The following is a 137739-nucleotide window of genomic DNA, read 5'->3' as shown; positions in this document are numbered from 1 at the left end:
TGTCGGTGGGGACGAAGCTGCAGGGGATCATCTGCAGGATGGCGATCGACATCACGGAGCGGCACGCGGTGATCCAGGGGATACCGCTGGTGCAGGTCAGCGACTCCTACTTCTGGTTCAGCCGACCAACCTTCGTCCTCTTCCTCATCCATTTCACCCTCTTCCAGGTCGGTCTCAATCAATCATTTTTTTTTCTCTCCATTGATCTCCATTAATTAATTATCGCCATCCACCATTGCAATTAGTGATAAGCTATACCTGACCTTTGATTGATTCTTCTTCTTGTTTTGCGCAGAATGGCTTCCAGATCATCTACTTCCTCTGGATACTGGTGACCCAATCTTTGCTCACTGAATTTCTTCAGTTCTGCTTCATGAAAATCTTCAGTAGATTGATTGATCTTGTCTCACTGCTTCTGTGTTGTGTGTTTGTGTAGTACGAGTACGGCATGGACTCCTGCTTCAATGACTCCAAAGAGTTCGTCTTTGCTCGCCTCTGCCTCGGGTAATAATTAATTAACACCAAACTACTCATCCTTTTTTTTTCATTTCAGAACGATAAGTTTCGATCCAGAATTTGTAGATATTGTGATCATTGAATTTGGTTTTGATTTATCGTCTGAAAATTGATTATGATTTTGTGTGCCTGCAGAGTTGTGGTTCAGTTCTTGTGTAGCTATGTCACTCTCCCCCTCTATGCACTCGTCTCACAAGTATATTACTCCATCCCTTTTATATTATAAATTGTTTTAACTTTTTTTCTTGATTAAACTTATTTTTAAATTTGATCAATTTTTTTAAAAAATTAGCAATATTTGTAACGTCAAATTAATTTTATTAAATCTAACATTCAATATATTTTAATAATATATTTATATATTTACAGTCTACTACGTTTTTCTATAAATTTTGTTAAAGGAGTTTAAAAAAAGTTAAAGCATATCGCAAATATGAAACAAAGCGAGTACTCCTATTATATTTAAGTGTTCTTCCTTTAAAAAAATATTATTGCCACGTGGTTATATCCCTGGACTGACACGTGTCCGTGCACGGTCAGATGGGGTCAACGATGAAGCAGTCAATCTTCGACGACCAGACGTCCAAGGCGCTCAAGAACTGGCGCGCCGGCGTCAAGAAGAAGCCGGCGGCGGCGTCCTCATCCAAGCACGGCGACGCCGCCGGCGACCACGCGGCGGCGAGCCCCCACTCCGGCAGCCCCAAGGGCGAGGCTGGCGGCGTCGCGCTCACGCAGAGGAAGGCCGGCGGCGGCGAGGCCGGCGACGCGCAGCAAGCCGGCGGCGGGTCGGGGTCCAAGAAAGGGGAGGAAGGCGATTACGAGTTCGTCAAGCTCGAGCCGTGATCGATTCGATATCGATCCATTGCAAGCTAATAGCAAAGGATAATTAGCTAAGCTAAGCTAATTAATCGATCAAGCATAGTAACTAATTAATTACTTACTAAGTGATTAATTAATTTACCATTGATTTTTTTTTGTTGTACCAGTAGCTACAGGCCTACAGTGCAGCAGTACGTATATACGTATGTATGTACCGTATTTCATACATAGGGTACGTATCCTTGAAAATATATAGGGTACGTAGGACAAGCAGGGCGACAGGGATGAGGAACTGAATATGTTTCTGCAGTTTCCCCTCCTTTTTTAAGTGGTTAATTGTTGTATTTATTATGTTTGATCAATGTATTGTTATAACTTTGTACAATTAAGATATAATCGCAGTGTCACAGTTTTATGAACTAATTGCAGTATATGTCATGCAGCTGCCACATGTGCACCGATGAATTCTTGCTCTCGGTTTTGTTTTTCAAGTCAGCTCTTGGGAACACTTTTGGCCTGATCTAATTTGGCCATATATATAAATAAGCATGAAAAATCGTTTTTTGCTTGTCCAAATGTATTTTTGGTAGCAAACAGTTTAGCTACTATTGGCGCGAATGTAAGGGGAATGCTAACCGGCGCCTAGTTGCGCGCCACTCCCCACGCAATGCGTCCTCACTTTTTTTTTCTTCATATATACGTTTGTATATAAAGTATATATGTAAGGAAGCGCTAAAACGCATCTGAGTGGGTAGAGGTAGGGTGGGTTGTGTTTTAGCTACGATACAACCCATCTGTAATATGGTATATATATTTTTAGCGACATAAAGTCTAATAAAAAAATATAATGCGGTAGAAAAACCTCGAAATCAACTTAAAATATAAGCTTTATATTTCATAATTTAGATATGGTTGATAATTGAGCTAGCAAGCAAACGAGATAGCTGATTTCCAGATTGTGAAACTCAGCAGCCATAAAATGTGAATCTATCTCTATCCTATAGTTCAACAAATGGTTTCACTCATTCACTCACCACTTGTTCTTTTATTCCTCACGCAATGGTCCAGATCATCTCGAGAAAATCCTAACGATCGAGATCAATCCCACCTCCCACCTCCCTCGATCACCGCACGCCCCCTCCCTCGCGCGGTCGTGCCGCACGCCCGTCTTCCTCTCTCTCGCTCTCCCACCATAAATTCCGCTCCCGCACGCGCCGATGCCGGAAAACGCTCCGCCATCAGCGCTCCCCTCCCTATCAGCCGCCGCTCCGTCCTCTGCCTCGCCGATCTGCCACCGCCTCCGGCTCGTCGCCGTTGACGCCTTCCACGCCGTTCTGCTCCACCGATCCCCGCCGCACGAAGTCCTCCCGTTGCCAGGTCACTGCCTCCTCCACCGCCGCCTCCACTGCCGTCCTCAACTTCCCCATCCGTCGCGCCGCCCTGCTGCACGCCGATTCCCCATCCTCTCCCACGTCGCCCCTCCGCCTTCGTTGCATCCGTCACGTGCCGCCCCTCTGTCGTCGTCGGATTGTCATGCCGCCAGATGCCGCCGCTTGCTCGCGGAGATGGCGATGACCGTCGAAGGTGAGGGTCCCTCGGAGTTTTCCCGCTCTAAGATTTACTCAATTGGTCTGCTTCTGTACTGTTCTGATTTTGGCGTCATTTGGGCTCCAATTTTAGTGTCGCGGTGCGGGTATTGGGCGATTAGGGCTCCGGTTCGAGTGGTGTTACGATTGGCTGGTGCTTGTTTACGGATTAGGGCGTTGGGTTCCCAGATTATTCTTGCTATACTGTGAACACGATTTGCCAGAAAGCGTATCTGTTTATATGGCACTCCAAGACAGAGAGAGAGATAGAGAATAATCAAAGTGAATTAAATCCTCCAAGTAGCACCCTTGTGTTGGTCTTATGTTTTTGCCAGAAGTTTTTTAAGGGTGATTGCATTGATGCAATCTGCCATTGTTTCCCTGGGTTTCATGGCCACTACTGTAGCAGAGGTGAGTTCTATGTCTCTATGCTATCCATCCGTTTATCTAACTATTTTTCTTCGCCATCTATTAAGCTTTTCATTGTACCTTCTCCTATCTTCTATTTGAAAAGATTTTTGCATGAGCCGGAACCCTTTAATTCTGTACTACAAACTAGACATGCATCTTTCTTAACTGATTGGGAGTTTACTTGTATCTTGTTTTATGCTCTGGTTTTTAGGATTCAAGCCCAGCCAATTCCAAGGTGCATTAAAAGAAGACCTTGAGGGAACAGAAAGAATCACCTTGCCTGTGCCTAATTGAGGAGGTCAGTACCTTGTCCTGTGCCTTCCATCTAGCTATAGTATTTTTACTTGTTAACATCACGATTATTTCAGTAGATTAATTAATCATGTGCATGCTTGAATGTAACATTTTCCTCTAGAGTGCTTCTTATATCCTATATATGTACATCACTTGATGAAATGATGAGCACTTGAGCAGGAGCATGAAGTCACATGGTTTGTCTTTTTTTCGCACTTGTGACAGTATGAACCTAAGCTTAATCTATATCTTGATTATGAGCTATCATCAGCATTGAAACTAAATGATTCCTATAATGTATTGTGATGTACAAGTACAAAAGATTACAGATGGTCAACAAGTTTATGTCAGGGCCTTATTGTGGTCGAAATCCTAACCTTTTAAGGAGTTGGCTAGAAGGCATGACAAACTAAAATTAGTGGTTGGCAATTTTTTTTCTAAGATAATGTAGTGGTTGGGAATGACACATATATTCACAGCCAACTCTTTCTGATTACAAATGTTACTCCCTCTGTTTCACAATGTAAGACTTTCTAGCATTGCCTATATACATATAGATGTTAATGAATCTAAACACATACATATGTCTAAATTCATTAATATCTAAATAAATGTGGATAATGCTAGAAAGTCTTATATTGTGAAACGGAGGAAGTAGCTTTTTTAATAAGTTAACCAAATGGCATGTTATTCCAAGTCAAATTTGTGGTTGGAAAAAAACACTCTAATTCACTACCAAATCTCTGATCGCAAATGTTATTGTTTTGGAATACATGTTATGTTCCATCCACATATTTCTAATTTAATCATGATTTCATATCATATATATTGCAGAAAAGGTGCATTGCTCTATATGATTATATTTGTGGACAATGATTAGAACAAAATGATCCCATTTAGATAAGACCTTACACTTGATCAATGGTATATATCTCCAAGCGGCAGGGGTTCCTCGGCTTTGGCGTGTTCGTCGCCCCGATGCAGGTTTGCTTCTTCTTTACTTCTTCCTTCATTTCTCATTATGTGATGATTGAAGAGGTTTGCTTCTTCAGACTCAGGACAGTCTGAAGCGTGAAGGGTCCTTTGGGTTTCTTTCTTATGTGAGATTGTGGGTTCATTTATATGTGATGAGTGTCTGAATCTTCTATTGGTTTGCAGATCAAAGCTACTAAGATCTGGTAATTGTTAACCACTTCTCTGATACCCTAGATCTATGTAACAGAAAGTGCCCACTATGGCAGCGCTCTTGATCATTATCGACAGGTATAGACCCATATTTGGAAGCAAAGTCAATAGACCTACATCACCTATCTTGCTATCCAAATTCCTGTCATGTAATATGTTTGCAGGCTTCAGATTCCGCTGTATGATAGGCTCTGGTTTTGAATAGTGAAGGAACATAAGAGCAGCGACGAGCTCCCAAGCAATTTTGAAACGGTCGAGCCAGATCAATGGTGGTGTATTATTTCTGCGTTGCAACATGCCAACCGCTGCCATTTTCCATGTATTCGTATGCCAAGCAACCGAGCTGCCATTTTTCGTGTATTAGTAGACCAAGAAACCATGTTCAGTGCATGCACCTAGCATGAGGAGCAATTGATAGTGTTGGATTTAACGTAGGACCCCAAGCTGAAAAAGGATGAGTTGCACAGTTTAAGCTGAAGATGTTATGGCCATGGAAATCTCAATCATGATGATCAGCAAAACATGTATAAATCTGCATGCATTTTTCTTGCAAATTGTGATGTGTTAATTTAGACAGTTTTTTGAGGGTTCAAAAATTGTCTCTTAGCAATATAAGATTATGATGTTTTCCTCGTCACAAAACATAGAATTGTTTTCAAGGGCGATTGTGTTACTGGAGAATGCTTTTCAATTTTATTTGACAAATTTGATTAATAAAATCTTTGCACTTTGTTTGAGGTTGTTTGATGGTTTTTAAAATCTTCTTTGGTGTACAGTGTACTGAATAGAAGTAGCTTGAAAGGAGCATGCATGTGTTGGGGGAAAAAAATGGTAGAACTGCTTGTTGTAATTCCTGTGTTCCCATATCCTTAAGGGAGTTCAAAACAAAATGCTCAAATACTCTATTACTAGATCTATTAATTATAGTCTAGGGTGACAAATATGTTTCCAAACATGATGTTATCTTACATGTGACCAATATTCGGCTATTGGAAGTATTGAAAAAAATTCCAACACAGCACATGAACTGATTAACCTCAAAACATGCACATGAAAATGATTTGCATCAACTTAGCTCTCAAGAGGTCAAGTAAGAATTTGGTTAAAAGATGTACCAACATTCACAAGATAAGAACATGCAGACTTATGTTATTATTTCCTTACGAGCCTACTCTAGACCAAAATCTGCAGGTTTGCTCTGAATCAAGTACTGTTCTTTTTTCCATTCACAAAATCTGCAGGTTTGCTCTGAATCAAGTACTGTTCTTTTTTCCATTCACAAAATCTGCAGGTTTGCTCTGTTTTCCATTCACTTGAAAATTCTTATGGTATCTTTTTAAGTTAATATTAATTAAAGATTTCTATTCAAGATGGTCATCCCCCTAGCGGTGTATATGGCAAGTTTGGAGTTCAGGTATTTCTAAAACTCATCGTGCCTTTTTAGACAAGGAGGTGATTTCTAATAAGGAGAACATTCCCAATCAAGATTATTATTAACAATATAGTAAGTATTTAATCTTTGATCTATCCCATCATTGTTGCTTAACTCCGGAAACATATATTTCCTTTTGGTCATTGATTTGCTCGACAAATTGAGAAGTGTGGGCTTCTCGGTCCACCAAGCAAAACCAGTGTTTTTTTTCACGACCAGCTAAAACAAATGTTTCATTAAATAATGTTTATGGTAGAACCTCCTTAAAAAAATATAAGACACGTTTCCACTATCGTAGAAACTCCTCAAGAAATGTAAGATTTTCGTGAGGCTTATCCTGAGCTCCTGTCCATGCACGAATACCATCGTCTAAAAGAACTTTCTTTTGTCTAGAAAATCTTAAGTTCAGGATTTTCCGATGAACGGATTTCTTGGGAAACGAACGAAATGTTGCCATAGCGTTTAGTACAGGCATATCTATCTATTATCTATTATTTACTAAAAGTCCATTAAACTTCCTATAAGCGCTCTTAAGCCGCTATGTGTCCTCCTACAAACGCTCCAAAGATGCCAAGTGGCAGTCTAAAAATCTAACCGTTGATTTTCCTTTAAATTGGTGGGTCCAATATTTTCAACCATTAGATCAAATAAAAAAAAATAAAATCCTCCTCTCCACACCGATCCCCACCTCCTCCAGATGGTACGTAACATACGTACTCCCTCTCTCCCCACATATCCTCTTCCCTTTCCTAATCTTCAATCTATCTATTATCTATTATCTACTAAAAGTCCATTAAACTTCCAATAATCGCTCCTAAGCCGCCACATAGCACCTCTAAAAACACTCCTAAGTCGTTATGTGGCGCTTTAAAAAATTTTAGAATGCAGTGGACCCATATTTATAACCATTAGATCTATTATAAAAAAATACAATTAAATTTATCTAAAAACTCGCATTGTATGTGCACGTATATAGGTATAAAAAAACAAGTACGTCCATACTTTGATACGTACGTAAAACGCTGGGCCCACATCATTCTTTTTTTTTCTCTCACTTATTAGATGGAAAACCAATCTGCCTATATTTATCGTCTCACTTTCCAAAAAAAAGCAAAACTTAATTACCTACGTCATATACTATGGACAAAACGATAAATCAAAAAAAATATCAATATATTAATAGTAAAATCAAAAAGAAATACTAATAAGAAAAATCATAAACGCCAGCACTTATTGTTGTCAATAATCTTTGAACTACGATTTTGTTAAAAATAATACCACACAGAAATAAGTAGGAGGCAAAAATTATAATTATTTTCATCACCTCCTCTTTTTGTCCATCCCTGTCCTTCAATGCAGGGTGTAGTGTTTACTATGCCATCGTAAATATCGCAGACATATGCATATGGTTGAGTTAAGATGGTGTCAGTAAAAGACCAATGTAGACAATGTATCTAAAGTGACATTCTTACTAATGTAATCCTTTGTGGGTGTGCCTATAGTGAACTAAGTGTTAAAATGGTGCCATAGGATGGTCTTTAGGTGCACTTCTATGTCAATGTGGAACCCATGTTTCAGGGCATTAAATAAGAAAACTTTTGTAGTTATCGACTTCATCCGTTAGAGAGACATTTATGTCTATTTTTAACGGTGCTATCGTATTATCCGGTAGAAGTGGTATGTTTAGACTATTTATACATAGATGTGGAAATAAGTGATGGACATCGAGTTAAGCAGTGTTGATGATTTTTTAGTGTATTAATAATATACAATGCAGTTTCATTTATTAAAAATGCATTTATTAAAAATGCACATAGCTTTTAAAACTATAACAATAAAACTATAACAATAGGGGAGTTTATATATGACCACGACAAAATGATTTTTATTTAAATATGAGAGATATTCTTATTCTTATATTTAGTAGTATATTAAAATATACCATCTATTTTACGGCAAATATATTTCTTTTTTATTGGAAGATAATTTACATTCCCTTACAGTGTATATAATGATATATGATTTATTTTACTATTATTTTTCTTGAACAACAAATAAGATGTCAGTGCATCTATGCGGCCTTTATTTCCAGTTTATATTTTGAAAATGTTTTCTAATTTATATTCCACCCTTATAGTGTTTGAAATACATCCTACGATACATGTCCGCGCAATTCGCGCGGGCTACCTTCCTTGTTACTAGTAATAATAATAGTAAAAACACCCTCGTCTGGTCCCCATTCTCATCAATTGAAAACTCACCAGCTATTTCTTGGAATCACGTGGCTAGACCATTCATTAGAATTTTCATTCATCACCTGCAATAAAAGGCCTTGGCCCGATTAGCACATTATTGGGCTTGCTTTTGACCCAATGAACCTCCATAACCCAAAAAAAAATGTTTTTTCCCACTTAAATGACTTCCATCTTTCGTGCTAAAATATGAAAATCTTTTTTCTGATGCATGTATGACCGGACACACATGGTTGCTCGTTTTATTGTTTTTATTTTTTACAAGTTAGTTATTTGTTAGTTTTCGAGTACGCAAAACTTTGCCATTAATACATTAGAAGCTAAGAATAACTATTACACCGCCTCCAGCTAGCGATGAAAAAAGAGCAGATACGGATGGAATGTTCATACCATATTTATTTTTATATTTTTTTTCAGATGCAAAAATAAATATGGAAAGTTTATATACGAAAACAAATACGAATTATCTTCAATATAAATAAGGATTGAATATGACATTATACGAAAACAAATATAAATATTTTTGAAACACAAAACCCACCTAAATTTCTAATAAAAATAAATATCATCACACACAATTATCTCGTTTTATATACCCGCTAGCAGTATGTACTAGGGTTTCTCAAACCGTTTTTGATCGGGTTACGCCGCCCCACAGTTTAGTGGTTATCATGGTAACCATGTGGTTACCGCGGTTACCATAAGGTTTCAAAAAAACCCTGTTGTGTTGACGCAAACAACAGTGAACTAGTGAAGTAAACATAGGATCCATCATCTTGAAAATGAACAAGCTGCATATATAGGCAGGCATAACATGGAGGAAGGGTGTAAGGAGGTCTCTCCAATTAAGCTGTGCACCTGCTTCGACCCTTCGACCCTGGCTTCCTGCAGGATGAGGTTGACCAGAGCATGCCCCTGCAGGATGTATCATTGGTACCAGCTGATAAGTATATAGAGAAGCTGGAAAAACTCAATTTTTAGCTTCTTTTTCAACGATAATTTCTCATAATCTAGATAAAAATCTAGATTGTTCGGAGGTGCCGGATATTCTAGGAATAACTATAGCCTCCCAAAAAAAAGTCTTAATAAGTACTCCCTCCGTACTCGTAAAGGAAATCGTTTAGAACAATGTTTAAGTCAAACCTTGAGAATATAAATCATGAATAACTCTCAAGTTGTTGAGTTTGACAATGTAAAAATTATATGAATAGATTCTGCTAGGAAAATACTTTCATAAAAGTATACATATATCACTTTTCAATAAATATTTTATAGAAACAAGAAGTCAAAGTTGTGTTTTGGAGACCGTGTCATTGTTCAAAACGACTTCCTTTACGAGTACGGAGGGAGTACCACCTATGTAATGACACCCTCGGTCTTTTTCGAGGTCCAATATATTGAATTTCGAGTTCAACTTTTTGAAGGAGTGGTCTTATTAAAAGCATTGGAGCACAATTATATTCTTAGAGTTCAAATCCTTCTATCCAAATTAATATATGTATTTGTAACTATGTTTTGATAGGATTTTATTTGGTTTATTTATAACTTCTTTTTATCTGTTTACCACTCCTCTAATCAATAATGTTTAAAGTTAGGAGTACTAATCTAATACACCTAAGTCAAATATTTTTCTCCTAGAAGATTATATATTGACAGTATACTCACTGGTACGGTGTGCATTCAAGAATCAACATGGTGCATGAGCTCATCTTTCAAACTGTAATAATAGTAAATAACGAAAATAATGCAGGATGGCGTCATTGGCTGACGACACCGGTGCATACTCAAAGACGACCATTAAAAAACCAAAGTACCAAATGGCTGAAATTTTCACGTCACCTGCAGCTAGCTAGCTAGCTAGCTAGCTAGCTTAGCTGGCACGCACGGCCGGATCATTCTGTGTAACACTCGGAGGGATAGAGACGGCCGGCCGGCGACGACCGCGACGGAGACGGAGACGACCGGTGCCTGTCGTCGTGTGGCTCGCGTCCCTTTCCGGCGAGGTCTGCCGGAGACGACACGGCACACGACGACGATCGATGCCACGGCGACATGACGATACCTATCCAGGCCTGATTAATTGATGTCGCCGTTTGATTATGGCTGTATGTAGTTGGTGTACCAAAATTATTTTTAACGTATACGGACACACATTTAAAGTATTATACTTAGACTAATAACAAAACAAATTACAGATTTCGTTTGTAAACTGTGAGACGAATCTATTAAGCCTAATTAATCTGTCATTAGCAAATATTTAATGTAGCACCACATTGTTAAATCATGGCGTAATTAGGCTCAAAAGATTCATCTTGTGATTTACATGCAAACTGCGTAATTTATTTTTTTCGTTCATATTTAATACTTCATGCATATATCCAAATATTTAATGTGACGGAAAAGTTGAAAGTTTAAAGAAAAAAAGTTTGAATCTAACCAAGGCCTATACTGATTTGTTGGGTAGATGATCTATAGCCAGCTACCTACTACTAAGCTTTTGGTGAAGTGTCGACCCTTCCTGACAAGATAAATTTCCGAGCTTTGCTCTCGGCCTACTTTTCCTTTTATGTTTCCACGGTTTTTTATAAAATTTACTCTCTTGTTTTCAAAATTTAAGAAATTTTAGGATTTAATCATATTGTAATTCATCAATTTCAAAATATAAGAAATTTTGATTGGATGTGACACACCATAATATTATGAATCTGAGCAGACTCTCTATCCAAGATTTATAGTAGTAGAAAGTATCTCTCTAACTAAAATCCTTTATATTTTAGGATTGATGCAGTAGTACAATATAACGATCTATGTAGTGATTCCCGTGGTTTCAATTATTTCAATAATTCTAAAGCCAATCACATGCTTGCGAAGGGAATTTAAGTAATTTAAAATTCAAAAATTGACAACTGACATGATTAAAGGGGAATATTTTATTCTAACCTTGGTATTTATTAAACAAACTAAAAATCATGATATTTTGCAACGGAGAAAAAAATATAACATAAGTTTACTAACCTTTTGGTCAAAACACGGTAGAACAACGTTGTCATGTAGGTTAAAAACCCTGGCGTGTGATAAAGATTGCATCACATTACTTATGGAGGTGCTATAAGCAATAGAACTATAAGTAACTAACTACCATTGTTTACTTTTGGCCGGGGAAAATGTTCGATGTTTCTAAAAATAGGGATTTTAGAGGGTTTATTTTCAAAAACAAATCGTCAACACCTCTGTTTTTTTAACAACATTTTTGTGCTACAGTCACTTTGTAATTGATACGGCTCCGATGTAAATGCATACCACTTTTAAGAGGGTTATTCTACGGTCAGCCATCAATTAGCTAGCTCATGGTAATCAATTACACCCGTCTGATTTATATCTCATATAGCATTTGACCTTCACTTCCTTTATCTATGCCTTGTCGCTAATTCCGACAAATAGAGATCTCCAAATAACCTTGAGGTTGCTGGCCAAAGAAATGTTGTTTCATCTTGTTACACTAGAATGGTATTTTTTTTCCCTCGAGGAATTAAATTTTATTAATAGCATGAGGATTCCATCGGAGTCAAATAATATCACAAATTTTTAACATGCCAATTAATAACACAATATCTTCTCAAAATTCTAACTGTAGTCTGTACCATTAATTAAGCTAACGAAATGTCACATATTTCCTTCTTATTTTCTTCGCTTTCCCTTCTCTCGATCTCTCAGCCTCAGCCACCAGCTCCGTCAGCGGCCACTAACACGAGCTACAAAAGGGATATATGTTATACTTTTTGTCTCCGTTTGCATGTGGAGCTCTATGATGCTCTTGGATATGATGAATTTGTCATTTCCATGTTTGGAACTCCCGTTACCGTTGGGATAAGAGAAAAAGAAAGAAAGATACAATTAAGATGAAACTTAGTATCACATTAATAGAGAATTAAAACTAGGTGTTCGTTTTTGCTGAAAATAGATATGAAGTTAGGTCACGGAAAACAAGAAAGCTATTAGCACATGATTGTTTGAGTTTTAATTATTACAAACTTGAAATTGGATTTATCTGATATTTTAAAGGAACTTATATATAGAAATTTTTTCACACTAAATGCACTAGTTTGAAAAACGTGCTAATGAAAACCAAAATAAAACATGTATCTTAATCAGGGAAAAACAGAGTTAAGAACATTTGGTATTGAAAGTTCTTATATGTCGCTTTTAACCTCTCATATCCTCTTTATTTTACCAGCTATGACCCAGTGACATTAATTGTTGATTGTTGCGTTAAAGCCCAATTGACAACTAGGAACGGTACTAGAAGCATCAAAGAGAAAATTAGCTAGCACTTATGATTTTACAGCCGAATATACATATACATTATTTGAATCTTTGATATTTGAAACCATGCATAAGGCTAGTGGCCAACAACTTCTCAAGTTTCCTAGCAAAATAATTTCTATAGGAAAATTGCTTTAAAACATATTAAACTATTGTTTTTTCAAGTTTTTTAATGATACTTAATTAATCATGTGTCAATCCTCGCTCCATTGTGCATGCTAGGAGGGAAGGGTTTAGAACCCGTAGATAGATCTGAACAAACCTAGATTGTATCAGGGTTCACCTCTTCAATTTAATATTGGATTCTGAACATAGAGATATGATTTTTTTTTGCCAAAATTTCATAAAATTTTATTAATTTTGGTTGAATTTTGCCGTTTCAAATTTGAATTCTAGAAAACTATTCAAAAATTTACATAGAATCTACTTCCATTCCACGTCGGAACATCGAGATTGCATGGTTTTCGACTGGTTTTGGTTGAGAACATAGACCCTAGTTAGTACTGACCACGCGATCATTTATCCTGGTTTCACCCCTAGATTTCAACATAGAAACAGAGTTACAGGAGCCACAAGGACTAGAGCAAGAAACACAAAAAGAGAGCAAGAAGAGTGGAGACAAGAGATTTTACTCAAAGTCAAATTAAATTCCAACATTAGATTCCATCGTAGTCAAATAATACCACGGATTTTTAAGGTACCAATTAATAACATAACATCTTCTCGAAATTCTAACAGTACCATTAAGCTAGTGAAATGTCACATTTTTCAATATTATTCCTCCATTTCCCTTCTCTTTCTCATCCTCAACCACCAGTTCCATCGGCCGCCACTAGCTCAAGCTACTGCAGGAGATAAAATAGATTATTTGCTTGGCTCTATGAATCCACCACTCAGGCATCTAAAGCTCCATCATCCTCTTGGGGATGATGAACTTGTCATCTCTATCTTGAGCTTCTACCGTGTTCTTAGCTCCACGTTATCCCTGGGATAAGAGAAAAAAAGGAAAATATGACTAATGAGAAACTTAGTATGTTATTAATGTATATAGAATTATAACATGTAAGTCGAGAGCACTTGGTATGAACATCCACATCTCCCACCACCTGCTGTCGTTGGAATAAGAAACTCACTACTATCTACTCAAGCTGTCACTACAAATGTGTAGTTCCACGCCACCAACAGCCAATGGGGAAGAGAAACCAATGCCCACATGGATGCGATCACTTGTCATGGAAAGCTTCAATTTCCTCTAAAAATATAATAAAAATTTAATGATCAGTCCCTAAAAAAACTAAAACTCAAAAACATCATTGGTTTTAGATAATGAGACAATAATATCCCAATCGCTGCACCCATAGATGCACAAAGCCACGCTCATATTACAAGTTTTCCGGAAAGCAATATCATGCAGCGGTTGATGAAACACAAAATTTAGTTAAATAATAATTTGCTCAAAATTATTTATTAGCTGAAAGATATACCTACATAATAACCACTTGCAGGAATATAAATGGATAATTCATCAGACACCCCATAACCTACTGCGTAAAACAACTTCTCTTTTTTGAAATATCACTCCCTTACTTCAACATTAAATAATTTTCCTTTTATACGTTATTCTCTTTTATTTGGCTTTTTTATAAAATTGTAGTTGACATGGAAAAATATAAAATGACCAAATGACATGCTTGTTTGATAAAAACAAAATCACATTCTATGTTTTAAACAATATAAGGACATGGATGGATCCTTCTTACCGGTTTCAAACGCACAGATATTTAGCTAGTATTTGCCAGGAGCTTTTAAGCTGAAACTATTGAAGTTGGAATGAGCCACAGGTGTAGATAACACTAGATAAGCTTAATTAACGATAGGACCAACACATGCAGATGCAATGCACGGGCATTAACTTGAAACTCCGTGCTGTACTAGGCACGATACGTGTTTCTTCAACTTTCGCATGGACGGGTGTGGCTATCCTACTTTGATGTACGATACTAAGGTCAGAAATGTACTGCCACAGATACAGCAAACATGAGGCCTCAAAAGGAGTACAATTTTGTGCTCAAATTTCCCTACATCGGCTAAGAGTACAATTTTGTGTTCAAATTTTCCTACAATGGCTTTGGTTGCTTGTGCTCATAGTAGACGTCTCTTTTCATGCGAAATTTATTCGCTCCAATGTGTGACATGCAACCACACGTACTAATTAAGCTATCCGTGTATACAATAATGGAGACACTCTTTGTCTCTATCCTACTCCCTTCGTTACTTGGCGGCTACTAGCCTACTACTCATATCCAAAGTTTGATCACTCGTATTTTAGCAATAAGTTTGTAAATATTTAAAAAAATATATATTATATTATATGAAAGTATGTTGCATGATGGATATAATCATACAACTTTTGTTTATCAAAAATATAAATATGTAGAGAGAGGGACTGGTCAAGTAAACATGAACAAAGGGAGTAATTAACTAGGGATATATGCGCGTAATTATTTTGTTATGAATAATTTGAACTTGATGATAGAGTCTTATCCTATATTCCTATAGAAATATCAACATTAGCTATGGTCACGTGCAACCACGTTATCATAAATGTCACAGTCCTTGGATTGTTGTGCATCTTACATATCAGGCATAAGATACAGTAAAGGGCCACTAACGTGTTGCCCGTTCCTCACACATCAGCTGTTGCCTCGATAAAACAGAAATAGACCCCCTTTTATTCTTGGTGCTAATTACTCTGTACATGATTAAGTAATGGCACTTTATTCATGCTCAAAGAACCATCAAGTAGTCACTCATCTAGCCAATTACTCCCATTTCTCTTCTAACATTTCTGGCCTTAATAATCCCAGCAACTTGAATACAAAATTCACCTTCATGGCTCCCACTCTCGGACTGCAGCTTTATCTATGCTTTTTTTATCTCACTCTCTCCTTCCCAAATTGATCATCACATAATAAAATTTAAAATTTCTTAAATTGATCATCATATAACCGCTGGACACGGATTTCATCGTGATACAATTAATGCAGTATGGGAGAATGTGTGCATGCAAAGGTGTAATTGGCATGGTGTTTTAATCGATACATGCATTGTAGGAGAATATGTGCATGCTGTCTTGATTGATGTGATTTAAATTATCCTTGGTCTTGTGCATAAACATACTTAATGATCATTTTGGTAAAGAGGGAGTATCAACTTTGGAATTATACTCCCTCCGTCCCAAAAAAACACAACTTCTAGAGTTTGAATTTTGTCTCAAAAAAACCAAATTCTACCATCCTACCTACCTCAGTACGTAAAACGAAAAGTTTTATCCCTTCAATACCCTTTACTTACCTATCACTCTTACTACTTTTTTTAATGATTAAGGGCATTTTAGTCATTCTCCATATCCACTATTTTTATTTTGGGATGCTAGGATTGGCCTTTTTTTTTTTTGAACGGAGGGAGTATGTCTCTAACCATGGTTCAGTTCTTGAGGGATAATTTGATAGCATTACGAAGTTGAGGTAAGTTCTATGCCTCAACAACTTTCTCAGAACGCAACACCACTATTATAAACTTTGTTTCAATTACATATATCTTCTAAATCTTTCATACCGCTTTATCAATATTTTCATCACGTCACATTTCATTCAAAAGTTACTTCTATAATTTCTCATAACAATATACAAGGTATTGTCTAGTATATTTCATATCTTTAACTTCACCGTCATACTTATCGAAAAGTAGCTATAAAGAAATGCATGTATGGTGGATATAATTAATAATTCTTTTGCGCTCTCCACTGGATGAGCTCCACTAACACAAGATCCAAATTCCACAGCACGTGCAAATTAATAGGAAAAGAGTTCTAAAAAGTCAGATAACTATTCTGTTAACATCTAGATGATCACAAGTACATCGCTGTCAAGAAACGGCAACCTCCCCAATATCGAACCAAGAAAGAATTAGTGACCAAGGGGACTTAAAAAATCTTTTAAAAAAGGTAAATAATTTGTCTACGATTAGGATAGCTTTGATTGGACCTCACCTGTCTCTTCGGAGACATCCGATTGGACCTCACCTAATTTATCGTTATTATTAAAAAAGTATTTGAATTGATTTGTAAATTATCAGAATTGATTTGTAAGGGACCAAATAATTAAATTTCTGTTTGCATGCAGTCATATGGAAATCTGCGACTTTGGCTGAGGTGGTGAGAATTATTTCTGCATGATTTTGGACTACTCGATCAGTCACAAGTCACAACGTACCTTGCTAGTTAGGAAAACTAGTCTTGCCATTTTATTTGTCTTTTTGAGAGATCATTACTAATTTGGACGCATAAATCCAGACAAAACCACAGGCATATGCCTTTGTTTTCTCTGCAAACGCTCGAATATGCATGTGTCGACGGGTGATACCCGTAGACCGGATATAGAGGGTATTGGAGTACGTTGATACAAGGATCTACGTAGTACGACATCAAGCAAACAAAAGACAAGAATTATACTGGTTCAGGCCCCTTGATAGGTAATAGCCCTAATCCAGTTGATGTGGGATTATATGATAGAAAACACAGGTTACAAAGAGAACAAGGGAACTTGTCGGATCCGGCGAGATTGTAGACGAGTTGATTCGACTAGCTCTCGATGACTTGGCTCCTCGTAAGCTCTGGCTTCGTAGGCTGTGGAGGTTGTGTTGGCTCTGAGATTTGATGCCTAAACCCTCCCCGGGGGGGCCTTTTATATCGCCGATCTGGAGGTCTCCACATAGAACTCGGAGGTATCAGACCCTATACGACACGCCAACGACCCAGTTCTGCTCAAGTAGGATTCTTCCCATCTGTAGATTCCGTGAAAGGTTTCCTTAGAATATACAGGAAATATTCGCATGCGCGTGGGTATGCCATATTGATATGTAACGTATATCGAAGGGTAAAGGGTATGCCTAACCCGTAACCCTGACAGTAGCCCCCGACTTCTGCTTAAAATGAACTCGTGCAACCATTTGCGACTTCGGGTGTTGAGACTGTTGTCATTCCCGGTGCGAGGACCGCGGAGATAGACCGTAGTCGAGCACGCCATTTGAAGCCCAACGGTCACGAGCGAATTTTAAACTGAAGTCCAAAAAACCGCCGCGCGTAACGGGACTAGAAATTTCCGGCAGGCATCTCTCTCTGTTCCCTGGAATTCGCACCGTCGGTAGTGCGCCTATTTAAAGGAATTTTGGGAGTCCATTTTGAAGTCCGCCAAACCTGTTAAACACACACCACCTGCAAGCACTCTTTGCCTCCTCTACCGCCGCAAGAAACCCTAGTTCATCAACCTAGGCTCGTTTTCCGGCGACCTTCGATCAGCAATGGACCTCGGCAAATCGGCTTCCACCAGTGCAACGTTGAAGAAACTCCAGGAGGATGGCTCTCTTCCTGGCCGGGGAACCATGGAGAGGGAAGCAGGAGGTACTAATCCTCAGCCCATCTTGGGTCGCATGGTTGCGATCGAAGATTATGTTCTCTGCGGTTTTCTCCCTCCACCTTCCGAATTTCTTCTCCTGGTTTTGAATTTCTATGGTCTTTCTCTTCTCCATTTGAACCCCAATTCCATCGCCTTCCTTAGCATCTTTGTGCATCTTTGCGAGGCCTACATTGGGGTAGAGCCTTTCCTTGATCTTTTTCGCTTTTACTACGAATTGCGTTGGATGGAATCCAACAGGGTATCTGGTTGCGTTGGGTTCCGACTTCGGGATGGCCTGAAGTCGCGTTACATTCCCTTCTAGTGCCCTTCTTCTCGCAGCAAGTGGAGGAATAGGTGGTTTTATCTTGAGATCAAGGACTCGAACCCTGTCTTCGTGGTTCCCGAAGATCAACTGGACAAGATTCCGTCTTGGACCGCAAAGCCCCCCTTGACCCCCTCTCTTCAGTCGTTTATCGACATCATCGACGATCTCCGAGTACGGGGTTTGTCGGGATATGAAGTCGTTGCAGACTTCGTTGGTAGGCGGATCCAGCCGCTTCAGGCTCGGGCCCTTCCAGCTTATAACTATTCCGGGCCAGAGGACGCGACCCGGGTTTCTCCTCGGGGTATCTTTCTCGCATTTATCTTGACATACTTGTGTTCGCATTCCTCTTGACTTATCGAAGGTTGGTTCTCGATTAACAGGTCTGAGCGGCGAAACCGTGGAGCGCCGCGTCGGCCAAGTGATGATCAGTGGCCCGACCACGGCGAGTGACATCCCTGTGCCCCTTTGTGAAAAGGGGGCGGCGGAACGTGATGAAGCCATCAACGTAAGTATATTCGATAAGCATCCCGCATTCTCCTTTCGAAATCACTTTATGACTTGATTGAGCGTAGGCCCTTCCTTTGACTGATATCATCGGACCGCTCGCGGACTATCAGGTGGCGTCATCTCTGAAAGTAAAGGTCGTCAAGGAGGTGTCTGATGCTGCCACCACTAGCGGTGGCAATGTTCCGACAAAGCCGAGGAAATTCTCGTCTGTAAGCAGACATCGTCGCAAAGCGTCGACCCCCTCGGTAATTTATTTTGTCGTTAAAGAAGGATTTTTCCTTACTTTGCGTTGATTGTCTTTCAGGCCTCGGATGCATCTCCCCCACCTCCACGACGACAACACATTGTGACGATCAGCGAGAAGTAAGTAGATGAATTCTTGAATCCCCGCGCTTCTTATTCGATTGTTGTCTGACTCGTGGTCGTCCTGTAGGGAGGCGCGGGCAAAGGCTGCGCAAGCCAAGTCCGCAGGAGCTTCCAGTGCGTCGCCCGTCGTGGCCTTGATGGATGTCGTGCTCGCAGCCGGGAGCCGGGAGGCGACGCCTAGTGGCCCAGTCAGCGACCCCGCGGCAGGTCGTGATCTGCCAGCTGTAGTCCTCACCTGGGAGGAGCTCCAAGTCGAGATGGGGCACCTCCTCGAAGCCGGTGCTCGCGGCATCGGCCGCGAGATTGCGGAGGCGAGGTCGGAAGCGGCGACGGCGAACGCGCGTGCTGACAGACTGGTGCGCGAGTTGGCTGAAGCCCGTGAAGACCTCACGAAGATGAGGGAGTTGGTGGCCGGCAACGAGCGACAACAGAAGGGGCTCGAGGACCGAATGTCGGAACTCGGGAACAACCTATCCGAGATCCGGGGCTCGCTGAGGGTCACCTACACTGGCCTTCACCAGCTCACCAGGGAATGCGGCGTCACGTCCACGATCCCGGTGAATCCCGATGAGTTTTCACTGACCTCCTCTCTCGCGGAACTGGCGACGTCGATGGGGGAAATCCCCTCCAAGCATGCGGCCAGGATTGCGGAGGAGACGTCAAACGGGATCTACACCGGGGCGTGTCATGTCCTCGCGTGTGTAAGGCTGTCGCGTCCTAAACTCGATCTGCGCGAGATCTTGGACCAGGGGGCGGCCAGCGACACGCGTAAGGAGGTGATGGAAGAAGTCGGTGATCTGGGGGAGTCTGTTCTCCCCCTTTTTGAAGAGTAGGACTTCTTGTGTTTCCTAGATAATGTGTAAAACTTGAACTCTGATCGCCTTCGTGCGTGCGATTACTATCCCGGCTTACTTTGGTATGCTGACCTCGGGAACTTTTGTCCTCTGTAGAGATACTGATGACGAGGATGTCCAGCAGCGCGGGCAGCCCGAGTCACTAGCAGTAATTCCGGTACTCGAGTTTGAACCACACGTCTCGCCTGACCATGTGGATCAACCCCTTGATATAGAGGGAAGGATGGCGACGACTTCCTCAGGTTAGTAGTCCCTTCACCCCTTAATGCCCACCTGACTAGGTCAGCCATGTTCCCGAAAGAGATGTATAGCTTGACTTAGTGGTTATCACGTTTAGCAGATCTCGAGGGTGCCTTTGCTAGCCAAGATCGCCATATCCAATACTGGAAGACGAAGTTTGAAGTGGCGGAGCTCAAGAGAACCATGCTGGCCGTAAAGAAAGAGCAGGCTGTGGAAACGCTCCGAGGTCATGAGGTGTGGTTTAACTCATACTTGAAGAGTTGCTACACATCCATGGCCAGAGTATGCAGGGAGCTTCGAGTAGTCCGCGGAGATCCCGATGAGTCGGCAGCCGGGTACATCTCGTGGCTTAATGGGGCCTGTGCCCAACTCGATGGAATCGGCAAGCGTATTGACGAGGCCTTGAAGCAGGAGTGTCGTCGGTCGAGCCGATATGCCGGGGGGCACGTGTTGGCTTGCCTACGAGATCATCGCCCGCGCCTGGACCTCGAATATCTTCATGAGGGTTTTGCTCGTTCTCGGAGGACTCCGGCGGAGATAGACCATCTGGCAAGGTCAATGTCGCCGTTGGCCGAGAAGATCTTCCAGTCTATGGACTGGCGTTGGCCTTCTTGGTAGTACTCGTAACCTGTGACAAATATCTTAGGAAAAGATGTAATGTAGTGAAAGATTTGTGAAAAAACTATAAGGAGTATTTTGTGAATAAAGAAATCTATCTTTGACAAATGTCTCTTACTCTGGATGTCATGTGTAAGAGTGCGTTCTCAGTTAACGACTTTAGTCAGCCATTTGAGTCGTACACTCTCCCTAGCCCCCAGCCTTGTCGTCGGAGGAATTTTCTCGGAGGATAAGGCTCTTGGACCTTTGACCTGCCTTGGTTGAATAAGCTCTGATCCTAGCCCCCAGCCGTGAAGTTGGAAAGTTGATTTCCGATTTCACGGCTTGGTTAATACGCACGGCGAGAACTCTTACACGACCAGATCTTACATGGTCTTTCGTCTCTACAGGATCTGACAAGGCCTTATCGGCTCTGGGCGTCCCCAGCCGAAAATCCCTTAGGTTCCTCGGAGGCCTTGTCGAGATGGCGTAAAGGGACATAAGGACAGGTTTCAACGCTAGGTGTCATCAGAGTGAGGGATCATCGGGAGAAACATGTTGATTGTGATATGGGCCTAGAAATAGTCTTTATTGATATTGTAAGGGTGCTTACAGGTATGGATGGTATTGACTCATACATAGAATTTACGTAGTTGGTCAATGTTCCAAGAATTTGCTAATTCGCGACCGTCGCCGTCTGCGATTTTGAATGCGCCTGGCCGCAAGACTTGTGTGATCGTGTAAGGTCGTTCCCATTTAGGTGAGAGTTTGTTTCGCCCTGCTTGGCTTTGAACTCGTAGGAGGACATAGTCGCCGATCGAAAGTATGCGTGCACGGATGCGCTTCTCGTGATAACGGCGGAGGGTCTGTTGATAGCTGGCTGCTCGGACGGCAACTCGTTCCCGATGCTCCTCGAGAAGATTTACATCGATATCTCGCTGCTCCTCCTGGTTCTCGTCGGAGTACTTCTGTACTCGTGTACTCTGATGTTGTAGCTCGCCTGGGAGCATGGCCTCAGAGCCGTACATGAGAAAGAAGGGTGTTTCCTTATTAGACGTTGTCGGTGTGGTGCGTACGGCCCATAGTACTGATGGGAGTTCTTCAACCCACTTTTTGTCGTGTGACATGAGCCTGTCGTAGACGCAGGTTTTCATCCCTTGTAGTACTATGCCGTTTGCCCTCTCGACTTATCCGTTGCTTTGAGGGTGAGAGACCGAGGCAAAGCATATTTTGACCCCCAGCCCGATGCAGTAGTCCTAGAAATCGGCGCTGATGAACTGGGAGCCGTTATCAGTTATGATGCGGTGTGGTAGTCTGTATCTGCAAAATATCCCTTTGATGAATTTGATGCGTTGTCGGCCTTGATTTCCCCCATGGGTACTGCTTCGATCCATTTGGTGAATTTGTCGATTGCCACGAATAGGAATCTGTAGCCGCCCTGTCCTCGTGGGAATGACCCAAGTATATCTAGCCCCCAGCATAAGAATGGCCAAGTCAGAGGGATAGTCTGGAGCGCTTGCGCGGGTAGCTTTATGTGTTTACTGTGGAATTGACAGGCTTCACATCGCTGGACCATGTCGCATGCATCTTTAAGGGCGGTTGGCCAGAAAAAGCCTTGTCGAAAAGCCTTGCCGACCAATGTCCGACCGGCGGCGTGTGACCCACATATGCCTTCATGTATGTCGAGGAGGAGGTGTCTGCCGTCGTCGGTCGAGACGCATTTGAGAAGTACAACGTTTGGCGCTTTCTTGTATAGATCGTTGCCGACCATACGGTAGATCTTTGCTTTACGGGTTATTTTCTCGGCCTCTGTATCATCCTCGGGCAACTCCTCGCTGCTGATGAATTTGATTAGTGGGATTCGCCAGTGTCTGTGGTTTCGATGTCGGCAACGGCGCGTTCTGCCTCGGTGACCTCCGAGCTAATGTCGGGGGTGTTCGGGCTGATTTCGCCGCTAACCTCTTTCACTGATGGCTTCGTCAGGATGTCGAGAAAAGTGCCGGGCTCGAGCGATTCTCGTCTGGACGCACGTCGTGCTAGGTCGTCTGGCTCGACGTTGTCCTTGCAGTAGACGTGTCGGACCTCGATCCCATTGAACTTTTTCTCCAGCTTCCTGACCTTTGTGAGATATTTGGATAACTCGGAGTTAGAGCATTTATAATCTTTGTGTACCTGGTTCGCGACTAGTTCGGAGTCCCCTTTGACGATTAGTCGCTTGGCCCCAAGTGTAGCTGCAGCTCATATCCCGCGAGTAGTCCTTCATTTTCTGCAGTGTTATTGGTCGCCGTGAAGTTGAGGTGGATTGTGTGCTTGAATTGATCTCCGGAGGGAGACGTCAAGATAAATCCTGCCCCTGCTCCTTGGCTGTTGAGTGCGCCATCGAACGCCATTGTCCATGTTTCATTGTCGCCTTGGTTGTCTGATTTGTTATCTGGCATAGTCCAATTGGCAACGAAGTCGGCGAGTACCTGGGACTTTATGGCTGTTCGTGGCACAAAGTGGACATCAAACTGGCTCAGCTCGACTACCCATTTCGCAATGCGGCTGACAACGTCTTTGTTTCTCACAACTTCACCAAGAGGGAAAGAGGAGACAACTGTGACTCTGTGGGCTTGAAAATAGTGGCGTAGCTTCCTTGATGTCATGATGACTGCGTAAAGCAGCTTTTGGATCTGTGGGTATCTTGTCTTTGCGTCGTGGAGAGCTTCGCTGACGTAATAAACTAGTCGATGTACTTTCTCTCTCTCGACAACAATGACAGTGCTAACGGAGTATGGCGTGGCGGCAATATAGAGGAATAATTCTTCATTAGGTTGGGGAGCAACAAGTACAGGGGGGTTTGATAGGTAGCACTTGAGTGCAATGAATGCCTCTTCGGCTTCCTATGTCCATACAAATTTATCTTGTTTCTTCAACAGAGCGAAGAAAGGTTGTCCTCGTTCTCCCATCGTAGCGACGAATCTGCTTAGTGCTACCATGCATCCGGTTAGCTTTTGTACCTCCTTGAGTCTTGTAGGCAACTTCATGTTCTCGATTGCCTTGATCTTCTCAGGGTTTGCTTCTATTCCTCTGCCAGAGACAAGGAATCCGAGCAGCTTGCCTGACGGTACTCCGAACGTGCACTTCTCAGGATCGAGCATGAGGCGATATCGTCGGAGGTTATCGAACGTTTCCCGCAGATCGTCAATCAATGAGTCGCCTGTCTTGGTTTTAACAACGATGTCGTCGACGTAAGCCTCGACATTGTTGCCAAGCTGGTTGCAAAGTGCGCCCTGGACTGTGCGCTGAAAAGTATTCCCAGCTGTTATCAGTCCGAACGGCATCTTAACATAGCAAAAAACCCCGAACGGCGTTATGAATGCTGTCTTCTCTTCGTCCTCTTTTGCCATGCTGATTTGGTGGTAGCCAGAGTAAGCGTCGAGGAAGCTCAATAACTCGCAACCGGCTGTTGAATCCACCAGTTGGTCTATTCGAGGGAGTGGAAAGTGATCCTTGGGGCACGCCTTGTTGAGGTCGGTGAAGTCGACACACATTCTCCATTTTCCGTTGGCCTTCCGCACCATGACTGGATTGGCTAGCCACTCTGGATGAAGTACTTCTCTGATGAAACTAGCTTTGAGAAGTTTGTCGAGCTCTTCTCGTATAGCTTGTTTTCGGTCTGGTGCAAATCTCCGCAGTCTTTGCTTTACTGGCTTGGCATCGGGTCGCACCATGAGTTTGTGCTCAATCACCTCCCTGGAAACCCCCGGCATGTCGGACGGCTGCCAAGCGAACACATCGGCATTGTCGCGGAGGAAGGTGATGAGCGCGAATTCCTATTTCTCATTTAGTGTCGCCCCGATCTTGACGGTCTTGTCGGGGTTGGCACTGGAGAGTGGAACAATCTTGATGGCGCCGTCTGGTTTCGGCGTCTTGTTTGTCTTGGTCACTTTCTTGGGTGGCTCAGTGGTGGCGGGTGGGCTGGGCGTTTGCTCGACCATGTCGAGGCTCCGCTTGTCGCATTGCACCGCCAGCTTTGCGTTCCCCTGAATAGTGATTGTTCTCTTCGGTCCCGGCATCTTAAGCACTTGATATGCGTAGTGAGATGCGGCCATGAACTTCGCAAGTGCAGTTCTCCCGATGATGGCGTTGTAAGCTGTATCGAATTTAGCAACATCAAAGGTGATCTGTTCTGTTCGGAAGTTATTGGCTTGGCCGAAAGTCACGGGCAACGTAATCTTGCCCAAAGGTCTGGACGATGATTGGGGAGTAATTCCATGGAAGGGTTGATCAGTTGGTGTCAACTCGTTTTGCGGAATTCCCATCGCGTCCAAAGTGCTGGCGAAAAGAAGATTGATTGAGCTGCCACCATCAATGAGAACTCGCGCTACCTTGATGTTCCGAATAGTGGGTTCGACCACGATCGGATATCGTCCTGGTATAACGGCAGTCTTGGGGTGGTCTTCTTCCGAAAACTCTATCTTCTGCTCAGACCACTTCATCTTGAGTGTAGCCCCCTGCCATGTCAAGCAGACTTCACGTTCCACTTTCTTGTATTCTCGCTTGGAGGAGTACGTTGTGGAACCGCCGAAGATGTGTGAGATGTGGAGGTCGGAGTCTGGATATGCTGAGTCCGGTTCGTGAGGAGCCGTCTCTTTGTTCGTCTCGACAACGCGTACTCGCTTGCCTTTTTCAAATGCCATGTGCTTCTCGAGCGACTTTTTGAAAACAAGGCAATCTTCCAGAGAATGTCTGTCCGTCTTGTGTATGGAGCACCATGATTTCTTTGTGTCGCTGTTTTGTGGGTCTGGGCGTTTGGGAGGGTTTGCGTATTCTGCTGCGAAGACTTCCGCTTGAGCTTTCCTTTTCCCGTTTTTGCGATTTTTCTTCTTGCTTGACTCAGATGTGTCCGTGGCTGGTTTCTTCTCTCCCCCGGTCTTCGGCCTATCGTTCTTGCGTCTTAGCGCATCATCAGCGTGGGCGCATCGCTCAACGATCTCGAATAATCTCTGAGTGGTTGTGATGCGTCTTGTCGCCAACTCCTGGGTAGTGTAGCGATCTCTGACACCGGATTTGAAGGCGCGAATTACAGAAGTGTCGGTGATTTCAGGAATTGTGTTTCTACACTCGTTGAAACGTCGAACATATTCCCTCAATGATTCACCCGAGTTCTGTGTCAACGCGTGTAGGTCCTCTTCGATCGCGTGGCGCTTGTATGTTCCTTGGAAATTGGCGATGAATTGTTGCCACAGGTATGCCCACGAAGAGATTGAGTAGGGAGGAAGATGCATCAGCCATGAACATGCAGAACCCTTCAACGCGGTTGGTAAATAGTTCGCTAACGCGTTGTCGTCTGCTCCGGCAGCATAGAGTACTGTGGAGTAGACTTGAAGGAACTCCTCTGGGTCAGTGCTCCCATCATACTTTTCTATTGCTCCGGGTCGGAATCTCTCAGGCCATCGAACATCACGTAGGGAACGACCGAAAGCCCTACACCCAGCGTTGGGGGCGGTGGGTTGCCGGCGGTCGTGTGTCCTTCGTGGATGTCTGTCTGACGACAAGGAGGACGCGGATGATGACGATGACGATGGGTCGCTTGGTTCCGGCATACGATTACGAGGATGACGGCCTGGATCTCAGGAATCTTGTCATCGTCTTCCGCTGTTGTCTCGGCGCCGATCTCCATCGTCGTCGTCGATACGGCGGCGGCCATGACCAGTATTGTCTGGCACCCGTCGTTCGCGATCATTGTGATCGTGGTGGTTGTCATGGTCCCGGTCCTCGTTTGAGCGGTCTCCTCGATTTCCGTTATCATGGCGTCGTGACGAGACATGACGCCGAGAGCGATTCACGTTGTCTCGTGTGCGTCGTGCTTCCCGGCGGCCGTTGATTTGATCTCGAAGATCGCCAGTGCCGCGAGGTGGAGGGGTAGCTCGTTGAGGTGATTCCCTCCGTTCCGGATCTTCACCATTGGCCTCGCCAGTTGGTGGCTGCTCCTGGTGTGCTGCGGTAGCGGCTTCTTCAAACGCGTTGCTGAGGTTAGTCACCGATTCCCGTAGTCGTTCTGTCCAACGCTTGAGGTCAACGTTCAGAACAGGATCGTAAGGAGTTTCCCTCAGTATCGCTAGAACGGCCCTGATGTGCTGGGCTGGAGTAGTCGATTGATTCCCCGCTTCTGCGTTGGCGTGCACTGACGTGCCAACGTCATCGATAGCCAATACCTCCCGCGGCGCGCTCGTTGTCGATGACCCATAGTCCTCGAGGAGATGTAAGACCGATGGTTCGTGAGGATCGATATCGATTACCCCAACGAATCGACCTGAAGTTGGAGTCGCTCCTTGTTCCTTGCCGTTATCCCTGATGGGGACATATGACTTAGGAGACTGAGCTTTCATGGCGCCGAGAAAGACTTTGCAGCTCGAGAGGTCGTGATTCTTTGTCTTATGAATAGGACAATAGACATCCCGAGTTGGAGAAGTACGCTGAATTCCACGTTCTTTGCAGGCGCAAATTTCAGCACGGACGTTGAGGAAAACCCAGCAATCTTGCAGAATGTGTTTCTTGGTTTTGTGAATAGGACACCAAGACCTTGTGGCTTCGGAAGTCATCTTTGTCGGCTCGTGGTTCATGTCGGAAGGACAAGGTTTGGCCGTATCAGAATCCTTCTTGAGCTTGGATGTCGTCGATATTCCGTTCTCCGTCTCGACGGGAGGATTTTTCGACATGGAATCGCCTTGGTTCGTAGCCACTGCGTTCTCATCTCCGGTCATTGGAGGACCGGTTGAGATCGGCGTCGTGGTGTAAACCGGGAAGACGATTTCGCCGACTTAAGTCCATACCAGCATTGTTGAAGCAGGAAGTACTTGGCTGAGGCTGGTGTTGACGTTGTTGTCGACGAAGCTGGATGTCATAGTAGTAGAACCTTGAGTACCAAGGGCCCCTACCTGGCACGCCACTGTCGACGGGTGATACCCGTAGACCGGATATAGAGGGTATTGAGGTACGTTGGTACAAGGATCTACGTAGTACGACATCAAGCAAACAAAAGACAAGAATTATACTGGTTCAGGCCCCTTGATAGGTAATAGCCCTAATCCAATTGATGTGGGATTATATGGTAGAAAATACAGATTACAAAGAGAACAAGGGAACTTGTCGGATCCGGCGAGATTGTAGTCGAGTTGATTCGACTAGCTCTCGATGACTTGGCTCCTCGTAAGCTCCGGCTTCGTAGGCTGTGGAGGTTGTGTTGGCTCTGAGATTCGATGCCTAAACCCTCCCCGGGGGGGCCCTTTTATATCGCCGATCTGGATGTCTCCACGTAGAACTCAGAGGTATCAGACCCTATACGATACGCCAAGGACCCAGTTCTGCCCGAGTAGGATTCTTCCCATCTGTAGATTCCGTGAAAGGTTTCCTTAGAATATACAGGAAATATCCGCATGCGCGTGGGTATGTCATATCGATATGTAACGTATATCGAAGGGTAAAGGGTATGCCTAATCCGTAACCCTGACAGCATGTAGTGGCACCTTAAAGCAATGGCACGTGTACGTGTAATGAACGTGCTAACGAAAATTTTGGCTTTTAAAGGCCTCCTTGTAATGTTAGAAAATTTTCTTGATCCTATGAACACGTCGTCTCTGCTTGTTGATTATCAGCCCTAGTATTCTATTGAAATCCAGTATGAGAAAAAAAAATGAGCCACATCATCGGGTAATATCAATTAGTTATTGGATTCACTAGAAGATAAAAGAGGATGAATTAATCTTGAATGGATTAGATGGATGGTATAAAATTTGAATTAATCTTGAATATATTAGATGGATGGTATAAAATTTATTAAGGTTTCCGGAGATTTACGAAGCTATTGGAAAGGATTAGATGGATGGTAAAATTCAAGACTTTCGAATATGCATGAAGTTATTGAAAGAAAGAAAAGAAAAGAAAAAAGATAAAGAATAAGCACAAGAAGAGATAATGTGGTGCATATAATTTTAGGATTTACACGTACAGTAAAAACTGTTTTACAAATAAACCCTTGTCACATTCCTTCCAAAGAAACAGGCAGCCATAATCGCCTAATTTTTTAGAATGATTTCGTAATGATTTTTTATAGGTTTATTAATTTCACATGAATTTAAAATACAAATAACCTATTTTCTTACAAAACCCAAAAAATATATGTGCATGATCTATAAAAGCATATGCACCAACAGAAAATAAGAGGATGGTGAGAAGGCAACGATAATATAGTGACTCGTACAAATATAAAGTTTGCACTGCATATTAAGCCATTTATAATACCATCATAATATCATTTATCCTAGCCAACGTTCTCTTCCGATCAACGAGAGAAGTCCAATATAGAAAGATTGCCACTTCCACGTAAACAAGATGTTTATAGTCGTGCCATTGCGCGATATTATAGGCTAGTAATTTTGAATTTTAAAAACATGATTTTAAATTTATTTAAGGTTTTCTTTCAATATAGCTTACTTTTATGCATTTGCTTTTGGACCCCGAATAATGTAGATGCAAAAAAAAAATACATGTAAACTATTTTTATTTGGTTCATTCATATCTTTGCAGATTATCATTATAACTCAACCAATCAAAAATAGATTCATGTATTTCAAAGAAAATATAAAAACAATAACCATGGTAACAAATATGGACATGTTCAGCAAATGGGTTATAAAAGGTGGGATTGTGATAGGGTAATGAACAGAGGGTTGGGATGAAATTAAGCATGAAAAATGAATGGCCAGTACTTAAATATACCCTTCAGTGGGTGTGATATTATTTCCTAAACCTCTTTGCCAACCAAACACTATGCCCCAATTACACCGACATCAGGCTCAGTTTGAAACAGACTATTCAGCAGGTTATCTATTTAATTATAGGGTTAAATTAAAGATTTTTTAAACTAAACTTAATAAATAACTTAGAACAATGATTCAAACAATGTCATAAAAGAAATATTTTTTTGAGATGATATATATTTAGAGGCATAAACCAATGATTCACTAATGATCTAATGAAGTAGTCGGAAAAAAATCAGGACCCTTTAAAATAAAAAAAAGATTGTTGTGGTACGAGCAAACGCATCAAGTGCAGCTCAGGGATGCGTCGACATCAAACGATAGTGGAATTGACATGTGACGTATCTCCCAAAGCAAAGATTAGCTAAAGGTCCATGGATTTGACAGGTGACGCATCTCCGAACCTTCGGATGAAGCCAAGCTCGCCATCCCAGAAAGATCCGGGAAGCCAAGCCAAGAAAGCCAGCCACCTCGCGTTTCTCAGGCCACATGGCTGCATATAAATTGCGAGCCTCGCCGCCCTGACCATTTATCCATTACCATCACAGAAGAAAATTCACCGGTGAAAAGGTTCAGCATTGTGCAATGGCGGCTTCCGTAGGACTGAACCCTGAAGCTTTCTTCTTCAGCAACTCCTACTCCTACTCCTCATCCCCTTTCATGGCCAGCTACACGCCGGAGCTCTCGGCCGCCGCCATCGACGCCGACTTATTCTCCGGCGAGCTCGATTTCGACTGCTCTCTCCCGGCTCCAACCTTCGCCGGGGCTGGGCAGGAGTACCCGGAAAATGAAAACACTATGTAAGAAGGTATTTTTGGTGCTCGATATATTGATTGATTGATGGATTAAAATTGGTGCTGAATTGTTTTTGTTTGATTTGATTTTATTAGGATGAGGTACGAGAGCGAGGAGAAGATGAGGGCGAGGGTGAACGGGAGGATCGGGTTCAGGACGAGGTCAGAGGTGGAGATTCTTGATGATGGCTTCAAGTGGAGGAAGTACGGCAAGAAAGCTGTCAAGAACAGCCCAAATCCAAGGTACACGAATATTGACGTCACTGCCACTATGCCCATTTGGCTATCAATCTTAATTAATTAGTACCACAAGTTTAATCACTAGCTTAATTACTGGCGTTCTGGCCAATCAAAGTTTTATAATCACCTTTTCTGAAGTATCATCTGTTCAGGGTTAAAAATTTTAGAATGCAAAACAATTGCGGAGATTTTGAACTGAATTTTCAGACAAATTTTGTAATTTGAACAGGTTTTCACTTTACTTGAACCGAATTTGAGAAAATTCAATCAAATTCAGAGTGTTTGGTCGGTATTACTTCCTACCGGGACTCACTGATAGACCCAAATTGAATTTCATTCTGAAAACTGTAAACCTTAGGAGTGCTTCGGACGAAATTTCGTTCCAAATTAAATTTGTATTGGATGATGAAATTCATCAATCTCCCTGTCAATTTTTTCAGAAACTACTACCGGTGCTCGACGGAGGGGTGCAACGTGAAGAAGCGAGTGGAGAGAGACCGGGAGGACCACCGCTACGTCATCACCACCTACGACGGCGTCCACAACCACGCGAGCCCCGCCGCCGCCGCCGCGGCGCTGCAGTACGCCGCCGCCGCCGGCGACTACTACAGCCCGCCGCTCAGCAGCGCCGGCTCGCCGCCGGCCGCCTATTCGGCAGGCGGCTCGCTGCTCTTCTGAGGCTGATGAGTTTGTCTAGTACTAGACACGCCCGGGAGCTCTAGCTAGGATAGAGAACTAGAGAAAGTTTAATTATACCTGAATTTTAATTAATCACCTCACAAAACTCTGATGTATCATATTATATCGTGATAGTGACTGCTTGTTAATTTAATTTTGCCGATCGATGTGATCTTCGGTTCGTGTGTTCATGACTTAACGTCTTCATGTATGTTTTTAGCAGAAAGATCAACTGCTGGTTTTAATATACAATTTTTAGGAATTTTACCCCGTAAGGTCGAATACCATTACTTCATAATTTAGTGGGATCATTTTCATAAATTTTAATGAATTGGCATGTAAAAACCAAGAGTTGTAATGATGTTTGTGAAAAAGTTATAGGGTTAAGTGACCCCAAAGCCTCATACATAGCTCCACCACTGACTGAGCATTTTTCTTTTCTTTCGCTTGCTGAAGTGATCCACTTTCTGAGCGCCGCATTCCAAATACAATAGATCAATGGACACAAATGTACGATATTTGTTAAGAAGATTAGCCAAACCCTATACATCTGACGTACTAATTATGTCTACATCTCTCTTAATATACGCACAACTACAATATACCAATGACCCACAACAAACTAGTTTCATCGATCGCTTCCTCGCCTATGTTACAGCATATGCGGCGGTTATCTCAGGTGGTGCTCTTTATTTTAAAAGGGGCTAGGATATTAGAATATTAGAAGTTAACTCTATTTATATCTTTAATACCTATTACAACTTTAAAACCTATTGATAGCCAACTTTATATAGTAGATATATTTAACAAAAACTTAACAAAGTTCACCGTTTTGCAATGAAATTTATAAAATGTCAGGTCTATCTCACTGTAGGAAAAAGAAGTTCACCGCCTCTAGCCAGAATTTTAGAATTTATTTGAATTCAACAAATTAAAATGTTTGAAATCAGTGAGAACATGTTTAAAGTTTAAAACTCTTCATTCAAAAATTTATGTCCCTTTCTCCTGATTTGTTTTTCGTTCGCAATGTAAAGCCTTGTTGTCTCTGAGCACCATTTCAACAAGTAACAAGTCATTAACTGGTAACTACAAGTACCCTTGACCCAGCAAATGAGCTAATTAGCCGGTCTGTTATTTTCTTCCTTTAGTCCAAATCGCCAGCAGGCAAATTAAACCGGTTGAATTCCCAGTCAAAATACGAGACCTGCATGATCGATGATAGGCAGGGAAAGACTCGTGTAACGTACTCCTATCATTCTCCGAAGTTTCTATACTCCTTAATCTCTCGCTTGTCTATCTTATCAATCAAATGAACACCACTCTTTAACATCGAATATTCATTTGAAAAATAACAATCCCTGAAATGGTTCCATCAGGAACTAACTTATTATTTGGCAACCATACATTACATGTTCCTTATGGGACCAAGAATAGTATGTGCTGGACTTTGGAATGTTCTCTTTTGTTAATTACTCCATTGTGGCAAGAATTGAAATAGTTTTTAGTGATATTATATTGGTTCATGTCTTAAATGGATTCTAATTTGCTTGTCATGTTACGAAAGTATGGACATGAAATTTGCAGGAAAAAACTAAGGATGGCAACGGGGTGAGGGCGGGTTGTAGGCAGAGCTGCGATGGAGTTCAGGGCCTGTTTGGTAAAGCTCCAACTCCAGCTCCACCCCTTCTAGAGTTGGAGCTCAGCCAAACAGTTTCAGCTCCATCAAAACTGGGAGTGGAGCTGGATGAAGCTCTCTCACAAAATGAACTAGAGTTGTGTAGCTGGGTTTAGGCAGCTCCACAACTCCACTCCAGACCCAACTCCTGAAGCTAAATTTAGGAGTTAGAGCTGTACCAAACAGGCCTAGAATCTTGGTGTTTGCTAGAGTTATTGCAGGGCAAGGATAAACAAATATGGGTGGGAACTCACCATAAACAAGCATTGGTTCGAGGTCAATTGGCCACCTTCACTCGCAGGAGCACCTTCTCCCTATCGTGCCATCTATCTCAGCTCTGGGACTTCTGTCCGCCCACGAATCCACGATCACCATCCACAGGCACGGTGAGAGTAGGAGTTGATTTGGTGGGAGTCAAAATGGAGGTATACTGTAGCAGAATGGTCTAAAAAAAATATTTCTACTAGCGTGAATGGCCGTATCAACACCCGAGCTGCGTCATCTACACTTTGAATCTTGGGTAATACAATAGATCAAAATTAAGAACATAGGTTTGAACTTTACAAGTGTTCATGTGCCTAGATGAAACCAAGTTCAAGGACGTATCATGTATTTTACTTTGATTGTAAAAAAAATTACAATTAACACAGTGGTGTGATTGGATCCTAAATTAAATAAGGGTTAATTTGATATGTGCCATTGTAAATATGTCAATTCAGATAAATACTATTACCATTCATCTATCCATATCACGTCATTCGAATTCGCACAAAATTATAACCATACCATCACCATCATGTTTTCCATCATCATCATAGACCAAAATATCCCTAGACATGGGACGCACATATCATTTCCATCTTTCCACCATTCTTCCATCTTTTTTCCTCATCTTCTTTCTTCCTTTTTCTCTCGATCTTTGTCTCGCTCATCTCTCCTCCTCCGTTGCTCACACGTGGCATGGCGCCACCGTGCCTCCCAGCCAGCACTGGTGATACCGCTGCTCCACCTCACGTCGGCCGCTGTTTCCTTTCTCCACGCCTCATCTACTGTCTCTGTGTCCACTTCGATCGTCTCCATGCCTCTGCACTCTCCTTTGCACCGTGCACTGCTCACCGCTGACTTTGTGGCCTCGAAACCTCCTTGCATCGGCGCTCTGCTCATCCCCAGGCTGTGCGTGCCAGGTCCACCACTGCTTTTGGATCTGCCAGACCATGTCGAGTGCCATCACTTCACGGCCGATGCTGCCATTTGCTCCACCATCGTCAACGCTACCTCTTGCTCGAGCTCCACCCCATCACCACTGCTTGCTGCCATTGTTTGAGGATGACGGTGGTGATGAAAAACGTGACGGCGACGGATCATATTTTAGAAAGTTTTAGTGGCATACAACCGATATCACAAATAGTAATGATATTTTTCTAATATAAGATATTTTTAATGGCATGGATCAAATTAACCTATTAAATAAATAGCTTAAGATAAAGTATTTAAAGATCATGCCTTTGAAGCTTTTTAGTTGTTGTTACTAGACACATGCACCATGCAAAGCAGAGTCACAGAGAGATAAAAGAGAATGGGGAATGGGGATGGAAGTAGTACATCGATACCTCGCTGGTGAGTGTTCGGAAGGAGGTGGTGGCGTCCACACTCTGACCTCTGACTTGATGAATTTTAGTACTAATAATAACTTGATGAAACTTCACACGTTGCTAAGAGATTTTTTTTATGATAATAGTAAAGATATTTATAAGATAGCTAGACATAATAATTTTATATAATTTTCATCTTTGATCGATTACTAAATAAAAAGATGTAAACAAGATGGTGTGGTTTATAATAATCTAAGTTAATATATAGGTTAATCACTCCAAAGCAAAATTAAGATAATGTGGCTCAATGAGAGAAGAAAAATAAATAAGATAATATAAATTAATCATCTAAAAAGAAAATTTAGGTGATATGACTTCGTGAGAGAAGAAAAAGAAAGAAGATAATTTGGATATAAACCAATCATCCAAGGGTTAGAAAAAATAAGGTGATGTCTTACTGAGAAGAGAGAGAAGTGGCATTAACTGCATTTAGTGGGAATGAACTTATAACTATTGATTTTTTTTTTATTTCCAATTGCTAAGTAATGGTAAATCACAACCGGAATGGAAAGCACCCAAAACCTATAATTACCCTTTCCAAATTTGAGCAACTTTGCTACTATAAAACTGCAAAGCTGTAGCCATCAGAATGGACCTACACGTCAATCAATTAAATGTTTATTTATTTTATTTTGGTATCTAAACCAGGTTAGTGCTGAAAGATCAGCAAAAATCAGCTAGCGTATGACCGTATGAGTTGAAATACGAGAGAGAAAAAAATATAATTTACAAACAAAATAATGACTACTTGAAAAAAAATCTCAAATACTGAAACTAAATATTGATCAAATTTTGAAATAAATATTTTACACAAGCATTTACAAGCTTGAACCATAGAACTAAAAGTTCAGGAGATAGCCAGATATGTACTCATTTCATCCCAAATATAGCAATCTTGTAATAGTTATGACACATCCTAGTCTTACGAATTTTTGGAAGAAACACAGTACAAATGCAAACGCTCACAATGGATTACGATTTTTAAATAAGTGTAGTATTCCTGTTCAGTTCCAGTCCTAGTTAAGTACTCCCTCCATCCCCTAATATAAGGGATTTTTGACATTTTGCTTGTACTGTTTGACCATTCGTCTTATTCAAAAAAAATTTAAAATTATTATTAATTTTATTTGTGACTTACTTTATAACCCAAAGTACTCTAAGCACAACTTTCTGTTTTTTATATTTGCACAAATTTTGAATAAGACAAGTGGTTAAACAGTGCAAGCAAAATGTCAAAATCCCTTATTTTAGGGAACGGAGGGAGTAGAAGATTTTTAAAGTACCTCTGTAATTTGAATTTGATTTTTAAAATTACTATATTGCCAGTTGATGTAACAGCATGCTCGATTTTCAGTCATATCAAATCCCCAAAATTTTAAAATTAAACTACACGAAATTAGGTTAGGTTTGGTTATAGTTCGGTCAAATCGGTGAGCCGAACACACCCGAAAATCACTGTTAGGTTCAGGTTCGGTCCAGTTCGGTATGTGGGCCCCACCGGTCAGCCTCAGACAAGAAACTCCCCAACCCCATCCCGTCCTCCATCACTTCGCCTTCGCCTTCGCCGCCGTCTCCCCTCCTCGCCGCGGCCGCCACCCCGCCCTCGCGCCTCGCGAACCCTAGCAGCCACGCCAATCGCCGCGCGCGCGCGTGGGAGGGCGGCGCCGCACCCGGGAGACGGACGATGTCCGGCGGCCAAGACGAGGGCTCGGGTGATTTGGGTTCGCCGAAGCTAGCGCAAGGTATCGTGGGGGATTCAACTGCAATTCCTTCTTGTTTTTTTTTTCTTTTTTTTTTTTTGGAATGATAGGGAGAAGGGCTTGGTTGAATCTCGTGACCTAGTTTAGTTTGTTCAGTGATTGCTCTTAGGTGATCCATATGCAGCATTAGGCTAGGAATTTATTTCATTATTATCGCGAATTTGTTATGGCCTGTGGTGATATAACTTAGGGATTCGATGGATAAATCTAGGAGCAAAATCGAGTAGTAAGTAGTTCGATTGAAAGCCACTGAGTGCTTATTCCAAACAATGTATGCGCGTATTTTGTGTGAGGAAAAATTCGACGCGTTCTTAACAGAGGAATCGTCTCTCTGGAGACATCTGATAGAAACCATTGGAATATGTTATTTTTTGGGTAGAGCTGTTATTCACTGTTCATTGTTAAATGGTCAATTTGTTTGTTGTTCAACACCACTAGAGCTGGCAGATGAGTGTCGCACATGTAAGAAGCAAGTTGATGCATGGGAAAGAATCAACATGCCAAACAGTAGTTGGAAATGTATGTCCTGATAACACTGCTACTGAAGCCTTGATAAGTTAATTGGTCAACAAGGATTTCAGATGCCTGAACGGATGGAATACCGAATTCGCTAGTGTGAAAATGAGAACACATTTGTGATCACAAGGTGATGACACCAGATTGATTTTACTTCTAGGGTGGCGGTATTTAGCCGATTAAAGGTATGTGGATTGGCATAGTATACTGCCATCATGTAGTTGTTCAGAATGTTGAATATCATTCAAAGCAGTATGAAGGTGGGAGTCATCCTGGTGTGCACCTCTAATAACTGTGCAATTACCTACTGCCTTGTATATATATTAACATGAAAATTGAATGAGACTTTGAACTTCAGGATTTCTCTAGTCCATACCCAATGACCCCCCATTTCGTGTGGGATTAAACTGATGATTGTAACTCATGTTCTTTAATTACACTGGATAATAGTTGCGTAAACAATGTCTTGTATGATGTCTGAAGTTGATTATAGTATTTTTTAGATCAGGTAGTGGTGGACTGCCAATAGGTAGCTAGTTTACTAATAGCTCTGTGACATTGGTTTGGGGAGACCAAAGGTGGTTGAAACACTCCCTATATTAATTAGAGTGGTTACAGATCAAGCAGTGATGCATTACCAATATGTCTTATAATTCGATGACTCTGCATCACGGATTTGGAGAGAAAATTGATGACTCTGCTTTACAATGCAGAGTGCAAATGTTAATTAATGCATACACCACTTGCTGCCACAACTATTACTTGTATTGTGTTCATACTTTTATTTATCGTTGATAGTTTCTACTGTTTCCGCAGAATCTTAAGTACTCCCTCCACTCCAGTAACAAAAACATGTCATTTTGGACGCCGACATAGTATTTGAAAAGCAGCATTGATCACTAATTTCTATTACGATGCATTTTTGAAATCTGACAATATTATTATATTACTAAAGTTCTTTCTGCAGTGAATCTACCCCTATGATTTTCATGCATCCTATGCAAATATTAAAAAATATGTACATATTTAAAATTTTGAAAGTTTGACTTAGGATATATTTGAAAATCAAAATGAGTGGTTTTTGTGACTGGAGGGAGTATGATTTACCTACTATCAATGAGGTTACTGCAATTTTACACCATAATATTCTTAACTCCTGTCACTCAATCTACTTCTTGTAGACCATCACATCATGGACTTGGGTGACAACTCTAAGATCAAAAGGGCAAGAGCCACGAATTGGCCTACAGTCATGTCAAAGTTTGTGCTTGATTGGTACCTTCAGAAGAAGAAGGAGATGCCACCCAAGACCAAGTTCAAGAAGATGCACCACCATTATTGCACATCCGTACTAAATGCTAGATTTGAGACAACTTTCACTGTTGATCAGGTCCACCGCCACTTTAGGCGCTTCAAGGAGGTTTGGAATATTGTGGCCCGTTATATGAATGTGAGTGGGAGTAGGTTTGACAAGAAACACAAAATGCTAATACTACCTCCTTCAACTTTGGCTAGTCTACCTGTAAGTATTTTTATCATTGGAGATGATTGCCGTTTCACTATTCTCCAAGTGCACTAATGATTCTTTTCCTCCTTGTACAGATAGCAGAGCGTGCAATTCTCGTTAAACCAATTCCATTCTTCGATCATATACAAGCTCTCTTTGGTGAGTGGTCAGTGGATGCTGCCCCTGTGACAGACCCAATTGAAGCTGCTGACATTAACGATGATGACATGGAAATCCTGGATCCGTTGAACATGATGGCAAATTGTGCAGATGCAAGGGACCCTGATGGGGCAGACTTGGACAAGTTTGTTTTGGAGGATGAAGATGACTGTCATGAGGTGGCAGCAAGTAGTGATGCAGTGCCTTGTGAAGTGATGTCTGACACTAGTGCACCATCTGCCCAGCCATCTGGATCCTTTGCTGAGAGCACAATGGCTGCTCTCAAGCCTGGATTGAAGAAGTGCAAAGTAGTCAGCAGAACAAAAACAACCCCAAACCCAAAACCGCAGGCACCCGTTCCACATGATGGCAGGAAGGCGGATATGGTAAAGAGTACCTTAGCTGGGATCCGTGACACCCCTGCAAAACCAATACGAGCAGCACCGGCATCATCAGACCCAAATGCTCCTCTATGGAACATGCTGAAAGAAATCCCACTGACACCTGCTGATAGACTCTCAGTTGGAATTTGCCTTTGTAAACCAGAGTTTGAAGTGCATCGAAGCTTTTTCATGAACATGGGTAGGGAGTACCTTGAAGCTTGGGCCCATAAGTTCTTATCTGGAGGTGAGCCTGGATCCTTATAGTCTGATAGCGCAGAAATCTGGCTAATGGTTCTTACTTTTACCCCATCAATAGCAACCCATAGTCTCTGCTGATGGATTACTGTTTATAGAGCCTTGGTTCAGCTGCTCAAATATAATTGGTAAATATAGTAGGCAATGTGAAACTCATCTTATCTTGACCCATAGCTGACAGTTCAGTAATGTCGTCTTGTAATTTGTGGACAAAGGTATTAACATCGTAAGTTGGTAAGCTGTCCAGAGCTTACACTGCAAGTCTACATCTGATCTCCCATGATGCTGAAAATGATTGGATGTTATGTGTGTCATGTCTTTGTTCAGATTCGAGATACCTATACCTTCTTTTTTTTTCCTTCATCTTAATGTGTCCTTTTGTTTAACTTTCGTGTGTCAATCTAACTGTATGCTGTCCTTCCTTGAGAAAGACAGCTCTAACCTATGCTGATTGCCGCTATATACTTGCAGTATTGCTTTATGAATTAACTGTGCAAGTGGGTCGACCTGTCAACATACTTATCTCTACTATAAAAACGAAGTCATCCTCTTTGCACCCTCCCCCACTGTGTCACTCCGCTTACGTAATCACTGGGTCCAATGTTCCTCAACCACCATCCTAGTCTAACCATAATGATACGGATATGTCCAGTTATAACGTACGAGTATGTTAGCGGTAGACCAAATAAATGGGTAACTTAAGGATAAACCAATTTAATTAGCTTATAAGTAGATTCACGTGCCGATCCACTTATATCCTCTTAAATATAAAATAGTACACTGAAAACTTTTTGCTGACAAATATCTTGTCAAAAGATTCCTCGCTTTTGTTGATAGATTTGTCGGCAATCTAGCGCCACAGTGCAGTGACCACCCCTTTCTATGCATAGTCAAATGATGTTTTATATAGTACTCCCTTCGTCCCAAAATATCCGCATTTTAGAATAGTACCAAGTAAAATATCTTTTAATTTTGAACATTAATAAAAAAAATTAAAAACATCAATCATGTAAAGTTTATGTTAATAGATTTATCATTCAACAAACTATCATAATATGCAACTTCTTTTATTTAAAATATTTTACTATTTGAGGTATTGTTGGTCAAATTAGCATCTCGGAGATTGTGTCGAAGTCCACAAATGTTTATAGTGAGACGGAGGGAATATTTAGGTACCTTTCTTTATACACGTACGAAACAGACATATACCATCAGATAATAATTTTGATAAACGGAACATAAATAAGGCTGCATTCGTTTCAGGCTGTTCTCAACATATCTCTCGTTTTCCGCGCGCACGCTTTTCAAACTGTTAAACGGTGCGTGTTTTGCAAAAACTTTGTATACAAAAGTTGCTTTAAAAAATAAAATTAATCTATTTTTGAAAAAATATCTAATACTTAATTAATTACGTGCTAATGAACCGCTCCGTTTTCCGTGCGGAGGAGATGGTTCCCAACCCTAACTAACGAACACCAGTCATTATCGTAGCGGGCGCGGGATTACCCTGATGGGCCTAAACTCGAAAATTAATGGGCCTAACTTGCTTCTCCTAATGGGCCCAATCCCCCCACGATACATGGAAAGGTAGTACTAGCGACCAACGTGCGCCCCAGATTGATCTGCCACCGTCCGTGAACCAATCTGACGGCCTAAACTGCAAACCGGATGGTATCAAGTTCTTTTTCCACTGGACGGAGTGCGTTTCGTATCCCCTTTTCTCCGGTGACCTGCGGTACTAGTACTACTACACACGGCTAGGGTTTGAGCGCTCTGTGACACTGACAGTGGGCCCCACTCTCCAGCCTCCTCTCACGCCGCCTCCGCTTCGTCCCCTCGCCGGAGTTGAGCCGCGGGATCCGTCGGAGATGGCGACCGGAGAGGCGGCGGCGCCGCCGGAGCTGGCGTCGTTCCTGGCCATCGGGCTTGACCAGCGCACGGCGGAGAACGCCCTCGCCAACCGCAAGGTCACCGCCAACCTCGCCGCCGTCATCGCCGAGGTAACCGCGCCGCCCTCCCGCTTCGGTCTCGCCGCCTTGCGTTTGGGGGAGTAGCTAACCCATGCTTATGCCTGCAGGCTGGTGTTAGTGGGTGTGACAAATCTGTGGGGAATCTTCTCTACACTGTGAGCATCCGTCGCTGCTGAGTTATTATATGATAGTAGTATTAATCTAATTAAAATTTGTGAATTGGTGATAGTTAGTTTGTGTGTTAATTGGTTGCGCATTGGAGTAGGTCGCGACGAAGTATCCGGCGAATGCCCTGGTGCATCGTCCCGTTGTCATCCAATACATTGTGTCGTCAAAGGTGAGTTCTGTTGTGTGTGATTGTGTTGTAAACACTGCTGCTGTGTGGCTGAGTTCGTAAGTGTTGTGAACTTGACAAATTGTGGTTTCCAGATCAAGACCCCCGCGCAATTAGATGCTGCTCTGTCGTTTCTTTCTACTTTGGGTCCTGATCCATTGGACACAGCAAAGTTTGAAGAGACATGTGGAGTGGGTACGTTCTGTCTGGTTGAAATTACATTTATATTTATATGATTTCTCATCTTCTACAGTACTAAAGCTTGAAAGCTGTAGTGCCACAAGCTTTTGAAAAGTTGATGAATTCATACCTTGCAGGGCTAAAACAACTCTTATGTTGATAAGAGTCAACCACAATTTATTTTGCACATACTATAGTTGGCTGATAAATCAATAGTCCTTCAAATGCCCATTTTCAGCTCACTGTTGTTTAAGGGCCTGCGTTTTTTTCCCCTGCAGGGGTGGTTGTTTCAACTGAAGAGATTCAGTCAATGGTCACTGATATCCTGAAGGAAAACATGGAAGCCATAGTTGAACAGCGATATCATATAAATGGTTTGTTTTCTGCTTCATTTTCATTTTACTTTGTTATTGATGGTTTTGTTTTATCTTTCGATTTGTGATGTCGGGAAAGCTGGGCATCATTTGCTCCTGACTTTCTTGTTTTCCAGTTGGCAGCTTGTGCGGACAGGTTAGGAAGTGGCACCCCTGGGGCGATGCTAAGTTCATAAAGGTTTAATACATTTCATGGCTGAAATTATGGAGTTTTTTGTTTAATTGCTACTATTTATTACTAGTAACTTTGTGATATGGCTTGTACTAATTACTTCTGTTAATCTACAGGAGGAAATTGATAAAAGGCTTACAGAGATTCTTGGTCCAAAGACAGAAGCTGACAATGTAAAGCCTGTGAAAAAGAAGAAGGAGAAGCCCGCAAAAGTTGAGGTTTGTTACCTGAAATTCAATCAAGTTTTATGGCAGGACTGTTTAGTTATTAGCTCTGCCTCATCCAGTTTTGTTTCTGACAAAATATAGGAGAAAAAAACTGCGGTAGCTGCTCCTGCTCCACCATCTGAGGAAGAACTTAATCCCTACTCCATATTTCCTCAACCGGAGGAAAACTTAAAGGTAAGATGATTGTTATATAGGATATGCAATGATATTCCATATTCCTCAAAATAAAGAATTCTCTAATGGCCTTGAAGCTGAAAATTGTTCTTTACGAGTAGGTCCATACAGAAATTTTCTTCAGCGATGGAAATATATGGAGAGCACACAACAGAAAGGACATTTTAGAGAAACATCTTAAAGCAACTGGAGGAAAAGTGATGACCCGCTTTCCCCCAGAGCCTAATGGCTACCTTCATATTGGTCATGCTAAGGTTGTGACTATCCCTTTCACCTGTGATGTCAATTCTGCAAATGCTGGTTTCTCAAAATCTGAAATGATGCTTACAAGATTTTTGATGCACAGGCTATGTTTATTGATTTTGGACTGGCTAAAGAGCGCAACGGACATTGTTACCTTAGGTACGAAGGAATAGTTAGATGTTATGGTTCCAAAGGAGCCTTCAAGTCCATTGATTTGCCCTTTTCTTCCTTATATGGACATACTGCATTGCAAAACATGCTGACATGATTAATATCTGAACAACAGGTTTGATGATACAAACCCTGAGGCGGAGAAGAAAGAATATATAGATCACATTCAAGAAATTGTCCGATGGATGGGCTGGGAGCCTTATAAAGTTACCTATACAAGTGACTATTTCCAAGAATTATATGAACTTGCTGTTTGTTTGATAAAGAAGGGACTAGCTTATGTCGATCACCAGGTTTGTTTTCCTTGGATTGATAGTTGACTGCATTAATCATATAGCTTTTTAAATTGTTATCACTGAACGCCTCTTGAGAAAGCAACAGTATGTGTAAATTGACTATTGTACGCTTGCCAGACACCAGAAGAGATAAAGGAGTATAGAGAAAAGCAAATGAATAGTCCATGGAGGGATAGGCCTATAGAAGAGTCACTGAAACTGTTTGAAGATATGAGGCATGGGTTGGTTGCTGAGGGAAAGGCAACTCTTAGGATGAAACAAGACATGCAGAATGATAACAAGAACATGGCTGACTTAATAGCATATAGAATAAAGGTAAACAATTCGACATTATGGAGTTACTGTTTTCTGTGAAGTGTAGAATTTAATATATTTCTATATATCTACACAGTTTACACCTCATCCCCATGCTGGCGACAAGTGGTTTATCTATCCAAGCTATGACTATGCTCATTGTTTGGTTGACTCTCTTGAAAACATTACCCATTCGGTAATAGTTTCTCTCTAACTACTTTTGGTTGTGTGAGCCTTAACATGTTATCAGTTGAAATTATCAGTTGTACACACTAGAATTTGACATATGGCTATTGCAATCACCAGTTGTGCACACTAGAATTTGACATACGTCGTCCTTCATACTACTGGCTGCTCGTAGCCCTGGACCAGTACCAGCCATATGTTTGGGAATATTCAAGGTTAAACATATCAAACAATGTTATGTCCAAGCGAAAGGTATAGCGCTGATTCTTGTGGAGAATTATATCAATCTTATGATCCTTGATATATGGTTCTATAATATGGATTGGATTTGCAGCTAAATAAACTTGTGACAGAGAAGTGGGTAGATGGGTGGGATGATCCTCGCCTGTTGACACTTGCAGGACTACGGCGGAGAGGAGTATCATCAACAGCAATTAACTCCTTTATTCGTGGAATGGGCATAACAAGGAGGTAAGGAGAAATGTTTTACCCAAAGAGATGCTTCCATCTTTCGATATCAGCAGAACTTTTTCTAGTTGTCAACATAATATACTGATACCATTATTTTATCCTTTCAATGCAGTGACAACAGTTTGATACGCGTAGAACGCCTTGAGTATCATATTAGAGAAGAGCTCAACAAAGTAGCTCCTCGTGCTATGGTTGTTTTGCATCCCCTAAAGGTTTAGCAATTGGCATTCTCTTTTTTTTTTTTGGCAAAAGTTTTGTTATTTTTCTCTTTGTTAATTGGCGCACTGATAGTATTTTCTTTTAATTTGGTAAATTTTAGGTTGTTATAACTAATTTAGACTATGGAACAATAATAGACCTTGATGCAAAAAAGTGGCCCGATGCTCCAGGAGATGATGCTTCGGCCTATTACAAGGTAATTCTTATGTCTGAATGACTTAATCATTTTGAGAATTAAAAATCTGGTTTAGTGGTTACAGAGTCCCTTTGGTTCTGCACTTCTGCTCAAAGATTAGACACATTGAGCAATATAAGTTCATCACTTCTCTGATTCTGGAACTGTGGTCATCCCTAGGTTCCATTCTCAAGAACTGTCTACATCGAGCAGTCTGATTTTCGTGTAAAGGATTCAAAAGATTATTATGGGCTTGCTCCTGGTAAAACAGTACTACTAAGGTACTAGTACATTATACATCTGTAGACTCTGTACTTAATTAGTTTGCTTACTTTGTATACTTTGTGGTCTCATCTATGTTTGCCGTCTGAAACTGATAGGTATGCATTCCCAATAAAATGTACGGAAGTTATCTATGGTGATAATTCAGATAATATCATTGAAATCCGAGCGGAGTATGACCCTTCGAAGGCTACAAAACCAAAGGTAACTAGGCAATTGAAATTCTTTTAGATCAGATGAGAATATTATTCTGCTATTTGAATTTATGAGATCATGATGTTGTGTACAATATGTAGGGTGTGTTGCACTGGGTTGCCGAACCTTCTCCAGGTGTTAACCCGCTCAAAGTGGAAATCAGATTGTTCGAGAAATTATTTCTTTCAGAGGTATAGCATTACACTCTCTTGCAAGTCCCTGTTGTACCGGAAATTATCCTTGCTGACATCACTTCTTGGTCTACATTAGAATCCTGTGGAGCTTGAGGATTGGCTGGGTGATCTCAACCCACGATCAAAGGAAGTGATAAAGGGTGCCTATGCCGTGCCTTCGCTTGCAACTGCAGCGCTGGGGGACAAATTTCAGTTTGAACGCCTCGGTAAACAATATTTGGATGGTGTCTTAAATCGGAAATAAAAAATAAAAAAAAATGTTATGGTGTCTTTGTTGCTCACTACCATAGTGTTATGCAATTACAGGTTACTTTGCTGTGGATTCCGACTCGACGGCTGAGGAACTTGTGTTCAACAGAACCGTTACTCTACGGGATTCCTATGGAAAAGCTGGACCCAAGTGATCGTTTTGTTTGTGGGTGAAAAGATTGGTGTAACAGCATCATTGCTGGTCTTTTGTATTGCACCAGCGGTAAAATACACCAGTGGGTATACCCCTCAAATTTTGTTTACAATCATCTGGAACCGCCTTTTGTATTAGCCAGTCAAATTCTGTTTACTTGACAGTTGCAATAGAAACCAAAATTCTGTGGCAGCTGTGCTCTCTATGTTGTCGCTATGCTGCAACCCAACAACTGGATGTTTAGTCTATCCAAAGGCTTTTTTCATAAACTTTGCCATCAATCTCCGATGGATTATTCTGCCGAGACATTGGTAAAATTAGGGGTAGATCGTGTTGCTTTTGACGAAATATTTATCCAACATGGATTTTTTTTAGTCGTCAAGTGTGCTGCTGCGTGAGCAGTTCACAACTTCACATACAAAATCGAAGACCAGTTTGGTTTCGTCACAACCAGTTTTGGGCTTATGTACATCACCAACCTGTCAACAGCGCATCATAGCCGACTTGAAAATCTACGTAAGCTTGTACCATATATTACAAATAAAACATGAAATGGGTTTGAAAACATCACACGAACCACACGTGTTGTCCTTTTATTTACGGCAAAGTGTTGCCTGAAATTCTGAAACCACAAGCGGTGCCAGCATAGCACGGTAAAAAAACCCTAACCACTAAGTATTGCACAAGCTTTAAAATGTAGCAGCACCTTCTGCAAGCAGAAAACTTGAAAAGGCTGGAACTTTTTACATGTTAAACTAGTAAGAAATTATCCTTTACAGCATTTCAATGGAGGGCGTGGTCTGGAAAGATGAGATGCCCTCGGATACCGCCCTGACAAAAATTACTTTGGCAGACGTTGGACCTATAAAATTGTTGGTCATTCCTTCAGAACATGACTGTAACTCTGTAAGTAATAAGCTCAGCTGCTCAGGCAACAACATGCAAAGGGTCAGTCCTCGAACCTGTTTATCTTGAATCAGAGTTGTTCTTAAGTGCATTGAACGTTTCCTTGTCAAAATTCCCTGTTTCTATGGCCAGTTGCAACCCCTGAAAAGCAGTGGCACAAGGCCATTATCAGCACCAGCGCCAAAAATATTTAAATCCAGACTTAGTTGGTAGGTTCAATTAAGGTAATGAAATCAGAACACTTCTCCGAGATATTGGCAACAGGAATTTTTCATAAATCTCACAAATATTCTAAGCGCAATTGCCTTGAGCATTTTTTGGGTAGGAAAATCAGGATTGAGAATCAACTTGTGGTGCCACCATCTCTCAATGTTACTACTAACCTGTATGAGATTTTGGCTTCCAAAACGCTTCCCAGCCATTTTTGAGCCTTCCTGTACAAATTGAACAAAAAAGTTCAGAGAAGTGGATAAAAACTGAACATAGCATACACCATACCAAATATAAAGAACATAAAGTTTGTTTGCTTTATAGACATCTCAAACTTAGCAAAATATTTGCAAGTCAAAAATATGGGCATTGCCAAAATTTTGGTAAAGTTGAGTGTTTAGTTTGTTGGCAAAATTTTGGCAGAGCTGCTTTGGTTGTTTAGTTTGAGACCAACAAGAGACTAAACAATGTAACCAAATTTTTTAGCTTTGGCAATGAACCACACAATAGCTAAATGCATTGGTCTTGCCAAAATTTTAGTCAGGCTTATTTGGGCATCAATCCAAACATGCCCATACATGCTACTTAACTGCAATTTACAACACCATAGAAATACTCTGCAATACTAACATTCAATAAATATCCTTAGAAAATCAAATTTAAACAAAAGTGGCAACTGAATGCATGACTTGTCATCAAAGGGATGTCATATAAGCACAAGGCATACATATGAAAAGAACAGAATAGTTGATAAGTTACACATAATTAAGCCAGAACTGGGAATTGTATAATAAATGCTCAGGCTCATACCAGGCGTTCTGGCAGCTTTCCACCATTTTGCTCAATAAATTGGCAGAGGTACATCACACCAGCACATGAAAAGTTCTGTTGATAAAATATAATTAGTCATTATAACAAAAACCAAGGTTCAAGGAGCTTGCCATATAAACTGAATACATGTAAATTCAACCTTCAATAGGATGAAAAGAACACTAGGTTTGGTGTAACAGATGTCTTTCTTATCAAAGTATAGTTGGAACAAAAGAGATAAGGGCTGCCGTCTCAGTCCAATCACCAAACAAATTCAATAAAGTGCAGCATGCACTAAAAAAATCTGAAGAGCTAATTCCATTACTTCCCCAGCAAATTTCAAGCCAGCCAATCTCCACTTTTCACTAAGGTTGGGACATGAGGCTAACACACATCGAGTCAGGAGTATTTCCAACTCAGAATATCATTGCCCAGGCTAAAACCGGTACCCTTAGAATGCACTACCGCATTGTTCTATGCAAAAAGAAAATAGTGAAACTAAAAGGACAGAAATAACACACAAACATTTCTAAGTGAATGCCAAGTGGCCAACCTGTTTGGCTTCCATCGAATCCATTTTTTCATCCTGCAGAAGCAAAAGGGGATTGAAACAACCTGAACAAGGCAATTATAAAGAATGGCTGGGAAGAAATACACTAACCAGACCCCAAACCAATTGTTTGATGTTCTTAATTTCTGAACCAATATTCTCAAGCTTCAGTCGTGCATCAGTAACCTGGATAAAAAAGTAGATATTTGAAAAGTGAAAATGATACAACAAGAATGTACTTAGCTGTAAGTTCTCACAGTTCACTTCCCTAAAAAGAAATAAAAAGTGCATCTTAAAATATAATTGGGCTAATAATTGCATATAGGCATATGCTACTAGACATTTCTTAATTATTCAACCCATGCGCGTGAAAATGAAGACATGTTAATGCCAAACATGGATTGATATGAATGTTAAGGAGAAAGTACATCATCTCTTATTTGTCCAGAAAGCGCCTTTTGCTGATCCAATTTATCATCCAACCTTTCAATACGCTGAGTCAAATGCCTTTTAGCAGCCTGCATGACAATCAAGAAAATTGTTTCACAATTGAGGATCTCAGAAATTGTACAACAAACTACCAAACATCTCAACAGTGACATATAACCGAATTCTGTGATGTTCTATATGATGAAAATGTATACAGGGATTGTTTTTAAGATGAAAATGTGGACGTTAGATGCAGATGAATTAGGATGCATTAAACTCGTCCTGGCATAGATTATTAGTATACACTCCATACTCTCACAGACAAGTGAAAAAGCAATGCTTCGTGATGAACTAGGAAAGAAACTTGTAACAGTAAGACTTACAGCAAGAGAGGTTTGCACTTGCTCCAGATGCTTAGTCATACTGGAAACAGCATTTGCCATGTTACGCTTAGTCACATACATTAGGTCCGCAAAGGAGATGCCCTGGATAACAAATACAATCAAAACATATTAATGAATTGTTCTTCCAAAGAGTTTCTACTGCCGATGTAAGACATAAAAAACAATTCAACAGAACAAGACCAGCTGAAGAAATAGCAGTTAACTAGGTTTGGTTTCTGATAAAAAAAAATAGCAGCCAAAATTAAAGCTGATCTTACAATTTGGCAGTTACTCTATTACAATCACAACACAAACATAAAGGCTATGATAGAAGTACAGCATACCTTCCACCACATGTAACCATAACCGAGTGCTCCAACAGTTGCTGCAGGTACTATCAAACCTGACACCCCTGCAAAAAAGAAGATCAAGAACACTAACATCATGAATGTCTGATCAAAGATGTCACTGGTTAATTAAGCCAATTTCTGCAATAAGCTACAACAGAAATATGTAGGCTGAATTAGTGAGTAATGATTATTGTTCAGTCCACTCATTCCCTAACTACGTGAATTCTTTCAAATTTAAAACAAGAGAAAATGAAGCCAAGCGATAAGTAATACTCATGTCAGAACACTACAAGAAAGAAAAGAAAAAACGAGGGCAAATAAAATGGGTGGAGCTTGTGATTTACTACCTCCGTTTCAGGTTATAAGACTTTCTAGCATTGCCCACATTCATATAGATGTTAATGAATCAAGGCACACATATATGTCTAGACTGAGGAAGTAACAGTTATGTAGGTTGTGCAGAAGCTAGACTGACCTGTTTGACCAGAACCTCCATTAAGAACAGTTATAGATCCACGGGAAGAAGCAAGTTGTTTAACCTCCATAGCCAAGTTGCGCACCTAAATGGACCAAGGTGTAAGTCTAGCTTGACAAAATTAAACAAAGTATCAAATATGTGTATGAAGATAGGCAAACTGTTTTACTCATAAATGACAATGAAAAAAATATTATGGGAATATTGAAGTAGTATGTTTACTGTTGCATATACCACAGCTGTTTAAAACACACGCAGAATGCTTCTTATGAGCATACACTTGTGTTGTGGCTTGTAGTAATAATTAATATTACAACAGCTACTATACACTTCCAAAAATACTCAACAGCTCTTCATTGTGAACGTAGAAATGCCAAGGCCACAACCTAATGTATCACATGACAATATTAACTTATACATAATGGAAGAACAACTAATGCATTGTTGAAGCTAGCAATTCCCAGAAATAAGAAAAAATACAAGCAGAACTGACTCAATGCAATGTGAATCATTGCCACTATAAAACAATAATTCAGCAATCACTGCAGCTATAGATACATATACTGATAGGCACAGATAACATCCATTTTTAAATACAATAATCGCATTAAAATGCATCCCATGCTTCTCCTATTGACATGGGGCTCTGGTGGGGAAGCCAGAGCACCTAACTAATGGCAAAGAAAAATGGCGCAATAATCAATCGAACAGCTGAATCGGACACATCCCTGAGCATATACTAGCTGAAACATCTAGGGACAGGGAGATCACCGACGCACCTGTCTAGTGAGCGCGTCCGTCATGTCGGCGCCCCCGCCCCCTTCTCCGTCTTTCCCCTTCTCCCCCTTGTCCAGTATCTCCTGCAACGAGTGAGAGAGGTCCGCAAGGCACGGATCATCATCAGAACCAAACCAAATCAAAATCCAATCCGGTGGCGCGCCGCCACCTCTCCCAGGACCAGGATCACCGATTCAGGTGAGGAGGAGGAGCGGGGGATTCTTCCCCCCAAGGCGGTGGAGACGCGACGCACCTGGAGCTCGCCGAGGATCTCGGAGAGGCGGCCGTTGCGGAGGACGACGGAGCCGGCCATCCCGGCGCCGATGAGGACAACGACGCGGGTGAGGCCCATGCCGGCCTGCACCATCGCCATGGTCGCCGCCGCGCACGAGGAGGAGGAGGAGGTGGCGGCGGCGGAGGAAACCGAAACCCTAGCCGCCCTGGGCTACGTCGTGGAGGCGGAGGCGGAGGCGTGGAGGAGGGGTCGAGCCGACCACTCTAGCTGATTTGGGGAAGGAGGGAGAGAGAGGGGGCGGAAATGGTTGAGTTGGGCCCACATGTCAGTGGCAGGAGGGGTGGTCGGACGGAGTCGCTGAGCCGGTCGCCGCAATCTGCGGAGGTAAAACGAACACGAATCCATTCCAAGCGGAGTAATGGGTTGGGTTGGTCGGTCTAGTTTAACAAGGCCTTTCATGGGCCGGGAATGGAGGGAGATCTCGGCCCACAACGTTACCCACTCCGATGGCAATAGAGGGGGGCACTGTCCCGAAAAAAAAGAATCATCGGTACCAAAATATACACTGATATCCACTTGAATGTGTTTGCATTCATAATCTCTCTATGTTTACAGTATATGCTTATTACTTTCGATTCCAGGAAACTCCCGCAAACAACCGTGAGAGTATGCTCCTTGGCAGAAGTCCAAGTACACATTGTCTAAGGACAAGTCTCGTTAACTCTTCAAATTTTCTACTGATACGCTTGTTTTCATAAATGTATTTACCCATGATTTTAAACCTAGCAAGTATATGTGAATTAATCCCGAACAAGTTATGCACAGGCAACTCCACAAGCTCAACACAACAGAGGTGATTCTCCAGCTAGAACACGCATTTATAATTTAACTAAGCAGATAAGCATGCTTATTGCTGCTACATAGGTGAAGGTAAGTTATCCGGCCAGCATAAATGGCGGGAAGAACTCTACTATACTATAGCTGCTATCTATATATATAGCTAAGATAAAGCGATAAGACACTCATAGAACGGGACTCGAAAGATACCTACGATAGTTTTATTTACATCCAGATAACTCATAAGTTTTATTTACATGGAAATAGAGATGCCACTAGCCGTATCCTGTCTGTCGCCCTCCTAGACTAAGGGTAATCTGGAATGCAATTCAGGTCTCTTCTCTTCAGTCCGAAGCAGGGCCGGAGTCCACATCCATGGCAGCCGCCCCGCGGTAGGCGGCTGACTCCTCCGCGTAGCGCTTCTTGTCAACTTGAGACTGCTCGACGTATGGCTGCTTCTCCTCGGCTGCAAGTTACACGAAGCGGACATGGTTCAAACGGAGGTCTCGGAGGACTTGACCGACCAGCATGGACATTGTCGAGCATAGAGATCAAAGAATGTTACCTGTCATCTTTTGCCACCTCTCCCCAAGCTTCTTCGCAATCTCTGTGGTAGCCAGCTCCGGATTGCTGTTCTTCAGATTCTGCATTTGGGAAAAACGATCGTAAGCTCCCTTCTTTGCTTGTGTGTGTGTGAGAGAGAGAGAGAGATATCCTCCCACAATGTTTCACATAGGATTAGTCAGGGAATTTCTGTACAGTAGTGCAGGGTGGAAAGGAACTTACAGCTCGCTCAGCTTTTGAGAAGTACATGAATGGTGCAATTGCTCTTTTAGGGGCATTAGGATCCTTCTTTTTCTTTGGCTTTCTTTTCTCCGAGCCTTCCGCCGCATCCCCACCCTTTGGCTTCCTCTTCTTTAAAGGCGCCTTTGAGCTACTAGCTTCCTTTTTGGAAGATTTCTTTGGAGGGGGGGAATAGTAATGTTGATTAGCATGATGTATTCATTATAGACACTGATCAGGGATATTGCGTGAGTAAAATGAGTTACCTCCTTTTCTCCTCCACTTAAACTAGCGTCAGAACCCTCCTCTCCAGAATCATCAGTAGGAGATCCACTGTCGTCCTTGTCCGCCACAAAATCTTCATCCTGAAGTTGAAGATTATCCGATACAAACAAATTAATTCCAAGCTATGACAGGATTGATAAGTCAGATCATGGAATCATGATAAGTAGGATCAACAATTAAACGCAGGAAATACCTCTTCATCACTCTCATCATCGCCAGTCTGATTTCTGATCCGCTCCAGATGAGGATCAACAGCATCATCATCAGTGCTCTGAAGAACAGCTGTAACGCCACCAGCTCTACCTTGAGCTTCTCCAAGATTCAAGATTTTCAAATGCTTGCCACTTGAAAGGGATTACAAAAAGGCACTTATCAGCTTCATACTTCTATTCAAAAAGGCAAGTAAACCAATGATGGTGGAATCAGCTAAATAAAGCACAGACCTGATGAAATTGAAGAGATTATGGTATTCATTTCTTTGGATATTTCTGAATAGATGTTCTTGATCATTTTTCAGCTTGACCAGGAGATCAAAATAGTGAGATGAGATACTAGCACCCCCAGCACCATGTCGCTCAAATTCAACATACTCAATCTGCCATAAAGAACTACAGCTTAAAACAGGACAAATGGATGGAATTATCAATCATCTCAGCAGTGTAGAAAACAGACCTCCTCATGCAGAATGAGTGTTGGGGGCTTTGGTAGAAAGAAGAAGCCCTTCTCCAGCAGATAGAGCAATCCATCTTCAGCTTTGAGTGATGATTTCACTGCATATCCATCTTGACAACTGCGGAACGTGCTTGGCCTCGTAACTTTAGCACCAGATAGGCCACGAAGGACCTTGGAGAACACTTCATGTATCAGACCCTATAGATAAATCAAATACTTTCTGTGAGTTTGTTATTAGTCTATCAGGAGTTAAAAATAGCAAATGAGCAAAAGCTATAGGACCCTATACCTCATGCAAAGTTGCAAACACAAAGGAATACATAATGATAGACTCAATGGCAGTAATGCCACAGAAGCAGTTCATCACATCAATAGCAGCTTGTGCAATTCAGTCAAACAGGAGTCATGAGTAGATAGCAAAAAAAACAAGCAATTCAGTGATAAACGGATGAATCACAAGTTTGGGAATCAGTGCACTGATGATTCCTGGAGTTGCAAGCATCCAGCAGCACATTACCACAATAAATACAGCTCAGAGCATATGACTACAAACAAGAAACTAAAACAAACAAGAACAAATAACATTGCTGGAAGCAGTTATTTAAAATGATTCACACCCCCAAACTACTTTTTTTTTTGTTCTACAGATGCTCAGATGTAGAAAGAAATGCAAAACTACATGAGCCGGGAATTAGGATCCACTTTTTAGATGAAGAATGTCAGACTTGATTGAACGCAAACAAAGTACATCACCTGGTAAGAGTTCTCCAGTCTATCCTTGTACTTTTCAGCCAAAACCTCATCACTTAATGTCAGATCCCTTTGAACGACTGCTTCAGTTTCAAACTATTCATAAATACAGAAAATGGTTACCAAATGCCTATTGGAAGGTTACCGTAAACTGTAACCAAGTTAGTATCAAATTGAATTCTAATACAACACCTGAATAACAATGTGAGGATATAATGTCTGTCCTTTGCGAATTGGTGGATCAAGAGTGATAACCACAAAGGTATGAGGATTATTTGACTGCCAAGGTGAAAAGTCATAGGATTTTTTGTCAGATACAAAGTTAACAACAAGTACAGCATAATAAAAATATAAAAGGGGCAGAACCTTTGGTAAAACAAAGAGGCGAAGAATACTGCTATATTGAATTTTGAAATCATTAGCTTGTCCTTGGAGTCGCAAGAATGACAGATGAAGTTCAACACTGTATCGACCTCTGAATAGAAAAGGAGAAGTTAGCTATTCCAGAAAATTGAAAACAATAACATTGAATGATGTCCTTATTTCTAAAAAGTCTAGTCTCTATGGTTATAGGATTTACCCACCTTGGAGTAAGAATAGCAATTCCATCAAATGTAACAACAGCTTCCTCTGATGAGCCAACATCAGCCTTATTCAAGATAGCCTGCCATAAAACCTAAAAAAAGGAGAGGATTTCACCATTTGCACAATAAAATCATGTGTATGTTGTCCATCTTGCATGCTTGTTGAGCAAACTCACCTGAGCTGAAGGACGATTCTCATCTCCAGGGAATTGAGTATTTGAAGTTGGTACATGAAAGCTTAAATCCATCAATGAATCTTTCTACATTTAAAAGAAGGAAAGGAAGTTGAAATTAGCTGTCCTTTTTTTTTGTCAACGATTAGCTTAGCTACCTTAATAATATTCTGAGCACAAATAAAGACCCTCCAAAATATGTAGTAGGGTGGAAAACAATGATCAATATGCCCTTCAGCACAAATAAAGACCCCAAAATTTTATGAAATGGTTTTTCTCTAACAATGGGAGTGTGTTACTTGCAATACCATCAAATGAGAATGAAAAAGCAGGACAGTAAAATTACTCTTTAATTACAAGGCAGACAGTTGAGTAGCTAATAATACATGACACTGAAATGTAACAGATAGCTTGTACAATTGTTACATCCACATTTCTTCAGATTGATAAACATAAATTGATTACTTATAACCAATTGCACCTAACAAACAGAAAAGTAGCATCTAATAAAATATGGGTGAAATTGGATGCAGAGAAATGTATATCTGGATAAACCACATACCTCATTACCACCAGTAGTATCATCCACATGAAACTCCAGAACAACATCTGTTTTTCCTTGCATCTGAGTTTGTGCTACGTCTGCTAGAGAGACTTCAAATGCTTCCTTTGAACCAACATTAAAGCTAAGCATATTGCCTGAAATGGAAATAACATGGAAAGCAATCAAACTACCAAACGTTGCAGAAAGGCAATGGAGCAACGGAATAATATAGAGAATTTGGCTAACCATTGATTTCAATTCCGCCCCAATTATGTCCACCAACAGAAAGCTGCTTCTCCTCTGGTGTGATTCTCATGTTCTTTTCCATGAAGTTAGTCAACGAACTGATATCCTAAAAATTAGAAGAAAAATCTTAGCTCAATAAAAGTTATCTATGAGAAACATACACGTTTGGGAAGACCTAATTTTCTTAGGAAAAACAGGAGGAAGTATTACCTGTTCACGGAAGCCAAAGAACCTGTAGAAGAGGCCCTCCTTTGTTGAAACACCAAGCTGATAGGATCTGGGGATTGCCATCCATGTCACAGAAGTGATATCAGACTTTTCAACCTCAATGGTCTTTCCTCCACCTTGCCTCTTCCATGCAAGTCCTCCCGAATAAAGTTTAAACTGGCCAGGGTTCTACAAGAGCCCAAACAATAACAGTAGCTGAAGATTTCAGCACCTCAAGGTACAAGGGAAGTTACTAACAGTGGGCAAGCAAATAATGATGATGGAAAAGTTGGCGTTGATATCAGACTAAACTTGATATACATATTCCTATTTGCAATGGGAAATGGCATAAGCATCCACTATTTCCAGAAAAAAAATCATGAACAAAACAGATGAAAACATTTTTAGTTCTGCAAAAAGTGATTTGTTTCAGGCATGTGATAAAAAAATCATAAGAGGAACAAATCATTTAACAAAGCAAGCAAATTGAAGATAAATGGTATTTAAAATTGAAGAATACTGATAATTATGTAGGGCATAAGATGCGATTAAATAAATTGATGCAGTGATGGACGAAATAACCACAGGATGAATGCTAAAATGTGCGCCAAACGCAAGCCAACTAGATATTAGGAGCAATTTCATGAGACATTCGACTAGTGAAAGGATATTGAATGAAGAGATTATTAAAAACCCAGGGTTTGGGAATATTTACAATTAATTTAACTTCCAAAATTGTTCCATACGATGCTTTTCACCGCCGCATTTGCAACAGAATAATTCGTTTTGCCTAGCCAACCTTACAATATTCGAGTCCATCCACCAAAATTTTCCTAGTTCATTTCGACTTCCCCCCTTCCAAGCAGAAACCCTAGCGCGCAAACCCTAGAAAAATCAACCGCCCGCCACACCAAAAAAAAACAAAATCAACCGCCGCCACAAATTCCGGTAGCCAAGCCCGTCCGCGGAAACCGCCTCCACGGGAGCGAGACAACGCCGCCACAAAATCCTAACGAAACGAAGCCCGGAGGCGAAGATTCGACGAGGGGGAAGCGAATTTTTCGACCAAGTCGACGAGTAGCACTCACGTTGCCGCCGCGGCCGCCGAGGGAGATGTTGTTGAAGTGGTGGCCGTCCGTCATCGCGCCCCGCTTCCGCCGCCGCCGACGCAACCTATGCACGCGGTGGATGCCGGCACCGACGCCGCCGCCTCGATCCGCTCGCGCGTCGCGCTTTCGCCGCCTCGCCCTGCTCGCCTCGCGGGGGGGGATTTGGAGGCGCGAGCCGCGACGTGGAGGAGAGAAGAGAAGAGAGAGAGAGAGAGAGAGAGAGGGGCGTCGCCGCTTTGGGTGGGGCTTTGCCTTTTTGGGAGGGAGAGGGGGGCGCGCGGCGCGTTAATATAGGCGTTTGGACGGGAGAGCGAGCGGAGACTGACAGGTGGGGACATCGCAAGAGTTCACGGAAGGCTACATGGGCTCAGGCCTAGTTATGGGCCCAAAATCAGGTGTAAAATATCGGCCCCAGTATATTTCTGAGATGGGCTGAGCAGATACAAATATCTTGGGCTTTCTCAACGGGAGAAAGCTTTTTTTTTCCGCAGAAAGAATTGCATCAGTGAAATTATATCTGCTTCAGATTTTTGCATTAATCCCTACCCATCCAGATTGAAATTCCAGACGACAAACTGAAAAAATCTGTCTTTTTTTTTTCTCACACACAAGTACACTCACACGTCTGAGCGCATTCCGGTTGAATCCATCTCGATATTGGTTAATCCTCAAGGTAAAGATAGATATTGGAACTAGAGCATAAAATACATATAGCCCACGAGGTAATTCCTTGAATGGCGAAAAGAATTACTCATTGAATTTTAGGCACGGCTTCGTACTCAATATAGCATTTAACACTTAGTAGCTGGCAACAATAGATGTTATATAAGAAGTCCATATGGTCCTCAACATGGTCCAAAGCCTTCCTCGTATTCGGGAAGGGCATACATAACAGTAAGCACGTTTTACTGTTTTAGCATTTTAATTACAAGCAGTTTGGTACACGACACACTGAAAAGATGAGCGTTTTAAGTATCAGGCATCATATGGTTAGATGGAGTGGATCAGTCCGCGGTCCAGCTCTGCTCCACTATCTCACGAACTTTTCGGTTGTATTCCCGCTTGTTCTCACTGAATAGGCGGGCAGCTTCAGAGTTGGCAGGTGAATTTGGGTTTGGATCGCAAAGCAGCGACTGGAAATAATACAAAGCAGGAAATAGAAGTACTGAACAGTTAAATCAATGAAATTGCCTGTAATATGTCAATGTCTTGAGTCCATGAAATATGCATTGTTGTGATATGCATTTGTTATTCACAGAAGCAAGATATGCAAGTATCCCGACTGATATAAAAATTATTGTGTTCTATACTATTTTCCATAGAGCATAGATTAATAAATATCACCATGTATATGAAAAACATATAAAGATAATATGTTGTTATTGACAGGCGGCCTCACCACACTAAAGTTACTGTTATAGAAGTTTGCCTACATATAGAAGTTAGCCGTCTACTCTTCGTGGCCTATATATAGTTGTCACCAGAATCAAAAACTAAGCAGAGGCTGGAAATATTATTCTTTTTTATGTATATATACCTCACGTGCCAATGTCACTTAATACTGAATAGTGATAATCAGTCACAGAGGCCTAATATCTCTACTCTCAAGATGAAACCCTTCCACAGGTATATCGCGTGATAGTGCCTCTAACAAAGAAAAATAATTATTCAAGTGAATATAGCTTACTACTTAACAATGGAGCATGTGGGGAGGAAAAGCAGACTATCTATAAGGAAACACCATGTGTATTTTAAGGCGACAACAATTAAGTTAGTGACAATTCACTTATACTAGATTGGTGAGTTTGCTCAATATTTTTAAAGACAGGACCAAAATCAGAAGCACGAATTATAAACATGATACAAAATATTGCAACAAACATGACAGGACATCATGACATGCTAATACCCCCAAAAAAGGCATCATCTACCTGGATGGATGTGAGTATAGCAGCTACATCATATATGGGGCTCCACTGGTTTTGTAGTATATCTAAGCATATGCTCCCATCAGCATAAACTGTACATGATAAAAGGAAAATGTTAGGAAAGTAAAACAAATGGAGATACAACAATATCATGCTATTCTAAGGTACATAAGTGCTTCCACACAAGTAGCAAAAGAAGTCGATCTTTTTAAGTATTTACATAAATTGTATGAAGCATTAAATAAGCTTCAGATATACTGCATATCTGTAAAGTCCTTTATATCTTGATGCAAGTAAACTTATACTAGTCATCAATTATGACATTCGAGAGCAAAGCTAGTCATCAAATCAAACAAGTACTAATTGGATCTGCGTATTTGCTAGTATACTCTTAACTGCCTGCGATGAGGCCCATAACAGCATAATTGCAACAATTGGATATTTGATACCTTATTCAATGTTCTGCTGGTTGTCAAGGCGTCGCCATAGCGTCGCTATAGCGGTAAGGCGCTGCCAGGAGTCAGGGCGTCTGGCCCACCTTACCATATTGCTTATGGCGTCCGCCTTATGCCCAAGGCGCCGCTACGGCGTCGATATTGCATCCTTAGGCGCTACAATGGCTAAAGGCAACGCCACAGGAAGTCGAGGGCATGGTTTTTGCCGCGATTGGTTGAAGAGCCCGAAAAAATTGGCGCCATGGGCCCTGGGCGTGAAACAGAACTAACAGAAGCGCCAATTTTTGGGGTGAAAAGGTCCCCACGCACCATATCCCACCAAATCAAGGAGAAAACAACAGAAAGAGGGTCGCTGGAGTCTGAGGCTGTGGCGATCCATCCCTCGCGACATCTCCATCCCTGGCGGCGATCCAAGTTGTTGCCTGCGGCTATCCTGTGCCTGCACCATTGTCCTAGTCCTCTGCACCAGCGCCATCGTCCTGGTCCTCTGCACCTGCGCCATCATCCTGGTCCTCACCATTGACACAAAAACTAAGCAGGCACGCTCTTCTTTCTCCTCTTTCCTCCACCCTCTTCTTTCCTCTGTTTCTTTCTCTGCTCTACATGATCCTGCTTTGCTCCTTCCTCTACCCTGTTCTTATCCTTCCTCTGCTGCTTGTTTTGGTGTTTCCTCCCCCCTCTTCTACATCCTCTACTCTGCTCCCTCATTTGCTGCTATGTTGTGGTTTTCCTCCCTCTCCTCTACATCTCATCTACTATAATCCTCCCTCTATTGCTCTGTTTTACTCCCTGCCCCTCGCTTACATCCCTGACTCCCTGTTAGTAGTTAGTACTTAGCACATATTTACCCCGTTTGCTCTTCCCCCATGCACCCTCACTCTGTATTTATAGGATGGTGTTCTTTTAGTTAATAAATTGATATCTGGTTCAGTAATTATTACAACCATCTAGTGGGCTCAAGAGTTGCCAAGCTTTGATTTGCTATCATATTAGATTATTTTGTTTGTCATCTAATTGGTATGGAGTGCCTAAGGCGTCGCCTCGCCTTACGCCTTACCGCTATGGCGATAAGGCAGTCCGGGGGCACCTTAGGATGCCTTACCGCTTTAACAACCAACTTCTGCATTAGATAGAAAAAGAAACTAAAATGGGATAACTAGAACATTGATCTCAGTGACCAAAATAATTTTGGATGGCATGGAAGCAAGGAGAATCAGGGTGGCCTTCTATGCTGCATCTAGATCCAATCCATGAATAAGATCGCTAGTTCTGGATCCTATTTTTTGGCTGATTCTTGTTTGATACATTTAGAAATTACCTAGGTCAGCTTTTCAACGATGTAGAATAAAGGACTGCCAACGTCACTAGAAGGTGGAGGTGGAACTGTCATAGGTTTCCTGTAGCATTTGGCCTTGACATGAGCCATCCAGATTCAGCTCAATTGTCTCACTAGTTCTCATATCTTATTTTAGCCTGGTTCTTAATTGTACGTCTCTCGGGATGTTAGACTATTGTTCCGAAATGCCACATAAATACTTATAACTTGTAAGAAACAGGAACCATGCCACAGGCAAGTATTAAACAGCAGGGAGAGAGGCTTACTGTTAGGATGAAACATCCGAGAAACAAATCGCACTGTAGGTGGTTTGTTAGGATAATCTTCAGTAAACTGAAGTGTCAGCTTGAACGTACCTGGCGATGGCGAAGTAAACATAATTTGACAGTGTTAACATGTAAAAGAGTACAATTGGTGACACGTACAAGAACAAAATGCCAATAAATACAAAAAGGAAAAATATCAAATGGACGTTTGGCAAAGAGGACTTCCCCAACAGACTGTTTAAAACGGGTTAATCACCTTATTTATGTTGTACAGAGGCTCTTTAAAAAAAACAAGCACTTTCTCAGTCATAGAACCAATAAAACATGATCAGCTAATGATGAAAAGGTTTTAACAAATGTCTATTGACGATTTAGACTATCATATATTTGAATTCAAAACATTAATCAAAATAAGATCTCCAAACCATGTCACCCCAAAAAAAACACATGCTTCACTCGATTAGACAAGAAAATTACAAGTTTTAATTAAAATTAACCTAAAAAATGTTTGAACTACATGCTCCAAGGCTGGACCATTGTAGACAAAAAGAAAAGTGTCTAAAGTGTAGAATATACATTCCGAGACATAAAATCCCAAAGACAGTAGAAATGTGGGTTGAACTGACAGAAAAAATGAGGTTCATACATTCTATTTGTTTGATAATTATAAATTGTATCATTTGTCCAGAAAGTTAAGTGCCTATTAATTAAATGAACCAATTGTTATATCAACAACAAAAATGGAATTATGCAAGCAAAACTATCTCTGAAAATGAAAACAGAAGTAAAATGAAGTACAAGATATGCGTCATATCATGCCTGTGATTACTCTCCCAAGTCCCAAATGCAAACCCCAAATAAAAGGAAAGACTTTAAATTCCTTACCTCCATCCCAAGGAGTATCATCAGGGCTGCAAAACAAGACATAATTGACAACTAAGTATAATGGATCAAAATAAAACCGAAAGGAATAAAACATATCTCTTAAGTCTAACACCTTACCCAAAAATTACAGCATTCCAAAGCATTATATTGTTGTCCTGTGGGGCGCCACTTATGCCAGCTGGAGGATCCTGCATCAGTCGTTTGAAATCCCTCATCAACCTCTTCCTTGCTGGCGTCGACATATTCACCCTGTGTAGATACCAAGTCACCAAATAAGCTAAATAGAAGGAATGGGAAACCTACACTGAGATTCTTTAGTTTACCCATGACACCTACTAGCCAGACCAATCCATACTAACAATCAAGGCAGTTCATCACTATGCTAGTAATAGTGTTGAAGTAGCCTGTAATTTCAGAAGAAAAAATTGCTTTGGGTATACAATTTTTTTATGGATGTTGCAAAAGTAACATATGAGAATTTTCAGATTTTCCGTTTGTCCTGTTCTCGACTAAGTTTGGACAGCCAGTAACTGGAGTCTTGGAGAATCCCACATGCACAAGAGTTGCATCTGAGGCTCTGAGCACAAATAGGTACAGGAATTCCCTTCCAAACAACCCATACATCCTGTGATCACGAGAAAAAATCTCCATGAAACGAAAAGGCGAAACATAAACATGACAAGCACACCACTCCATCCCTATTTCCCATGCTTAGATTAACAGACCGAGGTCATCCGATGAACCCAACAAGGCCATTATACTACTGCAAATCTGGACCCATAAATTTCCCCCAACGAAGACAAGCGCAACAACTCCACCAATCAATCGCCCATACCCTCCGCAACCCTCATCCTCCCCCCAACCAATCACCCCCAACAAACATGAAATAAAGCCTACCACCACCCCCAAATCCTCATCACCGAAACAAATCACCACAAACTGTGAATTCAACTAGACACAAACGGTCAAATGCGCACAGATCCTCCACGGACGACGACCAATTTCACGGTCTGCGAGGGAACAATCGCGAGGAACCATACACAACCAGGACGGCGAATGGTTCTCACCTCCGATCAAATCCCCCCGCGCCGCCGCAGATCCCGCGGGAATCGGCGATGGGCCGATCGATCGATGGCCACCCACCCTCGCGCTGGTGGGTGCCGATGGGTGGGGGACTCGGGCGGAGTGGATTGGATCGGAGCGGAGCGGAGCACTTCAGAAGAAAGTGAGAAGATTCGAGAAGGGAATCATGGAGGAAGGAGGATAGCGAGTAGCGGATTTGGGGACGACGCGACACGCGAGAAAGGGAGGGAGGATGATTTTACGCGACTCGCAAGAGGGGGCCGGGTGGGCTCCTCGGTTTTCCTGGTTTATTCTCCTGGTTTTTTTTGAACAACCAGAAAATTACGGTGTTCTTTAAGAGAAATGAAAACCGCAGTACCGTGCATAGCCGGTCCGGTTTTCGGGTGTTGTACTTCACCGACAATAATACTCCTAATAATAAAACCCTTACGCTACGTGACATTAAATATATAGATTCTATTATAACTTTTGAATTATTTTGGATAGGAAGACAGATAAATATCGTTGAGTATTGATGAAATGGATAGAATCGAACGCTCCTAAACAGGGGCGGATCTACCGTATAAGTACCGGTGTCAGGTGACACCGACGACTTTTAGTAAAACTTACAGTAAAACTGCTTATCCATATATTATAACACTATGATTTAAGTATAATTAGCATACTATAACATCGATAGACACATTATGAAACCAACGAATCAATTTTCTAGATCCGCCACTACTCCTGAGGTAAGGAAGAGAGAGGGTGAAACCTATCCACCTCATGAAGCCTGGGACATATGTCCTCCTTAGACTGAAGGAAGCTACTCTATTTAAAGCCCGTACTTGACCCTATATCACTTGCATCATCAGTAGAACTTTTTCTACTCTTGTTATGGCGAGGGCCGCGGGAGATTGAGAGCACTGGAGCTAGTAGAAGCTTTCCAGGTAATGCATGGAACCTGTCCTTTTGTTTTTTACGAGTATATGGCTAGTATAAATACCTGATGTCTAACTATAGAGTAGATGGATTTGTGTTTAGTAAATGAACTTGAAGAAAATATATATATTAGTGAAAAGATTAGTACTTTCAGTGGCTAGCAGCACCTACATGCATGCCCTACTAGTACGGCCACCCTGTTACATCGAATGTTTAAACATATGAATGGAGTATTAAATATAGAAAAATAAACTAATTAGACAGATTGCATGTAAATTGCCGGATGAATCTTTTAAGTCTGATTGCGCCATGATTTGACAATGTGGTGGCTACACTAAACATTTGCTAATGACGGATTAATTAGGCTTAATAAATTCGTCTCGCAGTTTACAGTCAAAATCTGTAATTTGTTTTGTTATTAGACTACGTTTAATAATTTAAATGTGTATCTGTATATCCGATGTGACGCGCAACAACTTTTCACCCCTAAACGAAACAGGCCTACATGTTGGTTCTCTTTCTTTAGTATAGTCACGTTAACTAGCTACCTACTGCTACTAGTATGCTGTTAGTAGCTGTCATGCATGAAAATCTAGATATTAATTAATATTAAAGATTTGCATATTTGACTAAGTGTGACACACGGGTAGAACGACAGGAGACCAGGCAAGACTACGCCCATCAACTATTTTACTTAATCATCTTTACTATATTTGCTTACCTGCACTATATTGAGATGGTGATGCTAACAATCTAACAGTAAATATTATTAACATCCGAATAATGGATTGATAATTTTATCAGTGAGAATAATAACGTGATTGTGATACTTAGCCTAAGACAGCCGATACCTGAAACAATGATATCAGTGTGAGAGGAGGAATGCCTCACACAAGTAGGGAATTCGACGACGTGATTTTCAGATGAAGGTATCACTGGTTAGGAAAAATGGATTGAAGAAACAATATTATGACGATTATTTTAATACCTTTTGCAGGGTGTATTTAACTTACTTACTATGTTTAATGTGTTTTACTATTTATCAATTGTTAATATCTATGGATAGTAGTATTTTTCTTTAGAAATATATATATATATATATATATATATATATATATATATATATATATATATATATATATATATATATATAGATATATGTACTAATCTTTCTGAGTATGTACAACATACCCATATATTTTTACTATTTGATGTGTTCAAAAACTAGTCAAGATGAGATGTCATAGGGAAATGGTGACATGCAGACCTAGTGGGGAGTGTGGTCTACTTAGTCTTTAGAGTCATACAAGAGGACATATACCTGCATGCTAGGTATAGGGAATCATCCTGGTGATAATAAGTTAGTCAGCGAACCAGCCTTGTATTAAACAACGTAGCTGGTGAAAAAAAATGGAACCATTATTGTAGGTGTCCAAGCTCCAGTTATGATGGTTAGACATTACGTTTTGCCTTGTATCCTTATGGACATATATATAAGTATTTAGTATATATGCTTATAAGAATACGACAGACTGTCACAAAAAAATACAATTATTTGGGTTGTGACAACTCTTCAGCGCACGTGTTAGTGAGCAGTACTATAGAGGATTTCAATTATACTTATCCGGTTTGCACTTTGCCCTACTGTCTCGTCTAATCGAAAAACCGAAGAGTAAAATACTACATCAAATACATGTGCAAAGAGAGTAAAATACTACATCAAAGACATGTGCAAAGATAAATAAAATCAAAAACAAAATTACATAATTTAAATAACATGAAATTGGAAACAAACAAAAAAATACGAAATTATTTCAATATTGGAAGAAAAAGCAAACCGCTTGATTCGGTAAGTGAGTTCTCTGAACTAAAATTTACTTTCTTCACACTCGCTACGGAGCTCATGCACAAGCTAGTCTTCCGTTGCCATGCAGTTGTGTTTAGTTGCTTCATAGGCCCTAGCCGACCTCCCAGGCTCCCACACCGTTCCACCCCCAACTCTTTGCAATGTTGATGCTACGACCTGTACTACATACTAGCCGTTGCCACTGCTCCTTAGTCTCAACCAATGCCCTATCAACAACAAACCCTCCGATTGTGCTTGGAACTCTACGAGGTATCCTACACTTTGATACACGATTGTGCTCGAAACTTTACGAGGTATCCTACACTCTGATACAACACGGCCACACAGGCACAAAGACGAGTATTGCTTTGGGCTAGTTTTTTTTAAAAACTTTTTGGTTCATAAGATGCAAAACTGGAAAGCTACAACAGAGAAACAAAACTTGAGGTTTGCTTAGGGTCTATTTGGATTGAGAGATTTTCAAAGGATTCTCAATGCAATAGTGTATATAGGAAATATTTTTTTTCCTACTATTCGGACCACCCAGAACTATCACGGGTATATTGTCGGAATGTTTCCATCATCACTAATCATACAGGAAACCATGAGAAGAAAAAAAAAATCCAGTCAAACCTGTTGCTAAAATTTCCTATGCATGAGGAGCGAGGAGAAGTATCGTTTGAGCTTCTTTTAACTACTGACTGACCACATGGCCCCATTAGCGTAGTATTACGCCTATCTGTCAGGTAGTTTATCAATGGATTTTTTTTAAATCAAAATAACTTAAGTTGCTTTATAAATTTTGAGCAAACATGCTCTAAAACTGTTACTATGTGTACTATATAATTTGTACTACATGTGCATTTTTTTTCTATATCAAAAGTTCTAATAATTTAGCTTCACAAAACCAAAATCTAGAAGTAGGATCACGTGAATCAAAAAGTAAAAGAGAAGGAAGAAACATGACCATAGTCATCTATCGGCTGTAGGTAGTTTTTGGGCCTGTTTGGGAGAGTTTTAAATTCTGAGAAGCAGCTGTTTGGTAGCCAGCTTCTGAGAATCTGGAAAAGCTCTGAAACCCAGCTTCTGGCTTCTTAGTTCATTTTTCAGAATCTGTAACTACATATTCTCAGAAGCTGTGAACTGTTTGGGGTAGCTTCTAGCAGAAGCAGCTTTTGAGAAAAGCTGCAGCTGGGACAAGCTCCCCAATTAGGGCCTTTCTATCCTCTACTAGCTCTTGTTTCAAGCTACGGTAACACTCAACATTGGAAGCGGATCATCTGTCATTAGGTGCTAAAGGCATAGAAGCACAATAACATTAGTCTTGTGCTACAATATAAAATAATGATATGCAGTTGTTTACTGTAGCAACAGTGCGAAACAGTAAATCAAACGACTAGAAATATCCAAAAGTCATGGCAATGTGTTTCTCTAGCTTCACCATGTGAAGTTAGAGGATCTCGTTCTCTCAGCTCTCTTCATGTTTCAAGCAGCTCTCTTCACATTTCAAGCTTGTTTGTTAGGCTCGAATTCCAACTTCATATTATCTAGAATTAAAATCTAACCAACCGGTTTCAACTCGTTTTAATGAAAGGTAAAACGATATTTAGATTTCGTTACTCGAGATAGATTTTAGAGTTGAAATCCTAAACAATCAGTAGCTCCGGTTTGTTTGGCAACTCGAGGGAAGGGGATTGTGAGTTTATACGAGGGAATTGATGGTGAGATTAAGATGGAAATTTGATTTTTAATCCCAGTATCTTGTTTGGTAGAGGTGGTGAAAATTGATAGGGAGTTTAGTTGGAGATTATGTCATTAATGAAAACGGATGGCTGAGATTTGTTTAGACAAAATAAAGGTGGAATTCCCTCACAATTATCACCCCCTACCCACGTATTAAAAAGTAGGGAGTTCCTCCCTCAATTCCCCATTCCCCATTTCACCAAAATTTCCATGTATCCTAACCAAACAAAGTCATCCCTCTAAATTTCCAATCCCTCCTATAAAACGGCCGTGATCAGGGCCAGAATGTCCGAGGTCTTGAAAAAAAAAAGGTTGCACCGACAGAAGTCAGCGGCTTCCATCGTGATGGGGTTGGGGGCAATGCAGAATTTGGGAATCCCACCATTCCTCCCCGCTGGCCCCGCCACCGCCCCTTTCCATTCGCGGAAAACCTCCTCTCCTCCTCCTCCTCCGTCTCCGCCCGCCACCAATAAATCCCCCAATCCCGCGCGCCCCCGCCGCCCCCGCCGCCGCGGAACCCTAACCCTAGCTCTCCCCGCCGCCGTGATGGTGGGCGCCGGCGCCGGCGCCGACGCCGGCATCGACCGGGTGCTGTGGACGGAGGCCGAGATCGCCGCCCGGGTGTCGGAGGTGGCCGCCGAGCTCGCCGCCGACCTCCGCGCCCTGCGCGAGCCCGCCGTCGTCGTCGGCGTCGCCACGGGGGCGTTCCTCTTCCTCGCCGACCTGGTCCGCCGCGTCGACGCGCCGCTCGCCGTGGACCTCGTGCGCGCCGAGTCGTACGGCGACGGCACCGAGTCCAGCGGCCGGCCGCGGATCACCTCCGACCTCAAAGTCGACGTCGCCGGGAAGCACGTCGTGGTGGTGAGTGACCCTCCCCCCCTCCCCCCCCCGACCCTCCCTACCCGTGCGGTGTGTGGTTGTGCCGTTCTCGTGAGTCGTGACATCCTTTCAGGTTACTGAATATAGTAGCTTGTGCAGAATTTTATATCCTAGATATGCAAAGACGTGTAGATTGATGACAACATGTTCCCTTTCAGTTGTTAATGTACTGTGACACTGTGATGCGTTGTGAGGCTGTCACATCTAATCTAATGTTTCTGGCTTAATAGAAGTGTACGTAATCATTGAGTTAATTTAGTCTGTTATTATTTGTAACATGTTTTTAATCCTTCTCATTCCTGCATATGGTCACAGATTCTTGTATCAACTAGTGGATACCTCGTGCAACCTATATTAGTTAGAACCAAAAGCTCAATAATCTAATATTAGCCTGGCTTTTGTTTTCTAGATGATGTGGCTCATTGCATGTTTAGCTTTTGAGATATGATTCTTAGAATTGTTTCTGGAAGGTTTCTTTGATTATCAAAACTGAAGAACTTAGGGGTATGTGATGGTAATCTCCCTCCGTTTTTAAATATATGACTTTTTAAGAAAACTATGTAAATATACTCCCTCCATTTCATATTATAAGTCGTTTTGACTTTTTTCTAGTCAAACTGTTTTAAGGTTGATCAAGTTTATAGAAAAATATAGATATATTTTCGAGACAAAACAAACATATTATCAAAATTTATTAAATGTTAGTTTTAATGAAACTAATTTAGTGATTTAGATGTTGCTATTTTTTCTATAAACTTGGCTAAACTTCTTAAGTTTGACTAGGAAAAAAAGTCAAAACGACTTATAATGTGAAACAGACGGAGTATCATTTATTTTGTCATGACTTGTTTGATTACTTAAGGTACTTTAAGCACGACTTATAAATTTGCAAATTTACACTATATTTTTTAATAAGACGAATGGTCAAATGCCATGTTGAACAAACATCATGTATTAAAAAATGCAAGGAGTATTTTTTTCTTGTGATTTTGGAGGAATACCCATTTCTCAAAATATTTGCAAGAATCTACCCATGTCGCTCCTTGTCGCCCATCCAACAGGCGAGATCCCCACTCACGGTTGTTGTCACCATGATTTCTTTAAATATTCCTTTTTCTGGAGAAAGACATGAATAACCCTTATTAAAAATATCTTGAAAAATATGCCTGTGTTGCCTCATGTGACATGGGCCATGTCGCCCTGTCGAACGGGTGACAACAATCCCTGTGCCCATCCGACTGGTGATAGCATGGTTCATGGGCCGTGTCGCCTGGTCAACAGGTGACAACAGCAAAATCATTGCTGCGTTGCACAGCAGCTGGGTGATATGGGTGCAATAGTTACGGTGTTGCCCGGCCGCGGAGTGAATTCCCAACCATATCAACTTGGAATGAAATCCCAATAGCTCTATGTCTCTTTGTCCTGCTAACTCCCCTAGTGTGGTTTCTAGTGTATGCTAGTAGGAATCCCATCTCATCACGCTCTAGAGGACCAGCTTTGTTCTTTCTAACTAAGACAATATTCCATTTCCTACATTCTTCTCAGACATACTTCCTGAACTCTCCATTTCCTACATTCTTCTCAGACATACTTCCTGAACTCTTTGAGGTGGTGCATCACCGAAGCTAGCAAGAGCACAATGAATCTGTTCTGTAAGCTTCGCAATTGCCACACTAGTTTGTGAGCAGTTGAATTGCCTTCTTGAATTGCCATACACCTTTGGAGCTGTGCTTGTATGTGATTTTAGAGTTGAAGGATGATCCTGCTCTTGGCCAGTGTGTACCTTCCTTCCTGATCTCATCCAGTTCCCATACAAACTGAACAAAGCATTTGGATCAATCAATGCAACTTAGTGCCAGCAACATTTTTAGGTATTGGTTATTCCAGTTTCTTGGGAAGTATTGCAGTTATCCTTTTTTACAAACACTAGGTGTTGAATTCGGTTATAACAATATCAAGCAAATGTCTCTGTTATTTGGCAAACCTGCACCTTCCTTGCTTCTCTGATTTCAGAAGTTCTGCGAAATTAGAGTGGAAAGTTTGTTGTGCAGTGGCAATAGTCAAAGTTAACAATAATATCATCTCATAAAGAATTTTAAAATGTGACAAGTAATCTAGATTACAACTTGTTGATTTTGATACAAAACTGGTTCAGACAAATGGGAACACAGCAAAATCATGAAAACTTTGCATTCTTATCTTCACTTGAGGACCATGAAGGGACATCCGTTTTCATAAAGACAAACAAAACTTATGTTCACTTCAGCAATACTTACTTTACTGAGGCCTTGCTTGGGTGGACCAGGAAGTCTGCTCAAATTAAACTTAACTCCATGTGGTTGGGCTGGGATCCTGACCTAGCCAAACAAGGCTTAATAGTATCAATCATACTTGATGGTGACTTATCAACTGAGATGATGAATCAACAACTGAAAAATAATTGATACAATGTTGCTGACATGTGAATTGTGGGAATGACAATACCAATGCAGAAATGAGTTTTAGGTGGAATGAGATTAAATTATAGTTCACGGCTCACATTGATTCCTTGTGTGCTGGTTGTGTCTCATGGCGAGGCTCTAAGATGGAGTCTGACCAAGGAAGTATATAGCGTGTTCCCAGATCCATGTTTGTTGATGTTCTAGCCAGCAACTGTATGGTGCATAAGGTTAACTGAGCAAAACACTTTTTTGAAGACCAGCAATATTTTGTATAGTATTAAATTGGTATCACATTTACAGCAGTGCTATTTATTTGGTTATGTCATATACATCCTAGACTTGTATCAACTGAGCCTGTTCTTGTCTAGAAATTGACAGTGGTTTCATATCTTGGTAGGTGGAAGATATTGTGGACACTGGGAATACCGTTTCCTGTCTTATTGCTTATTTAGAAAAGAAAGGAGCATCATCCATATCAGTCTGCACTTTTCTTGACAAACCGGCAAGGAGAACTGCTAATTTTCAGCTAGTGGGGGATGGAAAATTTTATAGAGGTTTTGAGGTATGAACTACTTAACAATGTGGTATTTAAATTTATATGCTGCATGATGTTGACGTCAAGATAGCTTTACTTCCTGGTGTGCTTGTTTCATAATTTCATTGAGAACAGTTGAATGATTGCCCCATCCCTCCTTTGCAATGTTAAATTAATCACCATTTTATTTATTTTTTCCTTTTTCAGTGCCCAGATTCCTTTGTTGTTGGATATGGCATGGATTATGCTGAACTCTACCGCAACCTGCCTTATGTTGGAGTTCTTAAGGCCGAGATGTACAAAAAAGATACAAGCAATTAGAAAAGGAGTACTTGCAACATGTTGAAGAGATAAAAAAGTTAGAAAGGAATACACATATTCCATTTTTGAAATCTGTAGGCAAATCTTACGTAATTTTGTACAAGCAAGAAGCTTAAAGCTTGGCTACTCTTACTTTTTCTCTATCAAAAGCTCAGGAGAAACTGTCCTGTTTCAACAGCACTCCGTCACCAAACTGCAACCACGGAACAAAACAATGTGGTTGTATAACATGTTAGATATTTGATTTATAGACAGCGATCAAATTGATTTGGTTGTAACTTGCATCTTAAAGGAAAACTTTTGTGGCTGTCTTCATCACTTGTAATACCAACATCATTCTAGTTTGGTGGTCCGCTGTCTGGTCCTTATGTTTGAGCACGCTTGCTGTCTGGTCCTTGTTGAAAACTTATGTTTGAGCACGCTTTAGATTGGCATCCTACGAGTATATCCATGTATCTTTTTATTGAGCACGTTTTAGATTGGCATCCTACGAGTATAATCCCTGTATCTTTTTATTCACCAATTGGTTTTGAATTACTGGATACATTATATCATTAACTGTTCCACTTATGATATTATGAAGTAAGGCCAATTGCAGGTGGAATGGCCACATTTGCATGCAGATATTTCTTTAAGATAATAGGAATATTTCATTAAGCACCGAAATTATACCATAATACAAGCCTCTACATCTACTCCCTACTAGCCTAAAAGGTATGCACGTAGCCAACATCCTTTTGTTTAGTATAGAAACCCAATGTGTAAGCTGTAAGTGAAATTGCTATAGATCGCTCATCATTTGTTGTCCCAAAAAACTCAGATTTTCGACCTTCAAGTGTGTTTTAGGAGATTCATGCATATGAGGGGAGAGAAAATATGCCCCGCTACACGTTTCTCGTGAATTTGTGCAAGTTATATATAAGTTACTAGTTATATATTATATATTAGTTACAACATATTTACACTCATAATTATATTATAGTTACATTTGAAAAGTTTTTTATTTTAAAAAACTTTTGAATATTTTATAGATATTCTCGCGTGTAAGAATAGCTAAATTTCTCATGTATAAGAATAGCTAAATTTGTTTAGTGCGGTTTATGATGCTCTGATACCATATAACATTGTGGTTAGGACTAATGCTAAACTCCTAATGGGTTTGCATAAATTTCAACCATTGTTGTAGTGTGAAATTTAACTTAAGAAAAAAAAAAGACTATCTAACAAACTGTCGCAAGTTTTTTAACTGAAAAACTTTAAATGTAACAATAATATAGTTATTGTATTATTTCCACTATAAATACAATATAACTTGTATATAAATACTAAAAATATGTATATACAACTTTATACCTAAGTTATACTCCTACAGAGGTTACAACATAGTTACAGTGTAGTTTGTAACTAGTAAATAATTTGTATAAAATAATTTAACATGGGTTATACGTTTGTGGTATAGTCACATGGATGCTATGTATAAGTACAAGGTTGATCCCTATTGCCCAAGCAAGCACTTATATTTTTTTCCAACTCCCATCTTCATGAATCTCAGAGCTAATCTGATGTTTCTAAGATTTAAAAGTTTTCTCCTAACAAATATATCGACAAAGAAATAGCAGATCCGAGGAAAAAAAAATCTTCCACCACTGCTAAAAACAGAGCATTCGTGGTCGTGTTTGCAGCTCAGGTTCCTTTTTCTCGCGAGATATAGCCCATCGTAATCATGTGAAAATTTTGCATATTTCTTTGGAGTAGAGCTGAATTTCGTCAAGCAAAATCTGAAGAAACCATGTAAAATCCTATGAAAATGAAACAAAACTCGCCTCTCAGCCATCAGTCCAACTGTTCAAGTCCCCTCCTCTTCTTTCTTCTCTCCTCTGCTTCCTCCTGAAGCGGATGACGTCAGCAATGGCGATGAGCTTCCTCTCCACCACCGCCGCCGCCGCCGCCTCCTCCTCCCAGCCACCCCTACCCGCCCGCCGCCTCCCTCGCCGCAATCCCTCCCTCCCCTTCCCTCTCAGACCACCACACCGCCTCTCTCCCTTCTCCGCTCCCCCTCCCGAGCCCCATCGCCTCACCTACCGAACCCACTCCACCTCCTCCTCTTCCAGGACACCCACCGCCGCCGGCCTCCTCTCTCCGGTCATCTCCACCTCGAGAACCCTCATCTTCCTCCTTGTCGCCTCCCTCCTCTCCCTCTCCGGCGTCCGCCCCCTCCCTTCCCTCGCATCCCCTCCCCCACCTACCCAACAACCGCAAGAAACGGAAGAGCAAGAACAGCAGCAAGAATCCGAGGAGAAGCAGCAGCAGCAGCAGGAGGAGGAGGGCGTGGAGGCGGAGGTCGAGGAGGCGTGGCTGCGGCAAGACGAGGAGGAAGAAGTAGAAGAGAAAGAAGAGGAGGAGGAGGCCGACGACGAGGTGCAGATGTACATGGAGATCCTGAGCCGCGATCCGGGCGACGTGGACGCGCTCAAGTGCGCGCTGTTCGCCAAGATGAGGCGCGCGGAGTGGGGCGGCGCGCTGGGGTTCGCGCGGCGGCTGCGGGAGGCGGAGCCCGGCGAGGTGGAGTGGCGGCTCATGGAGGCGCTGCTGCACGAGCTCAAAGGCGACCTCGCCGAGGCCGAGCGCCTCTTCAACGAGGTCCTCGCCGAGAAGCCACTCCTCGTCAGGGCACTCCATGTGAGCTGCAACTTACAACCTGCTCTTGTTCTCTTCAGTCCACTGAATTCAGTTTGTTGTTCATGTTGATATCATCTCATTGAATCCATTAGTATCATGATATGATCATGCCGATTTATTTTGCTTTGGCGGCGAGTGATTTATGGTTTATACATGTGAAAGAATTGACAAACCAAATTGGTAGTAGGAATGTAGAATTGCTGTAGCTTGCGATGATGCTGTTTCGGTGGCTATTGATTTGGGGTGGAATACTTGTGGCATGAAACATTGTTGCAATTACCCCTAATATATCTGAGGTTCTACTTGGATGTCGATCTGAATGTTGTGATGCTTGCCTTAGATAGCAGAATTAGTGTTAGCGTTTTCAAATGTTGAAGGATTTGTGGTAAGAGTCTTGCTCGTAAGACTGGCAATCTGCAGTCTTATATTTATTTGACAGAGAATGTAGAAGTGGCTTAGGTCCTGCCTATACCTGGCCAAACGGGCGGCCCGGCCCAGCACGGCACGGGCACGCCGGCGGCACGGCCCGCTAGGGCACGGCCCGTTAGGCACGACTCTTGTAGCGGGCCGTGCCGTGCCGGCCCACGTGCCTACTCCTTGGCCCAAGCACGGCCCGAGGGAACGTCGTGCCGTGCCGTGCCGGCACGGGCACGTAAATGGCCCATGGGCCGTGGTCGGCCCGTTGGCACGATCGACCGCAGGCAAGGCGACAACGCCGACAAGGCGCGCGCGCGGCTGAAATTTTGGACGCGGCACGCGGGAGCGAGCGGCCGGGGCCGCGGGACCGGCCGGCCGATGGGCGACACGTGGCGCTGGACTTGCTGACTCAGTGACTAGCCTCTGTCCGTGTGTCTATCGCCTGTCAGTGGAACGATTCAAATCAAAGAGAAAGGTCCGAAAGTTAACTAAGCTAAGAGAAAATTAATGGATAGTTGGAGAAAAATAGAAAAATAATTAGACAGAAAAATATTAGAAAAATATGGGGAAAAAAGAGTAATGACCTTTATTGATGTTTACATGATACATGCTGCCTCGTTAAAAACTTTGTCATGTAAAAACTCATATTTGAGAAAACCATGACAAAGAAAAGAGTACAGCCAACAGGTCAATACTTAAAAAATATAAACTAGCTACTCTAATTGTTCGTCATCTAAATAAAGGTTTTCGAACTGTGCGGCCAATTCTTGGTTGTCAGCAGTGTATTGGGCATGTTCTGCAGCTAGTTCCCAGTCTTTGACGCTTAATAGTATTTCCACATGATCGCTGCTCAGACTTGTTCTCCTATCCTCGATAATTCTTCCGCATAGACTGAAGGCTGATTCGGAGGATACCGAAGATACGGGCACCGTCAACACATCCCGTGCTAGTTTTGATAGCACAGGATATGACATCTTGTGATCATTCCACCACCCGAGTACGTTGAAGTCTGACGTTTCATGCCTGATGGCATCGCTATCCAAATAGTTGGACAACTCTTTGGCAGGACCATGCGATCTTGCGTCCCCACTTGCTGCTGATGAACTGGTACCACCACCATGGCTAGAAGATGAACTGCCCCAAATTCTGCTCCACTGTAATTTTTTCTTACCTGCTGCAGGGACAGGTGGGGGTCTTTGCAAGCGATCTCCCTGAAACTTTAATTCATACTTTCGAAATACCTCATAGAATTTAGTTTTGACATCGGCATAATAGGTAGAATAATCAACATTAATAATATCTCCAATAAGTGAAAGAATATTGAGGAATCCCCGTAATTTTCCCCTAGGATCAAGAATAAATGCAAAAGAATACAACATGGGGATGTCTTTCCAATATTTAAGATATTTTTGTTTCATATTAAAGACAACGGGCATTAAAAGGTCATCATTTTCATACTCTTTCAACAAAGTGGCAATTTCAAGAATATTATGCAAAATTAAATTAGCTGTTGGATAATATACTTGAGATAACAGAAGAGTACAGTCATGAAACGTTTCAAGAAATTGATTGAACCTTTCAACAATGTGCCAGGTATGATCAGTCAGTATTGGCTGGCCGTCACTGTTTTTTGGGCCATTACGTGTTTGAAGGAAAACAGTAAGTAAATCCTTGTAAGGTAATACAACCTTTAACATAAAATAAGTGGCATTCCACCGATGGTCTGCATCGGTTAAAAACTTACGTGGGGGCTCACCCGATGCACAACAATACCTTTTCCATTGTGCAATCCGTGGGTTTGAAGCAGTTAACCACGTGATTGCTTGACGAACAGCGTCGATGTGTACATTAACTCTCTTAAACCCACATTTAACAATTAGATTAATGATATGGCATGCACAATGCTGATGCAGAAGAAATGATTGAGCATAAATACAAAATAATGGTTGTAGAATTTCCATGGCCCTAGAATTTGCAGATGCATTATCCATTGTTACAGCAAAAATTTTATCTGCAAGGTTAAACTCATCAATAACCTCTCGAATTCTCTCTGCTATATTTTCACCAGTATGTGAAACATCAATTAACCTTAAGCCAAGAACTCTTTTTTGCATTTGCCAATCATCATCAATGAAATGTACAACTACACTAAGGTAATCCTCTTTAGCCCTACTACTCCATATGTCTGAGGTGACACTGACAGAAAAGGTGCATGTACTAAATAATTCCTTCAGTGATTCATAACCTTTGTCATAGACATTTTTCAAATCACGGGTTGTGGTTTGTCTACTAACAGCTTGAAACCTAGGATTATGAGAATTTTTTATGTAATTTTCAAATGCAGGACTCTCACCAAAGTTCAAGGGTAAATCTTGTCTAGCAATTAAACGGGCAAGATTTTCTCGAGCTACCATAGGATCATACTCCCACGTACGTACCGTACCATCAGGATTTAGTAGTAGTTGTTGCTGTCGTAGTTGGATTCCTTGCTTCTTTGCACAAGCCTCGGCATGCCGCTTCAAATGTCCTGTTCCACCAGATGATTTTGCAGATAACTTATTTTTGCATATTCTACATCTCGCGAATGTTACCTGCCTTCCATCAGGGCCTGTCATGGCCACCTCATCGAAATGTTGCCAAACACCGGAAGTTCTTGATCTCTTTGAGCCGGTGTTCGTCGATGCACTCCCACTCATAGTGCCGGATGCTTCTGAACCCGCCGGTGGCTCCATAACTGGTGGTGTTGGAGCCGATCCGGTGGCATCATACTCACCAGTTGGGAATGACCTCGACACGTAGTTAGGGTCGAAATCACCTAACGTGAACGATGGAATGTTCGAATCGTCCATTCTGAAAATTTAAAACAACATAAACAAATTTCAGAATATTTATTCGCATAACATAAAATAAAATAATACATAAAATTGAATATATGACGTACTTCTTTCTTACCACCTTTGCTTGGCTTTACACCTCTTGTATGCACTATTTTTAGTCACAAACTATTTTTGATTTTAGACAAAATTTGGTCAAATTTTGTCTAAATCAAAAAATCGATCTATCACACGAAAAAGCACAACAGAGCACAAAATGGGAGGTATGGATGATTCAGAATGCTCCGGTGGGTGTCCTATTTATAGAAATAAATTTCATATTTTTTTCGAATTTTTTCCATTTTTTTTGCACTCCAACGGCTACTTCTCAAAAACAGCGGTCGTTGGATTAGCTCACTAGCCGTTGGGGGACACGTGGCACTCTCGCATTCGTCGTTTGACTAGCTGTTCGGCCGCCGTACAGGGTCTCGCCGTCTCGGCTGCTCCCAACGAGGCAGCGACCCAGCCTCCCAGCGACACGTCGCGACGCCGTTTGCCACGCGCCACGCGCGAACGCAGCGACGCGCGCTTCCCGCCGCCTGGCCCCGCGGCTGCCCTCAGCGGCTTGGCCGCTTGGCGCCACGTGCGTGGTGTGCCTACCCTCGGCCGCTCCCGTGCCGTGCCGTGCCGTGCTCGTGGGCCGGGCCGTGCCGTGCCAGCCCTCTACAGTAAACGTGCCGTGCCGTACTGGCCCACGGGCTAAGGCGTCGGCCCAGACACGGCACGGGTAAACGGGCCGTGCCGGCACGGCCCACAGGCCGGCGTGCCGTGCCAGGCCTGGGCCTTCTACAGTGCGGTCGTGCTTGGGCCGGCCCGGCTTGGCACGGCCCATTTGGCCAGGTACTCCTGCCTATTGTAAAATTCAAACTGCTATGGATATCAGATAAAGATGCTCCTTTTGTTTAGTAGATATTGAATGGCAACATAACTACATAAGTACAATTGATCGAGTGAAGGCTCATACATTTCACCAGGAAATACAGTTTTATGCGATGAATGCTTGTTCTTCATTTGTATCACAGGATTTTGCAGCACTGCAAACAGTAAACTGCAACTCGCCTTTCTTCTATTATACATGATGTCATCTGCACCGGAAGTTCGAAATTAAGTTTTCCATACCTAATGTTTTACTTTAGTGTAGTTTTTCATCATGGAACATTATGGACAATGCTGATTTGCAGCATTGTAAACAGTAAACTGCAACTTGCCTTTCTTACATTATACATGATGGTCATTTGTACCAAAAGTTTGAAACTATAAGTTTTACATACTAATGTTTTACTTTACTGTAGTCTTTCATCATGGAAAATTATGGACAATACTGATGTTTTATGAACTCACGTATTTCATGTTATTTCAGGGACTTGCTCTGTGTATGCATAAAAGATCAGAAGGACCTACTGTTTTTGAGATGCTGGAGAAAGCTTTGCAACTTGCAATTTCTGAGGAAAGGGTTCCAGAAGAGCGCAACATTAAGCTTTTGATTGCTCAGATGCATGTTGTCAAGGTAACAATCGACATCAGTTTTGAGTCCATGTTGATTTTCTATTTCTAATTTATACTTTCAAAATGCAGGGCCAGTTGGATGTTGCATCAGAGAAACTGCAAAATCTTATCAATGAGGATCCTCGAGATTTCCGACCTCATCTTTGCCAGGTACCCTTAACCGTTCACATGTGTCATATGTGATATGTTCCAAATTCTTTTTATTTTGATCCTTGACAAGAACAATGTGTCCATGGTGTTCCAAAATGCAGGGCATCGTTTACGCACTTTTAGACAAAAAGGAAGAAGCAGATGAGCTGTTTGATACATATAGAAGTCTTGTTCCAGATGAATTTCCAGACAAGAGTTTTATTAGTGATGTTATACAAGCAGCCAGAGTGGAGTCCAAGGACCGGCTACAAAAGGATTTTGGATCTGAATTTTTATCTAAGAAGTGACTAATCAGGATTTTTCTACACCTGAACGGCTAATAGTTTTTGTAGTGGTAGGTAGCTGCATATTGATGTGCACACAAGTGCGAAAATGTTACAAGTGAATTGAAAATAGTGAGAAATGGAAGGAGATGTGTATCTCCTACCACCAATTTTCTCCTAACATTGAAATAAAATAGAGATAAATGGAGATGTGTTTCTCCCATTACCAATATCTTTGCTGGTACAGAAAGAGGACTTGCAATTTATTTCTCCTCCCCCCACTTCGGTGCTAATTTATATGTAACACATTTATCAGACCCAGTAGAACTTTTTTTTACAGGCTTCTGCACTGACTAAGTATCAGGTTCACCTTTCCAATTAAGAGCCAGATCCTGACTCTAGGCAGTATGAAATTTTTCATCAAACTTTAGTCAAATTTACCCTTTCAAATTCGAATTCTTGAAAACTATTTTGAAATCTCACTTGAAATCTGCTTTCGTTCTGCGTCAAAACTTCAAATTTCGCAGGTGTCGTTTGGTTTTTTCCTACAACGTGAACCATTTAACCATATCTTACAGACATCAAGATTACGATATTTACCAACATATCTATAGTGTTTACTCAATAAACATTACTACCTCCATCCTAAAATACATTTTTTTTATCCATATAGTTATATAAGAGATTTTGCCCATATCCCTTATATTTTGGGACAACAATAGTACTTTTATAATGTTAATTTGAAGAAGAAAAAAAATGCAAATGATGTTTATGCAATGAACATTCAAATCCAAATATTTAGCAGCATGCTTCTACTACTCAAATTTTCAAAATTAGTTGTATTTAGCAGCACAATTATAAAAGGGAAAAAACAAAGCTTGTTTGGTCAAAACTTGCCAAAATTTTGACACTCTCAAATTTGTCATAGTAGAATTTATGTTAATGTGGATAAAATTTGACATCAAACCAGACATCCATGCCTTCTACTCCTACTAGAAAATTTAGTTCAATGAAAATTGGAGTAGCTTTAATCCAAACAAAGCCCTTAAAAAGCCCTTAAAATGAGTACAAAGCCGTCATTTCTGCCGCTGCGAGAACAACTTGCACCCCCGAATTCTTGGAAGGAGAAGAGAATCCCGAAACCAAGCCGCCGCCGCCGCCGCCACTATGCACCGAAACCCTCGCCTCCTCCTCCGCGCCGCCGCCTCCCTCCTCCGCCCCTCCTCCTCCTCCGCCGCCGCCGCCCCAACGCCGGCGCTCCCTCCTCTTCTGCGGCGCCCGCCCCTCTTCTTCCCGGAGGGGTGCCCCCACCGGCGCGCCTTCTCGACGGCGGACTTCGGCAAGGATGTCGACGAGGTGAACCGCAAGTTCGCGGAGGCGCGGGAGGAGATCGAGGCCGCCATGGACAGCAAGGAGACCGTCTACTTCGACGAGGAGGCCGCCTGCGCGCGCGACGCCGCCGGGGAGGCCCTCGCGGCCTTCGAGTCGCTGCTCGCGCGCCTCCCGCCGCCCGACGCCGACTCGCTCCGCCGATCCATGGGGCTCAAGATGGAGCAGCTCAAGGCCGAGCTCAAGCAGCTCGACGAGTAGCTTGGGGTGCTCCTTCGACGACCGAATCCACGCGGGAGGACTTTCGATTTTGGGGATTCCCTGACTTGTGAGCGAGGTTAGCTTTGGCCATATTATACATGTTCTTTGGAGAAATTTTAGGTCGTTTCTATTGGTGAATAAAATGTGGCTCATAATCTACTGCAATTCTGTTATTCCAATGTGAGATTTGGAGCTAATTTTTCATGTATACTTGTTGATTGATAACCTGGCCAATTTGGCCACCTACTGCTTTGTACTGCAAAGTTAATCTTGGTGCCATAGCAGCTTGGATAATCTGCTTGTTTTGGTGGATAAATAGATCGAGAAAATACTGTGCAATGGGCTCTTCTGATGGACAAACAACATAAATTTTACTGGTTCCAACATTGTTTGGACAAATTCATGATGCTTTCCCATATCAGTCTGCTCTTAATCTTTATAATGATTTTACTGAAAGAATGAACTAGAACACCTAAGATCCTCCAGATTTTATGCTAGTCCAGCGATCGTAGCTGATCTGAGTGGCAACTCTGATCTGCATGATTCTTTTTAATGCTTTTGATTTTACTGAGTTTGGTGTGTGGCTGCGTGTGTGTGTGCCTAATATGTGACAATTGAGCAGATCAATGAGGGCACAGTTCCGCAACAAATTGAGTTTAATGGTAACATCGCCTCCATTTTTTCTTTTAGGTTCAGGGTAGATTAGAATGCAACTCATCACAAATTGGTTTGTTACTTCCCTGAGTTAGCCCTGCTGTAGGTTCCCCTTTTCCCTTTGCTACTTCCCTGAATTACCCTGCCGTAGGTTTCGCCTTTCCCTTTGTTTTTCCAGTTCATTCCTTCGTTTCCCACAGTACATGCCAATCCATTTACTGACTTCCTACTATGGCAGTAAGGTTGCCTAGTGGGAGCCCTCTCTTTTCTTAATCTTACCTTAGCTTAGAAGCATTAAGACAATTTCCGTGTATTGGTAAGGATATAAAATGGGGATTTCAGATGCATTCATAGTCTGGTTAGCTGCATTGTTCCGTGTCATGTTGTGCCTTTGCTCTTGCTGCCAGTTGAATGTTTGTGCCTTTAATGAATACAAACTATCACACTGTTGAACTTGTGATCATTCTCACTCGACAATGGTCATTGGTCATCGGATATGCATACTGGTTATCGGATTTGATGCTAAAAATGCTTTGGACCTTTTCTCCTCTAAGAACATGTTCAAACCAAGACAATAGGTCGGTACCTTTGCATGTGAGTTTCCTTAGCTCGCTGTTCTTATTTATCCTTGGGGTTTACGGTACTGGTTTGAAACTTGTCAGATAAGGTTTTCCTCACCTACCCGAGCTACCTATTATTATTATTATTATTATTATTATTATTTTGAATCTTTATATTTTGAATTCAATTAAAGATGAGAGCTATTATCCTTTATTGTACTTCCATAATTTGTAAAATGCCAATTAGGCACAGACTCCAATTTGCGGCCTTCCATAGGATTTGTCATGCAAATAGATATGGTCTTCTCCACAATGTATTTGTGTCCAATACAACAATATTTGGCAGTATAGTGTATAGACCTGTAAAAAATGGAGTGTGCAGCAGAGATATCACCAATTCACCTTGTTTCTTATTCATAGCGAGCAAATGTGGTTAGGAACTTAGGGTTCTGTTGAGCCTAGCTTATTAGGTATTTAGGTGGAATTCATGAGAACTTGTCAGTAAACCGCAAACTAACAGGGAAAATGAAGCCCAGTGATCAGTTTTTGTAGCATAAAGATCTTAACAAAATTCACACTCAATAGAATTGAAGTTGGCTATGAAATGTTCAATTACTCTCACAAAAGTAACAAAGAAATAAAAAATAGATCCTAATGTAGGGGACTGGAGCGTATAATGCCATGTATGGTTCTTCCTACACCATTTCCTCTCTAGGAATCTTCTGAAAGACGAGTTTGCCATCGTCGGCGACATGGCAATCCTCCTCCGAGCCACGGTCACCGTCGTTGAGAACCAAGAAGTAGAGGCCGCCGACGACTACTGAGGCGGTCATGGCCCAGACGGCGACGGCCATGGCGGCTGGCATGATCCGGGCAACCCTGTAAGCAAACAAGCAGCTGAGCACAGTGGACAGCGTCCAGGCCGCGCGCTGCAGCCACCGGCGATCGTCGGCGGGCGACTCCGGCGTGAGGCGCTCGGCGCGGCGGAGGACGACGAAGAGCGCGGCGAGGCTGGCGTAGGCGGCGACGACGAAGGCGAGGTCCCATGGATCGTGGCGCGCCCTGCCGGCCGTCTGGACGAAGGCGCAGGCGAGGAAGGCGAGCGCGGCGAGGTGCAGGCACGCCCTGCACCACCCCTGCAGGTGGGCGGCTATGGCGTGGGGTTCGCCGGCGTCCGGCGAGTCGGCGGTGGCGGCGGCGCGGCGCATCTCCTCCTTGGCATTGTCCATTAATTTCATCTACTCAGTGAGCTGATAATCCTTGGCCTTGGATCGAGCACCAGCTGAGCTCCGGCTTCGTGTTGGTGAACGGTTAGCTCTGGATGAATGACTCGATTAGCTGATCAGAGTTCATATATATAGGATGCCAAGCACAAGCTCTGTGCTGTTTCGTTCTGTCAAGTTTCCATGTAAATTGAGATGAAATAACTAGTAGTAGTGCAAGAGAAATGAACCGCGTCTCTCGAATATAGTACTGACCGATGATGTCCAAATTTAGACAAGCTTAAACAACGACGTCTGCCGCGCTTGCTTGACTGACTTGCGAAAGGGGAATGACGTCAGATCCGCTTGACCGATTCCTGACGTTACGTAAACACGACATTTAGAGCAGGTAGAACAGGAGGCTATAAGGGCATGCGCAATGTTTAGGGCCTGTTTAGTTGGGGAAAAGAAAATTTTTGGGTGTCACATCGAACGTTTGATTGGATGTCGGAAGAGGTTTTCGGACACGAATGAGAAAACTAATTTCATAAATCGCTTGGAAACCGCGAGACGAATCTTTTGAGCCTAATTAATCCGTAATTAGTACATGTGGGTTACTGTAGCACTTATGGCTAATCATAGACTAATTATGTTCAAAAGATTCGTCTCGCGATTTTCTTTCTAACTGTGCAATTAGTTTTTGTTTTTATCTATATTTAATGCTCCATGCATGTGTACAAACATTTGATGTGATGTTTCTGGGAGAAAATATTTTGTGAACTAAACAGACCCTATTTCACAAGTGAGCAATAACATGGGCCCATTGATCAGGTAGTAGTTGTTACTGAGCTCCACAATGTATATAAGCCTATGATGGAGAAAACAAGGTGAATCCATACACAAAAGGTACATATGTTAGCTTGTGACTGAACTACAATTTATTTTTTATTTGCTTGTTGCCGGTAGCAACGCTATGACCAGCTAACAACTAATACCATCTTTCACAGTGTATATAACCAGGTTGGAAGGAAGCATTCAATGCCTATTACCTGCTTTTCTTCCACATTGTGGATGCCCTAAGCCAGCTATAAATATATTTTAAAGAGATAAAGAAAGAGAGAGAAAAGTAACGAGTTATAGATCTCTAGCAAGCTGCAGTACGGACTCCAAGACGTAATGTGTATGACAGGTGGGACCAGGTACTAATTGTATAGTAAGCCACTATTGTATGAATTGGCTATTACATTGGCTATAAATGATTTGAAACTAGTAGTGAGCTATACTATTAAACTTGCTCTTATGATAAAATTGGACAAAAATTTTAAATCTTTGACTATTGTCTTTTTAAAGAATGATCTTATAAGATATAATAATTCTGCGATATTATTACGGTTCTTTTTAATGGTTGTGCTTGTGAACATGTATGCCAGATTTTTATCCATTATCTTAAAAAAAAGAATGATGAGTGATACTTTTTAAGATAAATCAATATAAATTTTAAAAAAAAACCGGAGTAGTTATAGATAGTCGAGTTTGATCAAATAAGTGGAGAGATTGGTATGATAAATTCATATGATTGTACATACATGTAGTGTCAATGACTTGGAATTAGGTGAGAAAATTCCTCGTTTTACACACGCACACTTCCTAAATTGTTAAATGGTGTATTTTTTAAAAAAAATATTGAAAAGTTATTTTAAAAAAACCATATTAATTTATTTTCAAATTTAGAATAATTAATACTTGCTAATGTCTCACTTCATTATGCATATCTTCTCCTTCTCTTTTCTTTCTCTCAAACACAGCCTAAAAATACTACTTTAAAGACATGTTTGTATTTATAGTTGGTCAGGTTATGCACAACCGTTCTTTCACCCAACGTTTTACAATTGCATGTAGTTCATGTCTTCGTCAAATAAAAATTCAGAATATCTTAACAACAGCCAATACATAGCCAATACATTGTTGATCCGAATTTCAGAATTCGCTCCCATCACTGCCTTCGACTAACATCGCACCAAAGTGGAAGAAAATATTGGAGAGTAACCGAGTTGTAAATTAGTCATTCGTCTAGGTCTTTCTACCATCATTACTATCGAACCAGGTCTAACGGAGACATTGCCATAAAGACACCGCGCCAACAAGAAACCTCTAATGTGACGCCTTCAAGAAGGTGGCGACATATTGAATGCCACCATCACAGCTCCAGACATCCATAACTAGATTTTTACCCCTCGGATAGTCCACCCACGACATGGATGAGAAAGGCAGCGTGACGACATCACCTTCTGGAAAGATTGTGTGCCCATAGACATCATCCATGTTGGTATTCAAGCGGCAACCAGCTTTCACGACCGAATCTATCAAAGCGGATCAAAGGCTGGATGCACCTGCCATTACCACCAAATCTGGCTAGAGGTCAACCTCCACCACTGACGGATCGAGAGGCTCATCGCTGCCACCTCCCATGACCCTTGCCAATCGGACAAGGAAGCAAGCCCAACCTAACTTCGGTGCAACACACGTGTTAACGACCAAATTTGCCTAGGCCTCGTGTTTTACATCAACAACACGGTGAAGAAAATCTCATCTCGTAACTGAATGTCATCTAGCCGAAGGAGTAACTTCAAAGCTGTCGGTGGGAGAGAAAAGGACTCCACGGGATGGCACAGCCGATGGCTCCGACAGTGGCTCAATAGGCATCATCTCCACCGTCAATGAGCATCGGATCTAGCTTTCCCATCTCGCCATCGTCCCACCGTCGCCTCACCTAGCCTGATCAAAGCGCATCAGCCTCACCATGACACTAGTAATGCATGAATTTTACAGGATTTTTTTCGAATTAATCTGGTTCCAATTATAAATTATTGTAAAACTAACGAAATGCACATGCTTTGGTATGAGTTAAAGAAAATATATTATAATATGTCTCAGATAAAATATATTTTTTTATCTAGTATGTTAGTATCACTTGGTTGCTTATTTTAATAAGGTAGTCATATTTTTTTTAGATAATAGATATGGTAGTCACTTGTTTAAAACAAATACGGGACAATATCATAATATTAGAAAATATCATGGGCTAATTTATAAAAACCGTGAAAGGAGAGATTCCACATTCCGACTCCCGAGGGAAGTCGTAGTATATGTGAATGGGGAATTCACTTATTATTGCTATCAAATTTATATTGATTACAAGATTAAACATTAAGCTCCTCTTCTCCACATTGTTCGTTATACCATCTGGTCGAGCTTGGGCGACGACTGCTTGTGTTTGCAGGTATCCATTTCGGAGGAGGAGGAAATGGTCACAGGCCTGTAGACGAACAGGAGGTAGAAACCGGCGACCGCCACCGTCGACGTCATGCCCCACAAAGCGGCTTTCATCGCCGGCGCCGGCATGACTGCCGCGACGCGCCAAGCGAAGGCGACGCTGAGCGCCGTCGACAGCGCCCACACGGCCATCTTGAGCCGCCACCTCACCGCCGCACCATCGTCGCCGCTGTCCCCCTCCTGTACCTCTTCCAGCGGCGGCGGCGGCAGGCGCTCGTACACCGAGAGGCACAGGAAGAGGAGCCCCAGATCGGCGTAGGAGAAGAGCACGAAGGCGAGGTCCCACGGCTCCCAGCGAGCCCGGTACGCCGCCTGCGTCGTGACCGCCGTCGCGACGAGCATCGCGATTGCCTGGAAGACCCAGCCGCCGCGGCCGCCATGGCATTGTTGGTGTTGCTCCTCTTTGGGGCTGGACTGAGCAATGGCCATGAGTGAGTGAGTGACTATGTTGCGCGCTGACGAGCTAATTAGTGTCGAGTTCGTGCCGTATTTATGTAGGGAGATTAAGGGATTGGAGATCGGGAACGACGGTAGAAGCTGCAGTCTTGCTAATAAAGTACTATGCGCGTGAAAATGACAGAGTTTCCTTTTCGTATAATTGAAAATGACAGGAAACGCGCTGATAGACTTGACTTTAGAGCGAGTTTATAGTCAGCTTCAAACATTGGAATATCAACTATAGCCGACCTAGCAGCTCACTCAGGACATGTACAATGGAGACCACAAGCGCCCGTGATCTTAGGCTGCCACATAGGATAAGGCCACACAAAAACCATGATGTCTACAATGAAAACCACTGCTAAATATATTTTATGTTTCAGCTCGTATCTATTTATGTGTTAGTCCCTATGATATTTGTTATTATAAAATTATCTTTTTTAGACCTTCTAATAACAAAAAGAAATGTATAGATATCCCTGATCTCTATATGGATCCACTTTCAGCCTCTCCAATCCTCTCTCTCATTAATTTTCTCTATCTTATCCTCTTCCTCTCTAGCCGTTTGTGTTCCTCTCGAGTCTCGTCGCCTCCGCTTCCTCTCAAAGCTGCCACTCCTCCTCCTCTCAACACCGCATCCACCTTCGGCCTCTCCCCCGCGTCTTCTCTGTAAGCAGCGATGGCGGAACCCCATGGCGGCGGCGGCGGATTTGGTCGCCGGCTTCTTCCCTCTCCCTCCTCTTCTCGCAGTGGCCGAGGGACCACCGGTGGCGGCGGATCCCCTCCCACCCCCATGTCGCGACGGTGAGGGGCCACCGGCGACTGGGAGGAGGAGTTCTCGACGGCGCGGGCTCACCGGATCTGGCGGCAGGGGCCACAATGGCGACAGTTCCTCTCCCTTCTTCGCGAGCGTCGGTGGCGGGGAGCAGCGGTGGCGGCAGATCTAGCGACCGGTCGAGGCGACACACGGGGCTCCGGCTCCGCCAACACGTGGCCTCAGACCGTGGCTTCGCCCATCCTGAGCCCAGGCGCGACGCTTCGGGTGGTTCTTCTGCGAGCGCGGAATCGGCCTGCGGAGCCATGGTCTCCACTGCCACGGGTGCGCGCATCCGATTTGGAGGTTTGAGACCACAAGCTAGGGTCACGCGTTGTACAACGATCTAGCCTCACTGTTGTTATTTTCGTAGGCGGCTATTTAGCTCCGAGAGGCCTATCTGCCTGAAAAAAAATTTGCCATCATCTGGAAAAATGGTTTTTCTAGTAGTGGCGGCGGTCATGCACGCCTCCCATGGGTTCCTGTACAGTCACGGAAGAGGGTGCGCGCCAAAGGAGAATCGGAAGAAGACGACGAGAAGGAAGAAAATGATAAGGGCAAAACAATTATTTTATGTTTGTTCCGTATAATTTATTGGGTGGATATTATATTTAAATGTGTCTAGTGTCTTGCAACAAATTATCATATTTTCAGAGTGTTCTCAAGTAAATTTACGTTTTTATAGTGTCTCATAGCTAATTACATATTTTTTAAGTATCCTATAGCAAATTGTGCTATAGATAACTTGAGTTGGAGTGGACATGATAAAAGCGTCATTCATCAATAATAAAATATTTTTTGTGGGTACTCCCTCCGTCCTAAAAAAAGGTAAACCCTAGGTTTCCGTGCCAACGTTTGACTGTCTGTCTTATATAAAATTTTTTTATAATTAGTATTTTTATTGTTGTTAGATGATAAAATATGATTAATATTTTATGCGTGACTTATCTTTTTAATTTTTTTTATAATTTTTTTAAATAAAACAACGGTCAAATGTTGGACACGGAAAACAAGGTTTGGTTTTTTTTGGGACGGAGGGAGTAGGTGATAAGGGTATTGATTTACAAACCAATGATGGTAGTAGTAGATAAGGATAGGAAGATAGTAGAGATTAATTTATTTTGTACTAATAAAGTTTATAAATATAAAAAATATAATTTATTTTAGAAGGGAAGTGGGGAGGAAGAACACAAGAAACTGAGCCTCATTTTGGCGCACGCGGAATGCCGACTTTCAACTCCCAGCGTAGTCCCCGTTGCCTTTAGGGACAGGAAAAGCGCGTTCACGCTGGGAGAGAAGCTTCGCTACGCTCTTTTCTCTTATAAGGACTTGGTGATCCTCTCTCATACTTGGCCTACGCCGCCGTCCGTTGCGCCGGAGCTATAAGGGGAGCGACCATCCGCCGGCCAGATCTAGTCGCCGCCGGCGTTGCTCCGAAGAGCTGAGGCTGGTAAGCCATCTATCATCATCATCCACCCTGGTCGCTCGGCAACAATAGCCGCGCGCCGCCCCACACTTCACCCCCAAGATTTTCCCGGTGTTTCACGAGCGATATGGCGATGGCGGTGGCCTCGATCTCAGGTGTGGCCGTCGACGCGGCGTCTAATCAGGCTCTACCCTCGAGGTTCAGGCGGCCGGCGGTGCTGGCTCGTCTCGTCTCCCTCCCTCTCTCATATTGCAAAGATATTTCCTTGTCCTAAAAGCTCTTTTGCTCGTTTATTGAACTTGCTATTATCACTGCCAAAAAGCTATTTTGCTTATTTATCGGACTTGCTGTTATAAACCTTGAAATCTACAGCAGTACCACACGTTTAGGCAGGGTTGACACTTCCATTTTATTCCTTACAGGGCTAGAACGGCTGATATGTTGATAGCCACAATTCTAAATTGCATACACCAACTGTAGTTGGCTTGTCTGATAAATGAATAGTATACCCTTCAAATGTCCATTTCCTGCTCACTAATTAAAATTTAACGTCCTAGAATACTTTAACCCTGCAGGAATGGTTGTTTGAATTGAATGAGATTTAATCAGCAGCTACTGATATCCGGAAGGGAAACATGGAACCCATAGCTTCACAGCGCGCTGTATCATATAGATGGTTTATTTTTTTGGTTCACTTTAATTTTACTTCAGTGTTGATGTTTTTGTTTTATCTTTTCATTTGTGATACTGATGTTCGGGGAATTGAGTAGAAATGCATAATTTGCTCCTGACCTTTTTGTTTACAAGTAGCAGCTTGTGAGTCCACTTAGGATTTACGAAGTGGAGTGACAGGGTAAGTTAAAAGAAACAGACTTGCTAAACTGCATCCAACTGAAAATCAAAATCAAAATCTTGCAAATTCTTGACCTTCTGATATGCATTGCGACATGTGCTTCAATCGCAAGAAAACGGAGAAGCCTGAAAATTTTGAGGTTTGTTACCAGAAATCGTTTAGCTTAAGGATAGAACTATTTGGTATTGGCTTATTGCATCATTCAGTTTGATTTCTTGCAATTATTGGAGAAAAATAACTACAGCTGCTGCTGCTTCTCCACAAACTGAGGAACTAAATCCCTACTCCATATTTCCTCAACTGGCAGAAAGCTTAAATTAAGATGGCATCAATTATCTATGATGCAGTAACACTCCATATTCCTTGATTTAAAGAACTGTCTGATTTAATGGCCTTGAAATTCAAAATCTTTTTTTTTCTGGAGACAAGACAACACGCAAAGGCCATTGTAGACAAACATCTTAAAGCATCTGGAGGAAAGTGATGATTATCCTAATGGTTACGTTCATATTGGTCATGCTAAGGTTCTGATGTTCTGTTTCACCTAAGACGTCAATTCTGCAAACATTAGTTTCTTAAAGTTTGAAAGTATGGTTGCAAACTTTCTGATGCTCAACCTACGTTTGTTGATTTTGGACTGGGTAAAGTGCGCAATGGCCATTGTTACCTTCGGTATGAAGGATTTTTTGTATTGATTTGGGAGTACTTACATGTCTTTGGTTCTGAATGAGACATTAAATTTCTGATCTGTCGTTTGTTTTCCTTTGTGTTCGGTGCCTTACAAAACATGCTGACACGATTGATATCTGAACAACAGATTTGATGATAAAACACTGAGGCTGATTTAAACAATGTATAGATCATATTCAAGAAATCATCTGATGGGCTAGAGTATGTCGATCTCCAAGTTTGTTTTCTTTGGACCTACACAAAGAGCACAGAAGGTTATTTATTGATCATTCCTTTAACGCATGTCTAAACAGAATTATCATGTATTCTTCATGCAAAAGGGTCAGTCCTCGAACCTGTTTATCTTATTAGAGGAATCAAATTGTTCAAAAGTGCACCGAAGGCTCAGCTTGTCATTTGTTCAAGACCAGAAGCAACCCCTAATAAAAAGTAATAAAGTGAGTTGACAGGCTTATAATAGTACATTGGACTAAAAATAACCTTAGTAGTACTACCCATGCTAAAAATCCTTGTACTTTACTGAAGCTCAGGCTATCCATGAGCACTCCTTATAAATTAGAAAAGGAAATGAGAGTCTAAGTAGAAATATAATTTAAAAATAGCTGAAATTCGGAATTAAAAATAAGCAATATTGAAAGAAGTTTCCATATAAGAACCTAATACGAGATTAATCAAAATTCGAAATAAAAATAAAATAAAATCCAAAATTAGAAAAAGAAATGAGAGTCCAAGTAGGAATACAATTTAAAAATAGCTGAAATTCGGAATTAAAAATAAGGAATATTAAAAGAAGAGTCCATATAAGAACCCAATACGAGATTAATTAAAATTCAGAATAAAAATAAATAAATCCAAAATTAGCAAAATAAAATAAAAGAAGAGTTCAAATAGGAATACAATTTAAAATTAGTTAAAAATTCGGAATTAAAAATAAGCAATATTGAAAGAAAAATCCCATATAAGAACCAAATACGAGATTAATTAAAATTTAGAATAAAAAATAAAATAATATCCAAAATTAGAAAAATTAAAAGAGAGTTCAAGGAGGAATACAATTTTGAAACAACTGAAATTGAAAATAAAAAAAATTAAAAGAACACAATACGGTATTAACTATTTTTTTAAAAACCATCTGAAATTAGAAAAAGAAAAATAAGATTTCAATTAGGAATACAATTTATAAATAACTAAAATTTGTGATAAAAATAAAGATTATTGAAAGAAAAGACCATCTAAAACACATAACGAGATAAATTAAGTAACAGGCCTATAAAGGAGTAGAGTGGTGGCGGTTGATACGGCATATAAAAATTATTAATAAAACACCAAATAGAATCTTAATGACTATTAAAAGGAGGGACGTCAGGCAAGCCGTGAAGCAAACAAGTAAGGCGGTTGCCGGGACTTCTAGAAAGTAAAAAAAAGAAACCCATTGGTAATCATATTCGATTTTTAAAATCTCAATGACAATAAAAAGGAGAAGCAACAGGTGGGGTGTATAAGAGTATAGTTGCAGAGCCACTGACAGTTGACGAGACTTCTAGAAAATAAAAAAAAATGGATTTTAACGATAGTTATGTTTAATTTTTAGAATCACAATGATAATAAAGAGTAGGCGGCGGACGGGCTGTAGAGGGGCATAGTGGCATCGTTTGATGGGACTTCTAAAAATTATAAAAAATGAAACTACAAGTCCAATTTTTAAAGGTTCGGAACTTTTAAAAAGTAAAAAAAAAACAATGATAATCATATTCGATTTTAAAATCTCAATGACAAATAAAGAAGAGAGGCAGCGGGCGAGCTGTAGAGGAGTACAATGGCAAAGACGCTGACGGTTTGGCGGGACTTCTAGAAACTAAAATGAACCCAAACGATAATTATGTTCGATTTTTAAAATCTCGATGACAATAAAGAGAAGAGACAGTGGAGGAGTATAATGGCAACGTTTGACGGGACATCTAGAAATTATAAAAATGAAACCCAACATGACAAAGTCTAAAAACTATAAAATCCAATTTTTAAAGGTTCCAAGAAGAATGAATAGAAATAGTGGTAGATCGAGCAAGCAAATAAAGGAGATAACATAAGGGGTAGCAACTGGTGTGACTTTTAAAAACTATATAATTAGAAACACGAGGATGATAAGGTTTGGTCTTTCAAAGTCTTAAGACAATGAGATAGCTATTTAATAAGTTTTATGTAAAATTATACTTAAAAAATATATGATTTTGTTTGGGTACTACCCGCTCAAGCACGGGCCACCCAGCTAGTTTAATGAAATCTCCCAATGTTACAACTAACCTCCTATTTTCACCTAATGGATAACCACTTGAATCAAATGGGAGGATACATATATGCGATTCGTCCTAGGCTGTGTTTATTCACGTTAAAAATGAAAGTTTGGTTGAAATTGAAACGATGTGATGGAAAAGTTGGAAGTTTATGTGTGTAGGAAAGTTTTGATGTGATGGAAAAATTAAAAGTTTTAAAAAAAAGTTTGGAACTAAAGGCCCTAGACCACTTGGTGCGCAGCAAGTTTGTGAAAGGAGGATTACTCACGGTCGCAATCCCCTGATCCACGGCCGTCCTTGAGAACCAGGAAATAGACCGCACCGACGACGACGGAGGCCGTCATGGCCCAGACGAACACGGCCATGGCGGCTGGCATGGTCTGCTCTACCCGGTACGCAAACGCGTAGCTGAGGGCAGTCAACAGCTCCCAGGCTTGTCGCAGCAGCCGCCTGCGCTCCTTCGCCGGCGACATCGGCGTGAGCTGCTTGACGCGGCGGAGGACGACGAAGAGCGCGGCGAGGTTGGCGTAGGCGGCGACGACGAACGCGAGGTCCCACGGGTCAGACAGCGCTGGGCGCGTCGTCTGGACGAAGGCGCAGGCGAGGAAGGCGAGCGCGGCGAGGTGCAGGCACGCCCTGCACCACCCCTGCAGGTGGACGGCTATGGCGTCCGGCGAGTCGGCGGTGGCGGCGGCACGGCGGCGCATCTCCTCCTCTGCATTGTCCATTAATTTCATCTACTCAGTGAGCTGGTAATCCTTGGCCTTGGATCGAGCACCAGCTGAGCTCCGGCTTCGTGTTGGTGAACGGTTAGCTCTGGATGAATGACTCGATTAGCTGATCAGAGTTCATATATATAGGATGCCAAGCACAAGCTCTGTGCTGTTTCGTTCTGTCAAGTTTCCATGTAAATTGACAACATTATCTAAAAAAAATGTGAATTGACAAGCTTAAACAACGACGTCTGCCGCGCTTGCTTGACCGACTTGCGAGAGAGGAATGACGTCAGATCTGCTTGACTGATTCCTGACATTACGTACTCCCTCCAGACGTAAACACGACATTTATGATAAAATTGGACTAAAATTTTAAATCTTTGATTATTGTCTTTTTAAAGAACAATCTTATAAGATATAATTAGATGGTGTTTGAATCTCCTGAAGATGAAGAAAAGATTAAGTGTTTCACACAAAACGAGGTCTTAAAAAATTCGTCTCGTAAATTAGTCGCACTCTATGCGATTAGTTATCTTTTTAGCCTATATTTAATACTTCATGCAGGTGTTCAAATATTTGATATGATAGGGTGAAAAATTTTAGGTGTGATCTAAACAGGACCTAAATTATTGTGTTACAAAAGTTAAGACATTAAATGTCAAATTTATCATGCAAGACGAGACAAATCGGTAGCACATAATTAGTTAAGTATTAATTATTATAAGCTTGAAAAATATATTTATTTAATTTTTAAAAACTATCGTATAAAAATACTTTTTAAAAGGTACACCGTTTAACCATTTAGAAACGTGTCAACAAAAAAGATAAACTTTTCTTTTTTTTTTTGGCCTATTCAGCTGTTGTGTGGTGCAGCTGACCTGAATTTTTTACATTTTGGTCCTTTTTGAAAACTTATTTTACAAATAGACCCCTAGGAAAACTTAAACCGAAAATGGTCCTTTTTGGGGCGCCAGAGCTGCTGGCGCCGTACCCCAACATGGCAGCGCCAGCCACATTGGCGTCGAGCCCGTGCCACCGTGGCACTCGGGCTGCCCGGAGGTGCTGACTGGGCAGAGGGGGGGCGCCAGCCAAACTGGCGCCGCACCTCATACCACGGCGCCAGCACGGATGGCGCGCCCCTCCTCTGCGGGCCCCACTAACTTTCTCCCCCCCCCTTTTTTTTGCCAAGTCTGTTCTGCCTCCGGGCAAAGGCTGGCGCCCAGCCCCAGACCGCGGCGCCAGGGTGGCTGGCGCTGCCCTCCTCCCCCGCCCGACACCCTTCTGCCTCCGGGCCCGGGCTGGCGCCGCCCTCTTGGACTACGGCGCCAGGGTGTCTGGCGCCGCCCTCCTCCCCCACCGAAACCCTTTTGCCTCCGGGCTACGGCTGGCGCCGCCCTCCCCGACCGCGGCGCCAGGGTGATTGGCGCGGCCCTCTGCCTCCCTGCAAATTGAAGATACATATTGCACAAATGTACCAATTCACAGTTCGCAATTCAAATCACAATTCACAGTGTCATACAGACTAAAACAAGTTCCAATTGCACAAATCACAATGGCAAAAGTCCATCACATATTCGACACATCAAACAATGCCAAAAGTCCATCACATATTCCACACATGAAACAATGTCAAAACTCCATCACATAGTCCTCACATAGTCCATCACATTTTATATCACATAGTGCACCACATATGTCATACTACCAACAAATAGATTAACTTCATACAAATCACTTCTTCCGTTGGCGCCGAATAGCTTGCGAGCCCGGAGTGTACTTACATTTGAAAATCCAGTGTTTAAAACATTTTAAAAACAAAATGAGGGAAATCAAATAACATTTGAGAATGGTAAGCTCATTTTACCTCTTTTTCGCTGTCCGAGTGGATCGCAAGTTGTATTGCGTGGGTTGCGTCCCCTGAGGCGCGTCGGGAAGCTGCGACATGTCTATCTCCTCAGCGTCTGGTGCGACGTAGTCCTCATCCTCCTCGTCGTCGTCGTCATCGTCGTTGCTAGGTGGAGCTGGCGCCTTCCCCTTTCCCCTCCCTTGCGGAATGCGTGACGATGACGAGCCACCAACTTCTTCATGCTCTTCTATCCTGATGGAGTGTCGAGAGGTACTTGGACGCGCGGATTGAGGTAGTGGTGGTGGTAGTCTCCGCGGTTGGTACACGTCGTCCAATCCAACCGACCTGCAACCTAATCTTGCTGCAAGTTTCCGGCACCTTTGACGAACTTTCTGCATTTCAAAAAAAAAGAAATTTGTTAGGCATAACTCAAGTAATGCAAAGTGCTAAATAAATTTTACCTCTAAAACATTGCGGAGTGTGTTCTCTGTGTCCTCACCACCCCTCGGAGCTTGGAGGGCATGCCCCATTTCATTCACACTCCTGAGGAGCTCTCTCGACTGAAAGCGTGAGAATGTATATGTTAGGGTCTAGGGTGTAAATGGAAATAACTTTAACAAATGCAAGAAAACTTACGACTCTGTCTCTAAGTGGGGCGTGCTCGATTTGATATCCTACTCTAGTCCGGATATCATAGGGATTCCGCCCCTCATTGGAATCGCGGTCATCCTCTATGTCAGCTTCCGTCCAAGTAGGGCGGAGGAACAGTCTATATGTCCTATGTAGCCAACGAAGGTACTCTGAGAAAAAATGATTTTGGTGTATATTCTCGATGTACCTGTCGTTCCTTCCGGCTGTCCTCCATTCATCAATGTATCTGTTATGCTCAAGCCCCCAGTCTTTCACTTTCTTTGTTCTCACCCTGTCATACCTAGACAAGTGGAAGGTGATGAAACAAGAGTGAGCATCGACAAGGGTTAAAGGGTACAAAATTGAACATTGACAATGAAAGCAAAACAAAGATAAGAAATATTTACTTGTGTAATTCAACTCCAGTTGAGATGTCCTCAACCGGCCAGTCTTGTTTCTTCCCGAATTGTCGCATGACACGGTGCGGAAGGTGGTACTCAACTGCCCAGAAACAAATCAATGGGCACTGGTACATGAAGTAGTCAGAGTCTCGATTGCACATCGAGTTCAGGGTCAGGCTTGAAGCCTCATTTGTGTGGTATGGTAACCACTCAATCTGCAAAAGTTGAAGAGATGTCGTTGGTTAGTATCTTATGTCAAGAAGTAAATGTCTAACTAGAAGTGATATTGGAAGTACTTACATGTTGAGGCTGTAAGCAGTCCATCTCATTGACATAATGCTTGTATGCCACATCCCGGTGAGCATGTGCAGTGGCAGTCCTCTCAAAAAGGTAGGCCACTGTCTTCTCCATGTCTGGCTCATTGTAGGGCCAAGTAGTGGAGCTTTGCCTCCACTTAGGCCTTCCAACCGGTAGTCTTAACCACATCCACAGCTGAATCAATAGCACACAACCACTCATGTTGGACGATGGTGCCTAGCGACAACAGGCCTCACAGAGCTGTCTATATGTCCACGCCAACACTGCTGAGCCCCAACTGAAACGGCCCAGATCACCAAGGTTGGCGACCAAAGGAATCCATATCGCCGAAGCAATGTCACCCCCAGCATAAGGAAATAGAACCCCTCCCAACAAGTGCAAGATGTATGCACGGGCGTAGCACTCAACACGCCATGGCTCAGCGTCGTCGTCAAGCTGTGAGAAGTTCTGACTCAGCCAAGACAGGGGTATTCCATTCTGCTTCTTCTTGCCCCTTGCCCCTGCTCAATGTTCAGTGGAATGCCAAACAGCTGCTCCACTTGTGCACGCCATCCAGGATTCTCTGTCCTGCCCGTCACGGCATGCCCCCGTAATGGGAGGGCCAAGATCATAGCCACATCCTGTAGAGTGATGGTCATCTCACCACTGGGGAGGTGGAAGCTGTGTGTCTCAGGTCTCCATCTGTCCACAAGTGCTGTCAACGCAGGAGCGTTGAACACTGGCATTCCTCTGCTCACGACCAAGGCCACCCCGAGCAACCCGGCCGCCCTTAGGTACGGGATGTACCTATCGTCGAACACTGGGGGGGCATGAGCTCTAAATCGGAGTGGTTGAAGTACCTGCAATAGCAATTGTAAATCAATTAGTTAATATAATGGGCAAACACACGCTACCGATACTTGTGTACAAGTGATTTAATGTCGATTCATACCCTCCCCGCCTCGATCGCAGCCCCGCGATGACGGGCCTCGTAGTACGCCTCCAAGGCTGGGTAAGTCGGCGGTTGTCCCTCCTCGGCCATCCTACATGACAAAGTAATAAATTCACCGTTAGTTACCAATATGACATACATTAAAAGAAAATGAATGCGATAATCCAAAATAAATAAATAGACATTAAATAGACAAGAATAAAACATGCATTGACTTAAGTAGGAAAACAAAATATTTACCTCCGTAACACTTATATTTTTTTTGGACTTCTTCTTTTTTGGACGCTTAGGACACTTAGGTTTCTTGTGACCCTCCTGGTGACACAACGAGCATCTATTTTGCACCGGCGCACCATCAAGTTGAACACATGAAGGTGGTTTCCTTCCAGAACCACCAAGACCCGAGTCCATTTCGTTCTTAAATCGCTTCGATCTCCTCTTCCCTCTTGTTTTAATCTTCAAATTTGGGTCAGCAACAAATTCTTCACCATCATACGGTGGCCACTGTGTGGGGTCGAGGTATGGCTCAAAGCGACTTGCCCATGTGCTCACAACGGCTCTTGAAGAGAAATGATACGGCATTCGGTTGGGAGATTCCTCATCAATTGCATGAATCAGATAAACGTGGATAAGATGTGAGCAAGGCATATGGTAGAGCAATGGCCTTTGGCAAGAACATGAGTTCCCCTCACCTTCAACTTTGAAGGCTCTTGCGCCGAATCTAACACCGCCACGCGTTATACCACCCCTCTCTGTGACCTCGTATGTCTTTTTCTGCTTATCGAAACACCTTGAAGTGTGTTTGTTCGCCTTACTTTTTTGCACCTTCATCTTACTATCAACTTTGGTGGACCAACGCTCTCCTAACTGGACTCGCTTCACTGCTTCATCATGTCTGTTCACAAAGTAATCATTGTACTTCATAAACGTAAATGATACTATGGCCGTCACTGGAAGCTTACGAACACCAACTAGCACGCTATTGAACTGTTCGGCCATGTTGGTTGTCATGTAACCCCACCGGCGGCCATTTCTATCGTATGCACGAGACCACTTATCTTTATCCAACAACTCATCTTCAAGCCTACGAGGACCTTCGGGAATACGCTGCCTTAGTGCCTCAACATCCCTCTCAAATATCCACTTCTCGTCAATCTGACATATCCTTAGGAGCTCTTTTGTTTGATGCTTGTCCGCACCGGCCTTGTGGAAATTAGCACTGAAGTGCCTCATGCACCATCGATGGTGAACCGGTGGCAATCCTAGAACAGGAGTCCTCATGGCATTCATTATACCAGCATGTCGATCTGAGATAATACAAACCTCCCTATGCGGCCCAACCACAACCCGTCGGACAAGATCGATAAACCAGCACCAGTCTCGTGAATTCTCTTTCTCCACCAAGGCAAAAGCTAAAGGTACAAGTTGGTCCTCCGCATCAGCTGATAATGCAGTCATCAAGGCACCACCGTATTTCCCAGTTAGGAAGGTTGCATCTATAGCTAGTACTGGCCTGCAATGCTTAAAAGCCTCTATGGAAGGACCAAAGCACCAGAATGCACGCATAAAAATTTTCTTGGTTACTCCATCAACGTTGACAACCCGATCAGGATGAGTATCGATGTGGTAGACCATACTGGGATTTGTCTGCTTAATGGCTTGCAGCAAAGTGGGCAAACGGACGTATGCTTCACCCCATTCACCGTAAATGAGCTTCATAGCCTCCTCTCGTGCCCTCCAAGCCTTGCCATACTTCACCCTATACTGGAAAACCTCAAATATATACAAAGCTAACGCAGAAGCAGAGAGTGTAGGTTGCAGTTTTATGGCATTGCATAACCTATTTGCTATGAACTTAGATGTCAGCTGCCGGTGGCTCCCTGAACCTTCGGCAGTAGCACAACTATGGTCCTTACCAACCCGTGATATCCTCCACGTGCCACTAGACCTCTTAGTTGCATGGACCTTCCATTTGCACCGTGGGTTTTCACATTTAACAGTGTACCTCCTGTTTGCGGCAGAATTGACAACACGGTATGGACGATGGTGCACGATGGCGTACTCCTGAAGCCATAGCTTCAATGCGACCATGGATGGGAACTCTAAACCCTTTCTGAGACCATCCACCTGGAATGGTTCTGGCAACTGATTTAGGTTGATGCCGCCATCTAGTATTGCACCATGGGCATGTGTTAGGTCCCTAAACTCAGGAATGTCCGGCTTCCTCCCAAACACCTTCTCAAACGCACGACATTCCTCTAATGCTAACTTGTCATTGTTAGTTAGTGGACGGAATGGACGGTCATCATCAGAGTCTTCAGCAAATTCAACATCATACTGCTCAACACTTGCCTCCTCGTCAACCTCCTCTCTATTGACTTCTACTGAGACAGAATCGTGACCACCACTCAATTCGACATAAAAGTAATCATCTGGATTCACATATTGGCTTGCTACTTCCGTCGTGTATTTAGGGTTGCCTCCGTACAACGACCAATGCACACTTTCCGACAAATGTTCACTTAGATCAAGCCCCTCTTGTACTAACTCCCTTTTCATCTCCCTCACTGCATCCACATCATCACTACCGCAATGTCTCTTTGATGGTCCTGCCTCCCCTAAATCATTTCCAAGCAAAGGTCTCTTCTTTTTCCTTCCCCCTCCAAGTCTTCTCGTACCAACTCAGTCTTACTTGCACCCCCTCCACGACGAGAAGAATATGTCATAAAATTCTTCTCAATGTAATGATAAGAAGGAGATTTGTTTAGATCCAAAATTTCTACGGTACGTACCAACTTTGATGCAAACACCTCTAGAGATCTAAACTGAGACTCTTTTACCAAATCAAAATAAACTTCCCATTCCAACTGACCTATCACATTTAATATATACTTATGCCCTTGACCAACATCGTATCTCCTATAAAAACGAATCTCCACATTATCCTCAGTCCATCCAAGAACTTCTTTCACTCGTGACCTTAGTTCATCTAGAGTTGGGTGGGTGGGAAACAAAATGGTCTTCAATGACATATCCTCAAACTTAACATGTGCACCAACATAAGGTTCCACCACTCTACCACCGTAGTAAACACGAACAATTCTATCCATCTACACCAAAAAATCAAATGTAACTTTGCAACATAAATTAAATCTTCATTCCTAAACGTAGTCCAAACCGACATATTATAACCAATGCATAACTTAATTTGTCCCAAAGCTACTACTCCAAAAAAAATATTTAATCTACCTACAACTATCAACAAGTTTACTAGTGCATTACACATCGAAATATTACAAATACTCCGTCATACAACCCAACCTAGTTCTAATTAACTATAATCAATTTCTATAATGCAACTAAAATTTTCTCCCCTTCATATAATTAATGGTTAAAAGTTTAACCTATAGGCTCTAGCATCAAGTCCATCAAATTAAAATTACTTTCATGCCTCAACCCTAATTTTTCATCCATCCATCCAACCAAACAATCCAAATATTAACATTACCACATATATGGTTAAAAAAATCATGACACCAATGAGTACATTGCAAACATGTAGCATTACAACAAGTAAATCCCAAGAACAAATGCTAAAAATCACAAATTTGGGCAAAAAAGGGGTTCTAGGGTTACCCTTCGATCTACAAATTCAACCAATAAAAACGAAAAAAAAGAGGGGGGAATGGAGGAGTCTACCTTTCTCTTCGATTTTCACAAAAAATCCCGCGAAAAACGAGTTCACATGGAGTGGATTTGAGGTGGGGAGGTGAGGGAGAGAGAGTGGGGAAGAACTGCTGCTGCTCAGCTCGGGCTGATGTTTGGGCGAAAATGGGAGTGGGGAGGAGAAAGGTGGTGGGGCCCACGGGGTTTAGGGGGGCGGCCCACAGAGAAGGGCGCGCCAGCCATGATGGCGCCGTCGTATGAGGGGCGGCGCCAGTGTGGCTGGCGCCCCACGTCTGCCCAGTCAGCTCCTCCACGCCAGCCCTAGGGCCACGGTGGCACGGGCACGGCGCCAGTATGGCTGGCGCTGCCATGTTGGGGTACGGCGCCAGTAACTCTGGCGCCCTAAAAGGGACCATTTTGGGTTTAAGTTTTCCCAGGGGTCTATTTGTAAAATAAGTTTTCAAAAATGACCAAAATGTAAAAAATTCAGTGCAGCTGACACCAACAGTTTCACGCACGTACGGCGCAGCCGTAGCCGCTGCAGTCACCTTGCCTAACAGGCCAAAAGTATCATGTTGACTGCAAGGGACAGTGAAAGAAACCTTTTTTTTCCGTCATGAGGACAACTGAAAGTGGACGGGTCGTGTTGACCTCGACGGCTTGACCTATACTACGCGGCAATGGACTGGAAATTGGGAATATATCAGTGTAATTCCCCCCGTGTAATGAAAAAGTAGTACTCCCAGAAGCCCAATCTCAAGTAGTGAAAGAATAAATCTTTCTTGAATTCTAATTTAGCCAGGTAAGCTACAAATTGTCCACCGTTAGATACAGGCAGCAAACTGTATAAACCGTTCGATTCGTACTTGAATACTCAAAAGTACTCAAAAGACACTAGCAGCTTCCAGTAGAAGCCTCGCAAAGCTGCAAGCACCCGCATGTTGGGCGGGCGAGTAAAAAAAATCAACGGCATAGTTACGTTCATACTTGAGTTTCATACCAACTTCATTACGTTCATTATGCTATGGACATCGTATTCTATTCAGTGTCATGCTTCTCGAGCTACATATGAAATTCTTAAAATATTATTTTAAATCCATTTTAAATTTTATAATAGTTAATAAATTCGTGTATACTCTTAAATAAGTATCACAAATTATTCAACAATTCAATTTTTTTTTGCATATATCGTTTATATTCCATTCAGTAGAAAAAGGGCCTTAAAAAGACCTAAAATATCATCATAATAGTTCATTAATTATGCGGTGCTCTAGAGAAGTATTTTATAGTGTCGTATTGTTACTTACATCTTAATTAAATGAATATTTGTATATACTGGTGAATTTATATTGATTGCCAATGAGAAATCAATAATTCATTAGCTTCTCATGCTTGGTTCCGTTATCTCGATAAATATGATTATTTTTTAAGTGCTACTCATTGTACATATTTTTCACTTCAATATATATTAAATATTTTATTACGGGTGGGTATATATTCCTTGTCGCACAAAGTGCAACTAAGTGGCTAGTGTGATTTTGATGGTAACAATAAAAGAAGGCCAAAGCAAATTTATGGTAACAACAAGATGATATTTCGCGTTTTGCAGTAAAAATTATAGATTTAGAAATAATATATTGAAATATTATGAAAATAATGTGAGAAATATAATTTGACATATTTATATGTTAAGCTTTACAATATTATATTTTAGGTAATGTGTCATGTTTATAAGATTTATGATGCTCTATAATAGTACTAAATGTTAGTGGATGATGATGTGATATCCTTACATATTAAGTTTTAATTTCTAATAATTACTATAGTAAGTATCAACTACATAGAATAGAATATATAGAAAGTATAGATAAGAGATCAAAATATCCGTATGTAGTACCACTAATATAATTTAATTACTGATTTTTTCCATGGCCGGTAGTACTACTAGTACTGCACTACATTATTTGCTTACTATAGTAGTATAGTCCCTCTATCTAAGACTCCGTTTCAAAATAAAATATAAGATTTTTTAGTTATTTAGCGAACATTAAGACTGGATCAAAAGATTCCTTTTCGGTTGCTTCGGTTGTCAACTTTTGAATTTTAAATTGCTTACATTCTTATTCAAACCATCTGATTAACTATAGAACCATTGGAATGATGAGAATCGTGAAAATCAATATAGGAATCATTATATTATGTATAAAATTTGAACCTATAAATCCTTATATTTTATAACAAAGGAACTAATACTAGGACGTGGTAGAAGTTTTTTTTTTAACAAATGTGAAGCTCAAGAAGATGTTTTTATGTGACCGAGGGAGTATGAGTTTAGAGGAAATAAGAGGAATCTTGGGACATAAAATTCCTTCATTTATTTAAGAAATAAATGGTAATATGGTATCAGACAACAAGCTCCCTCAGCGGGGAATCGATGAACCTCCATGAAAGATCTATGACCTAGAGTTGTCTTGTAAGGGGAGATTAAAATATCTATGACCCTAAAAGTACGGGGACTGTTTTATTGATTAATGACAACTCATTGTTGGAATTAACTATTTCCATGAATTGGTGAGATTAAGTTGAGTTCTGGAATGAAGTTAAAAAATTAAAGTTATAAGACGGGCATCATAACTATGACAAGACGATGAAGTGGTTATCTACGGCAAGACGATGATGGGCAAGCACGACTCGGCTATGATAGACCATGCGGGGTGAAGTGGAAGTAAGAGGCTTGCCGCCGATGGACCGAATTCGATGGTGAAGGGTGAGTGAAGACTTTGTCATGATGGACCGTGCGAGGCCATTTAAAGCTATGAGTATTCTACATCCATTATAAGAAGAGCGCAAGATGAAATACCGAAGATCAAGATGATACGATCTGTTGATGAACATCAAATCAAAAGTCAAAGTAGGCATTGATCAAGGCAACTGTATAATTGATTTGGGACTAATATGCTTAATGAGTTGTAGGTGAGAATAGTCCCGGTGGTGAAATGATGTTGACGTTAATAACCCTCAAGGTGAAGCAAGAAGATGGCAAGAAGACATTCTAGTGGTATAGTCCTGGTGGTGAAACGGTGTTTATTGCCTTTGACTAACATCAAACCAAAGCCGAAAAAAAACGTTGGAGAGTTACCGAGCTGTAGATTAGTCATTTGTCCAAATCTTTCTACCATCATTACTATCGAACCCGGTCTAACAGACACACTACCATAAAGACACTGCTCCAACAAAGAACCTCCAATGTGACGCTTTCAAGAAGGTGGCGACATATTGAATACCACCATCATTATTCCAGACATCCAGAACAAGGTTTTCACCCCTAAAGAGTCCACCCATGACGCAGATGAGAGAGGCGGCGTGACAACATCACCTTTAGGAGAGTGTGTGCGCCCATAGACATCATCCATGTCGGTATTCAAGTGGTGGCCAGCTTTCATGATCGAGTCTATAGAAACGGATCAAAGGCTAGATGCACCTGCCACTACCACCAAATCCGGCTGTAGGTCAACCTCCACCAGTACTGTTGGAGAGGCTCATCGCTGCCACCTTCCATGACCCTTACCAACCAGACAAGAAAGCCAGCACAACCTAACTATAGCATTGTGCACGGTGAAGACGGATTTCTCGCCTCGTAACTCAACACCATCTAGTAAGAGGAGTAGCTTCGAAGCCATCGGTAGGAGAGAAGACTCCACGGGGCAGCACAGCTGGCAGCTCCGACAGCGGCTCAATAAGCGTTGTTAGCGCTGCCTTCCTCAAGGAACATTGGATCTAGCGCTCCCGTCTCGCCATTGTCCCACCATCGTCTCACCTTAGCTTGGTCGATCAACGCCCATCAACCTCACCATGCCACATGCTGCCGTTGCCGTCGCAATCCCCCGCTGCCACCTTCTTGAAAGACCGTCCGAATTCGGTGCTCCCCTCCAGCGGTGACAAGAAGGAGATCTACCTCGGATTCGCTTCTTACCTACAATCAGCAAAACACGACGAGGTTGGTTCAAACAAGTAAATACTATTTATTTAAATAAGCAAACAAATGATACTAAACAAGGTTAGATCAAACAAGTAAATGCCATATGTTTAAGAGGACATATTCAGCGAAAACGAGCTAAGTGTTAGAAATCCGTGAATCATACCTACTACCTCCGTCCCCTAATATAAGGGATATTCACTATTTTCTTGTAACGTCTGACCACTCGTCTTATTCAAAAAATTTGTGCAAATATAAAAAAACTAAAAGTTGTGCTTAAAATACTTTGGATAATAAAGTAAGTCACAAATAAAATAAATAATAATTTTAAAATTTTTTAAATAAGACGAATAGTCAAACAGTGCAAGCAAAATGTCAAAATACCTTATATTAGGAGACGGAGGGAGTAAAAATTTTGTAAATACTAGAGATAGGTGTAGGTATGAAATACATTCTCACAAAATCTCAAGCTCAAACTCAACCTCATTTAAGAGGAAAAAAAATATAAATTTCGAGTGAATAGTGTCATGTTACTATTCACCTGGAATTTGTCTTTTTGTTACTCCTAAATGAAGTTAAGTTTGAATTTGAGATTTGGTGAGAATGTATTTCATATCTACACCTATCTCTAGTTTTTTTTTCATAAATTTATAAAACTTTTAGATATGATTTTCACGAGTTTTAGATATGTCCTCATGTTTAAATAAGCAAACAAGTGTTACTAGATAAAAATATGTTGCTATGATATATTCTCTGTTGTCCATAGTAAAGTATATGTATTTTATCCGTAGATAAAAAGACGTGAATCTAGCATGGGCATTTTCTTTTACAAGAAACTACCAATGTATGAAATTTACATGAATTTTGTTCGAATTATTTCGATACCAATTATAGATTTATTGTAAAATTCTGCCATATTAAATTGTAGTATATGTGAATGGGGAATTCACTTATTATTGCTATTAAATTTCTATCGAATACAAGATTAAACATTAAGCTCCTCTTCTCCCCAAATCTTTTGTTATAGGATCTGATCGAGCTTGGACGACGCCTGCTCGTGCTTGCAAGTTTCCAGCTCGGAGTAGGAGGAGATGGCCGCAGGCCTGTAGGCGAACAGGAGGTAGAAACCGGCGACCGCCACCGTCGACGTCATCCCCCAGACGGCGGCCTTCATCGCCGGCGCCGGCATGACCGCCGCGACGCGCCACGCGAACGCGGCGCTCAGCGCCGTCGACAGCGCCCACACGGCCATCTTGAGCCACCGCCGCCGCCGCCTCACCGCCTCACCGTCGTCGTCGGCGGCGGCCGGCTGCGGCAGCCGCTCGTGCATCGAGAGGCACAAGAAGAGGAGCCCCAGGCCGGCGTAGGCGAAGAGGACGAAGGCGAGGTCCCATGGCGCGTGGCGCGCCCGGTACGCCGCCTGCGCCGTGACCGCCGTCGCGACGAGCATCGCGATTGCTTGGGACACCCGGCCGCCGCCGCCGCCGCCGCCATGGCATTGCTGCTCCTCTGCTTTGAGGCTGTTAATCTCTTCCATGAGGAGTTAAGCTCTTCCAATCAATCGATCGAGAGCGAGCAAGAAGATGAAGTGGCCAGTGATGGGTGATCTTACGGACGAGCTAGCAAGGGTCGATCTTATAGTAGAAGAGGGAGGAGTGAGCTGATCGAGCTGCGATGCATCTGAGGTTCGAGGAACGAACGAAGAAGATTCTGATGTGGCTCTCACATTTATTGTTATTTATTGCTAGTGCTCTAGGAGTAGTACTAGCCGTAGCAGCATTGAAAATGACACCAAAACGCGGTGGTGCCCGGATGAGACTCAACGGCTCATATGTGCTACAACTGTAAAGTGCACAAAGTCGGATGATCTATTTCCTTTGTACCCATTATGAATATTTATGGGTTATTTTGGATGAGTGTCATTATAAATTTGCTTATTTTAAAAAATACCATTACTATTGATGAAACCTATTATGTGCCACTGAAATTTTATAAAATTTGAACCATTGTTATCACCATCACGTTTCCTGTTATAGCATCCCCTAGCAGATACTCCATCGCACCCTCCATCCTGAAAATGGCGTATGTTAGAAGAAAATTAGTCTCCAACAGATACTCCATCTGGCCATTCAAAATTAGCGTGTGCGCTCCCCGGGAGAGATAAACGCCCAATTTGATGTTTCTCTCACCTCATGCCATCCCCTAACTGCCATCATCTGGACTGCATACTAGGTGGGTGTAACGGTAGAGAGGATGTGCATTCTGAATCTGGTGGTGGAGATCACATGAGTAAAGGCGGAGTGGTGGTGGATATGGCAGAGAGCTGGAGCGCCCCAGTGTTGGCATTGCGCCGTCTCCCGTAGCTTCTCTGCAAGCGCTGCCTGCCGCGCCACCGTCCCCACCACCCGCAACTTCTTCGCCTCCATCTGTGCTCGAGCCCGCACCGCCCGCTGTCGGCCCTCCTCCTCCATCTTTCCCCTCATCCTTCACCTCTTCTGTCACTCTCTCTCTTGACTGTCGTTAGTTATAGGAAGAGAGGGAGAGAAATAATGCTTGTAGCCATGGATAGAGATGACATGTAATAATAAAGAAATATAAAGAGTAAAATACATGGCCGGTCCTTAAACTTGCGCGCAGGTTTCACTTAGATTCATAATCTTGCAAATTGCACAATTAAAGCCACCAACTTGTTTGATTCAGAGCAGGTCCAAACCCCACTTAACCGGCTCTGACCGCCAACGTGGCATGCCACGCAAGCACCAATTTTTCAAACAAGCCCCTCCGCAAACAGTAGCGCCATGGCGGATACAAAAATCCCCAAATCCTTCGCAACCATCCCATTCTAGGGTTAGCGGCTAGCCAGGCTGTTGAGACGAGGAGGGAAAGGTGTGCGGCGGCGACGGGGGGCGGTGTGCGGCGGCCGGAGGCGGCGAGGTTGCATCCATGGCGTCTGCAAGCTCATCGTCGTTAAGCACCCGCCGGAATAGGTTAGTTGTACCTTTGATCGTGTGCCTCTCATGCAATGTGAAGACCATCGTGAGATGCACAGCAAAGACAGATGCCATCGTGAGATACACTTGTCCTGACCATGAGGTGAGTTTTAGTTTGGTTGGTTTGGTTGGAATTTGTTAGCTGGCAACCTCGCTGATTAGTGTTGATTTGAGTTTGCTTGTTATTTCTGTAGAAAGATGGAACTGGGTGTAACTTTTGGTATTGGGAAGAAGGTTACATCAATTATCTGAAGAGGAATGGCTTCATTGCTGGAGAAGATCGCACATATGGGAAGACTGCTCAGCATTTGGATCTAAATCAAGATGCTTTTGGGAGACAAGATGAAATTGAGAAGAACTTGATAGCTATAGTGCCCATTGTTAGAGAAATACTGTTGGCAGTGAAGCGCATGTTAGTTGTAGGGTTATTTGGAGTTCTTATTTTAGTCTGTGTTCTGGTTGTTGTGTTGATGAAATGAAGGTGGAATTGAATGGAGAATGAAGAATCCTGAATGTATTTTGGTTGTGCCAACTTTTGGAAATGAATGTATTTTGGTTGGGCTGGAATAATTATGAATGTTGCCATTTGTACTGAAATTTACAGCATTTTCAGTTTGAATGATGTGCTGGAATTTGTGTGGAATGACAGGCTTTAGAAAGGCAGGTTTAAAATGACAGTTTCAGGATTTACAAATACAGGTTCAGAGAAGAAATTGCTTCTTGCAGGATTAAAATGACAGTTGCAGATTGAAATTGACAGCAACATTGCATCAGTACACATATATGTCATAAATGAAAAGCACAATTGATCTGAGAACCAACCACTTCATTGCATGACAGTTTAATGTTTTATCCAAAAGCACATCACCATAACACATCCACATCCAGAATGTTTGCTGTCATGGCACTACAGACACATTTACATGGCAGCAACATTGATGTCCAAAATATACATCCACATCCACATCCACATGCACTATTTCTTGTCATGAACATGAGTTGGCAAGCAAAAGTATTCCTATGATCTTTGAACAAGCATGGATCATTGCAGCAGCAGTACTATATTCCTTCAAGCCTTCTCCTTCTTTGCAGCAGCACCATCATTCAAGCCATCTGTTGCCTTCTTTTTCTTTGAAGTGCCAGCTGCATTCTTCTTAGGCTTGGTCATCTTTGATCTTCCCTCTTTTGTTGATGTGGTTAATACCACTGGTCTAGCTGTTGGCTGGTTTTCTTGAATGAAAGCACAGTCAGGCAGTGGACCATGTTCCTGAGTTAGTTGACTGGGCTGTGATGCCTACAGGAATTAAAAATCAGAGCAAAGTAGCAAACTGAATGTTAAATAGGTTTATAAAGGAGGACAGTTATGGTACAAATGCCACATGTGTTTACATCTGAATAAAGTGATCTAAACCTTAACAAGAAAATTACCTCCTGCAGCATGTGATCCAACATATTGTCATTCACCTCAGCTAATAGTGATGAGCCACCTGCTTGTGGTCCCATTAATTTCTGTAACACAACATTGGTTAGTTCAAGGGATTAACACAACATAATCTGAAATGTAGAGTTTTAATAACCTGAGGCATGACTGAAGGCTCTTCTGTGGCTTCAGCTACATTTCTTCTTATCTTGTTCTTAGGCCTTATTCCTTTCTTCCTCAACTCCCACCCTTTTTTGTTGTGGTTAGCTTCATGACAATAGCTGCAGTGAATAGTTACCCCATGTTTGGTAAGCTTGGGACCATTTCTACCAGGGGCGGAACTGCCCATTGGGCGGCATGGGGCGGCCGGCCCAACTACGGCCCGCGTCGTCCCAACCCCCCACACCCCCCTTGGGCCATATATATTCACAAATTGTCAAATTGGCCCATAAGTAGAAAGCCCATAAGTGTCTAATTTACAATTTTAACTCCACCGCTTCACCTTCTGGCTTCTGTCTCGCTACCCCACGCGGCACGCGCGACGTTTCATTCTCCGCGCATCGCCCGCTCGCCGAGAGACGCCAGTGCCGACTCACTCCACCTCCGCGCCACGCCGGGGCGCCGGCGACGCCTGCACTGCGCCCCGCCACGGCGCCTCCGCCGGTCGCCGCACAGGCCACAGGCCACAGGGCGCGCACGGCGCACCACACGAGACAGCGACGCGCCGACGCCTACTCACCTAGCTGCCGCCGCCCGGTCCGACGCCGCTCGCAGCTGGCCAGGCCGCCATCACCAAGGTCCAGCCGCGGAACCGGCGAGCCGCCCAGGGCCTTGCTCCTCGACTCCTCCTCCTGACCTCGCGAGTCGCGACCTCGGCTCCTGGCTCCTGCTCAGGCAGCTGCAGCTCGGCGTTAGCCGCTAGCGAATCAACCAATCAGGCTCTCACTCCTCTCAGCAAATCAACAAACAAATCAGTGTCTCAACGAGTCAGCCGATAGGAGCACAATGCACAGAGCAGCAAGCCAAGACAAGTGGCCATCAAGCCAAGACAAGTGGCCAACAACAACAATTATGGACATAGATGGACAGGGACAGCAAGGACATGGCCGTGGTCATGGCCGTGGTTCCGGTTCGCATTCAACTATTGAGCCTACAAAAATTGCCGCTGGTTGCCGTCGTTGCCGCTGCTGGTATGTCTTTTCATATATTTATCTTTCTTAAATATATAAATCAACAATGCTTTATAAATATTTTGGTGTACGATGAATTATGTATGGCGCAAATATTATTGCTTTGCTTTAAAATTGTTTTGTTTGCCTTAATTGTAGTATAAATATGGTATTTGTTGCGTTTAGTTGTTCTTATGAAGCGAACATCTCCGCCCCATCATGTTTTTAATCCTGCGTCCGCCACTGATTTCTACCTTGCACTTCCTGTGGTTGCTTCCTCCTGCTTTTCTTTGGCCGGCCAACCTTCTTCTCATACACAGGTGGCAATATTTGGGGTCCATTCATTTTCTCCCAATTGGCTTTATCATTGCAAGGAATGATATTCTCTGCATACACTGCCTTGAATGCATTGATAGAGTAGCAATGTGGAAGAAAATCTTCTTCAGACAGATGGTCTTCTCTAATGCATGCTATTGCATGGCAACAAGGGATGCCAGTTAGGTCCCATCTCCTACAATCACAGTGCTTGGTCACAACATCTACCATGTATTTGGTCCCTCTCTCTTCTACTTGGAAAACACCCTTTCCAGTAGGCAACACATAGCAAATGTTAGCATGCTCAGCAATCTTCAGCAATTTCTTCCTAATCTTGGGACAGATTGGGCCCTGCCATTTTTGTGCTTCTTTCTGTTTGTTGAAGAACCTTGTCATCAACTGGCCCTTTATCTTCTCTAGCATGGTTAGTATTGGCATCTCTCTAGCTTCTAAAATATATTTGTTGAAGACCTCACAGCTATTGTTCAGTAAGATGTCACATTTAGGGAAATCACTGAAAAATGCTCTAACCCAGGTATTTGGTGCCATTTGCTCTAACCAGTTATATGCATCTTCATTTAAATCCTTCATCTCCTCAAATTTAGTATTCCACTCTTGGACTGAACTAGACCTAGCACATGCCCAAAGTTGATTTTTAAGAATCACACCTTTGAATGATTGCTGAAAATTCTGGTACAAATGCCTCACACAGAACCTGTGCTCAGAATCTGGGAATAGTTGCTGAACAGCTGGTATCAAACCCTACAAGAAGGTAACAAACATGATTTAAATGATTATAATCAGTAATTACATGATTACATATGATGTACAACAGACATTAAATGATTACAAGCAATATTACCTTCTATTTGTCAGTCATGATGGTCCAAGGATAAGTATTGACAATGCCAAGATCATCCTTCAAAGTCTGCAAGAACCAGGACCATGTGCTAAATGATTCTACCTCCACAACAGCCATTGCTATTGGAAATATACAATCATTAGGGTCAATGCCAACTGCTGTCAACAATTGCCCACCAAATTTTGTCTTGATATGGCACCCATCCAAGCAAATGATAGGCCTGCAGCCACTTAGAACACCCCTCTTGCAAGCATCTAAAGAGAAATAGAGACAACTAAACTTGCCATCATCCAGTTTCAGATAGAATGAGCTGCCTGGGTTAGACCTCCTCAGTTCATTCCCATAGTCCCACAGCATGTTGTATTGTGCAACCTCATCCCCATATATCTCTTTCAGTGCCAACCTCCTAGCCCTAGCTAGTTTGCTCCTTGAGGGTGTCAAATTCCACTCTTTCTAAACAGTCTTGGCAAAGCTAGGTAGTGTCATCCTGGAATCTGCCCTAAATGACTCAATGTATTTCAATGCAAGCCAATTGGCAGTGCACCTCTGGAGAACCCACTCTTTTCTGCACTTGTGTTGAGGCACATAGGTCTTCACAATAAAACCATGCACGCTGCTATCTAGAGATGCATACATGTTCCAAGGGCACCCTTCTGCACAATGAGCCTTGATCCTTGTTCTACATTTCTTGGCATCTTGATGTCTACCCTATTCTTCAAGCTGTACTCAGTGATTGCTTTTCTAAGCAGCTCAACAGAAGGGAACACCATCCCAACTTTAAAGACAGGGTTATTCTTATCTTCTGGGTTAAAGGACTTGAACCTCAAATTGATCTCATCTGGATTCTCTGGCAGTTCCAAGCACTCTTCATCACTTGACTCCTCATCTGAACATTCCTCTCTAATTACTCTCTTTCCCTTCAGCTTGCCACCTGCAACCTTCTTCTGATTGAACTTCTTAGGAGCTGGGCCCTGGTCCACCACATCACCATCCACATTATCCTCAAATAAATCATCATCATCATCTTGGAACTCATAGTCACTGTCCACAAAGTTTGAATCGTCAGCTTCACTACCATCACTGTCATATTCAACATCATCTTCAATTTCATCAGCTGCTTCATCTACAACCCCACATGCTTGTACTCCTACATTACTACCCCCCTGGTTCCCATCTCCCTTCTGCTGACAACCTCTAACAGAGCTCATTACTATAGGCAACTCAGAGACTGGGCTCACTACGATATCTTCTTGATTTCTGCCTGAAACACGGTCAGTATGGTCTAAATAGAGAACAAAGTTCTTGACTTTGTTGCACACTGAATTCATTACATTAATCTCTACTTCGCTGTCCACAATTCATTCTCAAACCATCAACCAAGTTCTTCCCAGGCAGCAACCAATATACTTTCAGCCTTGGCCCTGCATCATAACCCAACATAGCAACCAAATCTGCCAACTGCAGAGAACTACCCCACTCTCGAGAATCGACATAATCGAACTAGCCAACTTTGCCATCCACATAACTGCGATTCACTCCCATACCACAGAAAAATCCCCCATGATGAACCTCAATTGTGAACTGCTTCGAATTAGAGCCTGCCAATGGCAAAAAAAAAAAAAAAAAACCCCATCAACAACAAACTAAAACCCTAGGTTTAACCCTAACTGCTCCAACATCATCATCTCGCATTGCATAGAAAAAACGATACTTCACAACCACAAACCATCCAAACGGATGCTAAATCACAAGAAAGGGCGGGGTACTTACGATACACCGGTGCCGCCTCAGCTTCCCCCCTCAGGCTGAGGTCCATCGTCGCCACTGCACCAACGCCGACGCCGACGCCGACGAGGGAGCCGGCCCACGCAGCCTATCGCCCGCCGCCACTCCCGCAGATGGATGCGCCGCCCGAATCGCAGCAAACGCCGATGATCCCCGGAGTGAGCTACTCGCCGCTTCCTCTCTCTCCAGACTTGAGGATTGGGGAATAATGGGAGAGAGGGGATGGATTTGGGAATTTAGGGTGCTGTACGCGCCTCTACTGTAGCTACAAGGGGTTAACTGCAATTATTCTGGCACTACTGTTTGCGGATGGGCTTGTTTGCAAAATTGGTGCTTGCGTGGCGTGCCACGTTGGCGGTCAGAGCCGGTCAAGTGGGGTTTGGACCTGCTCTGAATCATTAAAACAAGTTGGTGGCTTTGACTGTGCAATTTGCAAGATTATGGACCTAAGTGAAACCCGCGCACAAGTTTAAGGACCGGCCATGTATTTTACTCAAATATAAATATATGGGTAGTTGGAAGATATTAATAAAGGGTTAATTAGATCCATGACACTACAAATATGCCATTTTAGATAAATGCCACTACTATTCACGATGTCCGCTAGGTGCCACTAGAATTTGGAGAAATTTGAACCACACCATCATCGTCACGTTTTCCGTCAGACCCCTAAACATGGGACCCACATGTAAGTTCCATCTTCCTCCATCCTCCCTCTTCTTTCTTCCCCATCTCTTCCTCCATCTTCAATGACTGCTACGAAGGACAACGACGGCGGCGGCGACGACCGAGCCCTCCCGTCGCGGATGGGTGGCTCTTGAGCCCTCCCGCCATGGATGGGGTTGAAGACGATGACGGCGGCGGCTCCCGAGCCCTCCTACTGTGGATGGAGTCAAAAACGAGAGCGGCAACTCCCGAGCCCTCCCACCGCGGAGGTGGTCGATGACGCCAACAATGACGGTGAGCGTCGGAGAGAGAGTGAAACCGGAGAGAGAGGTGGGGGAAAGAGAAAAGAGGGGAAGGAGGTGAAGAAGATGGAATTAGCAGCTAAGTCCATGTGCAGTTGAGGCTAATGTCATAATGAAGATTTTTGACAGATATCATGACGGAGTGGCACGGTTTCAATTTTCCTAAATTCCAGTGTAGTTGATATCGTGAATAGTGCTGGTATTTATCTAAAATGGTATATTTGTGATGGCATAGATCCAATTAGCCCGAAAATAACACATATTAGAGCTGCTCCTTTACTTGTCATGTTCTCTGCACTCCCCTCCTCTCTCCCAGCTTCCCGAATTTCTGTCCTGTGAACCCTGTCTTTTCTTCATGGGCTTTTTTTTTTGGCAAGACATTTGATTCAGCTTAATGTACAGGCTTCTTTGTTAGTGGGCTATAAGAAGTTTCGGCATGTTTGGTTCGCATATTCACACTAACTTGAGTTCTATGAGTTGGGAGCTCATGAAAAACAACACAGCCTTAACATGTGGCCAATAAAATTAAAACCACACTTTAACCATAGGAGAGCAAGCTTACCCTATTTTTATGTGCCGATGACATATGAGATCTAGGTTATAATGAAGGAACCTTGTTATACGTGTGGCACGAATTAAACAGATGTCTAGCTTAGACAAATATGTCTTACTTAAGTTGTGGTATGGTGAGATAAATTGTGATAGTGAACTAAACAACCCCTAAATTTTCATGCTTCAAAAGAAGCGAAAAAGCTAGAAATCTTTTTAAGATCAACAAAGGGAGTTTGTGCTGTTAGTTTAAACCAGCATGATTGGAGTCAACCCGCATTGTTTTATGTTGTACTTTACATGAGATGTTGCCAGAAGGGATTTTCTGACTAAACTACACGTCATTGACATGTGAATAATAGTGAAATGAGACTTCAAATCTGATCCAAATTGATTCTACGACAGTGCTAACTTAAAAATCATAAAATTATAATCCCTCCATATCAAAATATAAGAGATTTTATATAGATGCGATACATCCAAGTACATATCACATCCACATAAAATCCTTATATTTTAAAACGGAGGGAGTACAATACTAGCGAGTGAAAAAATCCTTATATTTTACAATGGCCTGCCATTCGTCTAAGAGTATCTCCAACAGCCTCTCTATCAGCCTTTCCAAGCCAAACTTTAGCCATTCAAGGACAAAAAGAAGGTCCAACAGACTGGCCAAACTTGCTCACTGGCTGGCTAGATTTGGCTAGCCAAAACGCCTCGCCAAACGGTGGCCCGTAGCAACGACCTGTGGCGCGGTGGTGTACTCCTCGCGAGGTCATCGGGGACGCCGCCGTCATCATCAAGGTCGTCGTCGGAGTCGTCGTCACGAGCCGCCGCCACCATCGCCATCCCCGCCCTGAGCTCTGCCCCCCCCCCCCAAAACCGTCGTCGCCATCGCTTGCCGCCTCCCGCCTCGTTCGCTGTCGTCGCCTAATCGCCGCAAAGCTGGCGGCGGCCTCTAGATCCGGCAGCCCGAGGGGAGCTCGACGACGCTCGACTGCAGGGAGTGGTCGGCGGGGAGAGGGAGAGCAGCTCGGTGAGCGTTGACGTTGGTGGACCGCCGTCCGCCTCCCAGCGCCACCTCCTGCCTCCCCGCATCGCCGCACCACCGCGTGCCATGCGTCGGCCGCCGTCGGCAATAGCGTGGTCGACGGGAAGGAAGGGAAGGGGAAAAGAAAGAAAGAGAAAGAAGGGGGAGAGAGAGGAAGAAGAAGGGAGAGAGGCTGACATGTGGGTCCGATTTTATTTTGGATAGGATTAATAGAAAGTCTGTTGGAGTGAGCATATAGTTTGACTAGCTAAATCAGATGGAGAGTTGGCTATATGGGTGTTTGGAGAGTTCGATTTGGAGAGGCTATTGGAAATGCTCTAAGGGGGTATTTTGATCCAGGGGTGTAAAGTTTTGGCGTGTCACATCGGATAATATATAGGGTATCACATGGGGTGTTCAGGTACTAATAAAAAAAACTAATTATAAAAAAATCCGTCAGTAAACCGCGAGACGAATTTATTAAGTCTAATTAATCTATTATTAGCAAATGTTTACTGTAGCACCACATTATCAAATCATAGAGCAATTAAGTCTAAAAGATTTGTCTCGTAAATTTTGTAATTAGTTTTTTTTGCCTATATTTAATACTTTACTAGAAAAAATGTCTGTGCGTTGTAACGGGTAAAGTCTATTTTAATCTTATTATTGTTACATGGTTTAGTTAAGATGAAATTTACTGTGGGAGTTCGCTTGGATATATATATTTTTAGAAAATCATGAGCTGCATTTAGGAGTCCGATCGTCTCAAGTTAGTATGTGAGTTTTTTAAACAGATTTCTTATATGATTTGTTTCGTATTAACAAAAGTGAACGATCTTAGGAACTGACTCAAATACGGATATGTATTTCCAAAAGCAAACGAACTTAAAAACCGACTCATACACGGATAACGTACCAAAATACCGACAAAAACATTTCAATTTTTATAATAGTAGAGATAAAGATATAGATAGAGAAGAGATTTAAGTGTTTAAACGTTCAATGTGATAGCGGCATGAAGTTTTAGGTTAGGATCTAAACCAGGCCTAACGTGGTAACGTCAACGTCCCAACAAAATCAAGCGTCACCGCCTCGGAAACAACGGCGAGCATCAAAAGTACCAAAACCAAAAAAACAAAAAGAAAAAGAAAAAGAAAAAGGAAGAAAAACAACGGCGGCGAGGAGCAGAGGGGAGCTCAGCTTTCACCGAAGCCTCTCGCTCGCTCGTCCGCCGCATCCTCTACTCTCCACTCCCTCTCGACCACCCAACCCGCAAGCTGCGAGGAAGCATACACCGCCCCGCGAATCTCGTATCTTTCATGGGCTTCTTCTCCCCCCACAGCAGATTCGATTCCGCCATGTAAGTTCTTCGTTGCCGTTTCTTGCTTCCGTTAGGAATCGCGGGCTCGATTCTTTGGTTTCTTGTCGGAGCGTGTTGGGATTGTGGTGCGTGTGTGTGTGCTGCGTAGTGGTGTAATCTGGGAATGTGTGGGGGGAGGTGCTGAATCTTGGGGTAGCTGGGATCTTTCGCTGGAGCGGGGAGGTTAGTTGTTGGTCGCTCGATGCGACGGGCGTTGACTTTGCGGGCATGCGCGCAACCTGTTCGACCAAATTACTAGCTCAGGTTGAGCAATGAGGCTCCGGAATCCGGTTATTGGAGTCTGGATTTCTGTAGCGCCAGGCTAGATTAGCACAGATCGAGCTTGTGTTGGCTCCGGCAGGCATAATACGAGCTAGTCAAGTATCTGCAATATTCTAGGATGGGGCAGAGTTTTCCTGGGATGGTCAGGGATGTTGTCTGTTTGACTGTTTCTGAAAGTTCTTTTGGTTCAGAATTAATTGTAGACGTTATGGTCCAGCATAAGCTGTATACTTGTATTTGGCACGTTTGTACGGGCAGTGTATCATACGTACTCCTACTTCCCTTCCTCTCGTTCTGCTTCTTGCACTTAATCCAGTTCATATAAAAAGTAGGGAGTTTCTAAAAATAGTGGCCGTCTTAACACTAGAATATCTGCTATTGCTGGAATTTAATCTGCAGACCTAGAGCAATGGAAAAGCATGCACATTCACTAGTGACTAGTTGCCCCCTTTCCTCCACTGGAAGATGCTTAGCCGGAAGCAATGAAGTGGGGAGCCAAATAGTTATGCAACAATTGTACTTTTTCTGATTGCTTACATTACGCCTTGTGCGGCTGTCACTTTTACTATTTTACTCTTGCATAGTATTCTCAATTTGTATGTTGTCTTAACCTACAGAAATTTATTGATAGTTGTGATAACGAATTTAGAATTGAATCTGTGAACATTGAGTATTTGCCCTCTTCATACATTAATAAATGAATGGTTATTTCACGTTCATCCAATGCATAGGTGATATATTGGTTTTTTTTTCTCAATGGTAACATATTGCTAAAGTTAAAAAATTGTACATTTTTATGGTTTCTTTATATAGTTACCTGAAATTTATGTCTGTGTGTGTGAAATTTATGTCTGTGTGTGTGCTCTTGTGCTTTAATGCAAATTCATTTTCTTTTTATAGGTTGCTCTTGATAGATTATTTTCTTCCTAACATCTCATATTTGAACTTCCCAGCTGCTTGCTTTGATGACTAATTCATATGACCGTAGTCGTCATTAAGCCATTACAACTAGGAGTTACCTGGAAATGTTGAGAAGCTCCAAGGTTCTAGGTGGTTCCTTTGCCAAACAACTATAATATAGATTTTATGAGGGGAGGTAACTATCTTCTTGTGCCTGCTCATGCTCTTAGTTGTCTGATATTGCTAATGGTTCTCGCTCCTATTTTTGTACTTGCTCAAGAATTTGACATAGGTGTGCTTGTCTTATTTTTTTCAATTCATTCTTCCTCATTTCGCAGGAAACTCAGATGAATTTTGCCAGTGCCAGGCCTGCCTTGGCAGGTACACACTACTTGCAGATGAAGAAAATCCAAGATTGGCAATGTTTGAGAGACGACTTCCCTTCTTTGGTTGTGGAATTGGTTGGTGCTGGTGAGTCAGTCCATTCCTCCATTCTATAGATTGATTTTGAATAATTTATTAAACAAAGGGGACAATTATGGTAGATATCTTTTAGTTTAAATTTCCACCTTTTCCTTTGTCACTTCGCACCACTCTCACTTGTACGATGATCTGTACATGGTGGGAAAACTATATGGAAAATTCATAGTTTGCATGCACATGCACCATCATAAGTTAGTAACTATCTTAAACATACTATTCTTGCAGTTTTCTTTTAGGTTTCTTGTGCCCCTTGATCTGGTACATTGCAGCTCTTCTTTATTACTGCAAGTACTACAACCGCGATCCTCGAGAGCGGCCTGGGCTTGCTGCTTCTGCTTTTCTGGTTAGTCTTTTTATATCTAAAACCTGGAGCAAACTGTCAAAGATCAGTGTATAAAATATACAGTAGGTTTAACATAATTTGCTTTATCTCAATGATGTTGCATTGCCTGTGTAGCCTTCTTTGTTATGCAAGAAAACTTAGAAAATGGGCCACAAATATGATAAACTAATTATCTAGCTTATGGTCATGGAGTCTATCCCTTTATTTTCATTATGCTCGCCTTCTAGAGCAATGTTTTTTTCCCCTTACAGTTTTCTGTTTTGGCTTGTGCAGGCAGTCATATTTACAGCAGCAACTATTGTTACCCTTTCTGTTTTGCTGATTATGTGTACACAGAAACGATTGAATAGTTGTGCTTGTCTGGGCTGACTGAACTGCAAGACATTGTTGCAGATCCTTGTGACCAAATTCTTATACTGATTCTTTTGTTCGTCTATTTGCTGGAATGCAAAAAGGGAAACCAAAGGATTGTTCTTCATTAGGATAACTCCTTATCAGCAATATCAGCTATTGCATGCTCATGGGGGATGATTGTAGAGAGAAGTGGCTAACTGGCGTGTACTTTCTTCTGTAGACGCTTTGTAAGCAATTTTTCACTGACAAATTTATGTTAACTAGAGCAATCTGGAGTTCAGGAATTAATCCAATGAGGTTGATTTGATCAAGCAGAACAATCGGCAAAATGCGGAATTTGTTCATTCTTTTTAATCAAATGATTTTGTTCTTTCTAGCACAATACATGAACCTGTGACTTTGTTCAAAATGTGGACATATGAGTGACAATGTGTGCTGAAAGCCATGGAGCTGACAAATCTGTGTTATGTAAATTCCAAGCACATTTTGTACATTATTACCTTACAATGAACAGTAAGCAAGTGTCAAGTGGTGTTACTCTTGTCACATGAATAATTACAATTCTTAACTGAATCAAACATACTTTCTATATATGGTATAAATCAGAATCTATGGAGTGAGATTTGCTTAATTTCCTTGCTAACACTCCATTATTTTTCTCTATACTTTTGCTCTGAATTCTGGAACACAATGTCTCCCTCAAGCTGTCAAGCTGTCTCCCTCCTCTTGACCCTGACCATGAGGCCGTTCTTGGTGTGGAGCACCACCGAGTCCTTGGGCTCCACGACATGGCCGGCGACGAGCTCCACCGTGAAGTTGTACACGATGGCGGCGGCGGCGATCTTGATGTTGCTGAGCCCGAGGTCCTTGCCGAGGCAGCTCCTCGGCCCGGCGTTGAACGCCGCGAACTTGTAGCTCGGCTCCTGGCGGACCTTGCCGGCGCCGCCGTCGCCGTCGCCGGTGGACAGCCACCGCTCCGGCCGGAACTCCCGGCAGTCGCTGCCCCATATCCCCTCCACCCTCCCCATGGCGTAGAGGCAGAACACCACCCGTGTCCCCTTCCTCACCGCCGTGCCGCCCGGCAGCACGTCGTCGCCGACCGCCTCCTTCTCCTCGAACGGCGCCGACGGGTACAGCCGCAGCGTCTCCAGCACCGCCGCGTGCAGGTATGTCGCCGCCCGGAGCTCATCGGCGTCGAACACCACGGCGCCGGCGGTGGTGGTGGTGTGCAGGGACCTGAGCTCGTCGAGGATCTTGGCCTCGACGTGCGGGTGGGTGCAGATCATGTAGAAGAGCCAGGTGAGCGCGGCGGCGATGAGGTCCTTGGCGGCGAACATGAAGCCGACGGCGGCGTCACGGAGTGTCTGATCGGACATGGCGGGGTCGATGGGCGACGCCATGTACATGGAGAGGAGGTCGTCTCCTCCGGCGACGGCGGGCGCGGGGCGCGACCTCCGGTTGGCGATCTCGCGGTAGACGAACTCGTCGAGCACCGCCTTGGCGTCCGCGAGGCGCCTCTCGACGCCGACGTTGAGCCACCGCATCAGCTTCCACCACCCCGCCGGCGCGATGTGCCGCAACAGCACGGCCTCGCCGGTGACCCTCGTCGCCTCGCCGAACGGCGGGAACGGCTCCGCGGCGCTGGCCACAGACAGCGAGTCGAGGTCGGCGGCGAACGCGACGGTGTACGACACGTCGAGCGAGTACCGCATGAACACGTCCTCGAGCTCCACGACGCCGCCGGCGTGGTCGAGGAACGGCACAAGCAGCCGCCGCGTCTGCCGCTCGACGGTGGACAGCACGAAGCCCCGGAACGCGGCGGAGGTGAAGACGCTCGCGGCGAGGTGGCGCTTCGCCGCCCACGACGCGGCGTCGGCGACGAGCAGGCCGTCGCCGACGACGTCGAACATCTCGGCGAAGTCGCGGCCCTTGTCGTACCCGGCGAAGTTGGCGACGAGGCAGTGGCGGAACACGGCGGGGTCGCACGTCACGAGGAAGTCGGCGCCGACGAGCCACGGGCCGCGGAACATGAACGTGCAGCCGAGCTCCGGGAGCGCGGCGGCGGCGGCGTCGAGGAGGCGGCCGAGGTGGGCGACGACGAACGGCAGCATGCCGACCACCGGCCAGCTCACCGGCACCGGCGCGGCGCGCCGCCGGGCGTCGCGCGCGCGGCGGATGGCGGCGAAGGCGAGGAAGCACGCGGCGGCGAGGATGAACTCCGGATAGGAGAGGAGGAAGCTCAGCAAGGCGCCGCCCATGGCTAAGTGTTTGGTGTTTACTTTGCGATGCCTAATTATGGGTTAAGTCCTAATTAATTGCGATATCCATATGGTTTGCAGAACAGTAGCTTTGGCTGCTAAGATTAGCTGAGATTATGGAGGTTTTGTTGTGTTTTGGTGACAGTGGAACACTAGGTAGCACTTGCCTGTGGGATTCCTGGTTCTTATGGCATTCACAACTGTTGTGTGCCCTAGTGCAAGCATTGGATTGCTTATTTGCTAGTGTTGTGAAGCCCGGAAGGCTAATACTCCCTCCGTTTTAGATTATAAGACGTTTTTGGCTTTACCGTTTCAAGTTTGACTAAGCGTATAAACAAATATAGTAATATTTATAATACTAAATTAGTTTCATTAATAATTGAATATATTTTCATAATAAATTTATCTTGGGTTAAAAATATTACTATTTTTTTTACAGACTTGGTTAAAGTTAAAACAATTTGACGTCTTATAACATGAAACGGAGGGAGTACCGTTTTTCGATGGTCAACCAGTTCTTGAACGTCGATGGCTATCTGCAGTGAAGATGTCAGCGGTAAAGACTGGTAGCTAGCTGACTACCAGACCCACCTGAGAGTTAGCTCCGCCAAGGGTATATTCGGCTTCTTATTGTTACAAATATTTAATATTTAAGATAAGATTATGTCAAATTTGTGAAACTTCTATCACCAAAATTTTCTCAAATGCTTAGCTGAAAAGGAAAACAAAAGGTACTGTAGTATTGCGTTGAAAACAATTGTTATAATATCATGAACTTAGACTATATAATCTTATCTATATATTCTATATAGTTGACACCAAAAAATTAAAATGATAGCCTTTGGATTCTTCTTATGATTTTATCTCAACCATCCATTATATGCATTTATAACCCACTAAATATAGTTATTAGTATAAAGTTCAAAAGTGCATTGAAACATTATATCTATAAAACTATAGCCATTGGATCCCTCTAATATTTAATACATTACTATCCCAAGTATCATGTAGAATTGAAATTTATAATCAACTACTATCGAACAAATTCTCCATTTAGATATTGATTGTTTTCTTTGAATTTTCTTTAAACTATTTTTAAATTTTTCGCTGCAGCGCGCGGGGTATGCACTAGTTATAATATAAAACCGAAGCCACAGTTTTTAAAAGTTCGATCAAAATCTTAAATGTTAAATATGGATGACCTTATATAGCACTTCATTTTCTTGATTATTGTTTACAACTACTATCAGCACTAAGCATGAGAATTCATCTTCAAAATGATGTTTTTGGTGGGCAATTTATGACAATATGAGACGAACTTGCTTCCATTTATTTGTTTTAGTTTCCCACAACAAGAAGCACCAGTGGTCTAGTGGTAGAATAGTACCCTGCCACGGTACAGACCCGGGTTCGATTCCCGGCTGATGCATTACCTCATTTCTTTTTTGTCCATCGAAATGCAGATGAGACGTGCAGGTGTCCATCGCTCTCCTCGCCATTTTCGCATGCACGGCTTTTCATCCATCACAAACTTGACATGAAGCATCCGTGCATCGACAATAAACCTCGCAATCTTCCTCAAAAAATTTCCATTCAGAACGCTAAGGCATTCTTTATGCTGCTATGATGAACACATCAGCTTTGTACCACGAGCGTAGAGCACTGGAAATTCTCAATGTGAACTCAATGGGAAACCAGTAAAAAATGTATTGAGAGCGTTTCTTCCCATGGACCAAAATTTGTTTTTCCTTAGATGTTATGGACCATTGGACAAAAGCTACAGTTTAGACCCGTGTTGAACCAAGGCCTGAATAAATGGGTGGTGGCATGCCCTCTCATCCCCAATTCAACCATCCTAAATAAGAGAAGAAAAAAAAAAGTGATTCAAGGGACAAGCCACCAGCATTTTACCCTTACCAACATGTCCATGTCACAATCCCAACCAAGTGAAGTGACCACCAAGTACAGCACCCCAAAAAAACATCCGGTTCTCCTAGCTCATTCACGGGCCTAAAACCAAGTGACCATAACCACATGAGGAAGCATTCGATCACAGGAGTTCTTAGTTTGTCGACAACAAACTTATGCCGATGGTTCGGCCCAACCGTCAGGTTTGTCTGTGTCCATTTGCTCGGCAGTAGGCTCCTGATCCTGGGCACCTCCCTCGCTTGTCGGCTCTTCAGCTTCACCGGCACCGTTGGATTGCTGCTGCTGCTCTGGAGTTTGAGGCTCAGGCGTTGTTGGGCTTTCAGTCGGAGGCGTAGGCGGAGGAGGGGTCTGTGGCTTCGGTGCAGGTTTCGGCTTTGACATAATCGGTCTGCACGACCTGTGAAACAAGGTTTAGAGGTAGTTGACTCAGACACAAGATGACAAGAATCAATCTAACATCAGGTGTGTTATTATAACAAATCAACGCACAAACCTGTCAAGTGCTTCAGCTTTCTTCTTCATGTCAGATATTAAGAGGACAGGATCAGCATGCTTTGGTAGAGCATCCTGCTGCTGCTGTTTCTCTATTAGCCAGATCTCGGCCTCCGAACACTCATCCAGGACCTGATGCAGAAAATTTGATTAGCAGCTGAAGAAAACGATCATTAATATTCCTTTGCTACTACCATTCGCAAAAACAAGAACTAGAAGGCATATTAACAAAGGATTTAATGACTAGACAAGCATCCACTTGGAATGTTGACGTGACAGAACTGCTTTGTATACATATATAACGAATATGGTGTTTCCTTTACTGCCGATGGAAAATTTTCCGCTACCCTCATTTGCCATTTCTGCCTGTCTCCCATTAGCATGATTTTTATTGGGTTATAAAAAAGGTCATGATTTGCCCTTGAGGCATGTCCAACAAAGTGCTGGGCCTACTTGCCAATCCCTTCCCTCCCAACTTCCTCCCTTCCTGATGTCAATGTAAAAATTGCACTTCCTTTAGTGCCATTGGAGAAACTTTTGTTACCCTTATTTGTCATTTCAGCCTGCCCATTAATGTTATGTTTCTCAGGTTATAAAATGTCGTATTTGCCCTAAGGCATGTCCCGCATGTGCGGGCCAACTTGTCAGCCTTCCTTCTCTTCCTGAGAGGCTGAGATGATTCTTCTGCTTCTTACACTTGCTCCCCTATTGGCCACCTTCAGTGTGGTGCAAAACTACTGTATTTGATTCAATTTGGTGTCAGAAGAAATTGTGCTTCCTATAGGAGCTGCTGAGGACTGGTGGATTTGGAACACCCCAGCCCAGCGAGTGTGGAAGAGCAAGGTTGTGTAGCAGATGAGAGCTGTTAGATTGCATGAGCGAGAAAGGAACAGCAGCACATGTTTTATGCTAGCTACATCTGCGAAATAATGCCTAGTGGCAGACTGGCAGTGCTCAACCTAGTGACGGTAGTGTCTGTGGACTGCTTTCATGTTCCACAGAGCAGGGGATAGATAAGAAAGAGAAGATAAAATAAAAAATGGCACCTCGGCCATAGATTTGCAACAGTAAGATTGGTATTTGACAAAAACCAGACAACTTGCTGAGAGTTAACGGCAGTCAAGCCTAATGAGGTTAACACTTGACACATAAGAGTTGGAACTTAGAAAGTCATGGTATTAAAGGAAAGCAACTTTCTATCTGGCAGATTAGGTAACTGAGGAACATTGAGTGGCATACAAGGAATTTCCTTATCAAGAGAAAATTATCCATCTCTATGAATACATACCTTTTGTTTTTCTGACATGTCGATGTGATCAAATGCTTGGCTATTAGACAACGCAACCTCTTTAAAACCGTTGATGCAATGTACCAGCTGGTTAATAGAAGAGCTTCTTTCGGCCCACTCTTTGTAGCGGATCTCAATAGGATCACCAACCTAAAAAAGTTCAGGCATATCAAAACTCAATGTCCAAGAACAAACCAAACCAACACATAAAGACACAATGTAAACCAAGAAGTGCAATAAAAGAGGTACCTTTTTAAGTTCTTCCAGCTTTGCAATATAAACCCCTTTTGTCTCATCTTCACCATCTTCATACAGCCAATCCTCAACCTCCTGAAGCTTGGCAATAAACCCTTCCTTGTACTCAGACATGACAAAATCGGTGTACTTGTCATAGAGCTGAACGCAAGAAACTCATCAGGTACTGTTCAAATGTTCATATATCATCACAAAATTAAACTCGGCATACCTTGTTACGCATGTCATAAACATAAGCCTCGACAGCATTCTTTTTCTCCTTGGTTTCTTCCATTACTCTGTCCTGAAGAGCCATTTCATACTCATTCTCAGAAGCTTTCACCAATTCTTCAGACCCCAGTGCACCATAAACCAATCCAGAAACTGGAACATCAATTTTCTTCACATTCTTTATCAATGGCTCAACCTAAAAAAGAAAAACCATTTCAGAAAATATGTCTCATAAAAAGATGGGCAGCTCTCATTTGCATAAACAAGATAGATCACAACTTGCATGAAGTTCCTATGTTATAAGTAACTAAATTATATTCGTTGTGCTTCACTTCACAAGATAGCACTTACAAAGCTATGAATCAGCACAATATCTAAAACTCAAAAGGAGATTATCAAATGCTCTGAACACACTACCATGATGAGGGAATTCCATTCATGGCGATAGGAAACCACCAAATTAAGACAATATAGAACATCGTTATTTGAAAACATACTGCAACAGATATGCCAACTACATACATACACTAAAGCTGAAGTGTGCCAGCACCCAACAGTAGATCCATACCTTGGCATCAGTATCCATTGGAGCAGATATTTCCTCAGAATCTGGCTTCCCATTTTCTGCAGCACCATGAGTGGCATCTGCAGAACATTTGGATTCCTGCATGTTCTCATCAGTTCCAGGAGCAGGGTCACCTAGTGCATCATCTGTATCCATTTTAGTATCATCCTTTAGTGTCTCATTTGTAGTTGCTACCGGAACATCCACTTCCTCCTCCAGCATCTGCATACAAAAGAACCAAAGCCCAAAAAGATCAGAAAGACATTGCGTGCTACTCGAGAAGATGATGGGATTCCTTTTAACTTACCATTGCTGATTCAATAGAGACTATCCCATGGATGTTGAGACATGCTTTCACATTCACTTTTGCCTTCTCAGGTTTGCTGGATTGGAAAGGGCCAATCTGCATACGGTCAATCACAGCATGGCAAATCAGCAACTGTTGAACAAGTTAAGAACCACAAATAACATCAGGTTTGAATACTGGCGAAAGTTTGCAATGTTGCTTACTGTATAGGAGCTGATTTTTTTAGCCATTTGCAAATCATCTGCATCGACACTCACAACGTCTACTGCAAATGTATTGGACCTATAGAAGGTCACAGTTTTGGCACTAGGGACTGGACTTCCTTTTGAGAACACGATAGTCTGTTCGGATTCAGTGTTCTCAGAATCCGGTTTGCATGACAAAGCAATTGAAAATGGGAACCCATCATTGACCTGCAAAATATCAAGCATAGGTTAACTATTTGCACAGGGACAATAAAAGAAGATATCATCCAATCTCTTAAGCATTCTTTCACAGATAAAAATAGCAAGTCTGCCAGGCATGACTATGAAATTAGTTGGTGTAAATGTACAATCGGCCACTACAGATAATTTCCAGTCCATTTGACATTGAGCCATCTCTACTAGCATCACAAACAATGTCTTAGTGGAAATATATATTCTATCTGTACCATTTTTATTCTGCCATTCTGTCATATAATAAAAGCAATACACCATTCCGCACTCCTTGCTTCATGTAATGTTACAAGTGGACAGTGTGTAAAACACCAAATCCAAAGGATAGTGTACTGATACACATAATCCAAAGACATAGTACCACTGCCTGAATAGCAATAATATAATTAATTCGGATTAATACATGCCATGAGCTCATATTAACTTAGCAGAGGGAGGCCCAGAGGAAATAAAACCATATGGATGACAAATTAGACTCAAAGTAGGCAACGACATCAGATGGTCAAAACGGAAAATGTAAAGAGATAAGCATTCATTGATTACATGGCATAAATATGTGGGCACATATAGTAATTGAAAGACATTCTAGTTAAAAAAAATACTGAGATATCCATTCTGCTATTAAAATCTTCTAGTGGCACATTTACTATTTATTTGTAGAAATATAATAATGAAGCATGGAATGCTTCCAAAAACCGACGCATGTGGGACAAATAACCAGCAGCTTTCTCTAGTTTACGTTACATAATCAAGAACATTAGAATCGGACAAAATAGATACACTACGGCAGAAACAAATGTCAACAGAAACTTAAATAGATAAATCAGTACCTCAAATTCCCGGACTTTGAAAGTGGGGCTAAGAACAGCACACTGAAGAGCGCATCCCCGGGCAACACATTCACTTGCATTCATAGTCCTCCTCGGTTCCTTTCCAAAAAATTCAGTGATTATCCTGATTATTGCAGGAACACGAGAGCCCGATCCAACAACCTCAACAAAGTGCACATTTTCTGTTGTTAAGCCAGCTTCAGCCAAGGCCTTTTCCAATGGAGCCTTCACACGTTGTAGCACAGGGGAACTGATCTGTTCGAACTCCTCCCGTTTTATAAATCCCCGCACATCCTTCTCATCCATCAAGCACTCAATGTTCAGTGGTGCCTCTGGATTGGCACTCAGCATCTTCTTGAGCTTTTCACACGCCACACGCAGCCTAACGCACGCGCGGGCATTCTGGTAGACGTCTATTTTGTACTCGTCCTTAAATTTATCCGCAAAGTGCTTGAATAGAACCTCATCAAAGTCTCTCCCGCCAAGGGACCGGTCATACGCATGCGAGAGCATGTTGAGCTGCCCTTTCTTGTACCCGACGATGCTAACCTGCATGCTAGCATGCCCGACATCGATGAACGCCACATTCAACCACTCCTTCTCCGGGAGATCGGTCTTGTAAATCCCATAAGCCAGCGCCGTGGCGGTCGTCTCATGGAACAGGCGCAGCGGGCGGAGGCCCGCGATGGCGGCGGCATCAGCGACAGCCCTTCGCTGCAGATCAGTGAAATACGCCGGGATGCCAATGCAGCAATCGAAGACCGCGGCGTTGAGATTGCCCTCGGCGATCCCCTTGAGGTTGGAGAGCACCATGGCGAGCAGCTGCGTGGGGGTGAACGCCCTGTCCTCCCCGAGATACCTGGCATGGACGAGCGGGAAGCCGTCGGGGCCCTCGGAGACGCGGAACGGGAAGGAGGCGAGGTCGCGCTGCAGCTCCGGGTCGGCGAAGGCGCGGCCGAGGAGGCGCTTGATCTGGGAGACGGAGTTCCTAGGGTTCATGGTGGAGGACGCGGCCCCCGCGGTGCCGATGAAGCGCTGCTTGTCGCCGAAGCAGACGACGGCGGGGGTCTCCCGCTTGGACTCCTCGTTGAGCACCACGTCGATGCCCCGCTGCCGCGCCACCGCGACGATGCCGCTCTCATTGCCGACGTCGAACCCCACCACGCTCATCCTCGTTACTCACTCCCTTCTCTCTCGTTAGATCTACGCGGCTACCAGCACAAATCTAGTACCCAGCGGCGGCGACGGATGGAGAGTACTCCGCCGCCGGGTGGAGCGGACGCGGCGGTGGCGGCGGCGGCGGCGGCGAGAAGAGGGGGAGTCGCGAGGAAGGCGGCGGGGCAAGCAGAAGAAGAGGCGATCTCTCGACAATATAGGCAAAGCAGGCTGCGTGGATGGGCCGTGTTGGGCTCGCTCTCTCTGTGGGCTGGGCCCAGCGAGTTTGGGAATAGGAACTACGTGATGCGACTCCTTATTAGGGCTTGGTTGGGTAATCCCTCCCATAAGAAGATTAGGAGGGGATTTTGATTTCACACATATTGTGTAAATTATTCTCTCTTAATCCTCTTCAATTTTCTTTAAACCGAACGAGGCTTTATGATTAATCCGTCGGTTGAGCTTCTCTGCTTCGACGGTCCAACGATCAATGGCATCCAGGATTTTGCCAAGTTCGAATCGTAACCAACGGTGGCTGGCCGGAAATTTTCAGAGTTCAGGTGATACCGTTTTGTTTTCACGAAACTGACTTAGGCTGTGTTCGCATGTAAACTCATTCCTACGCACAGAAAACGGAGTGATCCATTAGCGCGTGATTAATTAAGTATTAACTATTTTTTAAAAAAAATGGATTAATTTGATTTTTAAGCAATTTTCGTACATAAACTTTTGCAAAAAAAAACACATCATTTAGCAGTTTGAAAAGCATGTGTGCGAAAAACAAGGAAGAGGGTTGGAAACAAGGGGTGCCGAATCACAGGCTTAGGTTGTGTTCGAATCCAACCTTTCTAAACTCTACTCACTCGTTTTTCGCACGCACTTTTAGATTGCTAAATGGTATATTTTGTTTAAAATAATTTTATACAAAAGTTTCTTTAAGAATTCTCTCCTATTTTTAACCTTTTTTTAATCAATCGCTAATGAGTTTTCCATGTGTAAGTAAAGGTTTCAGCCATATTACTACCGAACACAGTCTTAGAGTATTAGAGTATGAGGTAAGAGTATAAACGGGTCTATCCATAAATCCACTTTAAAAAAGTGGGTTCACGGGTTGATCCACTTACACCTTAGTGTGAGAACTTGTTTAGTTTGGTGTTAATTTATGTCCTACCAAAAATTTAGCATATTCAATATTATCAAAAGAGTATTTGGTTTGCTACCAAGTTTTGACTATACTAGTTTCAATTCTATACACTTAATTTGATAATGCAAAAATTACCAAGGTTTTGGCAATACTAAAACTTTGACAGGACGTAACAAACCAACCAGGTCAAATTATTCTGATTTTTTTAAGGCAACGAAAATTATTTGTATCCCCGTAGAAGGAATTGAACAAGGGGCTAGCTGGGCATTCTTATTCTTCCATTTCAGCTCGAGAAAACGAAGAAATGAATGATGCTGGATTACACAAACATTTGAAAGAACCAAAGATAATATCGAGACTCGAGAGAGAGAAGATCGACCGATTAATCAAAGTGACGGCATCCAACTTTTTCTCTAATATACAAGAACAAACTAATGAAATCGCATTCAGAAGACCATACAAACCGAAAGAAAAGTTACTACTAATTACAGTAATTTGCAACTCGCGATCAGTATACGGAACAATACAGCAAGATCATCTTGACAGGTCGCCTGAGATGGCCGGCGGCCGGAGCTAATGGAGAAGGTAGGTGGCGACGAGCGCGGCGGCCATGAGCGCGTACGCGACAGCCTGGTCCACCGCCTTGCCGTCGATCCACCTCGCCGTCGCCGCCGTCGCCGGCGCGCCGCCGCCGTGCGGATGGTCATGATCACCTTTCACACTTCGTCGCCCAGAGAGCCGCCGGCCCGGCAGCAGAGACGCCGCCGCCATGGCCGCCGCCGGCATCGCATAAGATCTCACAGGACTCATCATCTCCATATATACCTCTAGTTACTTAATTACCCCTCAAACTCTTGCAAAAATTATAATGAAGAAACTATTAACAAGAGGGGTGTTAGAGAAGTAGGTATATATCAATGTGATTTGTATATATGTTTGAGTTGTGACTTGTGATAGACATATATATAGAGAGGGTTAGGAGGCTAGTTAGCTCAGGGTTCTTCAAACACGTTTTAGTACACATCAGGGATGGTTCATAAATGGCGGGCGCCTGGGCCGTTTCTCAATTTGTTTGTTGCATGCATGCACAAATTAAAGCATATGCTTAAATTGATTTTCCGTGGTTTAGAGCGGAAAATTAGAAATCTTTCTAGTAACATTTATAAGAGCATCGTTAATTAGTTAGGGCCTGTTTGGTACAGCTCCAACTCCTAAATTTAACTCCAGGAGTTGAGTCTGGAGTGGAGTTGTGGAGCTGCCTAAACCCAGCTCCACAACTCTAGTTCATTTTGTGAGAGAGCTCCACCCAGCTCCACTCCTAGTTTTGGTGGAGTTGAAACTGTTTGGCTGAGCTCCAGCTCCAGGAGGGGTGGAGCTGGAGCTGTGCCAAACAGGTCCTTAAAGTCAAGATGAGATTGTCGAGTAAGACGCAATACAAATAATAAGACTAAAAGATAATTATTCGAATGTGTTGATTATAAAATATAAAATTGAGAGAAAATTCATAAACAATAATCAATCTCAGGTTCATAAATCAATTAAATGTTAGTAGTATCGAACATTACTAGAGATAGAAAATATATTAACTCTTTAAATATGTAGTAAGGAACACATAAGTGTGATATAGTGGTGTAGGCGTGGGTAGGGATGAAAACGGAGCGGATAGTTTCCGTCCGCTCTAGAGAAAAACGGATACGGATACCTTTCGGATTGGATATTTCTCGGATAGTTCGGATACGGATACGAATACGGATATTTTCTCCCGGATACGGATACGGATATGGTATCGGGGTTTCCGTCGGATACGGATAGTAATCGGATATCCGGTGAACAGTGCTATTTGGATATCCGCAGAAGCCATAAGACATACCCCATTTCTTTATAACTCTATAATCTTCAAGATACTTTTTTAGATTTTAATAGTAGTTTATCTCTTAACACTAGTCCACACTCTTAATATTATTTAAATTTTTAAAAAATATTTATAAATTATACTATATTTTATATAAAAGGAGCTAATTATATATGTTGATATTTGTTTCTATTAGAAGTTGAGTTGGTTTTCGTGTTCCGAGAAAAATTTGTTTCCGTATTCGTGTCCGATCATATTCGATTCTTATTCGTATTCGAGATAATCCGTATTTGTTTCCATATTCGAGCTATCCGTATTCGTTTCCGTATCCGGGTATCCGGTAAAAAATATGAAAACGAATATGGTATGAGCATTATCCGTCCGTATCTGATCCGTTTTCATCCCTAGGCGTGGGTGCATGACTCCAGCGACCAAAGTTCACATGTTGATGTCCATATATAGATGCTATTCACGCGGATGACACTTTGAATAGGAATTTAGCAAGGTAAGAGATTTATCACCGACATCCGTCTCTTTAAGTATTACTTCCTCCGTTTCACAATTAAGTCATTTTAGTATTCCCCATATCCATATTAATGTTAATAAATCTAAATAGATATACTAGATTTATTAACATTAATATAAATGTGAAAAATGCTAGAATGACCTACATTACGAAACGAAGGGAGTATATATGTAGTAAGGAATGTATTTGTACGGTGTATGACTACGGTATATGTCTTGTATGTAATAAAAAACAACCAAGTGAATAATAAATCCATATATGCTTCAATAGTCCTATTAGAAAGTTCGACTTACAAAAACAAATGAAAACGTCGTTTGGGCGGCTGGAATGGAAATATATATATGGTAATCGCACACGACGTAAGTGATCCGATGACTAATCTTCTTTGGTGATGTGGTTAGACACATATTAAGTTTTTATACCAGTGACGGGAAACAACGAAAATAATATGACAATTTCTTTTTTTTATGAATGAGATAGCTCAATGCGCATCGATCTTTACAATGAGATAGCTGAATGCGCATCGATCTTTAATATTTCAATTATATAGCGCAACAGAGAGGAGATAACCGTTCTTTCTGTGGGTTGGTGAGCAACAACGAGGCATATAGTATAACCGTGTGAACATAGTTATATTCCCCAACAGTGCATATTAATTATATTCAACCGATAGATTTCTTCTCCTCCTCGATACAAAGGATAGATCCACGTACGTACATTCCACACATAAGCATCATACTACTATTTGAATAACCTAGCTAACACAATCCTAAGTATCCTACCTACTACCTTATCCAACTAATCCTTGTTGAATATCGATTTGGAACTTGTTAAGATTATATTTTATAAAAAGGAAGTAGCCCTTCTGGAAGATAGAACAGCCAAGTGATGAATGTGGACAGTGAAACTTCCATCTAATCAATCATAACGGACTATGAGGCATTATCATGGACGGCTTAGTTCGGCTCAACTGTTCGGTGAAAAATTTGGCTGCATGTAAAACAAAATAAGCCATTAATATACTAGTATGATTTATTTAGTATTAAACTACTCCCTCCGTTTTTTAATAGATGACGCTGTTAGACTTTTTCTCACATGTTTGACCATTCGTCTTATTCAAAAAGTTTACGTAATTATAATTTATTTTGTTATGAGTTGTTTTATCATTCATAGTACTTTAAGTGTGATTTATATCTTACACATTTGCATAAAATTTTTGAATAAGACGAATGGTCAAACATGTGATAAAAAGTCAACGGTGTCATCTATTAAAAAACGGAGGTAGTACAAATTTTAAAAATAAATTCATTTATTTTTTTTAAAAAAAGACTATGATATACTCTCTCTAATTAATTTATTTTAGCAAAATAGGATATACACTGCAGTTAAGAACGGATTGGGTATCATCATTTTAGCAGTTCAGAAAGCAATTTTAGCAGTTCAGAAAAGCAAGCTTACAAATGAAGATCATACAAAATTACCCAATAGAACACACCCGAATACTTCTACTTACTTCCGCAGGTGGCATCTAGTGAAAGCGGCAATGCAAGCGTTGCAGGTTTATACTCGGGTAGTATACGCTACGCGAGGTTGACTGGCTTGGCGATAGCGCGAGTGTTAGGTTCCACCACCGTGTGGAAGTGGACCTTGGACCGGCTGGGCGCCGCGCGCAGCCGTGCACTGGTTTTCGCGCGGAGTTTTTCCGCACGCGCTGCGAGGCAAACGTGAGCAAGAAGAACGAGATGCGCGTATATACGATGCTTTGGTTTCCGCGGTCGAGCAAATTAAGGCCCTATCTAGTTCGTTATGTTACGTCGAATGTTTGAACTCATATATGAATATTACATATAGAAAAAAAAACTGATTATATAAATTGTATGTAAATTGTAAGACAAATCTTTTAAGCCTAATTGCGCAATGATTTGACAATGTGGTGCTACAGTAAATATTTATTAATGACGAATTAATTGAGCTTAATAAATTCGTTTCTATGTGGAATCTATATAATTTATATAATTTGTTTTGTTATTAGTTTATATTTAATACTTTAAATATATATCTATATGTCCGATGTGACACTTTAAAATTTTCGTTCCCAAATTAAACAGGCTGTAAGAGGAACATTCCATTTGGCGAGCATGCACGACCCGGTTCAAATACATATTCTCTGGTCCTGGATCAGCAATCTTCTGGGACAGTCGTCAACTGGCCAACTGACTAGAGTACTTGACCGACCCTCTCCCTTCAGATCCTTCTGAGGCAACCATTTATTTAATCAGTGATGATATGATTCTGTTATAATCTTGACTTCAGGCTGATTTTTTTTTTCGGACGAAATTTAAGGAGGATATATAATCTCTTCATTCTAAGTACACGACGTTATCATTTTTTTGAACTATATGTTTGACCCTACTTATCTTATATTGAAGAATTATGTAAGTATCATTTAGCTTGTTTTACCACGCGCGGTAACCTTTTCAGTTTTTAAAACCACGGTAAGTCTCGCGGTTACCACGCGGTTTGGGGGGGGGGTGCGGTAACCGTGCCAAAAAGGGTAAGGGGAATCCTGGCTGAGTCTGAATTAAAGGGCATTTGGCTGAAATTTTCCCTCATTTATCGTTCGCATGTTTTAAAAAAATATTAAACAATGTGTTTCTTAATTATATACGAATTACTATATACTGGTTTCTTTTGAAAAATTATATTAATTTATTTTTCAAGTTTAAAATAATTCTAATACTCCCTCCTTCTCAAATTGATCATCATATAATTCTCAAATTGATCATCATATAAGTTTATGTACCAAGACAAAGAATAATTTAAATCACATCAATCAACATACCATGCATACATTCTCCCACAATGCATGCATCGATTAGGCCCTTCACTGTGCTCCACCCTGGAGCGTTACCTAGTTCTCCAGCTAGGCCAAAACCTGATGTGGAGGAGAAAAAGCAGTGGGCCCCGTGTCTTTGCAAGGTTTTGCACATCCTAGCTAGGATCCGGTTTCCTTACGCCCAAAAGAGAAACTGTGCGCCTCTGCGCTCTGCGGTCCCCTCCCCAATCCTCCCCATTCTTCTCAAATCTGCCCCAATCCGATTTCCGTTGGTCGTCACCATCCACACGATTCGCACGGGCTTGTAGCTCGCCGGCTGCGCTACCGAGTCCGACCTTCGGTGAGGAAGGGGAGAAGCCAGAGGACGGGCGGAAGAGAAGTGCGATGGCGGTGGCGAGGAGATGTCATCGGTCGCGGTCTCGGAAGTGAGGACGACCACGCCGGGCGTGGGAGGAGAGGAGAGCCGAGGTCGTCCGCCGTCGTCGAGTCGTCGTCGTCGACGCCCTCCAGATCCGCGCCGCC

General features: G+C 42.3%; 20 protein-coding genes, 2 long non-coding RNA genes and 1 other non-coding gene across 27 annotated transcripts in view; 12 read left to right on the top strand and 11 right to left on the bottom strand.

Moving 5' to 3' along the window:
• Positions 1-1786, top strand: part of LOC127774132 (MLO-like protein 9) — a 4829-nt gene extending 3043 nt beyond the window's left edge. The window contains exons 9-13 of the mRNA XM_052300416.1: positions 1-167; positions 296-331; positions 437-504; positions 652-712; positions 1057-1786. The exon at positions 1-167 is cut by the window's left edge and continues 7 nt beyond it. Of these exons, the coding sequence (XP_052156376.1) occupies positions 1-167; positions 296-331; positions 437-504; positions 652-712; positions 1057-1359 (635 nt within the window). The 3' untranslated portion in view covers positions 1360-1786. The remainder of the gene's footprint in view (positions 168-295; positions 332-436; positions 505-651; positions 713-1056) is intronic.
• A 728-nt stretch (positions 1787-2514) lies between these two features.
• LOC127773167 (uncharacterized) lies at positions 2515-5653 on the top strand. 3 transcript variants are annotated; one of them, XR_008017519.1, is made up of 5 exons: positions 2515-2919; positions 3016-3332; positions 3544-3630; positions 4461-4610; positions 4785-5651. It is a non-coding gene; the product is annotated as an uncharacterized LOC127773167 (long non-coding RNA). The 3 variants fall into 3 exon arrangements; XR_008017518.1 differs by having other exon boundaries at positions 3016-3630; positions 4785-5653; XR_008017520.1 differs by lacking the exon at positions 3016-3332 and having other exon boundaries at positions 4785-5649.
• A 24831-nt stretch (positions 5654-30484) lies between these two features.
• On the top strand, positions 30485-32083 carry LOC127773017 (probable WRKY transcription factor 51). Its single transcript, XM_052299028.1, has 3 exons — positions 30485-30767; positions 30858-31004; positions 31442-32083. Exons 1-3 carry the CDS (start codon positions 30553-30555, stop codon positions 31677-31679), a joined length of 600 nt encoding a protein of 199 aa, XP_052154988.1. The 5' UTR covers positions 30485-30552; the 3' UTR covers positions 31680-32083.
• A 4429-nt stretch (positions 32084-36512) lies between these two features.
• Positions 36513-39949, top strand: LOC127772675 (uncharacterized). Its single transcript, XM_052298630.1, has 3 exons — positions 36513-36748; positions 38464-38804; positions 38885-39949. Exons 1-3 carry the CDS (start codon positions 36691-36693, stop codon positions 39593-39595), a joined length of 1110 nt encoding a protein of 369 aa, XP_052154590.1. The 5' UTR covers positions 36513-36690; the 3' UTR covers positions 39596-39949.
• Positions 39950-41344: 1395 nt separating this feature from the next.
• LOC127773539 (glutamine--tRNA ligase-like) lies at positions 41345-46338 on the top strand. The gene is made up of 22 exons (XM_052299638.1): positions 41345-41586; positions 41664-41711; positions 41822-41893; positions 41986-42085; positions 42349-42444; positions 42561-42622; positions 42733-42834; positions 42925-43017; positions 43119-43271; positions 43364-43419; positions 43547-43724; positions 43845-44042; positions 44119-44217; positions 44328-44459; positions 44542-44678; positions 44791-44890; positions 44998-45093; positions 45253-45353; positions 45453-45558; positions 45651-45740; positions 45820-45949; positions 46050-46338. The coding sequence occupies exons 1-22, from the start codon at positions 41455-41457 to the stop codon at positions 46145-46147; spliced, it is 2379 nt and encodes a 792-aa protein (XP_052155598.1). The 5' UTR covers positions 41345-41454; the 3' UTR covers positions 46148-46338.
• A 365-nt stretch (positions 46339-46703) lies between these two features.
• Positions 46704-51563, bottom strand: LOC127773540 (uncharacterized). Of its 3 annotated transcripts, none has more exons than XM_052299640.1 (12): positions 51290-51563; positions 51039-51119; positions 50260-50344; positions 49779-49846; positions 49435-49536; positions 49051-49140; positions 48734-48808; positions 48626-48658; positions 48073-48147; positions 47436-47486; positions 47109-47193; positions 46704-47042 (listed from the first exon to the last, which is right to left on the bottom strand). In XM_052299640.1, exons 1-11 carry the CDS (start codon positions 51407-51409, stop codon positions 47113-47115), a joined length of 861 nt encoding a protein of 286 aa, XP_052155600.1. In that variant the 5' UTR covers positions 51410-51563; the 3' UTR covers positions 46704-47042; positions 47109-47112. The 3 variants fall into 3 exon arrangements, with proteins under 3 accessions (XP_052155600.1, XP_052155601.1, XP_052155599.1); XM_052299641.1 differs by having other exon boundaries at positions 46704-47029; XM_052299639.1 differs by having other exon boundaries at positions 46704-47008; positions 51290-51562.
• A 460-nt stretch (positions 51564-52023) lies between these two features.
• LOC127775183 (FACT complex subunit SSRP1-B) lies at positions 52024-57706 on the bottom strand. The gene is made up of 16 exons (XM_052301504.1): positions 57441-57706; positions 56356-56541; positions 56146-56251; positions 55918-56054; positions 55359-55442; positions 55183-55274; positions 54965-55073; positions 54791-54877; positions 54602-54694; positions 53849-54046; positions 53620-53771; positions 53370-53520; positions 53158-53256; positions 52895-53068; positions 52674-52752; positions 52024-52574 (listed from the first exon to the last, which is right to left on the bottom strand). The coding sequence occupies exons 1-16, from the start codon at positions 57492-57494 to the stop codon at positions 52453-52455; spliced, it is 1923 nt and encodes a 640-aa protein (XP_052157464.1). The 5' UTR covers positions 57495-57706; the 3' UTR covers positions 52024-52452.
• Positions 57707-58219: 513 nt separating this feature from the next.
• LOC127773609 (ubiquitin-conjugating enzyme E2 2) lies at positions 58220-63651 on the bottom strand. The gene is made up of 6 exons (XM_052299737.1): positions 63399-63651; positions 62449-62580; positions 62332-62357; positions 61447-61536; positions 59393-59481; positions 58220-58594 (listed from the first exon to the last, which is right to left on the bottom strand). The coding sequence occupies exons 2-6, from the start codon at positions 62571-62573 to the stop codon at positions 58466-58468; spliced, it is 459 nt and encodes a 152-aa protein (XP_052155697.1). The 5' UTR covers positions 62574-62580; positions 63399-63651; the 3' UTR covers positions 58220-58465.
• Positions 63652-68226: 4575 nt separating this feature from the next.
• Positions 68227-72453, top strand: LOC127772705 (uncharacterized). The gene is made up of 3 exons (XM_052298658.1): positions 68227-68785; positions 71642-71806; positions 71987-72453. Exons 1-3 carry the CDS (start codon positions 68270-68272, stop codon positions 72098-72100), a joined length of 795 nt encoding a protein of 264 aa, XP_052154618.1. The 5' UTR covers positions 68227-68269; the 3' UTR covers positions 72101-72453.
• A 1398-nt stretch (positions 72454-73851) lies between these two features.
• On the top strand, positions 73852-80218 carry LOC127775102 (protein SLOW GREEN 1, chloroplastic-like). Its single transcript, XM_052301410.1, has 4 exons — positions 73852-74779; positions 79430-79576; positions 79645-79725; positions 79827-80218. The coding sequence occupies exons 1-4, from the start codon at positions 73997-73999 to the stop codon at positions 80010-80012; spliced, it is 1197 nt and encodes a 398-aa protein (XP_052157370.1). The 5' UTR covers positions 73852-73996; the 3' UTR covers positions 80013-80218.
• Positions 80219-81077: 859 nt separating this feature from the next.
• Positions 81078-81872, top strand: LOC127772920 (embryogenesis-like protein). Its single transcript, XM_052298910.1, has one exon. The coding sequence runs from the start codon at positions 81156-81158 to the stop codon at positions 81576-81578; it is 423 nt and encodes a 140-aa protein (XP_052154870.1). The 5' UTR covers positions 81078-81155; the 3' UTR covers positions 81579-81872.
• A 1482-nt stretch (positions 81873-83354) lies between these two features.
• LOC127772918 (uncharacterized) lies at positions 83355-84251 on the bottom strand. Its single transcript, XM_052298909.1, has one exon. It carries the CDS (start codon positions 84028-84030, stop codon positions 83488-83490), a length of 543 nt encoding a protein of 180 aa, XP_052154869.1. The 5' UTR covers positions 84031-84251; the 3' UTR covers positions 83355-83487.
• A 2774-nt stretch (positions 84252-87025) lies between these two features.
• LOC127774584 (uncharacterized) lies at positions 87026-87806 on the bottom strand. Its single transcript, XM_052300851.1, has one exon. It carries the CDS (start codon positions 87754-87756, stop codon positions 87229-87231), a length of 528 nt encoding a protein of 175 aa, XP_052156811.1. The 5' UTR covers positions 87757-87806; the 3' UTR covers positions 87026-87228.
• Positions 87807-89768: 1962 nt separating this feature from the next.
• Positions 89769-91924, top strand: LOC127774604 (uncharacterized). Its single transcript, XR_008017781.1, has 2 exons — positions 89769-90029; positions 90581-91924. It is a non-coding gene; the product is annotated as an uncharacterized LOC127774604 (long non-coding RNA).
• Positions 91925-94011: 2087 nt separating this feature from the next.
• On the bottom strand, positions 94012-95318 carry LOC127774603 (uncharacterized). Its single transcript, XM_052300873.1, has one exon. It carries the CDS (start codon positions 94574-94576, stop codon positions 94100-94102), a length of 477 nt encoding a protein of 158 aa, XP_052156833.1. The 5' UTR covers positions 94577-95318; the 3' UTR covers positions 94012-94099.
• An 11750-nt stretch (positions 95319-107068) lies between these two features.
• LOC127774728 (uncharacterized) lies at positions 107069-108002 on the bottom strand. Its single transcript, XM_052301010.1, has one exon. It carries the CDS (start codon positions 107858-107860, stop codon positions 107345-107347), a length of 516 nt encoding a protein of 171 aa, XP_052156970.1. The 5' UTR covers positions 107861-108002; the 3' UTR covers positions 107069-107344.
• Positions 108003-109204: 1202 nt separating this feature from the next.
• Positions 109205-109892, top strand: LOC127775067 (uncharacterized). The gene is made up of 2 exons (XM_052301382.1): positions 109205-109416; positions 109508-109892. Exons 1-2 carry the CDS (start codon positions 109267-109269, stop codon positions 109790-109792), a joined length of 435 nt encoding a protein of 144 aa, XP_052157342.1. The 5' UTR covers positions 109205-109266; the 3' UTR covers positions 109793-109892.
• Positions 109893-110125: 233 nt separating this feature from the next.
• LOC127772550 (uncharacterized) lies at positions 110126-111848 on the bottom strand. Its single transcript, XM_052298483.1, has 3 exons — positions 110891-111848; positions 110742-110822; positions 110126-110607 (listed from the first exon to the last, which is right to left on the bottom strand). The coding sequence occupies exons 1-3, from the start codon at positions 111080-111082 to the stop codon at positions 110383-110385; spliced, it is 498 nt and encodes a 165-aa protein (XP_052154443.1). The 5' UTR covers positions 111083-111848; the 3' UTR covers positions 110126-110382.
• Positions 111849-112831: 983 nt separating this feature from the next.
• On the bottom strand, positions 112832-115052 carry LOC127772549 (uncharacterized). Its single transcript, XM_052298482.1, has 3 exons — positions 114850-115052; positions 113080-114677; positions 112832-112979 (listed from the first exon to the last, which is right to left on the bottom strand). Exon 2 carries the CDS (start codon positions 114405-114407, stop codon positions 113700-113702), a length of 708 nt encoding a protein of 235 aa, XP_052154442.1. The 5' UTR covers positions 114408-114677; positions 114850-115052; the 3' UTR covers positions 112832-112979; positions 113080-113699.
• Positions 115053-118437: 3385 nt separating this feature from the next.
• LOC127772580 (60S ribosomal protein L18a-like protein) lies at positions 118438-121663 on the top strand. Its single transcript, XM_052298518.1, has 5 exons — positions 118438-118771; positions 120007-120149; positions 120292-120424; positions 120662-120779; positions 121053-121663. The coding sequence occupies exons 2-5, from the start codon at positions 120140-120142 to the stop codon at positions 121146-121148; spliced, it is 357 nt and encodes a 118-aa protein (XP_052154478.1). The 5' UTR covers positions 118438-118771; positions 120007-120139; the 3' UTR covers positions 121149-121663.
• A 76-nt stretch (positions 121664-121739) lies between these two features.
• LOC127772579 (noroxomaritidine synthase-like) lies at positions 121740-123593 on the bottom strand. The gene has a single exon (XM_052298517.1). The coding sequence runs from the start codon at positions 123389-123391 to the stop codon at positions 121841-121843; it is 1551 nt and encodes a 516-aa protein (XP_052154477.1). The 5' UTR covers positions 123392-123593; the 3' UTR covers positions 121740-121840.
• A 1156-nt stretch (positions 123594-124749) lies between these two features.
• Positions 124750-124820, top strand: TRNAG-GCC (transfer RNA glycine (anticodon GCC)). Its single transcript has one exon. It is a non-coding gene; the product is annotated as a tRNA-Gly (tRNA).
• Positions 124821-125069: 249 nt separating this feature from the next.
• On the bottom strand, positions 125070-131039 carry LOC127773747 (heat shock 70 kDa protein 15-like). Its single transcript, XM_052299914.1, has 9 exons — positions 129705-131039; positions 128641-128850; positions 128438-128533; positions 128134-128352; positions 127567-127761; positions 127350-127496; positions 127101-127250; positions 125814-125944; positions 125070-125717 (listed from the first exon to the last, which is right to left on the bottom strand). The coding sequence occupies exons 1-9, from the start codon at positions 130872-130874 to the stop codon at positions 125474-125476; spliced, it is 2562 nt and encodes an 853-aa protein (XP_052155874.1). The 5' UTR covers positions 130875-131039; the 3' UTR covers positions 125070-125473.
• Positions 131040-137739: the final 6700 nt, after the last annotated feature.

This window comes from Oryza glaberrima, chromosome 5 (assembly GCF_000147395.1).
Source record: "Oryza glaberrima chromosome 5, OglaRS2, whole genome shotgun sequence".
NCBI lineage: Eukaryota > Viridiplantae > Streptophyta > Magnoliopsida > Poales > Poaceae > Oryza > Oryza glaberrima.
Note: the sequence above shows the minus strand (reverse complement) of the source record. Positions and strands in the feature narration are given on the sequence as shown.

Coding starts and splice junctions, on each gene's coding strand:
- LOC127773017 (XM_052299028.1), top strand. CDS start 30,553: ATGGCGGCTTCCGTAGGACTGAACCCTGAAGCTTTCTTCTTCAGCAAC. Junction 30,768..30,857: donor CCGGAAAATGAAAACACTAT/GTAAGAAGGTAT, acceptor TGATTTTATTAG/GATGAGGTACGAGAGCGAGG. Junction 31,005..31,441: donor AAGAACAGCCCAAATCCAAG/GTACACGAATAT, acceptor CAATTTTTTCAG/AAACTACTACCGGTGCTCGA.
- LOC127772675 (XM_052298630.1), top strand. CDS start 36,691: ATGTCCGGCGGCCAAGACGAGGGCTCGGGTGATTTGGGTTCGCCGAAG. Junction 36,749..38,463: donor TTCGCCGAAGCTAGCGCAAG/GTATCGTGGGGG, acceptor TACTTCTTGTAG/ACCATCACATCATGGACTTG. Junction 38,805..38,884: donor CAACTTTGGCTAGTCTACCT/GTAAGTATTTTT, acceptor CTCCTTGTACAG/ATAGCAGAGCGTGCAATTCT.
- LOC127773539 (XM_052299638.1), top strand. CDS start 41,455: ATGGCGACCGGAGAGGCGGCGGCGCCGCCGGAGCTGGCGTCGTTCCTG. Junction 41,587..41,663: donor TCGCCGCCGTCATCGCCGAG/GTAACCGCGCCG, acceptor TTATGCCTGCAG/GCTGGTGTTAGTGGGTGTGA. Junction 45,559..45,650: donor CGAAGGCTACAAAACCAAAG/GTAACTAGGCAA, acceptor TACAATATGTAG/GGTGTGTTGCACTGGGTTGC.
- LOC127773540 (XM_052299640.1), bottom strand. CDS start 51,409: ATGGCGATGGTGCAGGCCGGCATGGGCCTCACCCGCGTCGTTGTCCTC. Junction 49,141..49,434: donor AAGTGCAAACCTCTCTTGCT/GTAAGTCTTACT, acceptor ATTGTCATGCAG/GCTGCTAAAAGGCATTTGAC. Junction 48,148..48,625: donor ATTCGATGGAAGCCAAACAG/GTTGGCCACTTG, acceptor TTTTATCAACAG/AACTTTTCATGTGCTGGTGT.
- LOC127775183 (XM_052301504.1), bottom strand. CDS start 57,494: ATGACGGACGGCCACCACTTCAACAACATCTCCCTCGGCGGCCGCGGC. Junction 56,252..56,355: donor TCTTTGGCTTCCGTGAACAG/GTAATACTTCCT, acceptor TCTAATTTTTAG/GATATCAGTTCGTTGACTAA. Junction 52,753..52,894: donor TCTCAAAAGCTGAGCGAGCT/GTAAGTTCCTTT, acceptor TCCCAAATGCAG/AATCTGAAGAACAGCAATCC.
- LOC127773609 (XM_052299737.1), bottom strand. CDS start 62,573: ATGTCGACGCCAGCAAGGAAGAGGTTGATGAGGGATTTCAAACGACTG. Junction 62,358..62,448: donor TGGAATGCTGTAATTTTTGG/GTAAGGTGTTAG, acceptor CTTGTTTTGCAG/CCCTGATGATACTCCTTGGG. Junction 61,537..62,331: donor TGATACTCCTTGGGATGGAG/GTAAGGAATTTA, acceptor CGCCATCGCCAG/GTACGTTCAAGCTGACACTT.
- LOC127772705 (XM_052298658.1), top strand. CDS start 68,270: ATGGGGTTGGGGGCAATGCAGAATTTGGGAATCCCACCATTCCTCCCC. Junction 68,786..71,641: donor CCGGGAAGCACGTCGTGGTG/GTGAGTGACCCT, acceptor ATATCTTGGTAG/GTGGAAGATATTGTGGACAC. Junction 71,807..71,986: donor AATTTTATAGAGGTTTTGAG/GTATGAACTACT, acceptor TTCCTTTTTCAG/TGCCCAGATTCCTTTGTTGT.
- LOC127775102 (XM_052301410.1), top strand. CDS start 73,997: ATGACGTCAGCAATGGCGATGAGCTTCCTCTCCACCACCGCCGCCGCC. Junction 74,780..79,429: donor TCCTCGTCAGGGCACTCCAT/GTGAGCTGCAAC, acceptor ATGTTATTTCAG/GGACTTGCTCTGTGTATGCA. Junction 79,577..79,644: donor CTCAGATGCATGTTGTCAAG/GTAACAATCGAC, acceptor TTCAAAATGCAG/GGCCAGTTGGATGTTGCATC.
- LOC127772920 (XM_052298910.1), top strand. CDS start 81,156: ATGCACCGAAACCCTCGCCTCCTCCTCCGCGCCGCCGCCTCCCTCCTC.
- LOC127772918 (XM_052298909.1), bottom strand. CDS start 84,030: ATGAAATTAATGGACAATGCCAAGGAGGAGATGCGCCGCGCCGCCGCC.
- LOC127774584 (XM_052300851.1), bottom strand. CDS start 87,756: ATGGCCATTGCTCAGTCCAGCCCCAAAGAGGAGCAACACCAACAATGC.
- LOC127774603 (XM_052300873.1), bottom strand. CDS start 94,576: ATGAAATTAATGGACAATGCAGAGGAGGAGATGCGCCGCCGTGCCGCC.
- LOC127774728 (XM_052301010.1), bottom strand. CDS start 107,860: ATGGAAGAGATTAACAGCCTCAAAGCAGAGGAGCAGCAATGCCATGGC.
- LOC127775067 (XM_052301382.1), top strand. CDS start 109,267: ATGGCGTCTGCAAGCTCATCGTCGTTAAGCACCCGCCGGAATAGGTTA. Junction 109,417..109,507: donor ACACTTGTCCTGACCATGAG/GTGAGTTTTAGT, acceptor TTATTTCTGTAG/AAAGATGGAACTGGGTGTAA.
- LOC127772550 (XM_052298483.1), bottom strand. CDS start 111,082: ATGGGCAGTTCCGCCCCTGGTAGAAATGGTCCCAAGCTTACCAAACAT. Junction 110,823..110,890: donor AGCCTTCAGTCATGCCTCAG/GTTATTAAAACT, acceptor GTTGTGTTACAG/AAATTAATGGGACCACAAGC. Junction 110,608..110,741: donor TGGATCACATGCTGCAGGAG/GTAATTTTCTTG, acceptor TAATTCCTGTAG/GCATCACAGCCCAGTCAACT.
- LOC127772549 (XM_052298482.1), bottom strand. CDS start 114,407: ATGAATTCAGTGTGCAACAAAGTCAAGAACTTTGTTCTCTATTTAGAC.
- LOC127772580 (XM_052298518.1), top strand. Junction 120,425..120,661: donor TGTGGAATTGGTTGGTGCTG/GTGAGTCAGTCC, acceptor CTATTCTTGCAG/TTTTCTTTTAGGTTTCTTGT. Junction 120,780..121,052: donor TTGCTGCTTCTGCTTTTCTG/GTTAGTCTTTTT, acceptor TGGCTTGTGCAG/GCAGTCATATTTACAGCAGC.
- LOC127772579 (XM_052298517.1), bottom strand. CDS start 123,391: ATGGGCGGCGCCTTGCTGAGCTTCCTCCTCTCCTATCCGGAGTTCATC.
- LOC127773747 (XM_052299914.1), bottom strand. CDS start 130,874: ATGAGCGTGGTGGGGTTCGACGTCGGCAATGAGAGCGGCATCGTCGCG. Junction 127,762..128,133: donor CAATGGATACTGATGCCAAG/GTATGGATCTAC, acceptor TTTCTTTTTTAG/GTTGAGCCATTGATAAAGAA. Junction 127,251..127,349: donor AGCTGGAAGAACTTAAAAAG/GTACCTCTTTTA, acceptor GAACTTTTTTAG/GTTGGTGATCCTATTGAGAT.